This window comes from Jaculus jaculus, chromosome 13 (genome assembly GCF_020740685.1).
Source record: "Jaculus jaculus isolate mJacJac1 chromosome 13, mJacJac1.mat.Y.cur, whole genome shotgun sequence".
NCBI lineage: Eukaryota > Metazoa > Chordata > Mammalia > Rodentia > Dipodidae > Jaculus > Jaculus jaculus.
In genome coordinates, this window is record NC_059114.1 from 75,523,377 (window position 1) to 75,667,555 (window position 144,179).

Sequence of the window (144,179 nt, forward strand, 5' to 3'; positions counted from 1 at the left end):
TTGTTCTCGGCAGGGACAGCTGTACTGGCACAAGGCTTGTTCCCTGGCGGCAATTATACCCCTGACCTCTCCAGGCGGAAGGAGGTGCTAATTCCAGAGCCTCATCAAGATCTAAATAAGCAATGCTTGCCTCGAGCTAAGGATGCATTTTGGAGGGAGTGAGGGCAGATTCCACAGGCACTTATTTATCAGATCTGTTATCTGTTTTGTTACATAGCTGGAAATTTGAAAGTTGGGCTATTTTACTGTAATTTTATTTTTACAGAACTTCAATTTTCTTATCTGGAATTGGGGAAGTAATTCCTACTTGGCTTTGGTGCTAAGAAGATGGAATGAGAATACATATTCATATATATATGTGTATAATATATATATATTTATTTATTTCATATATATATATATATATATATATATATATATATATATATATATATATACATGCAGTGTTGTAAACTGCACCGAGTGCAACACAAGTGGAGGCTATTTTTATAAGAAATTATTACTTCCTATCGACTGTTGCTTGGTAATGAAGGCTATCTTGCTAGCTACTAGGCTCCCCATATGTGGGGAAATTAAAGCAGGATCTGTCAGGGATACTATGTAATGAAAAATATAGTGGAAGGGAGGATTGGCAAGATGATTACATGGTGTCTGCCAACTATAAACCTCTATGACCCTTTGATTTCATTTACAATTACATTTAATTGTAAAGCATTTTTGGAGGAAGTGCTGGTGGCCTTGCCAAATGTGCACATGTAGGAGCAAACATCAAAATGATGTTTGAAAAATTGTACAGATGTGGTTAAAAGTGTTTGATTTGTATACTATTAAGAGATGAGCTGTGACAGGTAACTCATTCAAGGTCACATTTAGCTAATACACCTGGGTCCCTTTAAAATTGTTATTTATTTAGGGAGACCAGAGGGTCTTACAAAAAATCACTCTGTCAATCACAATGGCAAATGACTAGTATCTCATTTTACCATGTTATTTTTTTTTCAGAGAATGTGCTAGAAAGGCATAAGTGAATATAAGTTTTTAATTTGAATTGAGTGCTCAGGACACTAAATAACCCTTGTTTTTTTTAAGATTTATTTTTATTTATTTATTAGAGACAGAGAGAGAGAGGGAAAGAGAGAGAGAGAGAGAGAGAGAGAGAGAAGGAGAATGGGCACGCCAGGGCCTCCAGCCGCTGCAAACGAACTCCAGATGCATGTGCTCCTTGTGCATCTGGCTAATGTGGGACCTGGAGAATCGAACTTGAGTCGTTTGGTGGCACAGGCAAGCGTCTTAACTGCTAAGCCATCATAACCCTAGTTTTACCATAGGATGAATGACAGCATGTCTCATGGCTTGGATGTATTTCAGTACATTCAATGTAAGTGCCCCCTCTCTGCCCTCTGCTTTGGTATCCCCCGCCATAGTTGGCACTATACATTAGATAATGACCTGCCAACCTTGCCTGACTCACTGTGCAGAATAATCAAAGCGGGTGAAACCAGCCTCCAGGAGAATCACATTTCCTTCTTCTCCGTTTAAGGTGTATGCGTCATCGGAACTCCTAGCAAAACTGTGCCTAGGGGCTCTAGTATCTGAGTCAAAGAGATTCATAAAGTGGATGCGTTATAAATCTAGCTGTGGAAGATTGATGTTAAGGCTCCTTAAATGCTTGCTAAGTCCATTCACGAGCAGGGATGGTACAGTTATCTCCTTTTTAGTAGCCTGCCGTTTCATTGCTCTTTAAAGAAATCATTAAAGATATTTGAAGTTGTCAGAATCAGAAGGCTGGTGTTTTGGAAGAATTCCAGGAAAAGAAATGCCTTGCACTGAAATGCTCCCAAGATGACTTCAATATAGCAAAGTCTAACCAGTAAAATAGGCTAATGCAAGGCTTTTGAGATCACAAACACAATGGAGTTGATTTAACCCATTGGCTCATTCATGTACATATTTATAGCACCTTACAGGAATCAGGTACATTCTAGGAGTTTGACTATTGAGAGAAGAAGACATCCTGGGGTGTTTTAGTGAAGCTTATGGTACAAACATTTACATCCCGTGGATAAGGCTGGTTGTGCTATAAGCTGTGTGATTGCACTGGCATCTTGGTATGCTGAATTTTGGTCATATTAGTACAGCTAAACATGCATCCTAAAATGCAGAGGCACACCTGTTTGAAAGAACACTGTCAAAGTTAAGAGCTAATACAAATTCAGAGAGAATTGAAAATAAGTCATGTATAGATTCATCCAGAGAACTTTAGTACTTCATGATACCCTGACAACATGACTGGTCAGCTTATCACACTGAGAAAAGCTTTACGATCAATGCCAATATATTCATTTACTTTGAAAAAGAAAGAAGTCCCATGGCAGCTCAGTAGAGTGGAGCAGTGTATTGCAAGGGCAATGCAGAATCCAGCTGTGGGTGCTGACACTGGCGCTCCCCCATTCTCGCTTCCAGGGTCCCATGTCACCCTGTTGTCACCTGTCTCCATGGACTCCAAATATGTTGGTGGGTAAACCAAATGATAATTAGTGACTTTTAAACCTTTAGGGAAGAGTATATTCTCATCAATAAATTCTCATATTTAAGAGTTAAATTCTATCAGAGACCTAATGAAAAGTCATCAAGGGATGGCTAGAGAAAGGAAACAGAGATGCATTGGCCCCTTACCTTTGAGGTTCTTTTATTCCAGTTCTCAAGATGAGAGTGAATATGAGGTTAAATGTGCAGTAGCAGTTTTGACTATAGATGCTATTTTATACCATAGATGCTGATAAATTGTCAAATGAATTGCCCAGCAAAGGCTCTGGCCAGATTTATTGGGAACAAGAGGATGAATTTTATAATCGTTTTGGCTCAGGAGAGCTCCTCTTCATGAGTTCAACTAACAGCTTTCTGTGAAGAATTTAGTTTTCACCTAAGATGGCCTAGAACAGGGAGCACATTTTAATTATTTTTCTCCATTTCTCCTTTACTCTGCACCTCTCTACAAAACAAACATTCCTCTTTGGTGAAAGCTCTTTTCCACAGTTTGACAATTCATCACCTATCTCTGAGTGTCTTTCTCTCTCTCTCTTTTTTTTTTTTTTGCTTTTAAGCTCATTGTTCAGACATTTATCTTCATAGGGTGAACAGAGAGAACATCTTTAAATATGGCCTCGATATGTCCCGACCCAAATGTAAGCCTCTTAAGCCAGTTTTCCTCCATCCTGTTCCTACACATTAACTCTGAGCAGGATTATCTACCAGCCTGCCTGTCAAAATGTTCAGGAGAAAGGGAGGTAAAACAAGGGGTGAAATCTTTCTGCTTATCAGTGGTCCATGAGACCAGTGGGATGAAAATTTGTTCTGACCTTACTTTATTCATATAGCTACGAATAAAAGTTACTGCTCTGTATTCTGCAAAAAAAAAAAAAAGATGATCAGAAACACACAAACACACTCTTCATAACATCTTTTGATTTCCAGAAAACAGGCAGAAATTTAATCTTGATCTGCATATGCAATTTGTAGTATATTTTAATCAATAGTTCAAGTAAAGAAACTTAGCAGTTGAGCTCTAATAAGTAATGATTTAGATTGGATTGGTTTGGAGCTAATGAAATAATTAGCACCATTTCAACATGATTAATTTATAGCTGTATGTTAAGTGCTCAATTCGTTTAAGAAATCTGAGTTCTGCAAGTACTGGCTGGAGATCACAATGATTCAGCAGTGGTGAAATGTAATTGCAATGGGCGAGTCTTCCAGGTCACTGGAATGAGAGACCTCCACAGCCCCATGTTTCCTAGGAAGTGGCTGCAGTGGGGGTCTTAATTTTTTACATTATTATTAATTAGGAACTTTGTTGTATGGCCAAATCATATGTTGGTCCCATTCCTACCCTCCTCATCCCCATTCCATGGAGGGCCCTCCTCAGTGGGGTCACTGGTATTCACCATGGGGTTATGGGTTATGAGTGCAGCAGTTGGTCACTGTGTGTGGTGGCCGGGTAATACTCCTGGATACTCCTTCCCACCCTGTGGCTCTTACAATTTTTTTTCCACTCCTTTTTCTGCGATGTTCCCTGAGCCTTGGTATGTGTGTTCTAAGTCTAATTTAGTGTCGAGTTCTCAGCAAGTTTTAAATTTCTGCTTTGAGATGTTTTGCTTGTGTCCAGTGTCATCTCCCTGGTGCGGGTTGTCAGGCTCACCAGGGAGCAGCCCTCGTGTTTTAACTGGTCACTTCATCTGTGGTGTCACCTGGGGCCATGGGTGATGTGCAAGAGGTGGCTCATCTCATGACAGGCGAGTCTGCTATCTTTGCTGGTCACGTTGATGGATTTTTAGTTCTCCCCAGTTTTCACTGCCTCCTGTACAAACAACAACAACAAAAATAGAATCTCTAACCGAGAGTGAGAGCAGCACGGATCAAAGGGATAAACGTAGTTAGTTGTGAGACGTTTTGATGGGTGGAGCCACTCTTTTTAGCCAAAGACTACTGGTGCTTCTCTTTGGAGTCTAAGACCATTATCTCCATCGGATTCTGACTTGGTTCCTGGTACTAGCTGCGAGTTCTTTCTCACTGGATGGGTCTCTTAACCAATCAGAGAACCACTGGTTACTTGCATAGGCTAAGTGCCACCATTGTATAGGTATGTGTAGCTTATCCAGCTGGATAATCTTGTAGCTAGTGGGGTGCCCTTCTTGCTCACCATTTTGGTGGCCAGTAGTCCCCAGCAGCTCATGCAGCACTTTCCAGTACCAAGAGGGCTATAGCTATTGGGGAGCTGGCCTCCTTCTAAATTCTAGCTAAGAGTAAACATTGGTAGGTGGTTCAGCAGGGGAGAAACAGAATTTAATAAAATAATTTACCAACATTGCATAGACAAATATAAAAGACAAAACGGTTAGGAATTTTTGAGGTACAGTTTATGGGATTGAAATATCATCACCATTTCTAAAGTCCTTAAAGTTTGTCTCATATAATTGCAAAGAAAACTGATCATTTACAATCATGGGATATTCCATCTTTCCTTTGTAAACCTGATGATATTGTCATACTTTATATCTTCCAACCATGATAATTCTTTCTATTTTATTTGTAAAGGGCTCAATTTAGTTATAAGCTTCTCTAATTACTTCTATGAAAAGCATGCCTTTGATATTTTTAGATTATACTCTAGAGAGTAAAAACATATTGATTTTAACTCAGCCATGTAAAGCACCTATAAACCTGTGAGAAATCTGAAAATTTTCCCTCCTTGCAAGCTAATTAGTCAGCCCAGCAATTCCATGGATATGGGCTGAAGATACTTCTGGGTCAGAGACAAAGGACTTTATGACTCACAGCTATATCTGTATCCAGATTGACTGGTGCCTGATCCCAGGCCATAATTACCAAAGGGCAATGCATGTGAAGTTGGCCAGCACATCCCTATGTGTGTGCCGGGCTGTTTCCAGGAGAGGAAACCCAAGCTTGAGGAACCCATTAAACTTTATGAGTAGCAAGGCTGTTTGACTTCTGTTCCAGTGGGAAAAATGATTTGTCTTAAATTTTTATTTTATTTTATTTTATGACACAGAGAGGGGCCTGGGCACCAGGGTCTTTTTGCAGCTAGCTACAAATGAACCTCAGATGCATGCACCACATTGTGCATCTGTGTACTGGGGAATTAAACCAGAACAGACAGGTGTGTTGAGAAATTGCCTTTCACAACTGAGCCATCTGTCCAGCAAATTTCTCTCTTTCGAAATTTTATTTATTTGAGAGAGAGAGAGAAAGAGAGAGAGAGAGAGAGAGAGAGAGAGAGAGAGAGGCGCAGATAGAGAGAGAGGCAGATAGAGAGAGTGTGTGTGCCAGGGCCTCCAGCCCCTGCAAATGAACTCCAGACACATAAGCCACTTTGTGTATCTGGATAATGTGGGTCCTGGAAATCAAACCTGGGTCCTTTGGCTCTGCAGGCAAGCACCTTAACCGTTAAGCCATTCCTCCAGTCTAAATTTCTTTCTTTTTAGATTCATGTTATGCACATTTACAGAAATTGCCTGGAGCAAAGGCAGTTAGTGCTTCTGCCTGCAGGATGTGCAGAGCTGTGAGAGGTCCGTGGGAACTCCCTCCTGCCTATACCTAGGGACGTGTCTTGTGGAGAGCCCGAGGTGGTTCCACATTGGGCAGCAATGACAGAGGTCAACACCTTTCCAAGCATCAAAATTTTCTGTACTTCTAGGGTTCTGTTGCAGTCAGGTTCGCATTGCTGGTAGAAATTACTCATCCAAGAGCAGCTTGTGGGAAAAAACAAGTTTATTTTGGCTTACAGGCCTGAGAGGAAGCTCCATGATGGCAGGGGAAAACGATGGCATGAGCAGAGGTCATAGCAACAGGAAAGTGTGCCAAACACTAGCAATGGGGAGTTGGCTGTAACACCCATAAGCCCGCCCCCAACAATACACTGCCCTCAGGAGGTTTTAATTTCCAATACCATCTGCTGGGGATACTAGCATTCAGAACACCTAAGTTTATGGGGGACACCTGAATCAAGCCATGACAAGTCCCTTATTAGGTAAACTAAGAACACATGAGTGGAAAGTAAGTAAAGTCAGTTTTGAAACACTTTATTTACTTATTTGAAGTTTACCAATTACATATTATTGACATGATAAAATATTCAATATTGGAGACATGAAAAGTCTTCAAAGCCACTCCCATATCACATCTCTGGAGGTGATTACTTATTATTTGGGTAAGTTAATAATGCTTATCCAATTTGATCTATGCGGACTTCATTCTCCATTGGAGACTCTTTCCTTTTCTGGAGGTATCCAGATCTGAGGAGATAAACCATCCCTCACATTTTAGCCAGCAAGACTTCTGCTTCCATGGTGAGCCTGACAATCAGCTCCAGGGCGAAGGAGACAGACGTTGAGGATACTCAATACTTAACCAGAAATCCAGAGGCTCTGAAGAGCTCATCACTGCAGTAGACTTAAAGCATGCTCTCCAAGGCTCAAGGAATTTTTCAGAAGAGTGGGTGGAAAGATTGTAAGAGCCATGGGTTGGGATGCCATGCCCAGTGGCATTGCCTCACCCAAATAACTGACTGCTGCTCCTACAATGCATGTCCCACAGCTCCATAGGGAATACCAGCAACCCCACTGAGGAGGGCTTTCTGCAGAAGGGGGCAGGGAGGTGGGTAAAGATGGTACCTACACATGATGTATCCATATAAAGTATGTTCTTAATTTTAAAAAAAGAAAGAAAGAAAGACCTTCGGATAATGAAAGCTGTTTGGTGGCATTCTTGACGCTTCAGGAGAGTGTGGGTGAAACCACAGTTTGTCAAGTATAGGATGGCAGACAAGATGCTGTTTCCAGCCCCTTCCGGTATTTGAACTCCATCACTGTGGAAATGAGCAAGCTGCTGTCCCTTTATTCAGCCAACAATTTATTTCCATTACTTATCCTAAGTGTAACTGTAAACAGACAACTGTTATTCTAAATGGTGCTGGAATATCTGAGCAAGAGAGGTCTCCAGTGGAGATTTCAACATCTTTGACTCTTGTACTTTCTTAAATTAGGGTAGAGCCCACTTACCTAATGTACAAAGAAACTAGAATGGTTCCTCGCTTTGTCCTAACTTGCAGATAGAAAGTGACATTTCCACTTTCCTTAATGCTCCACACTTGACAAAGATCGGTGGGTAGTGTCGTGAATCAGAGGGCATTATCATATTCTTTTCCCTCAGAGGAGATTGTATATTGATTCTTTTTGTAATGGCACTTTTCCCAGGAAGGAGAAGAGAAGATTTTGAATATAAGCAGTAGTTGCTTATGCAGGTTAGGGATGCCAGATAAGCAAAACTAGGGACAAATTTGTTAAATACCAGTTTTCCAAAATTAGTGGAAGCTATGGAGTTCTCTGGCAAAATTAACATGCTATTTAACTGAATATTACCATATGTGAAGAGAAGGCTCACTTTATTTTCAAGAATGACACATTTTTCCAAAGACTTGAGATTACTGTGGAGAAACAGGGTCTTAAGGGATGTGTTTGGTAGCTGGCTGAGGCTGCAGGTTGACAGACAGAAAGTGCTGATGGTACTGGGCTCCAAGTCATATACATGACAACCAAACAATACATGTTTATTGAATGTTCTTGGGCAAGGGGTGGAGAAGGAAACTGATTTTACAGTCCTTGAGCTTCCCTTTGTTTTCACTGAAGAATGGAGAAGAAGGAGTTGGATATACCCTGCTTAATATCGTCTTTGGATTTTTAGCAATGTGTCCCATCTGTGAAACTGAATATAACTGATGCTAAAACTGAACCCAATTGCATCATAACTTGACATTAATAACTGAGGAGGCATAGGTCCAGGACTCTCCTAATGAGACAATTCTTAATTAAGTCTTGAAAATGTTGCCTTGGCTATTTTGATTAAAATTTGAAAGAGGGCTGGAAAGATGGTTTAGCAGTTATGGTCCTTGCCTGCAAAGCCTAACAACCCTGGTTCAGTTTCCCCATGCCCACATAAAGCCAGATGCAAGACATGACACATGATCTGGAGTTTGTCTGCAATGGCTAGAGGCCCTGGTGAGCCAAACCTTCCATTTTTTTCTCTCCCTTTCTCTCTCTCTCTTTCTCTGTCTGTCTCTCTTTTATCTCTCTACACTTACAAATAAGTAAATATGCTTTAAAAAAAAAACCAAGAAAGTGCTATTCTAGGTGCTAAAAGAAATGTTTAAAATAAATAAGCTTGAAAGATTTTGCTGATCAGTCAGTCTGCATTTGTCTTTATTAGCATTCACTCATGGGATTTCTGTGAGATCTTTCGGAAATCTTGTCCTGAGGGCTATAGAATGAGCCTCTTGAATGGTTTAATCATTAAATTTTCAGTGCTTGTGCTCTCTCTCTCTCTCTCTCTCTTTCTCTCTCTCTCTCTTTCTCTCTCTCTCTCTTTCTCCACACACATACACACACACTTTCCCCTTCATTTTTATCACCTTTTCATACTCTGAGGTAGAAAGCACTTGTCTTGAAGTACTCTCAGGATTTACTCATGAGCCCACATTAACACATTATCTGGAAAGGAAAATGCTGATCATGTGAATCTCTTCACTGCTCTCCTTGGTTTCCTATAGATCCCCCTTTATCCCCTCTTAGGGATGTTGCTCATGTATCCACATTCTTTCTCTTTGCTACTTTTATGGTGGACTTAGACATTAGTGACATTGGTGTTGGTAATTGCCTTTGTGTAAAGTTGAAATTAGTGCCCAGTATCCTGGTGGCAAGCTCTATTTTCCTCAACAAGTCTTCATAATATAAAAAAGGAACTTTTTTTTTTTAAATCTAAGACTTGAGGTCTGGAGAGATGGCTTAGCCGTTAAGCGCTTGCCTGTGAAGCCTAAGGACCCTGGTTTGAGGCTCAACTTCTCAGGACCCACGTTAGCCAGATGCACAAGGGGGCACACACATCTGGAGTTCATTTGCAGTGGCTGGAGGCCCTGGCATGCCCATTCTCTCTCTATCTGCCTCTTTCTCTCTCTGTCACTCTCAAATAAATAAATAAAAATGAACAAAAAACATTTTTTTAAATCTAAGACTTGATAGTTAAGCTTATATAATTAACTCAAATAGTAGGATGGTTTTGACAATATACAAGTTAAGATTTAGAAAAAGCACATTTATCTTAAAGGTCCAATGTTTTGCCAGATGTCTATTAATTTTTAAAAATATGTTATTTATTTATGTGTACATGTTCCTGTGTTATACATGCTCACATGTGTTCGGGTGCATTTATATGTGTGAGTATGTAGGTTTGTATGTACCAGAGGACAACCTCACGTGTCTTTTCTCAGGAACATTATCCACCATCTATATTTTTAAAAACATTTCCTCTTATGTGTTTAAAGACAAGGTCTCTCCATGGCTTGGAACTTTACAAGTAGTCTAAATTGTCTGGTCAGACAACACTGGGATCTGCTTGTTTCTGTGTCTCCAATGGTCACATTACAAGGACCATACTTGGCTATCTTTCCAGTGCCCAGATTTTGTTTTTAATTTTTTTAATTTTTTGTTTATGTTTTATTTATTTATTTAAGAGTGACGGGCAGATTGAGAGAGAGAGAGAGAGAAGCAGATAGAGAGAGACAGAGAATGGACATGCCAGGGCCTCGAGCCACTGCACAGGAACTCCAGATGCATGTACCCCCTTGTGCATCTGGCTAATGTGGGTCCTGGGGAATTGAGCCTCAAACCGGGGTCCTTAGGCTTCACAGTCAAGCACTTAACTGCTAAGCCATCTCTCCAGCCCAAGATTTCTGGTTTTTAAAAATACTTTATTTAAGTATTTATTTGCACACAGAGAGATAGGAGGAGGGGGGGGGGTACTATACCAGCGCCTTCTGCCACTGCAAATGAACTCCAGATGCATACACCACTTTGTGCCTCTGGCTTTACTTGGGTACTGGGGAATTGAACCCAAGTCATTAGGCTTTTCAGGCAAGCATCTTAACCACTGACCTATCTCTCCAGCCCCAGATTTCTGTTTTTATTTTTAAATTCAAGTTTTGTTTGATATCCTGAACTCTGTGTGAAGCCTTGCTGAGGTATAATTTGGAGCAGAAATGTGACAGTTTTAGGCTTTTAACAGGTGATGTGGGTAATTTTTCCAATCTTTTTTGTGTGACATCCACACATACATATGTAATACATCATGTTCCTCTGCCCATTCAGAATGTGTGCATGTGACAGTGTCTTTCTGTAACTCAGCTTAAATGGAAAATGCTTAGCATTCTAGATTGCTTATGTCTTAGTAACTTGACCCTGGAGTTTGGTGTGTCAAATGTGAGTGAGATGAAGTGAGGTTCTGGTACTTCCTTAGTTGATTTCCCTTACAGAATGTTGAGGAATTGATTCCCCCCCCCCCCACCGACCCTAATAAATAGTGGCTACACATTGCAATCCTCATTGTCTCTCTAATGCTCCATCTTCACACAGGTCCGGCCAGCCTCTCTTATCTCCTGCAGTGAAAGTCACCTTCATCTAGCCTGCTGGGCCTCATGTGCCTGCAGATATACCCTATTAGGTCAGGCATGTGGAGCCCACAGTACCTTGACACATGTATGTACAGCGCGTCTTATTCCCTGTAATATGGCTGTGTGCTGGAGTGCAGCTGTGAGTATAGCAAAGCGTGGCAGGCTGACCTGCTGGACTTTTTTTCTCTAGGTTTAATTCCCCAGGCTGAGATGAGATTAGCCCATTTCTCTCTTCCCTGTGAGGAGCATTTAACTTTATAGTCTAAGTTGTGTTCTCTGTCTACCTACTGACAATCTGAAGATCATATCACTTGGCTCTGGAAGCTGGGCATCTTTGTTCTGATGTCATGTAATTTATGTTTTCAATATTGGGCAGGTACAAATTTCTCAGTGCACAGTATTTTTTTTTTAAAGAACATTCAGCAAATTTGCCATGGCTTCTTTAAAGGTAGAACTTAAAAAAGTTAAATGACTACATCTGGCTCAATAACCACAGGTAGTGATGACACCTCTAAGTACCTAATGCACACTTGTAATGTCCTCATAGCTTTGATTTAACTTTATTTACAGGTTAAAATTGAACTGTAGCTGATTTATTGATATAATAGGCAGAAAGTGATTATCAAGCATCCGTCACTGATGGAGTAAAATCCAATCAAATTATGCTCTGAGGTTTGCTTTAACCTAACCTAACTCGTCACTTTATGAAACTCCGAGGATTGGAGTCATAAGCTCTCACTAAAACCAATGAGCCACAACTCCCACTAAGCTCGTCTCTGCTCAGATCAAGGCGTTCGTGGAGTTGTAGAATTTGTACCACTGCCAGGCTGTTCGGAAAAGAAATGGCAATGGACTAGAGATTTAACATCTGTACTTCTTCCCCATATATGTACCCATGGTAATATTATCTTTAATGTTTATTGCAAATCCATAAGGGATTTAGTGACTTTTTTTAGAGCGAGGGGGGGAGAGAGAGAGAGGGAGAGGGAGAGGGAGAGGGAGAGGGAGAGGGAGAGGGAGAGGGAGAGGGAGAGATAGAGAGAGGAAACATATAGAACTGGCAAGCCCGAGCTTCAGCCATTACAATTGAGCTCCCGATGCTTGTTCCACCTAGCGGGCATGTGCGACCTTGCACTTGCATCATGTTTGTGAGTCTGGCTTACATGGGATCTGGAGACTTGAACATGGGTCCTTAGGGTTTGCAGGCCAGTACCTTAACCGCTAAGCCATCTCTCCAGCCCTGGTGCCATGTTTTTCATGAAGTGGTACCAGCCTATGAATATGAGTCAGCTGGGGGGATGTGAAGAGCCTTTGTGGAGGACGGTGATGCCTTTGATACTGACAAGTATGAAAGGCTGCTCTTTGGAAGGTGTATTAGTCAGTTTTATGTTACTATAATGGGATGCCTGAGACAATTTCTAAAGAGGAAACACTTATTTAGCTCATGGTTCTGGTGGTTACAGTCTAAGACCAACCAGACTCACCATCTTGGACATTTGGCAGGGGTAATATATCATTATAGAAGTATGTGGCGCAGCAAAGTACTTATATTTTGAATCAGAGAGCCAAGACTTAAAAGTGTGAAGTCCTACTCTCTCTTCCAGGGGTATGAATGATCTCCTCCTGGTCCACATCTCTCAGGGGTTCCATGAGGGAAAATTGGGTTCAGACTATCTCAGAAAGCAATGAAACCTCCTGATTGGCAGCAGGTAGTGATGCTCTCTGTGGTCTTCCTCCAAAGTCGAAGAGACTATAATAGCACACAGTTAGATGTGCCCTATTTTAGGGGATGAGCATAGAATCCAGAGGGCTGTGGTCTAGTGAGTAGTGGTCCTCTATGAATTTTCTCCTATCATTATCACTAAGAACCGGACAGATAGAGTTAAAAAGTCTGGTGCTATCTGATTTCATAGGGTTGCTAATATCATATGGTAACTGCACTCAGCATCTGTGGTCATTCTTAAGTAGCAAGTTCTGCATTTATGTACTGTGTGTTGCATACCTTGAGAAATAGCCTTTAAAGGGCTTTGTTTATATGAAGCGTGATGTGAAACTTTTAAATAAAATCTCCGCATGTGTCTGTATTTGTGCTGCTGTTAGCTCATTCATATGTCTGCGAGGGAAAATATTGCTGTAGTCAGTAATTACCATTTTCATTATTTAATTATACAGAGGCCCTCAGGACTTCTCTAAAAGGGTATACTTATTAGAAATGCAAGGCCATGTAGCAGTGTATTCAAGTTCATTTTTATCACATTGTTCGCTTTTATCTGTTGTCCTGTACATTGTTAATTCTTAAGACATTCCTGTACAGTTTAGAAAATGAAACTCCTTTTGAATTGTTCTTAACATCATGTCTTCCAGTCCCAGCAAGACAGTGCTCACTGACTTCAAAGGATATGTCTTGTGCACTTAAGCAACACAGAAATGGACAAAGATGAAAGAAATACTTCCTGTGATGATATACGGGTACATATTCATTTTACTGTCCTATCCAATACTGTTCATCCTACATGATAAACTTCCTCTACTGAATGTGCTTTAAACTCATGTCATCCTCTGCCATGTTATGCACACTTACTTTCCAAATAAGCATTATTCAAAGAAAAGAAAAGAAAAGTAATCACATGTGTAAGGTCTCATCTTCAAGAGGCTCTGTGTTGGCAGGGGGAGGAGGTACAGAGGAACACTAAGTTGGCCTCCTTCCTCTACAGCAGCAAACTATCCATGTGGGAGGATGAGAAAGCTGAGATTCTTTTTTTTAAAAAAACATTTTTTTTATTACCTCAACAACAATTTGTTCTTTTTGTTTGTTTGTTTATTCTTATTTATTTGAAAGTGACAGTCAGTGAGAGAAAGAGGCAGAGAGAGAGAGAGAGAGAGAGAGAGAGAGAATGGCGCACCAGGGCCTCCAGCCACTGCAAACGAACTCCAGAAGCCTGCGCCCCCTTGTGCATCTGGCTAATGTGGGTCCTGGGGAATCAAGCCTCAAACCAGGGTCCTTAGGCTTCACAGGCAAGCTCTTAAACACGAAGCCATCTCTCTAGCCCAAGCTGAGATTCTTAAAATAGATGGATTTTCCTCTCATATCCAGTGTAGGCTTGTGTGTCCAACACCCACTTATGTCCCGTGCATTGGTGAAACTATGCTGTGGTTGGCTTGTTACTCATTCCACACCCCACCATTTTTACTTAACTGTATTTCCTCACTGTTTTGTATGATGCACTCCCATGACAGTCTCTGGGTTCCCTTTATTTTCCTGATCTTCTCACTACAAAGCTTATTTTTTTCATGTAAAAGTATCATCTCTTTATAACTTCAGTACTTACTGGTAAGCCTTGTCCCTGATATCTTCCATCACACAAGGGAACTCCATAATGACCTGAAATTCTCTGCGAACTATCAAGGTTCTCATGGTAATGTTATGATCTAGACCATCCTGCACAAACACATCAATCCATTCTCCATAGGAGTTTACATTGCACAAGAGGCATTGTCAAACCTAAGAGCTACCATGTTAATTCATATTGAAACTGCTCTGGGTCTTGGTTTTCCTTTTGGATACTGTGCTGCAGTTTATCATGGTGGCTGCTATCTGGAATGAGTTGCAGAAAGTAGTTAATAAGAAATCACACAGCCTTTCAAAAATAGTTTTACTATAAGAGATTGGTAGTTGGACTATTCTGAGGAAAAGGTGAAGATCTGGCTTTAACTGCCATCATCTGTGTGTACTGGCGAGGCTCTTGACTTTGGTGTAGTGCTTCCCAAGGTTACCAAGCTGTAGGGCTCCTAGGAGGCATTAAACATAGGCCACTGATGGGATAAACCATGTGTGCTTTGTAAGCATGCATACCAAATACTCATATGTGTGTGAGTGTGTGTGTGTGTGTGTGTGTGTGTGTGTGTGTGTGTGTTCAGTGGTTGAGTTTTAAACATCAGTCCTTCAACTGTTCCATGAGAAAATGATTTTATATTCTGTGCCATTCAGCTAATAGTTTCCTTAGCTTTGAAATAATTCATGCACTGCTGTAAGTTCTATAAATAGAAAGATGAGTACGATACAGGTCTTGTCTTCAAGGAGCTCGTAGCTTAGGGATATGCCTCTATAAAGCAGAGTTAAGTATCCGTCAGTTCAAAATGTGAGTGGACATGCAGGCTCCATTATGAGGAATAGGCTGAAACCCATCTACAGAAAACTGGTGAGGAGGGACTTCCTATGAAAAGACTAGCAGGGATTGGAGGTGGGGATGCTTGAGTGTGAGCTTCCAACTTATGAATCCCGAACTTCCAGAAGGACTCAGGGCTGGAAATGCATACCTGAAGGAGTCATTGTCTTTTTGGTAGTCCTTTGAGACATGGGAGTATGGTATTGAAGGAAAGAATGTAGACCTACCAAGGGGCATCCCAGTGACAACATACAATTAAAACAAGCAGTGGTCATCCAATCCAGTCCCTCCCTGTGAGGCAGGAAAGGACTTGAATGCATCTAGGATTTCGCAACATTCAGTACGGACAGGGATGAAGCCCTCTTGGCCATTGATTGGCAAGTCCAAATCACTTTTTGAAACATCTGAAACCATGCCAAGGGATATCTTTGAGTTTACAAAGAGAAGTCTGGCGAGAAGTGAAAATTGCTGCAGCCAAGAGGGAAGCTTGGAGGAGACAAGTCCATATGAATTCCATGAAAGTATATCATTTTTTAAATTAAGTGGAAAATTTGTATTGATGCATCATGTGTTGGTGCCATCGTTTCTCTCCTCTCTGCCCCACTGCACTGACGGCCCTCCCTAGTGAGACTTCAGGTACTCATCGTGGAGTTGTGAGTTATGAGTTGCAAAAGCAGCAGTCTTGCCCTATGGGGGTGGGGCAACGCCTCTGGATGTCCCCTCCAACCCTGCAGCTCCTACCTTCTTTCCACCCACTCTTTCACAAAACTTCCTGAGCCCTGGTGGGTGTATTTTAAGTCTACTTTAGTGTTGAGCTCTCAGCAGCTTCTGGGTTTCTGCTCTGATGCATTTTGAGCGTCCTCAGTGTCTATCTGAGTCACCCTGGCACAGGTTGTCAGGCTTGCTATGGAAGCAGCACTCTTGATTCTCTTGTCAATTCCTCTGCCGTTTCACCGGGGCCCCGGCTGCTGTGTTAGGTATGGTCCATCTGCTGACAGGGATTCTGCTACCTATTCTTGCCTTACTGATAAATTTTGGTTGTCCTTGGTTCTTGCTGCTTTCCAAAAAAGAAACAACAGATTCTCCACCAGAAAGTAAGATCTTGATAAGTTAAAGGAGATAAGCATTGTTAATTACAGAGATTTTTGTCAAAGACTACTGGGAGCTTCTTATTGGAGTCCATAACCTTGATCTCCATAGGATTCAGACTTGGTTTCCAGTTCCAGCTATGAGTTCTTTTCCACCGAGCAGATCTCTTAGCTAATCAGCCATTGGTTGCCCATTGAGGCTGTGTGCCACTATTACACAGGTGTGAACATCTTGTAAAAGCTGGTTGCCTTCATATAGCACTGTCCCTCGATTGCTCACCAAGTTGTTGGCCATTTTCTTCCTGGGAACTCATGTTGCATTTTTCAGTACTATATGGCCTAACCATCTGGGAATTGGCTTCCTTCCAGATCCAGCCAGATCTCTTGATGTTTTGTGTTGACAGCATGTGATGTCTTCAGCAATAGAGCCTTCCCTTTCACTTCAGGCATATAATCAAGTGCTCTGACAGAAGCCTGTCTTGTTTTGGGGATCTTGTAGGACTCTCTGATCAACAGCTCTCTGTGGGTTGTAACCAATTTCAGGTCATAGGAGTTACAAGGCAGAGCCAAGTGTTGTAAGATTAGGCTTCATCCCATCCTCTCCAGGCCATTTCTTACCAAATGATACCTCTAAGCTCCTATTGAGGGTTATATCTTTTATTCTTCTCTCCATGAGGAAGGTTTCTATGGTACTGATTCATTTTGGATGTGGTTTTGTGTCTCTCTCCCCCACCCTCCTGTTCCCCCTCCACCAAACCCTTCAGTCCCTCTCATCCATTCCTTGAGTTGTTTTTCAGGTATATCTTCAATTCAAGCTGTTACAGTTTAGTAACTACAGATGATAGAGAACATGCAGTATTTTCTTAGTATGATCTGTTCCAGGTCCATCCATTTTCCTTCAAATTTCATTGCATCTTTTTTTTTTTTTTTTTTTTTTTTACTGCGGAGTAGAATTCCATTGTGTATATGTACTACATCTTCATTATCCATTTGTCAGATGATGGGCATCTGGGTTGATTCCAGTTGTGGGCTATTGTGAATTGAGCAGCTGTAAACGTGGTTGAGCAAATATCTCTCCTGTGAAGAGTAGAGCCTTTAGAGTAGATGCTCAGGACAGGAATGGCTGGGTCAGTTGGTAGCTCTATTCCAATGAAATATATTTGTAAATAGCTTCTGAAGATATTGGTTCACCAGCACACTGAAGGGTTGTAGTGGGAATTATTATTTTAAGATATTCTAAAGTAACAGGAAAATGACTCAACTGATAAGGTGTTTGCTGTACAAGTTTGACAATGGGAGTTTGGATCCCTAGCACTCATGTAAATGCTAGGCAGGTATGGCTGCCTATATAATCCCAATGCTCTAGCTGGCTAGCTAGATTAATCTAATTGCGGTGTGCTGGGTTTAAGTGAGAGACCATATTTTTATGATGAAGAGTGATAGAAGAAGTTGTCTTTATAAAGGTACAGAGGCTATTTTATTTACTTATTTTTCATTAACCCCCCAGACTAGATCTAGTTTACACTGAAAAATATATGAGGTTAACATTAGTACACTTTAGTAGACAAATTTGGGCAAGGATGTGTCTGCTGATATTTAAAAGAGAAAGTCCTAATAGTTTGCAATCAAAGAGGAATTGCTCAGGATGGTCTTGCCAAACCCTGCTAAGTCTGGTAGGTTGTCACAGTACAGCAAGGCTGTCTAGATCACACACACCCACTTTACACCAAGCAACGACAGAACTAGGTGAGCCTTCTGTGATTAAACGTCATGTGTTGACCATGTGACCATTTCATATCTGGAGAAAGGCTTGACCCTTGTCCTGTTCAATACTTTCATCAGCAATATGAATGAAGCACTGGGGAATGAGCCAAAGGAGAGGAGTCATGGGGAGATAGCACTGTCTCTCAGCCACAGATGTACAAGAGGATGTGGGCCTGTCAGTGCCTCGCTGGAGGCACCACAGAGTGCTGGGAGGATCTGGATGCTCTGGGACCATGTTCTGCCTATGTTGAGTGATTAAATCAAGTGATTATGGCTAATCCAGTTCTCAAGTTTCCTGTTCTCAGGACATTCTCCATAGGAATCATGTCCTTTGTCCTTCTGTACCTGACTGAGTATACTTCTGCACCCACGCTGCGTCCTTATGACTAGAAACTACACAGCACATTCAAGAAAGGTTGTGGGACAGTCTGTGGCATAGTTGACACTTCTTTTCATATATTATATGTAGCAGATTACATCCCAATACCTCGACCTTTCTCTATCATTGAGGAAAAGTAAGTGCTTTTTATTTATGTATTTATTTATTTTTGAGCTCCAGAAAGCTGGCAAATGTTAAGTAAATCATACATGCAGGGGGCTGAAATAATGTCTTAGAGATGACTCTTTTTTTCTTAAGGTCAGGCACATGGGCTCATTTCTTCTAACTTCTTTTCAGAATCCATGTCCGGGGCACAGCCTCGATTACATAACGTCGGACCATAACCTCTATGCTCCCTTTCTGTCAGGCTCTGAACTCTCTTGTATTAGGGCCACTAATTTACTTTACTCCACACCAATTAGTTAAACCAACAAGGGATCTAACCATATGTTGCTTCTTTAGTAAAAATGAAGAAAAAAATAATAAAAATCCCATGGTTCAGGGAAATTTTGCAGAAGAGAGGGCGGAAAGAATGTCAGAGCCACATGTTGGGTCAGGATATGCAGAGACATTTATCATACCAATAACTGTGGGCTAACTCCACAATGCATGACCCATATACCTCAACAAGGAGGGCCAATGGGGAGGGGGTAGGTCATGGATGAGTCTAATAATGCTACCAAACTGCCTGTATTTGCTGAATAGAAAACTAATAAATAAAAAAAAATCCCTATTTCCTGATCATCTCCATGCTTCTCGATTGATTAATTTGTAGACGCAGACTATGCTAACTTCCCACACGAGGATGTCACTTTAGAATTTGTAACACTCTTGGGGTAGGCTAATCAAAATGAATTTTTAAAAATTTTTGGCTACATATTTAAGAAACTATATTAAGCTAACAATCGTGATTCCTGTGACAATTTAGCATGGCTAAATTTAGAATTTCACTCTTGGCTAATTGCCCATGTGTTCTCTGTGTCTTTTCTGCCATGGTTTTCCTGAAGACAGGAATCAATGAAGGGCCAAATCAATATTACAGGAATTCCCACGACTATATTTGATTTCTTTCTTACTTACTTTGCTTCCCTGTGCTGTCATCAAAAAAAAGGGGGGGGGACTGGAGGGATGGCTTAGCAGTTAAGGCCTTTGCCTGCAAAGCCAAAGGACCCAGGTTCGATTCCCCAGGACCCATGTAAACCAGATGCACAAGAGGCCGCACATATCTGGCACATTTGCAGTGGCTGTGTCCTGTGTTGTAATTACAGGTGAGTATGGGGAAGCCCTGGTATGCCCATTCTCTCTCTCTCTCTCTCTCTCTCTCTCTCTCTCTCTCTCTTTTTCTGTCAAATGAATAAGTAAATAAAATATTTTTAAAAATAGTCCTGTTAGTCTATTACTCTTTTCATTTGCATATTATTTGTGAAACCTGTGTGAATTAGCATTTGTGATAGATCTGTGAAAACCTGGTGGCAAACAACTGTTTCTGAAAAAAAGAACAACAACAACAAAAAAATCAGGTAGAGATTAGGCATCTCCAATATGCTGCATAACTGGCAATGATTTGCTCTATCACGCCTCTTCTACGACCTGTGAGTGAAGGGTAGAATTCTAAAGAGTTGTTTAATTAACATGCGTATTTTGTAAATGTTCCTGCTTTAAAGTGCAGGCTGCATGGAAAGGCACTCTCTGAATTAAACAAAAAGATCTACCTTTCACTGTAATTGCTGTGTTTTGATGCTAGTGTCCCTCCTATTAACTTCACAGTCAGATGCCGGCTGCTAGGCATTCCCAGGTGTCCGTCTGCCTCCTCCTGGGAGGACATTGCAAAGAGGTGCAGGTCTTCAAATATGGTCTGCTTCTTCATTAGTACTGTGTAAACTGCTATCCTTGTCATTTTACTTTCTATTTATTTAATAGAGAGAGAGAGAGAACGGGCATGTCAGGGCCTCCAGCCATCCTAAACTCCAGGTGCATGTGCTACCTTGTGCATCTGGCTTACATGGGTTCTGGGGAATGGAACTTGGGTCCTTTGGTTTCATAGACAAGCTTCTTAACTGCTAAGCTATCCCTCCAACCTTTATTTATTTTTATTTTTTAATTTAATTTTTTTTTTTTTTTCGAGGTAGGGTCTCACTCTAGCCCAGGCTGACCTGGAATTCACTATGTAGTCTCAGGGTGGCCTCGAACTCATGGTGATCCTCCTACCTCTGCCTCCCAAGTGCTGGGATTAAAGGCATGCACCACCATGCCCGGCAACCTTTATTTTTTAATGAAAGTTCAGATGTTAGGCTTGGGGAACTAGCTCAGTTAGTAAAATGCTTACCCTACAGGCATGAGGACCTTAGTTTGATCACAGGCACCTATGTTTAAAAGAAAAATAAAGCCAGACATAATGGTATATTCTTGAAATCTCAGCCCTGGGGAGATGGAGACAGGAGAATTCCTGAGGCTTACTAACTAAATAGTCTAGCTCATTTTATGAGCTCCATGCCAATGACATACCCCATCTCAACAAAGGTGGATAGCACATGATGTTGTCTCCACATGCATGTGCACATACATGTGTGCATGTCTGCCCCCCCCATGTGCATGCACACACATAAGCACACAAAATGAAAAATCCATTTTATCAAACAGGAAATGTGCTTTCTGTAGAACACTAGGCTTTTTTTTTTAACCAGTATATAAACATGTTGCAAATCTTCTCACTGTCAAATCGTTCTTTCCCACCAGTGAGGAATGAAGTACATGGATGATGAGTTGTGAGGAAGGCAAAGCTTGATCAAGAAAAAAATGTCAAAGTTCAGGGTGTCAGTGCAAACACACTCAGGAGGTTGGCCAGGGTCCAAAGATGTAGAAAAGGGATAAAATGGAAGTTTATCCCTTTTGAGTTCCAGCTCAGAACATGGGCATGCTGAGTCATCAAGATCTTCAAGCAAGTGCATTGGAGGAGGGGCTTACGTGGTCACAAGCACATGATCTCATTTTCTTTAAGGAGATGGTTGTATCTCCCATCTTCTTAGCATGTCTCCAGGTGAATCAGCTTTCCTCAAAGGTGATCTCTTGGTTCCTGTCCAGGTGATTGACAGGCTCAGTTGGATTATCTCCAAGTGAGGGAACATAGTATGTTTTGTAATCTTATATTTTGGGTAGCTCAGAATGCCATATCCCTACCTAGAATCAAGTGTAGGATTCAGATCCTATTCTCTGACCAAGAGAAACTTTCCCTCAATGGGCCTCAACAAAATCCTGATACCTCCATTTCCCATGGTATTTTAAATCTTAAGGACATGCAAAAATGCTCAGGATGTAGGGGACCAGCCTCAATAGCCTTCAAGCTTCCTAAATGTCTGTCTAGCTACCCAACAAATATAGGGCCCTTGTAGAAAAATCGATACTTACCTCATACTTCATAAAAATTTTCTGGTTGGGAAGATAGTTCAGTTTACTAAGTACTTTCTGAGAAGGGCAAACATAGTGGCCCGAGTGTGATTCCCCATCGTCCACATACAAGCCAGATGTGGCAGTGTGCACCTGTAATGACCACACAGGAGACAGGAGAACCTCTAGGAATTGCTGGACAGGTACCCTTGCCAACTCAGTGAACTCTGGGTTCAGTGAGAGATCCTGTGTCCAAAATTATTTTGGTAGAGAAATTGAGGAAGAAACCTGACGTTGATCTCTGGACTCATGTTCTCACACACACATATGAACCTCTGTTACATACACGTGCAAAAAAGTTTTCATTAAATATTAGCATATGTAAATTTAGACACAGTAGACTTAGTCTCTGTCTGCTTTCATAAACAAGATTTTGAAAAGAGCCACACTGTTTTTATTGTTTTTTCTGGATTCTTAAACAAAAATGTGAATCTATATTGAATACTATCAGTATGCTCTGTAAATTACATGATTCTTCTACTATTTGGATGGTTTGAAATAAAAAACAAGATGTTGTGATTCTCAAAGAGGACTAACTTTTTTGTTTGTTTATATGAAATGTGGTCAAAAGTGTGTGGAGATTTTCTGTGTGGGAAGTGGCTAAGTACAACTCTTTGGCAGTAGTTTAATGAGGAATTAAAACAATTATAAGTTAGATGAAAATCATACAATGAGTGACATTGGGTGTGAGTTATATTTGTTAATTTGCTTTAATCAAACAACTAGAGAACTTTAAAATTCTGGAATATTATGGCTGTTCAAAGTTTTTATTGGGTTAGCCCATTATATATTTTTCCATTGAACACTAAGTTTAGCCTGCTATTTAACTTGGGATACTAATCTGGGCAGGGAAATTTCTATACATACTTACACAAGGAACAACCAGTATGTAGTTCAAGCCCAGTGAGTATAATAAAGTGGCCTCCTTTTGTTTAACCTTTCTTCTTGGCACTTTGAAACTTAACCATTTGAAGGTCATAGACATATATTCCTTGGCCCAGGATGACGCTCAAATTGCACATTTCCATTTGTCCATATAAAAATCTTTTCTACAAATCAAAGAATTAAATCACTCAGTTAACAGTTGCTCCTTCTCTCTAAAGGCCGTTCAATTTAAAATTTTTTCCATAGGTATTTGAGTGGATGGCAGGGAAAGTAGACACTATGATAAGAACAAGAGACTAACCCAGTTTTAAGGAAAGCTGTGCATGGCACTTTAAGCTGGCAAATGTAGATCCTGTGTTCACATGAAGGGCATGGGAGCTGTGGCAAAACTTGAGGGAGTATTGTATCTTCTGCAGGCAAATGACTGCCTCACTTGGTTTGGTAGTAGATTATTCCTTAATTTATCTTTTTCTCAAATGGTTTCTGAGACTTTATTTTTAAATTTATTTAATTAGTTTATATATTTGAGAAAGAAAAAAAAGAAAGAGATAGTACGGGTGTGCCAGGGCCTCCAGCTACTGCATACAAACTCCAGACACATGCACCACCTTGTGCATCTGGGTCCTAAGGAATTGAACCTGGGTCCTTTGACTTTGCAGGAAAGCGCCTTAACTGCTAAGCCATTGATCCAGCCCTGTATTCTGTATTTTCTGGTTAAATCTATTTCTATTTTTAAAAAAGATTTTATGTATTTATTTATATGATAGAGAGGCATACAGAGAAAGAAATAAGCACATAGAGAGAGAGAGAATAGGTGCGCCAGGGCCTCCAGCCAGTGCAAATGAACTTCAGATGCATGTACCATCTTGTGCATGTGGCTTACATGAGTCCTGGGGAATTGAGCCTTGAACAGGGCTCCTTAGGCTTCACAGGTAAGCACTTAACCGCTAAGCCATCTCTCCAGCCCCCAGGATTATGTCTGTTTCTTGCATTTGGTAGTCACTAAGGAGAGGGAGAATCAAGCAGGTCCTGATATCCAGCATTGTTACCAACAGTACTTAATTGAACCCGACAGAAGAGGTTTGGGAATGTAGACATTTGAAGGGAAACTCATCAGCCATAAAAAGGTGAAAAATGTTGGAAACTGCACGTACAAGTACAGAAACTGTGTTGCAAATTCTGTCCTAATTTTGGCTTTAGCAAACAGTCATATAGAGAAGGCTAAAGGAAAAGCAGAGGCGGGGTTAAGAAGTGCTCCTCAGGAAGAGCTGGCTTGCAAAGCACGCCTGACTGCAACTGCACAGCTGAATTCTTAGCTCCATCTTTAATTAATTGTGATCGTTACAAACCTTTCCTTTTCGACCATGTGTTAGTTGGGAAATTTAGAAAACCTGTGTTGTCATTTTTGTCATTGTCATTGAAGATATTACAATATAAACGTTTAATGCATATCACAATTCATTTCCTTCTTATTTGTTTGGTATTTATTTATGAGAGAGAGAGAGAGAGAGAGAGAGAGAGAGAGAGAGAGAGAGAGAATGAGAGAGAATGGGCTCACCAGGGCCTCCAGCCACTGCAAATGAACTCTGGATATATGCACCACTTTGTGCATCTGGCTTATGTGAGAACTGGGGAATCAAGCCTGGATCCTTAGGGTATGCAGGCAAGTGCTTTCACTGCTAAACTATTTCTCCAGGCCTGCATTTTCTTTTTGATAATCAAATAGCAAGTTGTTTGACATCCTAAAAGGTTTTATTCTTATACACAAAGTTGGTGATCAGCTTCTGCTGAAGGAAGTAAGATTATTCAACAAGCAGTAGTTTGTGTCTTAGAGTGATTTGGCACCATGATTTCCTAATCAGTAAGCAGTGTACAACACTGTAGAAAGTGCTGGATTTTCTTGGCCTGTTTTGAATATTATGGTCTAAAGTTTTTTTTTTTTTGAAGATGATATTAATGATTTTAATATAACTGTAGAACATAAAGACAGAAATAACAGGTAATGTTATAGCTTTAATTCAGGGATTGCACAGTAAGCCATATAATGCTAAGACTAATTTTAATATTTAGTTATTTGAGAGAGGGGGTAGAGAATGGGTATATCAGGACCTCTTGCCACTGTGAAGTCCAGATGCATGTATCCCTTTGTGCATTTGGCTGTACTTTACATAGGTACTGGGGAATTGCACCCAGCCCATCAGGCTTTGCAAGTCAGTATTTTTACTCACTGAGCTGCCTCTCCAGCCCTCAAGCCAATTTCATATTACTAAAGTGAGACACCTGGAGTTTGGCTGGTTTGCCAGGGTTCGCTTAGCACACGCTAGCGCTCTTTCCTGTTGATGCTCTTCAGCTGTGTGCTGTGTGTGAGCTTCGGCTAGAGTTATCATTCATTCATTCATTCATTCATCTCTTCCACTCAGTGCTACTTCTGCCCAGTAGGGAGAGAGCTATTCAGCTCTTAGTGGGAGGAAGGGTTCATGCCTAGGAGAAAGAGCTATCAGCAAATAGAGAAAGATACCTCCAGCTTGCTCTTTGGCGATAATAAAATGACTAAGTTCCAACCAGGAGCTGCTAATGCAGTGCAATTTCAGCATAACCATTAAGATCACAGGAATGTTTCATTCAAGAAGAGGGCTGAGGTTCTACTTTAGAACCTGAGAGTGAAGGTGACTTGTGTGTTTGGTGGAAAAAAAAAATAGATCTTTTGGAACTTTTTTTCTGCAATGAGGCAGTGATACACTCTAGTAATCTCCTAGATGGCAAAACAAATCAGGGGCATGCTTCTATTAGCTGATGGTGACAGAGGGGACGGTCCTCCTATGTTTCAGGTAGTCCCTGGATGTGCTGGGACACCCCCACGCACTCAGGAATTCCAGAGAGAATAGACCTCTTGAGGGGACCTAGCTGTTTTGGTGTCACTATCTCAGAGGAGGTCACTATTGATATCATTGTGGTGGCTTCTATATGGAAGGTTCTACATGGTAGCTTAAATCCACACCTATTTGAAAACTCTTTTGTTATAATTAATTTGGTCCTTTTTCCCAATTGAATTCATTAACATATAGAGTTGTCAGGTTAAATATAAGATATCAATTCATATTTGAAAGTCAGATAAAAAATAAATTATATTTTATATGTCTCAAATATTGTACAGGATGTGTTTATATTAACATTAGGAGCCCTGGGGCTGTAGAGATGGCTTAGTGGTTAAGGTGCTTGCCTGTGAAGCCTAAGGACCCACTTTCTACTCTCCAGATCCCACGTTAGCCAGATGCACAAAGGTGAGGTAAGTGCAAGGTTGCACATGCCCACTAGGTGGCACAAGCATTTGGTGTTCAGTTGCAGTGGCTGAGGCTCTGACATGCCAATTTTCTCTCTCTCTCTCTGTAAAAAATAAGATAAATTAGGAGCACTTCAGAAAAATAAAAGGGTGATAAGTGCTCCGATGTTTGTAGTCTGCAGAATATCCTCCTGTAACCTTTTCTTGAGTTTTTATCTTGAAATGGAGGATAATTTAGTTGGCATACTTATAATCCAGGAAATACTGTTTTTGAAATGGAATTTATTGTTCCCATATTTCCTGGCTTGCATTTGTTTGTGCAGAAGAAAAGGCTTAGGCTAGTATTATATTATTGATCACTTTTCTCTAGGTTGCTTCTTGGGTTGTAATTTATCCTTGAAATCTAAATGTTTATTGGGGTATTTCTTTTTGAATCCTGAGGTTTCTAATACTTTTTCCATATGGATTGTTTTGTCAATATCATTACTATCACTTCTGAACTATGTAAATAGTTTTACATTCTCCCAAGAAGTATGTGAATTTTCAGCTTCCCTCCTGAGTCTTCTGCTCACCATGCTTGGTACCCTTCTTTCTCCCCCTCACTCCATTTAGGCTTCTCCTAGTTCCATGTGTGTGTGTGCATATGTGGTGTACATGTGTACGTATGTATGATGGCCAGAGGTGAACATCAGATGTCTTTGTCAATTGTTTTCTATTTTATTTTTTAAAGACAGGGTCTATCACTGAACCTTGAGCTCATCAGTTGGGCTAAAATGGCTGTTTGCCAAGCCCAGGGATTCCCCGCCTCTGCCTCGCCAGCCCTGGGGTGACAGGTGCACACAGCCATGCTCAGCCTTTATGTGCATGATGGGGATCCACATTTGGGGCTTCATGTTTGCATGGCAAATACTTTGCCAAATCAGCCAAATCCTCAGGCCCCTACTTTTCTTACAAGAATCATGCTGCTGATTTAAATCTTTGCAGTTTTATATCTATGTGTATTAATTCTATGATTTCTTATAATTATTTTTTCATTATATATTATTAAGCACCAACAACATTTTTTGTCTAATAATGTAAGCTATTTCTTGTGGATGCATGAGAAACTGCTGCCACACACACACACACACACACACACACACATATGAAATTTAATATTAGGAAGGACATGTGCTTCAGGAGAAAATGATCTTTTAGGTTTCTTTATGTTTTTGTGCATTGAAACATTTTCTTATCTTGTGAATATTTGTGTATATGATCACTAACTCACAAAGGAGACATTTCAGAGTGGTTACACTAAATTGACTACATTTCCATTTTAGCTAAACACTTTGTGTGTGAAGACTGCTGTAGACAGTTCAGCTATTTAAGGCAACTGGTTTTCATTCCATTCCCTTACATATTACAGACATACGAGGGGATTAAAGTCAGACTTGTCTGTTCATATACAATTTGAAGAATAAATATACTATTTGAGTTTCCTTTTCACTATATTTCAATCATAAATCAGTGACTAGGGCCATGGGGATTTCTCAGTGGTTAAAGGCTCTTGCTTTCAAAGCCTGTCACTACAGGTTCAATTTCCAATCTACCCATATAAAGTCTAATATAAAAAGTGGAGCAAGCATCTTGTATTCTGTCTGCAGTGGTTAAAAAAAAAAACAAAACCAAACAAACCTGGTATGGGCAAAGGCATGTACACACATACATAACACACACATATACACACACATGAAAGCAAATTTACAAACACAAATGGCTGACCAAAACAAAACTCTGGGAGGATGGCTCAGAGTTACACTTCCTTCATCTGGTACTATATGCAAGAGAATTCTTATTTTAAAACTTCAAACCCCTGTAATATCCTATCCCTTTGCCATATTCTCCTTTATACAGCCTTACTGAATTAAACCCACCATTATATTTTTATTGTGTCTTTACCTGTGGATTTTTCAATAAGGGCAAACTAGATAAAATACTTTTATTGCCATTATTCTCCTTTTCTTCGTGGCTTAAATTCTGCTGGGTTTCATAAAAATCTCCCCTTGGCTTTAGAAGTTAAACTAATAGACTTTCTGAGCTAGAAAGGGTCTCTGACCCTCTTAGACTTTCTTCCAATGAATCTGTGGCTTCCTGTTCACCACACTGATCTTTGTCTCTACAGAAGTTACTGCATTATTTATTTGCCTATTTGAGCCCTGTTCTCCAAAACCTTCACAGCAGAGAGTAAATAACTGAGACAAGAATGCTCGTACATGAAATTGAAAGCAGGTTACAGAGGGGTGAACTGGTGGCCCAGGTATCCCTTTCTGTATCCTAGCCCTCAGCTCCCGGCACTGAAAGCTGGAGTCTATCTGCCTGCCCCAGGAACTTCTGTTGCCTTGAAACCTAGTGTGTGTGTGTGTGTGTGTGTGTGTGTGTGTGTGTGTGTGTGTGTGAGAGAGAGAGAGAGAGAGAGAGAGAGAGAGAGAGAGAGCTGGTTTACGTGGGTCCTAGAGTATTGAACCAGGATCCTTTGGCTTTGCAGGCAAACGCCCTAACTGCTAAGCCATCTCTCCAGTCCCCTTCTGTTGCAGTTTTATTCAAATCTTAAGTAGGTGTGGTCACTTACCAGCTAATAGTGCTATCAGTGTCACTGCCATGCCAACATCCCAAACAAGGCTGCCGTGGTAACCGGCTGGCGTTAGGGTCTTGGTTTTGAAGGACTCCATTCTATGTATAGCCTTCTGGGGTTTTATATTTTGAAAAGCTAGTAATGATTTATTACGATAGGTTCGTTGCTTGATTTATGGCAGTACATCAGGTTGGAAAGTAGGTTATACAGGAAAAAAAAAATAGAATGTGAATAGTATCTGGTGAACAAAAACAAAGAAATTTGATTTTTTTAGGACTTAATAATAGTACTTGCACATCTAGGAATATGACTATGACTCTTACAGAGAGACCCATAAATTAACCAAACTAAATTCTAAAACATGATTTTACAATAACTGTAATAGAAGAAAAAAAAACCTTCCTCTTCAATGCTAATATACAACTATGTTTCCTTGGAAGCTTCTCATGACTGAATTTCTTTTAGCATCTCACTTAATGTGCTTCTTTTGTGTTTGTAAATTAAAGAGGTGCATCATGGTATTGTGGAAAAGCTAATCGACTAAGTGAGAGACCTAGACTTCAGTTTCAGCTCCATGACTAAAAAATGCCCCCTTGTCTAATGATAACAGCATTTCCCAATCTCCTGGTCCTAATTTCTTTGTGTGTAAAAAAAGAAAAATAAGTTAAGGTTTGAAGCATTATTCAGACTCAGTGGGAGATATTTGGACTCTTTAATGTTGTCTCTTTTTCTTGCATATAAAAGATCACACAAAATTCTAATAGTAGTCAGAACAAAGTAAATGCCATTACCAAACAAGTACTTTTTAAAAATTTTGACTTGTGGGCTGGAAAGATTGCTTAGTGGCTAAGGCATTTTCCTACAAAGCCAAAGGATCCCGGTTCAATTCTCCAAGACCCACATAAGCCAGATGCACAAGGGGGAACATGTGGCTAGAGTTTGTTTGCAGTGGCTAGAAGCCCTGGTACACCCATTCTTTCTTTCTTTCTCTCTCCATCTTTCTCTCAAATAAATAAGTAAATAAGATATATTTTAGAAATTTGACTCATGTCTGTGAAAATGTATTGAAAAATATATTGAAAATAATTTCTAATTACTGTATCAAAAGACACGAACATCTACTAAGAAAAGCAATCATTTTTTACCATGCATAGGATATGAAACAATCTTAAAATACACAATTCAATTATAAATTATTATCATTATGAAGTTTAGACCAGTATAACATTTTCCTGGTTTGTTGTTAATAATTCTGTAGTAATCTACCCTCAAAATGACAAATTAGTTTAATTGGTCTTTTTTGAGCTATCAGCTCTGTTAAAAAAAAAAAAGTATGCTTATAATTTAAGCAAGGAATGTTTGAATGCTAAACGAGAATTGGTATTCTGGATCCGGCCTTAGTGACATATGCTTATAGTATCATCACTTTAAAACTACAGGTAGGAGGATACTGAGTTCAAGGCCAATCTGTGCTACATAGTTTAAGGCCAGCCTGGTGACATATAGCAAGGCACTGCTACAAAACCAACAAAAGATAAAATAAAATAAAATGAGACAAAATTAGTATTCTTATATCCGTTAGAGACACCCATCATTTTCACCACTGAGGAGCTAATTTCTTCCTCATAAAACCTGTTTTTGACAAAAAGTAGGATGGTTTACTTCCTAGTTATTATTATTATTATTTTTTTATTTAATGAGAGCTAAGATTACATCAAAGAGTACTTTTCTTCTTTTTCTTTTTTCCCTTTGGGTTTTCCACTATTCATCCTACTTCCACTTCACATGTTGATCCACAGAAAGACTAACTTGGTCATGTACTCATTCCTCTGCAACAATAGATGATATTTATTAGCTTTAGATGCTTCCGAAGTTTCTGGCAACATGACCAAAGAAAGATGAAAGATAGCTTTAACAATCCAAACAAAATAAGAGGAAATCCTCTTGGGCGGAAGGAAGTACTGTTTGGTTTCTTCTTCCCTAGTTGTTGGGTTTCTTGCTGGAAAGCAAAAACTGGTAAAACTCACTACTTGTTCCCAATGAATACTTCCTGTCACAAGACTTGTTCAAAAGGAGGGCGCTCCTTTTCTGACTCAGAAAGCATACACTCTGAAGGGCTCTACAGTTAAACAAAACACAGCACAATAAAACTGAATCCATAGGCTGACATTTGACTGACTCAGTTCATCCAGTAGTATAAGAAGAAACATTAATTTTCTTAACTTGATAGCCTGTTACTTCTCACTTGATTGATACACAATATGCTAGATAATAGTACAACATTTGGTAGATAGGATTCTTATAGTGAAGTTTGCTGATTTTAAACTGGTTAGCTCTTCTGTTATCTCATGTAGTGTGTTTTATTAGTATTTCATTAGAAATGATTGTAATAATTTAAATTATATGTTATGTATTCAAATTGAATGGAAGCCTGTATCTAAAGTAGAAAAAAAATCTGGCTCTTTCTTTTTAGGCAATATGAACATAATAAGATATTACAAAGACTCAAGGTACTAAATACCGGATGGAGGATTTGAATATCTGTTTCTAATGCTGGCTCATGGTAAGATGTGAGAATTCTTTTCCTGATATGTTGTGAGAAACTGTATCATGAGTACCTTGGACATATAAACTCTCAATTAATAGGCATATGTATAATTGTGGCTGTTTTATACCAATGTCTGGCATTTTGATTAGCAATCAGTAATTAGTATCACTCACACATACAGAGTTTTAACTAGCATCTTTCCATAACTTTCTCTAATCCTCTATTTGGCTCATTCTTTAAAAAAAGATTTTTTTTTTTTTTTTTGAGGTAGGGTCTCACTCTAGCTCAGGCTGACCTGGAATTAGCTATGTAGTCTCAAGGTGGCCTTGAACTCACGGCAATCCTCCTACTTCTGCCTCCTGAGTGCTGGGATTAAAGGCATGTCCCACCAAGCCTGGCTCAAAAAATAATTTTTTATTATTAATTTATTTGAGACAATGAGAGCAAGAGGTAAGGGGAGAGAAAGGGGGGGGGGAGAATGGGAGCATCAGGGCCTCTAGCCACTGCAAATGAACTTCAGATACATGAACCACCTTGTGTGTCTGGCTTTATATGGGTACTGGGGAGCTGAACCTGTATCCTCTGGTCCTCTGGCTTTGCTGGCAAGCACCTTAACCCCACAGCTCCACCCTCCAAAATATTTTGTTTATTTATTTGAGAATGAGGCAGACAGAATATATATGGGGTGGGGCGGTGACATGCCAGAACCTTTAACCAATGCAAATAAGCTCCAGATGCATGCTCCACCTTGTGTATCTGACTTTATGTGGGTACTGGTGAATTGAACCTGGGTCTTTTGGCTCTGCAGGCAAGCACCTTAACCACTAAGCCATCTCTCCAGCCCTACCTTGCTCTTTCTATATGTAGAGTTGATTCAGTACCTTTCACCTTTTGTAATAATTACTTTATTCTAGTGCTCTTCACCATTAGGGAAGACATAGTTTATTTTCTCTTCTAAGTTAGTTTAATTAAAGCCCTTGTTATTTTATTGGCTACATTGAGCTCATGCCTGTTTTCAAATATTAGACATATCAGTTCTTTAACTTTGTTTATATTTATTTAAGATATTTCTAACATAATAGTTTAAATTTTATTTTCAGTCAGTCATAACTGTACACTATCCTCTGACTGAAACAGAGACGCCTTTGATAAGAATTTAGTAGAAATTAGCATACTGCAATGTTAAATGGTCACTAATTTAAATCCACATGTTAGGCCAGGTAATATTAAGATTAATGAAGGTGTGGGAAGTTCAAGATCACAATGTGAACAAGTCATCCATCTTCTTTCCTGACCAAGATCTCACTTCACTGAATGAAATATTTTACAAGAATAAAATTAAAACTATGAAGAGAAAAACTCATGTTCAGGAACTGTATGAAAACAAAGCAGGGAGAGTTTTGGTCAAGGTAGCGTTCCCCACACCTGAGGGTCTCCCGGCACGGGGAGCTCCGCATGTGAATGCCGCCCCTCTTGCTGCTGCACAAATCAGTGTGCAGACCCACGCCAGCAGGCTTCACGCCTCCCTCCCCTTCCCACCAGCATCACCGGGCATCACCCTTCTCACACATCACTGACCCTCAGCAGTCACACATTCCTGCCCTGCCGTGTCAGAGGATCCGGAAGTCCCATCCACTCCCTGCTAAACAGTCCCAAAGGACCACTGTCCCAGTCCCTCATCCCTAAGCATCAGGGAACCACCATGCACTTCCATCTTCCCCTCCTCCACAGCCCAGCCACATCACCAGCATGCTTTGTCCCATTCCCCCTTACCTCCTGTCCCCTGTAACACCTGACCATACACTCCTGTACCCGGAACCATAGAACAACAAGTCCCTTCATCAGGTCCGTGGACCCCATCAGAGCCTCATACGCTCCTTCCTTCTGAGCAGGGAGGCCCTATTGCCACCAGAAGCCTAGTAGAAACAAACATAAGAGGGAATAATCACTGAAGACACTTCAATCAGGGAAGACACTACAGTTTCCTCCTAAATTAAATAAGATTCCTATACTGTGATGGGCAGACTACAGCACAAAAGGAGTAACATGAAAAATCAAATGCAAGTCAATCCAACAAGATTGCTCAGTCCCACAATGGAAGTCTCTAATCAAAACCTAGAAGAGACAATAGATCAGGACTCCAAAATGAAGACACAAGCAATACAACCCTGGCCAAGCAATTAGTAGAACTTGCAGAAAATCAACAAAGGGCCAGTAATTGTATGAATGCTGTCCTCATGAGATTAGACCTACTAGAACAGAACCAGGAAGGGTTCAAAAGACAGTAAAATGTTCTGAAGGAGAGTGAAAAAAAAAAAGAGGACCTCAACAAACAACCAGCTAAGCTCAATGAAGACATAAATAAATGCAAGGATGAAATCCAAGAAGTATTAAGAAAATCAGAAAATGGCATGAAAAGGGAACTCAACAGGGGGATAGAAACTATACAGAAAAAGGCAGTAGAAAATACAAACCAAATTGAACAAGTCCAAAACTCTAGAGAAGCTCTCAAGGATAGAGTCAGCCATGTGGAGGATAGAAACTCAGAACTGGAAGGTGTTGGGCCTTGAGAGGGCCAGGCGTGAGGCCTAGTGCAACTTCCTGAGCCTAGCTAAAGTTTGGCGACCTGTCTCTGGCCAGCTAGGACTCAGCAAGACACCTAATGGATTCTTGCCTGCTACTTCTGTGCAGGAGTTGGAATTATCATTTCAATAGTCACAGTTTACTATTGGCCCTTACCTCTTCCCCATCCTAAAATCCCCGCCTTCATTCCCAGCATTATGTAGGCAACTGCTTGTAACAATAAAGTGAGTTCCTGCTTCCACAGGACTCCTGACTCAGTGTGGTTTTTCTCTGGTGACTAAAAGAGGTTCTGAGTCGTCTGATATCCACCCTTCTCCTCAACCCCTTGGGAGGAACCAGATGGCCTGGTCCTTCCTCAGCACTACCTACCCGCCGTCAGAGCCCAGCAGAAGGTGAAACAGAAGAAACAGTTCATGAGTCCAAAAGTTTCAATAAATTCAAAAATTTTGGGAATAGAACATGAGGGAACTGTGGGATACCCTTAAACATCCCAACATTTGGATCATGGGAATACTAGAAGGGGAAGAAATTCAGACCAAAGGCATGGTGAACTTATTCAACAAAATTATCAAAGAAAAATTTCCCACTCTCTCAAAAGAAAGTCCCATCAAGTTACAAGATTCTAATAGAGCTCCAAACACACTGGACCAAAGGAGAAATTCTTCAAGACATATTTAGACTCTAAACATCAATAACAAAGAGAAAGTCCAAAAAGCAGCTAGGGAGAAACAACATATTACATATAAAGATAACTCCATCAGAATTACTTCAGACTTCTCAATGGAAACCCTGAAAGCCAGAAAGGGCCTGCAAGGACACACTGAAAAGTCTAAGAACTTATGGCTTCCAACCCAAACTACTCTACCCAGCAAAATATCCCTCATAATAGATGGTGAAAGAAAACCTTTCCATGATAAGACTCAGTTTTACAACTATATGATTACAAAGCCAAACCTGCAGAGAGTACTTCAGGGAAGTCTCCACAGAGAACAGTCAAATAACCAACCTCAAGGGCCTACAATAAAAAGATCACAATAACTAAACTCAGAGAAGGCACAAAAAACTACAAAGTCCAAGCAAACACCAAACCACATAAACAACCACAATATGGTAGAGATTAAATCAAACGAGCCTTGAACCATGGTCCTTAGGCTTCACAGGCAAGTGCTTAACCACTAAGCCATCTCTCCAGACCTTAAAATGTTTTTAAAAAGAGAAAAAAAAAAACACTAAAAATGTTAGTTTATTTTCTTTTCATAAAGTTAAATTCAATTTGTAATACAAAATTAATTTTATATCTCTCACCAAGATTATTGTGTTCAGCTTGCTATAATTTATGTATTTAAAGATTAAACTTGGTGGGGCTGGAAAAATGGCTCAGCATTTAAGGAACTTTTTTGTAATGTTTAACTGCCCGAGTTCAACTGCCCAGTACCCACATAAAGCCATACGCAGAAAGTGCCACATGGGTCTGGAGTTTGTTTGCAGAAGCAGGAGGCCCTGGTGTGTCCATTCTCCCTCTTTGTCTCTCTCCCTCTCATTTTCTCTGTGCTTGTAAATGAATAAGTACTTTTTAAAAAAGACTTTTTAAAAAAGACATGTAACTTGACAAAATTAGAAATTAAAAAGGAGAGATCACAATAGATATAAATGAAATTGAGAGAATCATCAGGACTTATTTCAAAAGACTCTACTCCACAAAACTGGATAATATGGAGGAAATGAATGAATTTCTTGACACATACCACATACAAAAGCTAAACTCAGAGTAGATTAATTTCCTAAACAAACTTATCACACCCATCACGATTGAAAAGGTCATCAAAAACCTCCCCCAAAAGAAGTATCCAGGGGCTGGAGAGATGGCTTAGCAGTTTAGTTTTTTGGCTACAAGGCCAAAGGATCCTGGTTTGATTCTCCAGGGCCCACATGAGCCAGTTACACAAGGGGGCACATTCATCTAGAGTTTGTTTGAAGATCATTATCCCTAATCATAAGGGAAATGCAAACTAAAACAACTATGAGGTTCCACCTGATCCCAGTAAGGATAGCAAACATTAAAAAATCAAATTAAAACAAATGCTGGTGAGGATATGGAGAAATAGGAACCTTCATTCATTGTTGGTGGGAATGTAAGATGGTAGAACCACTTTGGAAAACAATATGAAGAGTTTTAAAAAGGTAGAGTTAGCAATAGATGGAGTTATTCCCTTACTGGGCATTTATTCTAAAAGCTCCATGCCTCATTTCACAGAGATTTGTTCAACCATGTTTATATCTGCTCAATTCATAATAGCTAAGAACTGGAACAAACCCAGATGTCCATCATTAGAGGAATGGATAACCAAGATATTGTATATCTGCATGATGGAATTCTACACAGCAGTAAGGAAAAATGTCACAATGAAATTTGAAGAAAAATGGTCAAACTTGGAACAGATCATTCTCAGCAAACTCACCCAATCACAGAAAGACAATCATTGCATAGTCTCACTCATCTGTGGCTCCTAATCTGAATCTACTTGAGATGCTGACATATCTAAAATAGGCATCTCGAGGACTGGACAATAGGGAGGGTGGGGCAGGAGGGGAGGGAAAAGCTGGGGGGCACAAAACTTGACCCAAATTGAACTGGTACCATAAAATCCTATATCCTGAAAGACAGACTAAAATGTTGAACCTTCATCAGGTCCTTAGAGGGAACACCTGAGTCAAAGGGCCCTGGAGTGGGTATTATGAAGACTAACCTTAATCTTCTCTTGTTTCTCTCTCTCTCTCTTTCTCTTACATATTACCTATCTTTTTCGTCCTTCTTTTCCCTTGGAGCTGGCCTATAACTCCTAGTACAAGAATGCATTTAACATCCACAATAAGCTGTTGATCATAGAGACCTACATGGTTTCCCAAAAGAATACAGATTTCTGTCAGAGCACTTGATTACCCACCAATGGTTAATAGTAAGACCCTACTGCCAGAGACACTGTATGTTATTAGTATGAACATAGAGAGACCTGGCTGGAATCTGGAAGAGAGCCAGTCCCCAGACAGTTAGCTTGTCTATTGCTAGAAGGTACTACATGAGCTACTGGGAGAAAGTGGCCAATATCTGTCCAAGCAACTCATGGTCTAAGCTACTCAGCAGCAAACAACCTGACATGACGCTCACTCAAGTGCAATAATGGCACACAGCCATGATGGGTAACCAAGTGCTCTTGAATTGGCTAACAGATCCACGCAGTGGAATGGAACCCATAGCTGGAACTGGGAAGCAAGTCAGAACCATATCCAAAAAATGAGTTCACTCTCCAATATCAAGCTCCCACCAATCTTGAGCTACAAGAGGGCCTACACCTCTTAAACTTTCTCTAAAATTATAATGATTATCCCATTTATCAAGTGCTGACTTCACTCCCTGTTAGAGAATCTGCTTCTCTTTTTCAGATGGATGCACCTTACCAGGGACCCAGCTGAAACCATAGAATAGTTGGGGAAATGAGCAAGAGTGCTGCTTTCTTGGTGAACCTAATATCAGCACAATGGTGAAGGAGATAGACACAGAGAATAGTCAACTCCCACCAAACCAGATATCCAGAGACACAGAGGCTCCCAAGACCTCATCACTGAAGTAGACATAAAACAAACCCAACTCAGTTCAGAGAAATTTGTGGAAGAGAGGACGGAAAGATTGTTAGAGCCACAAGTTGGTACATGATGCACAGAGACATTGCCTCTGCCTCATAACTGATGGCTACTCCCATAATGCATGACCCACATTCCCCAATGAGGAGGGTCCCTTCGGGGAGGCAGGACAGGGAGGAGGCTAATGATGGCACCAACATGACTATATACACACTGAGTATGTACATAACTAATAAAGAAAAAAATAAATTCTTACCTCTTCTGGAAAAATAAACATAAAGTGGATGGAGTTGATGTAATGTGGCCCGGGGGGCAGAAATGGAAAGTCACAGTCACAGGAACCAAAGACAAGCAAGGGTTTCTGCATAGCCCAGAGAATCTCTAACATGTGCCCCCTGGCCAGACTGTAAATATCCACAGATAGGCCTGGCCATGGCAGTCATCACAGAAATCAATTAGCAACAGTATTCTAAATCTCAGTTTCCCCTGCCCGTCCAGAGGCACCTTTACACACAGCTTTGACAAAGTCTGAAGGCTGCTTTCTGTAAAGCTGTGGAACTTACCAGTCAGACGTGATGAAATCCTAGAGTAGAAAGCTGAGAGAAAAGTATGGGAGAGTTCTTGGTGGCTTTAGAACTCATTCAAATGACACTCATTAACACGTGTGCACACACACACACACACACACACACACACACACACACTCACTCACAGACACACACACTCAGCCAACACACTGACATCTAGCTACTTCTGTGTTTTGAGTTATTGCTCACAATATAATCGAAATCCTTGCATAGCTTGGTTGCTCATATTCCCGTCTATGAGTACACAGTATTCCTCCAATAGAACAGGGAGCCTATCTTTGCTGTAGAGAGGTTGTCTATTTTGAGAGGTATGGGGGAATACTTACATAAATGCACAGGAAACCCATTGCAATTGCTTACTTTAATCAAGTAGAACTGCATCCATTAAGTGCACAGACATCAGGACCACAAGTCTTTAGGGCAAACAAAAAGAATGAAAAAGGTACAAAGATAAAAATCTATAACAAATGATCAGAGAAGGAACAGAGATAACCCTGAGCAGAGAGAGACTTCAGAAGATACAAATTCCAAAAGAGAATGGGTGAGCCTAAAACTGGAGACACACTTCGGGAAACTATGATTCACTGCTAAGAAAACATGACATAAATAATACGATTGCAAAAGTACAAAATTTAGTGGGCAAGATGACTAATGGAATAAGCATGACAGAAAACAACATTTCTTACATGGAAGATAAGGTTTACAAAATCTCCTAGAATGAACAATAAAATTCAGAGATGAAAAGTACAAAAATAAGTTTGACAAATGTGAACAAAGTTCTATAAAAGGAAGAAAATTAGTTAGGTGTGGGGGCACATGTGTATAATCCAGTCCTAAGACAGGAAGATATCCAATTCAAAGCCACCAGTTTGGTCTATATAATGAGTTCGAGGCCAGCTTGAGTGGCAGTGAGATGCAGCATCAGAAAGCAAAGCAAAGAAAAGAAAAGAACACCAAAAATAAAAGCCGGGCATGGTTGCTCACGCCTTTAATCCCAGCACTTGGGAGACAGAGATAGGAGGAGGGCCATGAGTCTCAGGCCACCCTGAGACTAATGAATTCCAGGTCAGCCTGGGCTAGAGTAGGATTCTACCTCAAAACACCATAAAAAAAAGTGGAGGAGAGAGAGAAAGAGATGGGATGATATTCTCCCTAAATAGTAGCAAACTTAGATCTCAGATCTTAGGAGACTGAAGGCAAACTGAATGCTAAGAGGAATTCATGGATGGACTAGAGAGATGGCTTAGTGGTCAAAGTGCTTACCTGCAAAGCCAAAGGACAGGTTTGATTCCTCAATACCCACATAAAGCCAGATGCACAAGGTTTGTTTGCAATGGCTAGTGACCCTGGCATGCCCATTCTCTCTGTTTCCCTCAAGTTAATACATAAAAAATTGAAAAAGAAATGCATGAGTATAAAAGCATAGGAATATCAAGTTTTAAGTCCAAAATTCCAAGAGAAAAAACTTCTTAAAACCTTCTGGAAGTGTTTTTTTTTTTTATAAGAGAAAAATAATTTTGATGAGAGAAGGCAATTAAGTTATGAGTTAAAATATAACAAAATGACAATTTGTAATTCTCTACTGTACTTCAAACTGCCTTTTATCTATAATCCCCAAATTTACATTTTGAACATTCATAAGCCCAGAACATTACATATAATACTTGTGTGAAAAGATTACAGAGCAGGTTCTCAGGAGAAATGAAGAAGGAAAGGTGGCTAATTAGCATACCAGATAGAGTCATGGCCAGAGATGATGGGGAGGAAATTGCTCGGAAGAGTTAGAAAGTGGAAAGAGGGCTTTGAAAGTGCTAGCTTTCATTATTATTAGCATTGATAAAGGAAGAATGAATGTTATGAAAGGTTTCTTTAACTCTCTATCACTAAAACATGCTAATCTTACTACTGATAACTCTTTAAAGTGATTCCAAGCGTAGGTGAAGATTTTTCACCCTCATATCCTAAGGTGCTTGAAATTTATTTTACTTGGTAAATGTGTCATTTGGAGATAATTGAAAAGAGTGACATGGCTCAGGGAACACTGTGGGAGAGGCAGCGGGAGGAGAGCTGTGGAACGCTGTATTCTGGACATGAGGTGGTGGCACTCATGACCTCACAGCAACTGTCATATGGCCACAATATTGAGCCCACCAACATGTCATGGATGATGAAGGAAGGCAAAAACAACATAAACATTACATTAAAATGTTAGAAGGGCCCAGAAAGCCAAGCGCCACATGTTCTCTCTCATATGTGGATCCTAGCTACAGATGACTGGTCTTCCGCGTGAGAATGAAAATACTTAGTAGCAGAGGCCAGTAAGGTAAAAAGGAGACATAAAGGGAAGAGAAAGGAAGGGAGGAGGGTACTTAATAGGTTGATATTGTATATATGCAAGTACAATGATTGTAATGGGGAGGTAATATGATGGAGAATGGAATTTCAAAGGGGAAATTGGGGGGGGAGGGAGGGAATTAACATGGGATTTTTTTATAATCATGGAAAATGCTAATAAAAATTTTAAAAAAATTAAAATAATTTAAAAAATGTTAGAAGGACTTGTTGGAGGAAGGAAGAGGTTCAGTGGAAGACGTATGGGAAGTTGGGGAAAGACAGAGGGATGGGAAGGGACTATGAATAAAGTACATCTTATACAAATAAAAAACTGTCAAAAAGTTTTAAATGCACTATATATTCATGAAAACTGCATAACAAAACTCATTATGGTATATAATTACTATATGCTAATATAAACATTTAAAATGAATGATAAAAACTGCTAGTTGAAAGAAACTTCTCATGTCTGACATTCGGTCAAACATGTTCAGAAAAGTACAGGGACCCATTGTAACAATGTTCTCTTTAAAAAATGTTATAGGTGCTCCGATTTTTTTTTTTTCTGAGCCAGTTGAAAGAGATCAAAGCAAATGGTAGGAAGAGACTTTATTAGGGATTGGGGATGGATAGTGGCAAGGAGAGCTGGAGATTGAGGCAATCACTGCAGGCTGGACGGATTTAGGAGCAAAATAGATTGCATCCAGCAGCCAGCAGCCAGCACTAAAAACACATCAGCTGGGGCTGGCTTCCTGCTCAGCAACCAGTCTCCATGCTCAGGATCCTGTGCTCAGGATAGTCCCGTGTTTGGAGGTTTAGCGCTGTGAGATGGGAGTCATTCAGTCCTTCATAATTTTATCACTGGGTTTGCATTTTGTAAATGAAACAGGGCATTTGTGATAGGTGGGGGCTGCTTGATCCTCAGGCTCTCAATAACTCACAATTGCTGCTGCATTCTGGGTCGGTTGTTGGGAAGTTGTTTGCATTGTGTTCATTGTCTGTGTCTCTGGGCAGGACCTGGCTGTTGACACAGGGACGGGAGCGATAAGGTAAGTGCCTCGCGGTGTCTCAGGGCGGGATAGCAGTGACCAGCTCCTCTCCAAGTTCTCGTTCTGTACTCTGCACAGGTCCCAAGCCTATCGCAGCCTGGAAGCTGCATTCTGTTGTGCTATACCTGTGGGGTGGACCACAGGCTCATGGGAAGAAAAGACTAACTTTTCCTCCTCCAGCAAGGACCATCAATTTTCATTTTTCACATTGCCCTGAACGTTACAGAGCCATCTCCACAAGGCAACTTTCCAGAGAAACAACGGTCATGACCTCTCTGGATATTATCCCACTGTTTCTACTGAGGTTGTGCATGACTCTGACTCCCTACTGCCAGCCAGGAGATGGTGGAATGCCAGGAATTCTACATGATTTTTCTTCTCTCTCTCTCTCTCTCTCTCTCTTTCTTTTTTGTGAGTCCCCAGAGCACAGTTTCCCAGAGCTCATTGCCTCCTCAACTCAGGAATATTCTCTTCTCTGAATAGTGGACCACACTGCCCATGCGGCTGCTGCAAGCTCCCGGGTACCTTTGGTGTCCGTCCTGATTCCCAGTTATGCCCTCAGTTCTTTCTTACCTAGCTCATCTCTTGTGACATTTTTATTTCTATGCATATTGCCTTCTGTGTTGGGCCGCTCTCGCTTGTGCCTTCCTTCCTCTTAGTTCCATTAATTCCACTCTTTGTACCTAGTTTTCCTCTTTACTCCTCATCCCAGGATAAAATTGAATTTATTTCCTAAATTAGCTAAAAAAGGGCTTAGTGGTTAAGGTGCTTGCCTGCAAAGCCAAAGAACCCAGGTTCAAATCCCCATGACCCATGTAAAGCCAGATGCACAAGGTGGCACATGTGTCTAGAGTTCATTTGCAGTGGTTGAAGGCCCTGATGTGCCAATTCTGTCTCTCACTTTCTTTCAAATGAATTAAAATTGTTTTAAAAAGATAATTTTTTTTTAAAAAAGCTGAAAGTAGGAAATTGTACATTTTTACTAGTACTTGTTCTTTTCTAACCCCTTTGCTATTTCAGAAGTGGCATTTTTAAACATGTCATGATTTGTTCTTTCAGATTACATTGAGTACTTAGTCTAAATCAAAATATAGATTTTGAAAAGTATGTGAATTCTTCTACGTTTTCCATGAGCCATAATCATACAGAAGTTCATTTAAATTCACTTGAGATAAGTTGAAAGAACCTATCTTTCTGTAAGGCTTCAAACTGGAGGTTGGCAACCTGCAAGACTCATAGAACTTTCATCTGGGGAGGGTTGCTTCCATTTATTTAAAATATGAGTCATGGGCTGGAGAGATGGCTTAGCAGTTTAAGCACTTGCTTGTGAAGCCTAAGGACCTCAGTTTGAGACTCGATTCCCCAGGACCCACGAAAGCCAGGTGCACAAGGCGGCATGTGTATCTGGAGTTCATTGGCAGTGGCTGGAGGCCCTGGTGTGCCTACTCTTTCTCTGTCGATGGCTATCAAATAAATAAATAAAATTTTTTTAAAAAGGTAAAAACATAAATAAAAGGATGTGTGTGTGTGTGTTTATAAACTCTGTGTATTAAATTCTATGTTCTTCACATTGTTGAAGCCATCACCCTTGAAGTGGCAGTATTCATAATCAGAGATAGGGCCTTCAGGAACTAGAGGTAATGAGTGTGGTGGGGGACCTTAGTGTGGAACCAGGGACCTTTGTAAGATGCATGTACAAAGATGGGGAAGGCCTGATGAGTCTATAGTACCAAAGTACCTTTATTTCTTTATTTGAGAGACAGAGTGGGGCAGGTAGAGAATGGGTGCACAAGGGCTTCCAGACACTGAACAAAACAAACTTCAGATGCATGAGCCACCTGTGCATCTGGATTATGTGAGTACTGGGGAATCAAACATGGGCCCTTAGGCTTCACAGGCAAACGCCCGAACTGCTAAGTCATCTCTTGAGCCCACATGATGCCATTCTTTAATCCAGGAAGACGTTTCTTACCAGAAAACTAAATCTTGGCACCTTGATCTTGGATGTGCTACTCTGCATGATGATGTGAGGCAAATGTCTCCTTTCCAGCTGCCCAGTTAGCGAATGGCATTTTGTTTCGGTAGTGCCAACTAAGACAAACTGCAAACCATTTTCAGAGTCCAGAGTGCTCACAAGACACCATGAAACTTCCTAAGCAATTTTCACGTGGCTTTTTTTTTATGTTGATATTTACCCGGTGGTTTATTTATGTTGTCTATGAAGTTCATATCAGTGTTTCAAGTACTGCTATTAATATTTTTTTCTCCTTCTACCCTGCTCACGTAGCCCTTAGAATGACTAAGACTTCTGCCTTGAGACAACTACAATGGCAAACAGGAAGGGGAGAAGTGACAGTCAAAGTGGAAGTGGGAAGAAGAAAGTGAGTGAGAAATCTTCATGGGGCCACTTTGGCCTTCTAACAGCTTAGAGAGCGCATCAACAAACATCCAGAAGAGTGCCTGGCTTTCAGATTCTGTCATCAGTCAGATCCGAGGATACAAGCAATTCTATACATAGTAGAATCACTCTATAAGCATATCAGACAGTAAAATAAAAATATAATTTTCACTGTCTCTTCTATGTGTCAGGCACGTTGCTAAATATTTTATGTGTTTTCTCTCCTCGGTCTCTCTCTAGAAAGTGAACATTATCATGCTATTGATAAAGTGAGAATGGAGGCTTAAAAACACACATTCATACAGTCTGACAAAAAAAAAAAAAAAAAGAGCTCAGCTTCACATACAAACCTATCTGATTTTTGTGATACTTCATTGCATCATTTTGAGAGCTTGATTCCTCCTTATTTATATTTACTTTGATTTCCTTAAAATAAAATTAAAAAAAAAACACTGAACTGACATTCAACTTTCACTGGACTGACGTGCAACTTTCATTTTAATGCAACAACTGGCTTCCTGACCTAAAAGAAGTTTGCCTTGTCTCTTAGGAGTCATCTTAATTTAAAGTCCTGCCAGTCTATGAAGGGTCAGTAATCTCCCTCCTGTTGAATTATCCTGTCTTATACAGTTTGTTTTATGGCTCCAGATTAGAGCCAAAGTCCTCCTTTGTTATTCATTGCCCGGTTTCAATAAGGAAAGAGTTGGTTAATGTTTTTCTGGGAAGATCCCCCGTGGTCACATTCTGGAGTGCGGGAAAAAAAAAATTGGATTTATTTATCAATATATAACCAGCTGTGTGGGAGCTTTCCCCGTTCCGCTGTTCTCCAAGCTAGTTTATTTCCGAGCCATGAGAATAATGAGAAAGGAGACATACGTTTTGGGTCTGTGGGTTTTCAAAGAGAAGAGTCATCAGAGGGCCTACTTTCTTAAATCTGACCCTCCTGACCCCAAATTCTACACTCCTCAACAAGGAGATTATAGATGAAAGCTAAACCAAAATCAAGGTGAGAGAGAAAATTGTGAACTGAGGCGACGGCTGGGCAGTTTTTCTTCCTTGTGAGGGTTCTGTGGCCCTCCTAAATGAATAAGCTCCATGGGCCTGGACATAGGGTCGGTTCAGAGGAGCAAAGGGGGATGAATAAGAGTGCACCACCAACATCTTAGGAACTGTCCTTAGAGACTGTGTTTCCCTAACTGATTCTCTGAAGCTCTTTGTAGCTAGGACTTTTTGTTTCTATTCATTTTCTTTCCTGAGCTTTAAAATTTACCCTAAATATTTATTTATTACATAGAACATTGTAACACAACGTATGAAATCTATGGGAGGCAAGCAAAAATGGCCCTAATATCACCAGATAATATTTTGAATATTTAGAGAATTTGCTGCAGGTCTATTGTCATGGTCGTGTTTACTTGAGAGAATATCAACTAATGAAAATTTAGCTAAAGAAAAAGACGGGAGGAATCGAATGGCCCCTTTTCCCTTTGAGAGTAATTAAAATGGTGCCTGGGCAGTTTCACTTTGTTCCATGAATTCGCTCAGTTGCCTGTGTAGTTACTAGCTGGGGCTGCTGCAACAAAGTCCTTCAGCCTGGGTGGCTTCAACCAATTAAATTTATTCTCTCATAGTTCTGAGGGACAGAAGTCCAGCGTCAAGATGTCAGGGTCAGGTTTCCCGAGGGTCCTCCTTCCTCTTTGGCTTTTAGATAATCATCTGTGTCTTCATATGGTGTTTTCTTTGTGTGTTGTAAGGATGGCAGTAGTGCGGCCATTAGAGTCCACATTAGTAACCTAATTGTACCTTCATGGCCTCTTTAAGTGCTTTATCTCCAAGAGCAGTAATGTTTGGAAGCATTTGGGGTTAGAATTTCAGTATGGAATGGAGACCACATCACAGTTCTTCCTCTAGCATCCAGAAATAGCAAGCAGACTGATCCTTGTAAAATGAACAAATCTGGTTACTGCTCAGCTCATGTTGCTTTCTTGCATGTTTTCATCCATGACTTCAGCGGAGCTTGGAAAAGAGGATACTCAATGAGTATTTGCTGAAATGAATGCCACTTGTTATTATGTTTTTAAAAGTTCAAACTGGGGCTGGGGGTGGTGGCGTACACCTTAATCCCAGCACTTGGGAGGCAGAGGTAGGAGGATCGTGGTGAGTTCAAGTCCATCCTGAGGAAAAAAAAAAAAAAAAGAAAAAAGAAAAGAGAAGAAAAAAAAAGTTAAGGCATTTGCCTGCAAAGCACAAAGACACAGGTTCAATTCCCCAGTACCCACGTAAGCCAGGTGGCACATGTGTCTGGAGTTCGTTTGCAGTGGCTGGAGGTCCTGATGCACCCATCCTTTCCACTCTCCCTCTCTCTCAAATAAATAAATGTTCAAATTGTACAAAACATATTTCATAAAATGTAGCTCTTTCCACTTTTGTTCTGTCTTGCAAGCGAAAAACAATTTTGGTTTCCTAAACTCTTGGCTTATGTTGGTGCAGGTGTATCTGGTATCCAGTACATGGCTAAGGCCAAAGAATGGACAACTATGTCCATCCAATATGTATCTGCAAGCTATGGGCAGCATATCTCTCAAGACTGCATGTAACTGATGCAACATTCAGTTTTAGATACCTGTAAAGTAGGGACTGAGGTTTCTATCTGAAGTCATTGTCTTGATATCAGAGGAAATGTTCATCTGACTTGATATTCATAAAGTACAACTTAGTGCTTTTAACAGCAGGCCTTGTAATTAATTGAGCAATTAAGTGTCCATAAATTACAATTTTAACTCAGGTAGACATCCTCTCTAACACCTTGGGCAGTCCATTTACCATTACTTCCTCTCTTTTCCTATCTATAAAATAAATCTAAAAATAGAATCCCCCATAAACACGCTGGTGAACTAAAGAAAGATAAGATTATAAATGGTAGAGACCTTGCAAAATTACTTGGTTAAGCCGTCTGCCTTCATACATATTATTTCACAGTGATAAAAAGTCACCTTCTTTGTTTTAGTCCTCAAAATTTTAAGTGCATTATGCATTTTAATGTAACCTTTTTATTTTTTTAAACTTAAATTTTCTTTAATATTTTATTTATTTGAGAGAGAGAAGAGAGAAAGGCGGGGGGGGGGGGGGGGATTGGGAGAATGGGCATGCTAGGGCCTCCAGCTACTGCAAGTGAACTCCAGACTCATGAGTTAAGTCCTTGTGCATCTGGCTTTACATGGGTACTGAGAAATCAGGGTCCTTCGGCTTTGTAGCACCTTAACTGCTGAGCCATCTCTCCAGCTTTTCTTTACATAGAGAAATTATATTTTATATATTTGAGAGAGAGAAGAAAAGAGGAAGATAGAATAATGTCACTTTTATGAGTTTTTACATGAGAACCACGACAAAGTGATTCCTCTGTGTGATAAGTATGCATTGCAGAGAAAGGAAATCACAGCTCCTGCCACTGCAGAGAGGGGCATCTTCACCAGCAACAGCTTGTTTGCATCTGAAATTCTGAGGCCGATTATGAGCATTTTCAAGTAAGGTGATACCTTTTAATTAAATTTGCTAATATATGTAAGTTCCTATTCAAGGGAGGGTCACCTGGCCACCTCTCCTCATATATCCAATTTCAAGTTGATACGTGCAAGTCCTGACTCAGGAGCAGGTCACCTGCTCTCCTTTTCTCACCTGCCCACTTCAGGTTCAGAACAGGGTCTTTACATTCTTGCCTCTGTCCCAATTCAGTCTCTTTCCAGTGCTGCCTTAGCCTATATATATATATATATATTTTTTTTTTTTTTTCCTATTTTGCTGCCCCCTTCTTCCCTACTTTAATACATGCCTTACTACTAACAAAACTGTAAATCAACCCTTTATCTATTTTTATAGTTCTGCATTTGTTATCCCAAAGGCATTTTTTAAAATTTAATTTATTAGTTTTCTTTTCAGTAAATACAGGCAGTTTGGTACCATTGTTTAGGCTCATCTGTGATCTACCCCCTCCCATTGGACCCTCCTTGTTGATGTAAATGGGTCGTGCATTGTGGAGTTAGCCCCCAGTTATTGGTATGATAAATGTCTCTGCAAATCATGACCCAACATGTAACTCTGACATTCTTTCCGCCCCCTCTTCTGCAAAATTTCCCTGAGCCATGTTGGGTTCATTTTTGGTCTGCTTCAGTGCTGAGGTGTTGGGGGATTCCAAAGGAATTTTATCCCTTCACTATTTACTGCCGAGACACATTTGTTCATCTGATCTTTTGTGGGGGGAAAAAAATCACCTATCTGTTCCATATATACATACATACATACATACATACATACACACACACACACACACACACACACACACACACACACACACACACACACATATATATATATGCCACCTTCTACTGGGTTCTTCATCTGGGACCTTGATGGTGTCCAAGTTCATAACACTTGAATGATAGCCCATTTTAGAGTGGCATATAACAGTCATTCCTGCTTGGGGACCCAGGAGGAGGAAGGCTGCCAATATCACTGTCTAAGAATATCATGTGCTAAAGCAGAAATTGCTCTGGCTCTCGTTCTAATGGCAGGGAAGACTTTATTCTGGGCGATCACGGTACGTGTCAAGAGCATTGCAACAGAGGAAAGAGGGAGCTTGCATAATTCCAAATTCAGTATCAAGTAGAAATTTATAGCCAAGAAAATTGAGAAGAGGGAGGGAGTAATTAGTGGGGGTTGGAAAGATCAGGGAGAGCATCCGAGGTAGAGCAGTTCTTACTAAACAGACTGAATAGGGTTCCTGTGAAAGACAGGCAGAATGGCTTGCAATCAGGCATGGAGTAGTGGGAGAGAGAAGTTTCATCAGATAATGAGGGGGATCACATTTTAAAGAAAGAAAAGGATGCTCGGAACTTTCTCTAGTTGGCTTAGTAGATTTCTAGCTAAAATTATGGAAGGGAGACACAGCATGGGGGGGCTACGGCTGAGACTTCACAGGGGCTCTGAGGAGCCTAAAATTACATCAAGGGAAGAGAACCTGGTCAGAACATCTGGATGGGGTGAGAGTGGAGAAAGTGGATTTGTCTTTTCTGTTCTCAAACAATTCTCCAGGTGACTTTGAAGCTGATCCATGTCTGGGTTTGTGAAAGTTAGCCCTAAGGTAGTTGCCTAATTCCCTGAAAAGCCTAGCCAGTTTTAAACTATGTCTTAGTACTCCAGCTCACTGGATCTTGACCCTGTCTACAAATTAGAAGCATTTGCAGAATTTTAAAACCAGGAATGGTAGCAGGCATGTTTTTGCATTCTCGTAAGCTCAGAACTCCAGAGGCTGAGGCAAAGGATTGCTGTGAGTTTCAGTCCAGCTACATAAAGAGTTCCAGGCCAGCCAAACTTCAATAAATAATAAGATAAGGTTGGGCTGGAGAGATGGCTTAGCTGTTAAGCGCTTGCCTGTGAAGCCTAAGGACCACGGTTCGAGGCTCGGTTCCCCAGGTCCCACGTTAGCCAGATGCACAAGGGGGTGCACGCGTCTGGCGTTCGTTTGCAGTGGCTGGAGGCCCTGGCACACCAATTCTCTCTCTTCCTCTATCAGTCTTTCTCTCTGTGTCTGTCGCTCTCAAATAAATAAATAAATTTTTTAAAAAAATTATTAAAAAAAATAAGATAAAGTTAAAAATATAACCATTGGTACCTGGGGGCCTCTGACCACTACTCATTTCTTGTGGCAATGTTTGGGATGAATTTTAAGTGTTAGCAATGTGTTTTTGAGACAAGGTCTCATATTGCTCACAATAGTCTTGAATTTGTAATACACTTCCCAGGTGCTGGGATTACAGGCCTGCACCACCATGCTGGGCTTAGTATGGATAATTTTTAAGGTATCCTAAGTTGCTGTGCAGCTAAGGTTGAGATCCCTGGCTCTATTGCCATGCTACAAGGGTAACACAAAATAATCAACAATGCCCCTTCCCACTCCTAGAAATAGAAAGATTTTCTATTCTTACGTGCAACAAAATATTAATGTTTTCTACACTTGACTACAAAACCAAAATTCTCTGAACTTTTTCTCACAGGATATGTCTTTCACCTTTTGGACACTCAACAAGGCAGCTTCCTCATGCTTGTTTTAATTGAATACATTTTATTTACCAAGGTCTGACTTAATTTTTTAAATTTTTGTTTGTTTATTTATTTATTTATTTGAAAGTGACAGACAGAGAAAGAGGGAGAGAGAGAGAGAGAATGGGCGTGCCAGGGCCTCCAACCAGTGCAAACGAACTCCAGACGCGTGCGCCCCCTTGTGCATCTGGCTAACGTGGGTCTTGGGGAATTGAGTCTTGAACCAGGTTCCTTAGGCTTCTCAGGCAAGCGTTTAACTGCTAAGACATCTCTCCAGCCCCTGACTTAATTTTGATTTTAGAAAAATAAGTATTCCCTGGTCCTTATGTGCTTTCTTTCAATAAATGAATTGCTGATGTTTAAACTACTATTTCCAAACCATCCCTATGTTAGAATGTCTCTTGTTTCATTAATGTGTTATGTATTTGAAAGAGAGAGGCAGCTATATAGAGGGAAATGACACGCTAGGGCTTTGAGCCACTGCAAACAAATTCCAGGCACATGCACCACCTTGTGCATCTGGCTTATGTGCTGGGAAATCAAACCTGGGTCTTTAAGCTTCACAGGCTAGTGCCTTGAGCACTAACCCATCTCTCCAGCCCAGAATGCCTTTTATTTCAAGAGAAATCACATGATCAAGGAACAATGAGGTATAGGAAGTAAAGACCTTTCTACTATGCCATTGTTTGGCTGCTGAGACAGAAACTTTTGTCTAGTGAACTTGTATCATGGAAAATTACTTAGTGTGCTCGAGAAAGTTGTCAAGCCTGGCTGGGAGAATGCAACTCTTTGGTCATAAACAAACAATCCTAACAGCTCTCCTTTTATTCATGTTGTAAATACTTAACACCATCAGCACAGAGCCTTCTCAGGGAATTATCGAGCTTTTCACAGTTTCTGTCTTCTTCACTGTAAAAGTTTTGAAACAAATTATTATTAATAAATTATATTTCTATAACACCTTCTTCTTCTTCTTCTTCTTTTTTACCCCAGAGCTCTCAGGCAGCAGAAAGAACAGAAATAAAAAACCAACAATAAAATTATTCCTTATACTCTTTTACTATCCCTAGAGTCTGAAGCAATCATTGTTAATCCCAAGAATTTCAGAAGCATTTTAATTGCAGTTCTATAAAGTCCTTGGATCTTAGATGAGGGGGGTAGTCGGTTTGGGTGAAGTCTGGGTAAGATAAAGAGCTTTAACATTTAATTTAGATACATATGAAATGTCAGTGGAAAGAGTAAAGGTGTTGTATGAATTGCATATTTTGGGAAGTGTTTTTTGTACACATGTGGAGCCACGTATTTGTTTCTGCATGTGTAGACTGTGGTGTGGCGGAAGGGTATATGCATGTCCTTGTGTAGATGTCTCACAAGTGCACACAGGCCAGAGGAGAAGATTGGAGGTCCTTCCTCTGTCTTCCCTCAATGTATTTACTTGAGACAAAGTACTGAGGAGCTGTGGTTTTTATGAGCCTTAGCAATTTTCTTGTCTGTGTGCCCCATGGGACTGGGGTTATAGATGTTCATGGCTAAGCCTAGCTGTTAATGTGGGTCCTGCAGAATCAAACTAGAGAATTCTCGGGTCCTCATGCTTGCAGCCAGTGCTCTTGTCCATTTAGCCTTTTCCTTGGCCTATAAAGTCATATTTTAGCCAATAACATTGGTATCTTGATTTAAGAAACTAGTTGTTTTAAATCTATAGTGTTTTCCCAAGACTAGATGAATATCTTAGTCAAGGAGTATAAATATAAAAGTATAAAAGCAAGGTTTTGTGAAGAATAAACAACTGTAAAGAATATACCTAGGATAGATAAATTTAGCAATTTTTAAAACAAATATTGCCTTAATCTTCAAAGCAAAGTTTAGAAATAAATGAAAAAAAAAACATAATACACAGCATAGAAGTGATAGCATATGTGAAATTGTCTTGAACACCTGGAATTATTTTCAAGGCATATGCATATTTGATGTGTAATAAAGATAAACTTCTCACAGAATACATTTTACCTAAGGAGTGTATGAACATAAAACTGGGTCATTCATTTCTTCCTTAGACCTTAGTACAATTTAAAGATGCTCTGTTTTCATGGACTTGCGTGTCAGAAGCTGTCATGCTGGCTTTACTTAGATTATAAACAGGAATTATAGTCTGACGTCAGGCACTTTGCCACAAGCCTTTTAGAAATGACTTGTCACCCAGAGATTACCCCGGGGGTCGAGACATTTTCCTGATTCAGGCCAGTCTGGGAATTAGGCTGTAGCTCACGGTAACCGAGTCCTCTGAGGTCACTTGTTAGACCTGATACCTTTTAAAAAATCAATAGTCAGGACCACAGCTTTGGAAGGACCACAGCTTGCCTGAAACCAATTGATGATATGTAAGTGTTTGTTTTTGGCGCATCCTTCACACTGACATGGTTCCTGAAGTCAATGGGGCGATGATGAAGTGGTTAATCATTTGTTCTCTCACCTCACTCATATCTGAACTTATCATTAATCATCAGTGACTGCAGGTGTGCTGGCATTTTTTTTCTTTCTGGACTGGTAAATTATAAGAAAAGGAAATGTTACTGGTGAATGATAATTAACCAAAAGTGTACAGAAGAGTATATCAGTGCTGTCAGCTCATCGTCTTGCGCATAACTTTTGCCAGTACTCATTACTACAGAAGAACATTTGAATGACTTCATGTCAACACTGTGACAAGCAGTTCAATCCTTCAGAAAATTCATGAAACACTTTGAAGCCATAGACGTTTTCACTGTGGCATGTAATGGTAAATAGAGACTTTCTGTTACTCTGTGTGAGTGGCTGTGTTCAGATAGGAAAGTGCGTATCTAAACAGGTAAAGATTTTGTTTTTTTAATGTGTGAACAAACCATGGACATGGTAAGTTTCTTCCTAACTGTAGATTTCCACATCATTTAAAAACCATGTAGTCCTCATTTCAATGTGTAACTTTTTGAAATCTCGTTGGTGTTTAGATTAAACTAGTTGTATTTAAGAGTCCTTTTAATCCTGAGAAAGGAGATTTCTGGCACCAGGCAGGCCAGGTTCTCTGGCTTTGTGGTCAAGTGTCACCCACCTAAGGTCACAGTGGACAGAGTTTCTCTGGTGATTCTGAGGTATAACCCAATTTACGAACTTGTATCAGGATTTGATGGGTCTTTTCTAGGATAATTCTTTACCTGATAGAAATGCAAGCCACAAAAGCCACAGCTCTTGGAAATTGCTAATAAGTCTCTGGTTGAATATCCAATTGTAACTCTACAGTTTGGCATTAACCAGTCACTGGGGAAAATACATGAAACATAAATTCCATATTTATAGTTAATTCTATGTTAATCAAATCCAATCATCATTAAGTAAAATAGTGCCTGTGTATATATATAAGCATATATGTGTGTGTATGTGTATGCATGTGCATATGCGTGTGTATTTCCCGTGCATCCTTGACATATTCTTTACTGCGCTTTAATAATGTGCTTACTTCTTACAACTCCCTTGTCTTACATCTTTATTTCCAAGTTTACCAAGTTTTTTTTTTCTGTGTCCCAATTCTGTTATCTTAAAATATCCTTAAGGAATACCTGCCACATTCCTCTTTTGGATAGAAAAATCAGGATGCAAAAAAAAAAAAAAAAAAAAAAAAAAAAGGTTTGAATTTCATGATTAAAAATAGTGGTATTTCAGGCATTTGTCCCACAATTTAGTTTTCAAAACCTGTCCTAGGATGAAAGAAACACTCTCTAAGTATTTCTTGAATGACTCAGCCTTGAGTTAATCTTTAGTGAGCCATCCAACCTCATACTTTATCAGCCCTATTTGCTGGTCAAATATTTCAGAGGATTTTCCTTGTGATTCAATAGGAAATTTAAAATTATTTATTTGTCATTGATCAAAATGATGTGTCATATGTATTTTTAGTCCTAAATTGCAAAAGAGAAGATTAAAGATGTTAATTGTAAGTCATACATATTGCATTCAACTAATGGGCATGCAACTAATGTTCTCTGTGTTTTTGTTTTTCAAATAACAAGTTAGTTATTCTAATACTAGAATTAGGCATTTGAAAATTATTACTATAGGATATGATATGATTTTTTCTTCTTATTTTTTTCATCTTCAGTAATACTAGCTGCAAAATCATTATTAAGATGTACTGAATCTGTGAATTGACCTTTTTTTTTTTAAGCTTTAACTTCTGCAGCAATTAACTTTTTGTTGCTGGGACTAAAGATCCAACCAGGAGCAGCTCTTGGAAAGAAAGGGTTTACTTCTAGCATATAGTTTCTACAGAAGTTTTGTCTTGAAGGGGAGGGTGTGGCCAAAGCAGACAACCAAGTGTCACATCTCCACAGCAACAGGAGGAAGGAGACAGAGTGAGCTCACTAGCACTGGGAAGCAGGGCTGGACTGCATCCCGGGGTTCATCTTCAGTGACCGTCTCCTCACACAAGGCTCCAGGCTCCATGTCACAAAGGCTCTGCCAGCTGGGAATTGCATATGAGGCTTAATCCGGAACATGTGAGCCTATGGGAGATATTTTACTTTCAAACCTTCTTTAGTGAAAATTTCACAATGAATTGTGTTTAGAGGGTTTCTTTTTCTCTTGTGTTTTATCCTATGATTTCTAATTGTCGCAAAGGGAAAAAAATCAGAATGTATGCAGCTTTAAATAAAATGACATATATGGTTTATGTAGAATGTTTAACTCATGAATATGTCTCAAATATGGAAAATATCATATGTACATAGTTACACACATGCATCTCTTAAATATAGCACATCTTGAATGTGACCATATCATATTTTTGTTTCACTTTCTGACAAGATTAAGAAAACAAATATGAAGATAAATAAGAATTTGTGATATATAAGATATTGTTTTCCTTAGATTTTAAGAAATAATTTTTTTAGTTATGGACATACTCAGTGTGTTAACAGCACATGTTGGTACCATTGTTACCCTCATCCCTGTCCTCCTCCTCCGAAGGGACCCTCCACACTGGGGATGTCAGTTATCCTTATGGAGATTGTGGGGATAGCGGTTATGGGGAAGAGGCAATGTCTCTGTGCATAATGTCCCAACTTGTAGTAGCTCTAACAATCTTTCTGCCCCCTCTTCCATGAATTTCCCTGAGCCATGTTGGGTTTGTTTTAGGTCTACTTAAGTGATGGGCTTTAAGAAATGTTAAGAAATTATCAAAAGTATTGGTTAATAAAAGACTGATAAAATATGCCTAATTTGATAACAGAGAGATTTTACCTTAATTTCTCTAGCCTTTATTGAGATATATTTAAAATCTATTTTCTCAGAAAAAAACAACACAAAAACGAATTAAACCCATTTAAACTTCCACCCTCAGAATCAATTTCTCTTCTGACTCCTCCCTTTTTCAACTTTATCCTTAAGTGGCAACATTCCACTCTCCTTCTCTGCTCCTCAGTGCACTCTAATCTTGCATTTTCTCTCTTTTCTTCAGTAAAAATGATTCTGTTTTAAGACTACCTTCATTAGTTTTTCTATCCTTATCTCTACATCCATTTCTGTGTGTTTTGCTTCTCAGTCTCAACAGACACTCTTGGCTCCTCTTCTTGAAATACCCATGCCTTTTGACTCCTGAAATAGCTATGTGGATTTCCCTTTCATATTGTGAGCTATCCCTGTGTAATATAGGCCCTTTTTTCCTCAGCAAGCAGGGGGCTGAAATTCTATAGGACTCCATCCTGTGCGCCTTTCTGCTCTTAGGATATCTCATTCACATCCATAATTGAAATTAGCAATTATATGATATAGAGTCTGAAATTGGTATATATTTTTTAAAATTTATTTTTATTTATTTATTTGAGAGAGAGAGAGAGAATGGGCAGCCACTGGAAATGAAATCCAGACATATGCGCCACCTTGTGCATCTGGCTTATGTGGGTACTGGGGAACCGAGCCTTGAACTGGGGTCTTTAGACTTCATAAGCAAGCCCTTAACCTCAAAGCCATCTCTCCAGCCCTGAGATCAATGTATTTTATCCCAGACTTCTCTTAGCTTCAATTTTGTACATCATTTTGTGTTCACTTGAATGTTTCATTTTATGTTTCTAATCTACCCAAAATTTATGCTGTCTAAAATGGCACCCAGGGCCTTCTGTCTCTAACTTGGTTCTTCTGTGTTTCTGGTTGCAGAAACCTACCTTTGACCTAATATTGGGCTCCAGCTTCACTGTCTCCCTTGCCATTCTTTCAATGAATCAGGAGACTTTATTGGAAGACTTCAGCATTTGTTCTTCCTTCTTCCCGGAATATCCTGCCTCTTTTCATGGAGAGATATTCTATTCACTGTTTACTTGTAATTTCTGTATGTCTTCAAAGAAGTTTTCTGTCAGTACTATTTAAAAGAATGGCTCACCCATTCCTGTTGTTTTCTATCACATATTGCTTTTTCCTTTTTATAACTCAATAATATCTACTGTGATATTGTTTATATATTATTATATTTTCCCCAACTAGAACTTAAGCTCTCTACAAGAAGATACTTTGTGTTGATTATAATTGTCAAAACCTATTCCTGCTCCACTTTACAATGCAGTCTTGCTAGTTCCCAAATTTTTCTCCTCTCTGTTCCCATAACACTACCCTTGTCTCCGCTACCGTCATCTCTTGCCTGCAATAGCTTCTTAACTACATCAATTTGGTTATCACCCCCATGCACATCTCTTCCTACCCTGAAACTAAAGTAGAACTTTTACAGAAGCAAATCTGATAATGATCCTTTCCTCCTTAAACAAAAAACAACATTCAAACATTTTCCATTATTCTTAAAACAATGATCAAAATCTTTCATGTGAGCTATAAAGACATGTGTGATTGCTTCTTTGACTGCCCTTTCTCTGCCTCTCCCCAATTACACTAATGTTGTGAAAGTTCCTCAACTGCATTTTCCTTCTCATCTTGTAATCTTCCAAATAGTCTCTTAGACTGGAGGATTTTTTTCTGTTTTATTTTTATTTATTTATCTGTGAGTGACAGACAGAGAGAGAAGAAGGGAGAGAGAGAGAGAAAGAATAGGTGCATTAGGGCCTCCAGCCACTGCAAACAAACTCCAGACTCATGCGCCCCTTGTGCATCTTACTTACCTGGGTCCTGGGAAATCCAACTGGGGTCCTTAGGCTCCACAAGCAAGTGCGCCTTAATCACTAAGCCATTTCCCCAGCTCTTGAGGATTAAATTTTTATTGTACTCCCTCCCTCCCCTAGTGTAGTTGTGGTTAATTTCTATGACTCTTCAAATCTCAGCTCAGAGCTCTTGTATTAAATGTCTGACACTAAAGCTGTGTGCTGGCATGAAGACTGATGTAGCCTGACAGCCTGGGACAGTAACCTGACAAACACTGTGTATTGGTTCCCAAGTGTAGAGCCAAGTTGGCTGTTCCTTCTAACACTTTCACAATTTGTCAATATACACATTTATGTATTTATGCTTTTTTAAAAAAATCTCTCTCACTAAGCAGGAAGCATCATGATTTTCAATATAGATTCATGTACCAGATGAATGTGCAACATTCCTTCCAAGACACTTCTTTCACATTGCACATATTAGGATGCAATTTTCCTTAAATAATTGATATGCTTTGTATATCTGTGAAAAGCATCCGTTTTTACATGCTTGGCCACTGTTTCTCTATCGTGCATGATGTGTTTCATTTCTCTAATTATGTCTAATAGGAAGCTTGCTAACAGTATCCTCTGATGACATCACAACTTTGGTCAAATGTGATGCTGACAGAATTGGCTCGGCAGGCTTTGCCACAAGCACTTAAGTTAATCTGTTGGCAGCATGGAGAGAGCACATTTCTTCCTATTTGGCATGGAAGCTGCAATTTTCTGAATTGTATCCCAGTGACTGGCAAAAGTTCATGCAGGTTTCCAGTGCCTTTCTCATGTACGACGCACACACTGAGAATCTGGCTAGTCGTGGGTTGGGAGAAACCCATGCATGATATAAAACATGATTGACTCAAGAGCATATTTTGAATTCCACCTGTGAAGAACTGGCAATAGTGGAGGTTGGAATCAAAGGTGCAGCAGGAATCTGGGCTTTCGATAGCAATACAGCCTTGTTGCAACAACACAGCTCACACAAAGTTCCAACGGGGCTTTCTGCTATGTTCCAGTAGTATGACTTATTCTTGACTTCTGCCAGCAAGTGATTGATTAGCTATTCCAAATCCCTTTTTCTTTCCTGTAGAAGCTCCATCATTCCTGAGGTCATACAAATTTGAACTCCTAGAATTCTAGCTCATTTCTTTTGATTATATAGCAAGTCTGGCCCGTTATCCAGTTATATCTCTTCCTTCTTTTGACTTATTCTTTTTAGCTCCCATCATTTATGTTCCTGTGATTCAATGAAGGTATAAAATTATTTTATAAAGCCGAGACAGTTGGAGATCATTCAAGAAGAAATAAACGATAATTTGGGAGCTGTGTAAGGAGATAGCTTTCTGTAGATCATGGAAACATTAAGTTACTTTCAAGTGTTTGAACCCTTTCAATGAACAGAAATTTACTAATCATTGTTAAAGTTAGACATTCCTTAATAGGAAGGAGTAAATTCTTCCTAAGTGTGCTGATATCCATCTTTTTTTTTTTTTTTCTGTTGTTGTTCTTATAATTTCTTTCACTCAATTAGCTGTTTTGGAACCTTGGGCTGCTCTAATTCCTGAACATCAGGGACTATGTCCACATTTTTCTCCATTTATTTCTCACATAATTGGTATTCAGGAAACCTAAGAAGAGTATGTGCATACGGATAGAATACATTCATGTAGATCTTGATCTAATAGCTTTTTTTTTTTCAAAAGAACTTTTGAAAAGAACTGAATGGATTTATTTTTACCCAAGGCATTCATTACTAGCTCCATTGACTAAGATACTGTAAAGACTCCAGATTTCAATATACTTGCCTTCAAATGGGATAAAGGAAAAACACAGTTTCTGGATGAAAAGATCACTGTAACTGGGAGCCTAAACCTAGTTAATTGTACCTATTGAAGGCGAGTCTAAAAATAATGAGTTGGCGAGTTTTCTCGTTAGTGGCCATATGGAACTAAAGCAGTCGAAGCAGCGTATTTAGTAGATCTCCAACAGATGCACATATGGGAGCTGGTTGGGCCTTTGGAAAATCTGAATGTTGTTCACTTTTATATCTACCACAGTTTTTGGTTACTGACAGTCAATAGTAAGTTATGCTAACTTCCCTGAAGATATAAGGTATGGTGGTTTCATTATTAATCATCACCAGTTAATATAATAAAGGCGTTAGTGAAAATACTTAAATGCAGAATTATGTTTTTCAAATTTTGCCCAAGCCATGTGGCAAAGGTCAGGACAAAGCAAGAGTCTCATTCTGTGATACCATTTACACCAAAAAGTAACAAAATTGGGTACACAGAACCCACAGGAATGTCTGCATATGCTACAGACTTTTCCCAGTATGCAGTATAAAATTATTTTTAGGGCAAACCCTGAGATAGAATAATTACAAGGTTACTGAAAGTAGAGAACTGGAAATAACCCATTAAAGACAGTGATCAACTCTAAATAGACAGACTTCTCCAGTGTTTTATATTTGAGGGAAAAAATTACCATAGATGTGTGGTGGTGTGAATCATTAAGTAAGCAATCAGAAAGTGAATAAAGTATAGAATGAATGTATCAGTGTTTAATCTCACTTATTTTCCCTTATTCCTTTCCTTCTTTTCCCTTACTTCCTCCGTCCCTCCTCCCTTTCTTTCTTCCCTTCCTTCTTTTCCATTTTATTCACCTCTTTTTTCTTTTTCTCTCTTTATTCTTTATTTTCCCTCTTCTCTTCCTTCCTCCCCTTCTCTCTCACTCCTTACTTCTTTGTTTTTTTTTCCTTTCCTTTCCTTTCTCCTTCCCTCCCTCCCTCTCTTCCTTCCTTTATTTCTTTTTTCTTTCTTCTTTCAGTATCTCACATTGTAACCCAGGCTGGCTAGAGCTCACTTTGTAGCCCACGCTTACACAGAATTTACGAGCCACCACACCAAGCTCCTTTCTCATATTCTAGTTTGTTGCTGCTGTCCTACTTTAGAAATGGACCCTTTAATGACTTCAACTTTCTCCATCTTTGTTTCCACTCAAAGTAGTTACACTCATCAATGTTATCAAGGTAGAGAAGCTACGTTAAATTTTATTTTTTTTCACTTTGATTTTTTAAATTTTATTATTTTTATTTATATTTTTATTGACAACTTCTATACTTATAGACAATAAATCATGGTATTTCCCGCCCCTCCCCCACTTTCTCCTTCATCGCTCTGCTCTCCATCATATCCCCTCCCTCTCTCCACTAGTCTCTCTTTTAATTTGATATCATCATCTTTTTCTCCTATTATGAGGGTCTTGTTTGGGTATTGCTAGGCACTGTGAGGTCTTGGATATCAAGGCCAAATTCTGTCTGGACAGTTGTATGTAGGGAGTGATACCCTTCCTTTGACTCTTACATTCTTTCCGTCACCTCTACCACAATAGACCCTGAGCCTTGGAGGGTGTGAGATGTTTCAGTGTGAAACTTCTCCATCCCTTCTTTTCAGCACTATGTTGCCTTTTGGACCATCCCAGTGGTCATTGCCATCTGAAAAAAGAAGCTACTCTGCATCATTACCTCCATGGTTAGATTTTGGAATGGGTGGTGGAGTGACATGATTGCTGATGGGAGCTGAGGAAGATGGTGAGAGAATAGTAACTTTGCCTTCAGGCAGTGGTGGGAGTAAGCTTAGGTCCCCAGCCCCTGAAGTCCTGGGTTTAGAAGCGCCTCCTTTCTTGGTTGTAATGTTCCCAATATTCAATTTGATGGTCTGTCCTTCCTTGAAGCCTAGATCCAACTTAGGACGATTATCCATGTCCTGAGATTCTTTGGAAATCTCAGATTCCTGTTTGACCCACCTGCAAAGCCAAAGGACTCAGGTTTGATTTGCCAGGGCCCATGTAAACCATATGCACAAGGTGGCACATGCATTTGGAGTTCTTTTGCATTGACTGGAGGCCCTGGAGTGCCTCTATCTCCATCGGCCTCTTGAGCTCTCTCTCTAAGTTAAATTTTAATGTAAAATAAAAGTTTTGACCAGATCAGGCCACTGTCTACACATTCTCCAAACCTCCCTATTGTCCTCAGGTAAAATCCTGTCCATGACTTGGTAGTGCCTCCAGCAACTGCTTTGTGCCTTGTTCTTCTCCACCTCAAGCGCTGTATCCCCTTTTGCCCAACACACATCCTTGCCCCGGAGGACTTCTTTGTCTATACTCCTGGGCATTTACCTAGTGTTTGGCTAACTCCACTCACTATTACTGAGCCCAGAAGCTCTGGCCACTTAATTATCTGTGTAAACTTTAGTAAGTTAACAAGCTCTTATTTTTCTATTTGAAAAATGAGGACCAGGCAGGGCAACACACATCTGTGATCCCAGCACTTGAGGGGTAGCTTCAGGAAGATAATATTCAATGTCCTCCTCAGCTACAATATGCATGTGAGGCCAGCCTCAGCTACCCAAAACAGTGTCTCAAAACAAAGCAACAACAACCAAAACTCTGAAAAAGAAAGGGATGGAGGAGTATAAAGAAAGGGGATAATAACTGAATTGATGTGTTGAGACAGTTGTGAGTTTGGAATGCATCAATTAATGCATTTAGGACATGGTAACTAATACTATGTATTATTTTTACATGATATTACTGTATAGCAGACCTGGTATTGTTATAAGAACCTCTCCAAACCCTCTAGAAATTCTGCTAGATTTATTGCCAGGGTGTTGCTGTACTGTACCGTGCTAGTTCTCAACTTGTTATTTACAAACACATCAGTGTTGTGAAGCCAGGATACATGGGGTTGACTTTAAAAAAAAAAATTTTTCTTTTGAGGTAGGGTGTCACTCTAGCCCAGACTGACCTGGAATGCACTATTTCGTCTCAGGGTGGCCTTTTACTCATGGCTGTCCTCCTACCTCTGCCTTCGGAGTCCTGGAGTTAAAGGTGTGTGCCACCACGCCCGGATGGGCTTGACTTTTGTTTAACTCCTTACTAGCTATATGACTTAAACAGGTTGATGACATCTCTGTGTCTAGTTTTCTTCATTATTGAAATAGAAATCATGTAAATATTATAAAGAATAAATGGCTCAATATATGTTAATGCATGTAAGCTCTTAGGACAGTGCCTAGAACACTGTGCTATGTATATAGTTGCTTATTACATTTTTTAAACATATTTTCATTAATACAATGGAAGCTCATGAACGTAAAGGTTGTAACATTCACTTCTTAAATTTCTAGTACTTAATGCTGGGTAGTGTTTTTAAGCAGTTTGAAGAATCAAGGTCTGGATCTGCAGAACTAAATGCTAGACAGAGTTGTATCTCTGAGGGTCCTGGGAGGAGATGGGATGTCCTGACCTGCTCAGAAGGCTATTGATGGGTACTTTGGATAACTATCCAAATTTGGTCCCCGCGACCCTAGTCCTTATGATTCCACTGTATAGCAGAAAGTTTTCTGGTAAGAAATAAGGACATATTATTACTCCCTTCTCTAAGAACCAATCCAAATGGGTCTACTCACCACCAGGATAAGAAAACCCACTTCTGAGAGGTATGTCTAGAGATTGCAAGCCTTCCTAAAAAGTAAATCAATGCAACGGTGTTTCTGGTCATTGTTCACTGTCACCCCATGAGTCTTTTGCAGGGCATTGGGCTTTTTGGTCACTGTCTACTCTCATCTCTTGAGGGTTACCCACATTTCTGGGTAATGAACTCTGTTTTCTACCCTAGACTCTGTGTTTCATCTGAATTCTTTGGGTGGAGATCACAAGGACTGGTGAGCCTAGGGAAGTCTGAGTGACAGACCAGTGACACTTAATGTTATGTCAAGCTTATAGTTGATGTACAACAACTCTCTCCTGAATAACATGTTTTTTTTTTTTTCTTGTTCTACAAAGGAACAAAATTAATAGTAACTGCTGATGAGGTTTTCACTTAAACATTCCTAAGTTTACTGCCTACAAAAAGTCAGAGCACTGGCATTTCATGAACTTAGCACTCCTCTGTGAAGATTTCTTCATTCCTGTCAGATTTGATAAGGACCATAATAAAACTTAGAGAAAACATTAAACTGCTGACTCTTGAAATGCCCTGCTTGAAATTCTGATGTTCCTACTATTTTTACTCCCATGGTTCCTGATTCTATTAAACAGGTTTATTTAAGGGCAACTTAGGCCACAGAATAATTTATTCAGAGTAACAGATGATACTGAGCTTGTGCGTTGTGTTTCTCTCCCCCTGCAGCGTTCTAGTTGAAGCATTGTCGAGCTGTCTTTTATTTTGTGTTTGGATTTCCCGATAGCCTAGACTAGGTGAGTATTGCAATTACCTTCTCACTGCTAGGACAAAACACCCAAGAAGAAACTACTGAAGGGAGGAAAGGGTTTATTTCACCTTGTGGTCTCTAGGCGGGAGTTTCATCATGGCATTGACAGGGCAGAAGCTGAGCATCACACCTTTCACATATGTGCGTGGAAGTAGTCTGAGCTCTGAGCTTGAAGCTGGGATAATAAATCTCAAAGGACTGCCCAAGTGACCCATCTCCTACAGCAAAGTCCCCTAACCACCCCTGCCCCACATCAAAGACTCTATCAGCTGGGAATTGAGAATAAGGCTCATCACAAACTAATGAGCTAATATATATATGGTACATTTCACATCCAAACCACCACAGTGGGTTCCTCTAAGAATCATATGCCTTTTACTTGCATTGTCTAAACAATCTCATCAATTAATTGAAAGATTTCACCAGGGTATATAAAGTGATCAACTTGATATTTTGGAAAGGTCAATCTAGAGTCCACAGGAGGAAGTGGGTAGGGGTTAGAGCCTGGGGAGGACGTCAGTAGTTTGGCTGATACAATAGCTCAGACCAAGGACCAAAACAAGAAGCAGTTAAGGGGCTGGAGATAAAGAGAGGAATTTGGAGAATGTTAAAAAGTTATGGAAGTCAATCTTTGTGATTGACTGAAGGTGATAGAGGATGTTCACATAGCCTGTGTCTGCATATGATTCTTGGATGTACAGAAGAAGTATTGGTCAGTGAAGAAAGGAGAAGAGACAGATTTTATTTAGAAATAAAATCACTTCTGTTCCTGGAGGTAAAACAGCTGTGTGTGTCCAGATAGATGCGCCTGGCAGACAGTTACTACAAAGATCTGGAGTTCAGCAGTGAGGTTATGGTTAGAGTCACTTATAATTGAACATATATGTGTTCCATTATTTTGGCTGACACAATATGAATAATGCAGAACATGCATATAAATTAGATATAATGTAACACTTATGTATTTTCTGCTTATTTTATATATGTATATATAATACATATATCAAAACAAAGTGAACACATCATCAGTGATAACAACTGCGTATAGACATATGTTTAGTCTTAAACAACCTCTGCTAATGCCATTCAAGCAGAAAAGGTATGGGAAAGTCCTACACTCTAAATTTGTATTTTGCGTACAGTATACGTTTTATAAAAACAGTTCATATGCATGCCTGCAAGAAAACTTCTATAGATTAAAGGTGAGTTCTATTAGTAACATCATTATTGGAAATAGGCTAGTGTGAAAGAGTACCTCAGAAACTGGTAGGAACCTTTGGTATCTTCTTGTATGACACTTACTGAAGAGCTCTTCATTAGTTTAGTTGATAATTTATCAATTTCCAACTCAGTTAATAGATGTTTGTGCATGGCTTTCTCTAGCCAAGGCTCTGTTACTTGATATAAAGAACTGAATGGCAGGTAGAGCTGGCTGTCTGGGGCTTAGAGTTTGCATGATCTGAGGATCCACTTTAAGAAAAGGAATGTAAAGCTTCAAGTGTTAAATTAGGTGTCAAAGTGATTAGTTAATGAAAAGAAATCATATGGTGCTCTTCAAGCCTCAGATTTTGAGATTCAAAGACATCTTTAAGCAATTTGCAATCTTTCCCTCCCTCACTTAGAATATTATAGTCCGGAAACTTCTCTCGTTGGGGCAGTGTCAAGCAAGTGGATAAACAATATGAGCCGGCTTGTGTGTGTGAGACACAACTTAAAGGATAGCTCAGTCATGTATCCATTATTCATTTTGTGAGTGTGTGTGTGTTTATGTAAATAAGGGCATATGATTGGCGATAATGAGAAATTGAGACCAACGGGGAAAATTTCTCAGGAAAAGGTCAACTGGAGAGAAAGAAGAAAAATCAGAGCTGAGATTCTATGAGAGGTACTGTGTATAAACTGTGAGCATCAGACAAACCACTCACAGACACATAAAAAAAAAACCTCAGAGTAAGTAAGCATTTATAGTTTTTCAAAAGGATTTCAAGTAATATATATGTTAAACTTAACAGACTAGTTTAGGTTTGCATTTGCCATGCCCTGGCTAAACAAAGATAAAGGTGATTTTTAACAAGACCTATTTATGAAGAATTCTGTGAGCATCAGTTTCTCATTGTTGATATGAATGCTACTTTTGTTCTACTACAGGGAAGACATATTTTATATAATATTACTTACAAATTTATTCACAGTACTGTCCAGTGTTTTTCATGAGAGATTTATAATGATTTTAAATTTTTAAAATCATTTTTATTTACTTGAGAGTAACAGACAGAGAGAGAAAGAGGTGGATGAGAGAGAGAAAATGGGCGCATCAGAGCCTTTAGCCACTGCAAACGAACTGCAAACACGTGCACCCCCTTGGGCATCTGGCTAACATGGGTCCTGGGGAATCGAGCCTTGAACCGGGTCCTTAGGCTTCACAGGCAAGCACTTAAGCGCTAAGCCATCTCTCTAGCCCTATGATTTTTTTTTTTTTTTTACTGTGTACATTTCATTGTTCCTATTTAAAAATATAGGAAGGTTTACCTTTTATGAAGCATTCTTAATGTCATAATTTCTTCATTTTCCAGAAATTAAATTTTTTGTATTTTATAAACTTTTACCTCTGTGTTGATTAAAGGAAAAGCCTTGTCTTTTATCATGAGTAGAATAAAATCACTGTCACAATTCATGTCCCTCTGTATTATGCTTGCCATCAAGTTAAACATAAAATAAAACAGTATTTGGAGTAATGACTAGATATCAGGAAGTATTATCTTTATGTCAAAACTTATAGCAAATAAGAAATGATGATGCCATAATACGTATGATATGATAGTTAAGAAAATTTCAAAGGAGACTGCAAAAAATTTAGGTTATAGTAACTTCTAGAAATGTAGGAGAGGCAAAATTTTATCTTTACTCTCAGGGATTTTTTAGCTGGGCATGAGAGTTAAACTGACATTAAACATATTAGAAGAAAAGTAGATAAATTTATTCAGTATAAGTTTTGTGCCATGAGAGGCCTCATAAAGACATGAAGGGCCAACAAAGAGGCAAAATCTAGGTGCTGCTAGACGAAGTGAACAACATGAGGCCATTGTGGAAGATGTAAATTGTGTAAGGAGACTAAAGAAAGATTATAATCATTTTAACAAGATCTGTTAGTTCAGAATTCTCGGTATCTCTATTTGTCATTCTTTGTTAAAAAATATTTATTTATTCATTTAAGGAGAGAGAGAGAGCGAGACTATATATTTCAGTCTGGTTCGCATTGCTGGTAGAGAAATCACCCAACCAAGAGCAGCTTGTGGGAAAAAGAGGTTTATTTTGGTTTATAGGCTCAGGGGGAAGCTCCATGATGGCAGGGGGAAATGATGGCGTGAGCAGAAGGTGGACATAACCCCCTGGCCAACATAAGGTGGACAAATAGCAACAGGAGAATGTGCCAAACACTGGCATTTGGAAAATGGCTATAACACCCATATGCCTGCCCCCAACAACAATCCCTTCAGGAGGCATTAACTGCCAAATCTCCATCAGCTGGGAACCTAGCATACAGAACACTTAAGGTTATGGGGGACACCTGAATCAAACCACCACACTATGGGTGCACCAGGGCCTCTTGCTATTGCAAATGAAATTCAAATGCTTGCACCACGTTGTGCATCTGGCTTTATATGGGTACTGGGGCATCAAACCTGGGCTGGCAGGCTTTGCAAGCAAATGCCTTTAAGTACAGAGCTATCTCCCCACCCTCTTTATCTGCCTTTCTTGAGGCTAAGAAAATAACTTTTTCTGCTCAGAAGGCCATGTGGCAGATGGAAGTTTTATTTCCTGCTTTCAATTTAAAATGGGATGGGAAAGGGCAGATTGCCTTTTTGTACCCAGTTTGTGTATGTGTGCATGCATGAGTCTATGTGTTTGTAAACTAATTCTTAGGCCAAGGTGGCGTATTATGGAGTGGAATATTCTGCCATCTTGCAGCGTTGAATCAGGAAAAGGCTAAATCCTAAAGTAACGTGAACTAATGTAAAAGAAGAGACAATGTCATTTCAATTAGGAGCTAACAACCAAGTGGGGACATTTGTCCTCCCAATCTCAGATTTGTTCTCTGGCTGATGGGTACAAGAGTAGTTTGGGCAGCTTGGCAATCCTACTATATGCAGTGTTCCACAGGGAAGAGCTGTTGCAGCCTTGGTGGTCTCTCTGTGTCTCCAGCATGCAGCTCCACAGCAACAGATCCACTGATAATCAGTCGCCAGGTGAGGTTGCTGAGCTGAACTGTAGGGCTCACTTTCCCAAGCAAGTTAATACAACACTGGTTAGAAAGATAATAGCAGTGCAATGGCAACTGTAGAAAATTTAAATCCAGTTTGCCTTTTTTGATGTTGAGGGACTAAGAGAGGGTCTGCTTCTAAACACTTAATTTAACATCCCAGCAGTCTGTAAAAGAATACTTAGGCATTAAAGGAAGAGACAAGCACTTTTATCTTGAAAACCAGCTTTTTCCTTTTTTTTTTTTTTATTTTTTTGAGGCATGCCCAACTGATTGCCTTTTTTATGCAAGAGAATGAGAGAGAAAGAGAGAGAGTCACTGCAATCAAACTCCAGACTCAAGCACCCCCTTGTTGGCATGTGTGAACTCACATGACTGTGTCACTGTGTGTCTGGCTTACATGGGACCTGGAGAGTCGAATGTGAGTCCTTAGGCTTCACAGGCAATAAGCCATCTCTACAGCCTAAAAACCAGCTTGTAACTCATTGTAAAAATGGTTTTTAAGTGTTCCAGAGGATCAGGGAATTTTTATTAGATCCGTGGATGGAATAGCTAAGAAAAAGGTATTACATTTATATTGAAATTTTTCTTCTTTTATTCTCTTCTTTTTACTTTATTCTTTAAACTCATGCAGTCTACTTTAAAAATAATGGCATTTTTACACAAGCTCTATTTTATAATTATTTCCTCTTACAATAGAGAAGTGAGTTTGAGGGGCTGAAGAGATGGCTTAGCTGTTAAAGCATTTGCCTGTGAAGCCAAAGGACCCAGGATTGATTTCCTTGGACCCACATAAGCCAGATGCACAAGGGGCACATGTGTCTGGAGGTTGTTTGCACTGGCTGGAGGTCCTGGTGTGCCCATTCTCTCTGTGTCTGTTTCTGTTCTCTCTATTTCTCTCTCTGCTTGAAAATAAATAAGTAATTTTAAAAAAATAAATAAATTTGAGTAATTTTAGAGTAAGTTTTATTAGCATGGTAGAAAAATATAGTAGTTAACATTTTAATATTACTTATAAGAAAAAATACTCAAAGTATGATTTCTATTGGTTGAATTAAACTAGATTGCTCAATCACATATTTGCCACTATAGTCTCTTAATTCTTGCAGTGTATATGATATTCTTTTAACATTTACTTATAATGTTATCAATTGTTTTCTTGAGCAATTTAGAAAATTATATATCATGTGTATTAAAAATTACAAAATACAGGAATAGATGGCTTTTTCATTGAGTCATTCTTCAGCTATTATGTCACAATTGCTTAATTTAGACAAAATAATACCAGGTCACACTAGTAACTTAGCAGAAATAAATCACATTTTGTTAGGTTGTTTTGCCTCCACTTTGTTAGAATTAAATGCTCTTGCACAGTGAAATTTACAAATGAGATCTGCTTTAAGGTGAATTTGTAGGAAAAAAAATAACTGAAATTAATGCATAAAAGTTTGGTGTTTGCCTGCAGTTTTGTTATTATTTCTTGTGTAAATATTTAGCTTTAAAGAACCTGGAAAATTGTTAGAAAGATTGTCCTGCACCCAAACTAGCATCTACAGATTGCACATGATTTACTAAATCACTGAAAATATACCTCTCACCAGGAAAGAGCATACATTTTCTAAAAAATGGGTCTTAGTCTCTGTTGGATGAAATTTATTTTTTAACTAAGTTTTTTTTTGTGTTTATTTTATACCAAAATACAGAAGAGGCATAACTTGTTTTGTAAATTTATGGTAACAGAATTTTTATTTGTGCTTTGATAAATGTTCTGCGTTTGCACTACTTGGAAAGTATGATAAACTTTGTATTAGTTTGAGCACTGTGTAACTATTCCCTAGTGGAACTGAATGGTAAATAAATATGTGATTGAGGATACTTGGAACATTGATTAGTAATCTTCAAATCCTGTAAAATATTTACAAATCTATTCAGAATTCAGTCTTTCCAGAGGCTTATTTGGACAATCTCATAAAAACATGAAACTTTTTTTTTTTTTTTTGTCTTGATTGGTTTTATTTTCAACTCTAGAATAGGGAAGTACTTCATTACACAAAATGGAGCCAGTATTCTGATGGGCTGAACAGAAAAGTGTGGGTTTACAGACAGAAAATTAACAACAACAACAAACAACAGGCAAAAGTAGATTGGCTCTTTCAGAGTTACTCTCCTTGGAAGGTGGGATGGGCAACAAAGAATTGGTAGGAGAGGACAGACTAATACCAGCTCCATTTGGGCTGCATTTTGTAAGCATTCAATGAGTATAAGGTGTAAGGATTACAGTAGACAGACCTCTTTATTATGTTGATTTGCCTTTTTGAGAGTCTTATTTATCTCTCTTTCTCCTGTTTCTCAGGTCAGCTAACTGTCAGTGAGGGGATTGGGGACTTTATCATGAGTGACCAACCCTTTTGGATTTAGCCCGATCCACTGGAGCCCATTGCAGGATCTTAATCCAAAAGAAAGGGTGTCATAATCTTTATTTCGTAGTTGATTATGCCTATTTTCTAGATTCTTAGTAAAATCATTTCAGTAGTTTATATTTTATTAGAATAATAACAGTAACTTTCATTGTGACATTTTCACACATGAATACTTTGGTCATATTCACATTTCCCAGTTACCTTTTCTTATTTTTTCTTACTGAAGGCGGAGAAGAGAAAGGTAGCTTTTTAAAGCAGTTGCAGTTAAAGATTGAGGTCCAAAGAGAACCAGGTGATGCTATCTCACATATTACCTCACCCTGGGATAAAATGGCCCAGGTGAGCTTCCCCCGCTCCCTGCCCTGGTCTGCCCTTCAAATCTACAAACATATCAGGTCTTCCCCTTGCATACCCAAATCTGAAGCTATAAAGGCTACAGCCTTCTGCTTGGTGTTTGGAGTGTGGGTCTCCCCCTGGATTCCCTCTCCTCTCTGCTTGGACACACTTGAGTCTGGCCTCTGCACAGCATTGTTTCTTGATCTGAACTTTTCCGCATGCATCTGTTTTATAGCTTAGAATAATTTCCCACTTTGATTACTTGTATTATTTTCCTCTGCTCTCCAAATCTACCACGTGGGTGCCCTCACCAACTCAAGGCTTGCTACCTTTGTCATTTCTTTAAACTCAGTGTAAACATGTGTGTAACTCTCTTCATTACTCATTTCTCCTCTGAGTCTTCTGGTCTTCGCTTTGATATTTTCTATCTGATATGCATCCTGAAGTCACCACATTTTGCTCTTTTAACTTTCTTTCATGGAGAAAACTATATGGCAGATGCTATGTAGGCTCCTCCTAACTCTCTCTACATAAATTCCTTGATTCTACTTTCCACACATTTGCAGCTCTACTGTAATCCCTCTTTGAAGGTCTCAGTTCCTCTTACTTTCCACATGTTTGTGGTTTTATTCTTTCTCTAAGAGCCCCAGTTTCTCTTAAATCCAGATCCTTGCAGTTTTACTTTACTCTTTCTTTAAATGTCTCAGTTTTTCTTAAATCCCAATTTCCTTTAAGTGGACCCCTCAAGTTGTGATTTCTCCCTAAATACCTTAATAATTCATGATTTATTTTTGAGTCCATCTTTTTAGTTCTTGATTAAGTATAGGACAGAACCCAAAGTTTAGAGTTCATAAATTCAGGGGGGATGCCTACTGAGTCCCCAAATCCTACATCAGTACCACTAGTCCTCTTCTTGAATATTCTTCTTATGTTTCTGAATCTAGGCCCCTCCTATGACAGAAAATACCTGATATTTGTATTTCTGAGCCAGGCTTATTGCCATTAACCTGATGATCTCTGATTATATCCACTTTCTTACAAATGATTTAATTTTGTACTTTATGGCTGAATAAAACTCCATTGTATGTACATCCCACATTTAAAAGAAGATCAGTTCATCCCATGAGCTTCTAGGTTGATTCTATGTCTTGGTTATTGTGAGTGGAGCTGCAGGAATCTGTACTGTATGCTGACTCAGAACTCCCGGAGGAATTTCATCAAAGCAATGACAACACCCTTGCTTGTGTACTGTGTTTAAGTTTCAATGTATTATTTATTCTTTTGAACACACATTTCAAAGAGGAAAGCATGAGTTCCAGATGTTTTGGTTCTTGTTATAGAAACACACAGATGTCATCAAAAATTTACCTGCAGAGCTCAGGTTATAAACTCAAGAAGATGCCCAGGAGTCCCTCAAGGTGAATCTACTGCTCTACAGCCAAACAAACTGATGAGACACATTCTGGAAAGAAGAGGGACAAGGGCAACTGTTGGTGCATCCCTCATTTTCCTAACCTAGTTCATCTGAGTCCCTCTGTGAAAAGTAGTTAAATGGGAATGCAGTCTTAGGAATTTAGTTGGTTTCATAAGTGCTACTTTAAACTAATTGTCAAATTAAACATATGTATAAAAATACAATTTCATTTTACAAAATGATAATGAAGTCAAATAGCTTGCAAGTAAGTAAAAAAATAGTTAGGAGAGAGAAATTTAGAAATCTGGTGGAATAAAAAATATGTTTGGGGTAGTGTATATAAATATGAAAATGACATTAGTACCTTATATTTTAAAAATAGCTATGGCAAAATCTAGATAATGAAGTTATCCGTTTGCCTCTGTAAAAAGTAATCCCTTCTTTCAGTCATGGCTGTGAGAATTTAGCTCCCTCTTAGCCCAAATACATTATTACATAACAAAGAGGGAAAGAAGATTAGGCAGAAAAAAAAGTTTCTCATTAGAGGCCTCTCCAAACTGAATTTTAAGCGCTGTTTCTGATGTAGGTTTCCTCTTTTTTTCATTTAAAGGGAGTGTTAAGGAAGTAACACAAGCATTATCACTGTTCTTCACAAGATATTCTTAGTGGTCTGCATGTTTCAGGGTCTTGCATCTAACAGTGGAATAGAACTGGTACAGAGATGGTGGAGAAACAAATTCAGTGGAAGTTGCTGCAATGAGCAATATGTTACAGTCCTGGATACAGTGTTGTCATTGTGTTTGATGCATTCATTCATTTGCAGATGCATTCATTTGCAAATGACCCACTGCTCATACCCCTTTTCAAACTGTGGCTATGTCATTCCAGAAAGGTCAGCATCCCCATGGCCTGCTAGATGCTTTAAAAGCCTGCCCGCCCTCTGGCTTTCCCCTCCTCCTTTTCAGTTCCCTTGAGAGGGTGGAAGCGCCTCAGTGAAGAGACTACAAGCTCATGCAGATGATGAGCATAATGGCCAACGAAACATGCCGGTGCATTTTTGCTGCAAATATTTGATCATTGCATACCCATTTGAGGACAAATTGAAATTTGTGATGCCAACCATAAATTGATGGGGCAATTTTACATAGATAAACTTTAGTTAGCTAAGTTTACTTTGTTATAATGAATATTCAATCAGCAGAGCAAAGACATGCTTAAACAGATAAGTTTTTTTAATTTTTAATTTTTTTTTATTGGGGGGAGATAGTATTCATGTTCTTGGAATGGCGACAACTACCTATAATGCTTGGAATCCTTTTAATTAAAGTGTTGGAAGATGGAGTGTGTAAGGAATGGGATGATCTTTCTATGCAGTGTACCATGACCTTCCTGTATCTTTTTGTTTTTAAATATCATTGTGATTACATAGCACAGAATGTTTCTTGCCTAAGTTCCACCTATGTGACCTATGTAACCTTGTAACTTCTTGTAATAGCCCCCGCTTGTTTGACAGTATGTAACTTTGTGGTTTATTTCCAATAAAAGCTGACACTCCAAACAGATCAGGACTGCATCTTGAGATCCCAAACTCTCGGATGCAGACCTGGAACACCAGCCTTCCTCTTTTTCTTTCTTTCTACCCAATAAAACTTTGCCTCACATTCTTACTTGTGTGACACTAGACCCCATAACATCTTGGGGGCTTGGTCTGGATCCACATTTCAAGACCTCCCTCCCCAACTCTGGGTCAACAGAACCAGGGAAGGACCCCTAGTATCGGCCAGCAAACCATATCTTCATCTGTCTGCATATTCCTGGTTTTGGAGTTGGTAGCAAGCTATTGACAGGGAACTTTTGTCCAGGACTGCTGGTTCCCCCCTTTATTGGGTAAGAAATCTCCAGAGGTGCTTTTCCCACTCTTTTTGTTGTTTTCCTGGTTTTCTGGTATTGCACGCATTTCTGGGTCCAAGAGGGAAGCTGGATGCAGCATTAATTCCCCTGGATGAGGGATTGAGGAGGTGCCCTTGACCTTTCTGGCTCCATTTGGAGATTTTGAACAGAGGTCTATTTCTCGTTTTGATTTGGTTTGACAGTGAGTCTCTTTCTGGTTCGCTTTTGGTTTGACAGCCACGTGGCAGTGTCAGGAGAGCCATTATTGCTAGCATGTTTGTGTTTGGTGTTTTGTTCCTTTGTCTTGTCTTTGAAGATATGGGTCAAAATCATTCTGTTGAAAAGTCTCCTTTAAAGCTGGTTAAAAAGCACTTTGAAGATATTCAGAAAAAAAAAACAATATATAAGGACATAGACTTAATGTAAATTTAGCTTACATTAGACACAGGTGGTATCCTATTCTAGGTGGGTCACAAAGTCATAAATACAGCTGTAATTCATATTTTTTTGGAGGTCTAACCAGGTTAGACATAGACAGGACCCTATCCCCTTATGTATTACAAATGGGTAAAATAAATTTCCTAGGTAAAAACAAACAACATCAGAGTAAGTCAAGGAATGTGAGGATGCTTAGCTCTCTGCTCTGTGTTTCCTTTTGCTCTTGTTTATTGTTGTATGCTGTTTAAAGTCATGGCGAGCAGGACTCTGGACAAAGGAATGACACCCCCTTTATCTCAGACCTCCTGCAAGTTTAACTCATGTGTCCCCTTGACCCTGTCCAGAGACAAAATGGCCAATTGTCTCTGACAAGAAAAAGGGAATGACAAAGGGCATGTAACTTTGTTTCTCTTTATAGTTTTCCTCTTTTGAATGCCCAAAGGCATATTTGTTAGATGAAATTCCTCAGTAGACAAAAGTTAAATAGTTAAATGGAGTCAAGGTATTTGATCAAGTTACAAACTCCTTACATAAGGCAAACATCAGACTTACCTAAAATGTATATCAGGATATAAACAGATAATAGTAATAAAAAAAAAGGCATCAAGTAAATGATGGCTTAATGGTTAAGGTGCTTATTTGGGAAGCCTAAAGATTCCTAAGCACCCCCATTTATTTTTATTTTTATTTTTTTAAATTTTTTATTTATTTATTTGAGAGCGACAGACACAGAGAGAAAGACAGGTAGAGGGAGAGAGAGAGAATGGGCATGCCAGGGCTTCCAGCCTCTGCAAACGAACTCCAGACGCGTGTGCCCCCTTGTGCATCTGGCTAATGTGGGACCTGGGGAACCGAGCCTCGAACCGGGGTCCTTAGGCTTCACAGGCGAGCGCTTAACCGCTAAGCCATCTCTCCAGCCCAAGCACCCCCATTTTTGTTGCTAAACCTGAATTTGATTCAAAGCAGGTTCTCTGATATCCCTTCTTGAGATAGTCTTCTATTCCCATCAGCCCACAGGGAGGACTGTCAGCAGCTCTTGCAGACCCTCTTCACCACAGAGGAACATGAGAAAATCTGAATGGAAGCCAAGAAATTAGTATTGGGAGCTGATGGCCACTTCACTGAGAACCCTAATGTTATTGACGAGGTCTTCCCTTCTACGTGACCAGACTGGGATCCCAACACCGCTGAACATAGGGTGTCCCTTAGCCTCTTTCGCTGGTCTCTGATGGGTGGTCTCCATGCAGCCACTCACTCAGCACCCTACAAGTTTGTCTAAGGTGAATGAAGTGACCCAAGGGCCCACAGACTCCCCTCTGCTTTCCTAGAAAGACTCCAGGAAGCATATAGGACATACCCCCCCATAGATCCTGAGGCCCCCAAGAATATTAACATTGTGTTTGTATCACAGTCTGCACCAGATATTAGAAAGGAGATTCAGAGAATAGAAGGCTTTGAGGGCAAACTTATTTCAGAGTTGATGGAGATTGCTGCCAAGGCATATAATAATAGAGACATTCCAGAAGATAGTCAAGATAAGAAAATGGCTAAGGTTATGGTGGCTACCTTCCAGAAGGCACAAGGCCCTGTGAGAGAGCTCTTATACTTTGCTCAGCATGATTCTACCTGAAAGGCAAATATGTACTGTGCTGGACCCAAGAAATGCTTTCTTTTGTATCCCACTGACAACTTTTTTTTTTTTTTTGTTGTTGTTGTCTTTGGACAGACCTGAAACAAGGCCTTAGTGGGCAACTAGGCTTCCACAGGGATTTAAAAATTCCCCACCCTCTTTGATGAGGCTCTTCCTAGAGACTTACAGGCCTTTCACAAGGAAACACCTGAGGCAACTCTCCTATGCCACACTGACAACCTCCTCCTAGCTGCAAAATTGGAGGAGAAATGCCTCTCTGCCATAGAGCATCTCCTAGACAAATTACAACATCTGGGATATCATATCAGCCAGGAAGGCTCAACTGTTGTGCATAAGGCAACCTACTTGGGACACAAACTCCAAGGAGGTAAGAGTATACTGTTGGCCTCTAGGATTCAGGCCATCACTGAAATCCCCACCAGGAGACAGATCCGAGAATTCCTCAGAGCTGTAGGGTATTGCAGAATTTGGATCCCAAGGTTTGCTGAATTACCCAAGCCTCTATATGAGGCGATAAGAGGAAGATTTGAGTTGGACTGAAAATGAGAAACAAGCATTCTAAGAACTAAAGTCAGCTCTGACATCTGACATCTGCCCTGGTGCTTCCAGACTTCACCAAACCCTTCCACTTGTACATGGATGAAAAGAAGGGGACAGCCAGGGGTGTCCTAACTAAAAGACTGGGGCCATGGCATTGCCCAGTGGCCTACTTGTCTAAGAAGCTGGACTCAGTAGCCGCTGGTTGGCCCCCTTGTCTCCTAGCTATTGCAGCAGCTGCTGCTATCCTGACAGAGGATGCTGACAAATTAACCCTGGGCCAGACTTTATCAACTGTGGCTCTATATATGATACAGACTCTTTTAAAGAGCACCCCTCACTCCCCCACCCCTGCTGACGGCTTTCCAACTCTCACATAACCCACTATCGGGCCTTGCTCTTGGATCAACCAAGGATACAGTTTCACCAAACCGAGGCTTTGAACCCAGCCTCCCTGCTACCAGAAACTGATGAGGCATCGACTCCTCTGCATGACTGCCTGGAGACCCCCTCCGCCTTCCATGGACTCCGCCCTGACCTGATAGATGTGGCCTGGTCAGACCCTGACCTGGTGATGTATTCTGATGGCAACAGCTTTGTTGTGGACAGAATCAGGTATGCAGGGGTGGCTGTGTGACTTTGGAAGAAACCCTGTGGGCTGAGGCCCTAACTCCGGGTACATCACCTCAGAAAGCTGAACTAATCAAGCACTGATCAAGGCTCTGATATTGGGAAAAACCAAGACAGTAAATATCTACCAAGATAACTGTTATGCCTTTGCCATGACATATGTACTTGGGGCCATCTACTTGGAGTGAGGGCTATTAAGAGCAGAAGGTAAAAACATTAAAAATAAAAAATGAAATTTGGACGTATTGGCTGCCGTTTGAGCACCTGCTAAAGTAGCCATAATCCATTGTCTGGGTCATCAGAAAGGGGAGACCACAGAAGCCACTGGGAACAGACTGGCAGACGTAGCAGCAGAGTGCTCCTCCTCCTCAGCATCCGTCAGATTGTCTGGTCACCCTCCTGGCACCCACTTTTCCTGAGAGACCAACATAAATGCAACAGGACCTATCATCTGATAAAGGAACAGACCCCATGAAGATGGAATCAACTGAAGAATGGATGACTATGGATGCCCCAAGCCCTAGAGTGGAGACCGGCTAAGCAACTACATGAAGGAACTCACTTAGAAAGCAGCAAGCTAGCTGAGCTAATAAGGAAAGAGTTTTTCTTCCCAGGTATGGACTCAGTCATCAAGGACATCACCACCCGCTGTCAGGCCTACCAAAAGACAAATGCCTCCTCTGGTAAGGTACCACCAATGGGGGGGAGAGAGGGGAGAGCAGAGCCAGGGGGATAACGGGAAGTTGATTTCACAGAGGTCAAGCCAGATCAGTATGGATATAAATATTTACTGGCTTATGTTGATACCTTTTCAGGATGGGTGGAAACTTTCCTGATCTGAGACAGCCCAAATAGTGACTAAGACTAAGGAATTGTGAGAGAAGATAATTCGCCCCTATGGGTTGCGCCTCAGGATAAGATAAGATAGTGGACTTGCCTTTATGTCAAAAATCACTAGGGAATTAACCTAGACATTGGGGATTAATTGGAAATTACATTGTGTGCCTAAGATCCCCAAAGTTTAGGACAGGTAGAAAGGATGAATCAGGCCATGAAGGAAACCTTAACTAAGTTAACACTAGAAACTGGTGAAGGATGGATGAGACTCCTTTCCTTCATCCTGGGCCAGGTGTACCCCTTATGTAAAAGGAATTATTCTATTTAAAGTTATATATGGAACCTCTCCCCCTCATCCTCCCCCAGATGGGTCTTGAACTGATAATTGACTTTACTAACAAAAGGCTTCTCTCTCTCCCAGTCTTACAAAGAGTCCAGGACTCCATTGTTCCAGCAACCAAGGCTGCTTTTTCAGACACACCCTGTTTGCCTCCATCCCTTTCAGCTCAGTGACCGAGTTCAGATCAAGAGACACTGTATTGGGATGTTGGAACAGCTCCCACCAGGTCATTCTAAACACTCCAATGGCCATGAAAAGGGAAGTGACAAAATATAAAAAGATTAGACTGACTTTTTATGAAACAGGGGGTATGTGCATGGCTTTAGTTAAAACTTGTTGCTTTTATGCCAACCTGTCAGGAATAATCTGAAATACACTGGCTTTAGTTAGAAAAAAAATCTCAAAGAAAGAGAACTTTAGAAAAAAGCCACTAGTAATTGGTTTTAGTCAATGTTTAGTTGGTCTCCATGGATAACTTCCCTTGTCTCTTCTATTGCTGCCCCCTGATACTCCTGCTCTTAGGCCTTACCATAGGACCCTGCATTATTAATGAGCTCACGCTCTCTCTCCATATATATATATTTATATATATATATATATATTACAGAATAGAATCAATTCTGTTAAATTCGTGGTATTACAGACACAATATTCCCCCTTAGATGAAAATAACAGTCAAGGATTTGACTTAGTGTCATATCAGAGGGGGAAATGGAAAATGGAATGGGATGATCCCTGTATGCAATGCAGAAGTTTACTATTGCCTAAGGAGCGGGATGATCCCTCTATGCAGTGTACCATGACCTTCCTGTATCTCTTTGTTTCTAAATATCTTTGTGATTACATAGCATAGAATGTTTCTTGCCTAAGTTCTGCCTATATGGCCTATGTAACCTTGTGACTTTTTGTAATAGTCCCCTTATGTTTGACAGTATGCAACTTTGTGGTTTATTTCCAATAAAAGCTGACACTCCAAACAGATTAGGGCTGCATCTTGAGATACCTAACTCTTGGATACAGACCTGGAACATAGGTTTCCTCTTTTTCTTTCTTTCTACCCAATAAAACTTTGCGTCACTGGTCTTACTTGTCCAACACCAGACCCCATAACAGTATCAAGGAACAAACAGATCGTATTAGAGAAAAGTACATGGCACAAAGTGGTAGTAAAATACCACTTTTGGTATTTTAACAAAGACTCACAGTTTCAGTTTAGATTGGGCAGGATGGGTTTGTTCCTGCTTTGTGCCAGTGACAGGACCTGACATTTAGAGGTGAAAGCAACAGGTAAGGACCTTGTGGTTTAGCAGAGGCTTCTGGACAGAAGGAAGGCAGCTTGTCTATAACAAGATCCCTCAGCTAAAACTTGAATAAATACATGCTTTAGACTTTGGTATTCTGGCCTTTCCAGTGTGCTCTTCAAATTCATTGAATTTTCGATATACATTAACTTTTGAATTTTCGATATACATTAACTTTTTGTGTGTGCAATTGACTTAGTTTTGAGTTCTTGTGTTTTGGATGGTATTCAAAACCTTAGCTAGTTGGGGCTGGAGGGATGGCTTAGTGGTTAAGATGTTTGCCTGTGAAGCCAAGGGACCCAGGTTTGACTCCCCAGGACCCATGTTAGCCAGATGCACAAGGGGGCACTTGTGTCTGGAATTCACTTGCAGTGGCTAGAGGCCCTGACACGCCCATTCTCCCTCTCTCTCCCTTTTTCTCTGTCAAATAAATAAATAATAATAATAAAAATCTGATCTAGCTATTCACTGCTTCTTCTCATACATATGTCATTGACAACATTTGTACATTATAGACTCTTCATGAGGTACCTGTTACTTTTCTTACTGCTGGGACAAAATAATTGACAAAAGCAACTAAAGAAAGGATGGTTTTGTGACAGTTAATCTAGATTGTCAACTTGATGAAATTTGCGATCACTTAAGAGACTAAGCTCTGGGTGTGTCTGTGAGGATCTTTCCAGTTTACCTGAGGTGGGAAGACCCTTCCTGAATCTATCTATGCAATCACATCCTAAGGGGTGTGGTCTTGGGTCTGAATAAAAAGGATAAAGAGTTGAGCACCAGCATTCATCTCTTTCTGCTTTCTGACCACAGAAGAAATATGAGCAGCTATCACACTCCAATCACCATGCCTCATCCATCATGTTAGACCCCACCCTCAAGTCATGAGCCCAAATAAGCCTTTCCTCTCGTAGGTTATTTTTGTCATATACTTTGCTATATACATGAGAAAAGTAATTATACCAGTTCACAGCTGGAATTATATGGTTCCAGGACTAGGAGATAGCTCAGCAGTAGAGCAGCACTTGCCTAGCATATACCATGTACAAGACCCTGGATTCAAAGCCAAGAATGACAGAGAGAGGGAGAGAAGAAGAGGAGGAAGGAGAAAGAGGCAGAGGAATGGAGAGAGAGACAGAGAGAGAAAGAGAGAGAACAGTACTGAAACCCCACTTCTTTTCTTCTTGGGAAGGAAAGAAAGAATGACCTGACTGGTCTATTTATGTGTAAAAGCAGTCACATAAACTGTAGTTTTTTTTTTTTTTAAAGATATTTTTATTTACTTATATGAGAGAGAGAGATGCAGATAGATATAGATGATAGAGAGACAGACATTTAGAAAGAGAGACAGAGACACAGAGAAAGGACCCACTAGGGTCTCCAGCCACTGCAAACGAACCCCAGATGTATGCGACACCTTGTGCCTCTGGCTTATGTGGGCCTTGGGGAATAAAACCTGAGTTTTTTGGTTTTGCAGGCAAGTGCCTTAACTGATACATCATCTCTCCAACCTAAAGATATAGTTTTAACTTCTTCCTCAACTCAAGGTTAGGTGTTGTTTTAGATCTGTTTGAGGAAATAGATATATTTTTGTGTTTTCCTCCCTCCCTCCCTTCCTTCTTTTTTCTGGCTTTTTTTTTTTTTACTGACTAGCTTTCTGACTTTATTTTACTTCCAAAGAGGTCATATTGGATGGACGTGTGTGTGTGTGTGTGTGTGTGTGTGTGTGTGTGTGTGTGTGTACACATTTTAAATACATTTATAGTCTGGCTATAAGAAAACAACTTGAAAATTCTTTTTTTTTTTTTTTTTTTTTGCTACCCTGTTTGCAGCAGTAACAGCTATTATCTGAACATTTCATTAAATTTACTTTAAGATTTAATTATGTAAAATAGTGCATGAGAGCTTGTGTACTCATCCTGGCTTAGAAGGTGATCCCTTAAGAGTTACAAACTCAGGGGAGCTGCAAGGTTGCATCACCAATTACCAAAATTTGCTTAATGCAAGCCCATTCTTTTTTCTACACATGTAGCATTTATTGGAAGACTTCCAAAATTTGGTGAATATGTATGACCTAGATTGTCCAGTTAGCTTAGCAACAAATAAGTATTTCCTGGTATACCATATTTGCCATCAATAGCCTTACAAAAGTATGTTTCTGAAGGTTATATACAAATATACTTATACCATAATCTATTATGCCTTATTATAAATTTAGAAAAATTTACTCCTGAAATACAGTCACACACAAACGTATGCAGAATATTGAATGCTGAGGTTCCACACAAAATGTACATGTTTAAATACTTTTGTTTTCATGTTGTTACATGATCTGACATGGGTTTGCCAAATTGATCATTCCTGTTTACCTCTTTGGTTATCACTTATCACCTTGTCACATTACTGAATTTGTTTCAAGGTAGTCTTAGGTAAGAGGCAGCTTGAGATAGTGAGGCAGAAGGACTTGTCATGATGGTGCTGCAAGTCTGAAGAAGAATTTTAGTATTCTGTGGTTCCTTCTTACTGTTCGGCATTGTATTCTTAGGAGATTTGCTAAGTGGGAAAGTCCCTGTGTTACTAAGTGATGGGTTCAGAACACACCCTGAAATAAGGGACCTTGTCATTTGAGGAAATAGCAGAGGCTAAAGTAGATTACACGTGAATCTTCCTTCACCCTTCTCCTCCAGAGTAGAGCATGATTGATAGAGTGATGCCCTCCTTATACACGGAGGAAAGGAATTCCTTATCTCTGAAGGCACAGGAATACCAAGAAAATTTGGAATATGGATGCAGAGATGGCTTCCCAGTTAAGGTACTAGCTTGCAAAGCCTAAGGACCCAGGTTCAATTCCCTGGTACTCACATAAGCCAGATGCACATGGTGGCACATGTGTCTGGAATTCATTTGCTGCAGTGGCTAGAGATTTTGGTGTTCTCTCTCTTCCTGTCTCACTCAATTAAATAAATAAAAACTTAAAATATTAAAAAAATATGGAACAAACAGTCCCTGCTAATTTCCCCTACCTTATTACCACTAGGTTGTAGACTGTCCAATCATACTTCCATCCAACTGTACAGTCTTCAAAAGGGCAAGCTTAAGAAGACATAGCCTTTCAGTCTATTGTTTCATTACATTTTAAGACCCCCATATCAGGAAAGACTCATTAAAGCAAGCTGTATGCAATTTTCTTGTATGTGTGTTTTTTTTAATTTTAAGTGGCTTAGCCAAGAGCCCAGCAATGGGAGAGGAAAGGCTTTTCTCACTCTGTGTTTGTATCCACTTTGCTTCTGAATATTTCTTAGCCACAACTTACTGTCACATGTAGCTGTCACCTACCTGATCAACATGGAGGAAAGCAAAGGAGAAGACAAACGAGAATCAAATAGAGAAATCGAATGTCAACAAGGCTTCATAGATCTGACCCATATGAGAAGCCACTACCCATGGTCCTTCAGCACCGTCCCTGTAGAAGTGAAGTTGAATGTGCCTATTCAGGACCCTGCCCATCCTGTGCTCCTTATAACATGGGGGCAGTTTGGTTCCAACGGAAAAATACTCTTTAATTTCTATGTACGAGGGTGTGTGGAAGCCAGAGGACAGCCTCAGGTATCCTTCCTCAGGTATACCATCTACATTTTTTTTTTTTTTTGAGATAGGATCTCTCATTGGTCTAGAGCTTACCAATTAGAGTGACTGACCAGTGAGCTCTTCTATGTATCTCCCCAGTGGTGAGACTGTAAGTATGTGCTTCCATCCCTGGCATTATTTTTACATGTATGCTGGGGATCCACTTCAGAATTTCATGCTTGTAAGACATGCCTTATTGACTGAGCTTCCTCTCAAGCCCGTGCTTGTTTTCTGAAGGAAAAACAATAGATGCAAAAAAAAAAAAAAAAAAAAAAAAGACAATGATCACCTAATAGAAGTGAAGTACATGCAAGCTCAAACTTATGGAGATGAATCAAGATTTATATTAAAAATTTCTTTCTTTCTAGCTTTATTTGTTTGTCTTCATTTAAGCTTTCCATGTGCAATGGTCACTTTTGCATCCCTATTACCAAAAACCTGTCATGAAAATGTAAATGGATATTTATTTGGCTCATGGTTTCCAAGGTGTCAATTCATCATAGTAGGAAGAGCGAGGCGGTGCAGAGCAGCTCCCATCATGCCAGTCAGGAAGCATAGAAAAGGAACTCGGAAAAGCACTGTGGCAAGGACACACTCACCCTGACCTACTTCCTTCAACTAGGACCCACTTCTTACTTTTCAATTATATCATCTTAGTAAGGCTCCATCCTGGGATTAATCCATTCATATGCCAGAGACGCTATGATCTAACTATCCCTAGATGTGCCCTTACAGATAAACACAGAAATGTACTTTCCTGAGTGCCTACACGTTTCTTAACCCAATCAAGATCACATTCAAAATGTACCATCACTAGTCCAATACTTGTCAAGTTGTAAGAACTAAATAATGAGGTACAGTGGTTATAAAGGTACATATAATGGGAGGCCTACCCAAGAGATGTCAGGTATTATAATCACTGCTGGCCATGTGCACATTGTATTTCTGCCAAACTGGAATAACTCTAGAAAATGTCTCACTTAGTATCTTTGCTCTTATTCTGCCCCCCACCACCCGTCACCCTGGCATGGTCTTTTTTACCTTAGTTTCTAGCTATACCATTTTCTCTATGTCCCTAAATCTATTTTATTTCATTTTTAAAGTGACTTTAAAATTTTTTTAAACTTTATTTTATTTGTTTGAAAGAGAGAGAGGATGGGTGTGCCAGGGGCTTCAGCTGCTGCAAATGAACTCCAGATTCATGTGGCACTATGTGGATCTGGCTTGTGTGGGTCCTGGGGAATGAAACTTGGGTCCCTTGGCTTTGCAGGCAAGTGTCTTAACTGCTAAGCCATCCTTCCAGCCCCCTAAATCTATTTAAAATTGCACAGATAATCCAAGGAAACATGTTTCTTTCTCAAAATTCCTACCTTGTTTATATGACTTTTTGGGACCTACATGGTTCATTTATTATATTAATTTATTTGCATATATTTTATTATGAAATTATGAGGATAAGGATTATGTTTTATATTGTTATGACTTTGTCCCAAGTACTCTGTCTTGAAATAATTGCTGTTTTCTGCCCTATATTATGTTTAAATCAGATGTTTTTATAAAATCAAATCTGAGAGACCTGTCATGGTTATAGTATATTATATCATAGTTATCAAAATGTATTGGCTTTACTTTCTAGATAGGCTCTTATTATCTAACCCAGGCTGGTCTTAAACTCTCTACCCTTTTGTGTTGGTCTCCAAGTGCTAGCATTATAAACATGCCTCATCACACAAATTTATATTTTGGTATTAGTATCATTATGGTTAGCCTGGTGTACTTGAGTATATAAATATATGAAGCTGAGAGATTTCTTTTTACGTATTTCTATAAGATATATCTAGAGCTTTTGCATATAAAGTGGAGATGTGTAAAGTTTTTTCTAGTTTATTTTTTTAATTTCCTTCCCACTTCCCAACAGCCCCACTTTTCCTTTGATGTCTTTTTTCTTTCTTGTATGTGGATATACCCCACTGAGTTTAATAGGATTATCTGCATGAGCACAGGTAGGGGATTTTTCACCTGAGTAAGGTATGGGGTCCTCATGCCTTCTTCCATCATCCCTCTTCGTGTTTTTGGGACCAGTGTCAATTGGGCTTTGTCTAAGTAATTACAGTTTCTATGAGGTCACGAATATGCTATGGTTTTTGATGTTTTGTTGACCCATATGTCTTGCTTCTCTTCAATTGTCCTTATCTAATCTTTCTAAATTAAAATCAAAGATTGGCATCATATAAACTATTCCTGAAGTAATCTAAGTAAATTTGCTATTTATATACTTATTTTTGAATCTAAAATTTATTTCATAATATTCAGTAGATTCTTAACATAAGATAAATTTTAAAAAATATTAAAATGGGGCTGGAGAAATGGTTTAACAGTTAAGCCACTTGCCTGCAAAGCCCAAGGACCTATGTTTGACTCTCCAGATCCCACATTATCCAGATGCACAAGCTGACACAAACATTCAAGGTCACACATGCACACAGGGTGGCACCCATGTCTGGAGTTAGACTGCAGTGGCTGGAGGTCCTGGCATGTCAATTCTCTCTCTCACCCACATCCACACATAAAAAGGCCAGTCTGTTAGGCTTCCCTCAAAAAAATATGAAAATGAATATGACATAGTATTCATCCTCATGAAGCTTAACATCTACTAGATAGAGAGGAAGGAGTTTAGTGGAAGATTCAAATAAGGAGGTAAGGAAATTGAAAAGGAGTGATACTATTTTTAGCAAAGCAAAATAATATGTAACTTAAAAGAAGATGTGTTATTTAGATCTTGCACAATATTTTTGGTAAGATTTGTTAAGCATTGGTTATTCTATAGAAAGAAGATTCAAGAATTACAATGTGAATTCACATGGTCATTGACTTAAGGTTATTCACCTTATGATGGTTTGAAAACCAAATACATCTAGTCAAAGTGTACTTTACAGTTTAAATTTTACATCTTTCCTGGCTTGTGATAGGGGTGCAATATGCTGTCCTAATGTTGGGTAGGTCAGTGAGCCCCAGCTCTCAGGCAGTCCATGATTACATGACTGAAACAATTGTGGATCTATAGTGCACAGTGCTCATAAGCTATGTCTGGTAGCTATGTATATTGAATAAATCTTTGATTTAGCACATTATCACTCATGATAGGTCATCAGGAAGAATATTTTTGTACTTGTTTAGGAGAAAGACACTTGACGTGTAAGTGGGGAAAAATAAAGCCTGGTTGGAATGTGCAGTGTAGGGAAAAGAAGGAAGAGGAGGAGGTAGAAAGCTAGTAGTTTAGGGCCAAATGGCGGTCCTCAGTTGTTCTGCTTCTTTCTGTAGGTGATGGTGAAGCCTCAGAAAAGTCTAGAAAGGGCCACAGGTAAGTTAAAGGAAACTGCATGGAGAAATAACCAACAAGGTAAGATGAGTAGTAACATCTAGTGACCTCCAGCACTTCTGTAAATATTTAAAAGATAGCTTGGGCATAGATACCTGCTCATCCCCTGGTACTCCTCTCTGATAAAGTAGAGATTTCTTTTATGTGAGGAGGATTTTCAGTCACTCTCAATTCAGTCAGGAATCAGTCCACTGAATGACCCGGGGGCGACAGCTCCACAAACCAATTACAATACTCGGGAGATTGCTGCACAGGGCTCTGTGTCACTGTGATTTCAATTAACATCTTTCTTAATTAGAAAGAGACACAGAAGTGCAGAAGGCAGTGCTTTTATTTTGTTGCCCCTTATTTAGCTTTCTGCTTATTTGTTACATATGATCAGTATGGCAAATTCATACAAATTTTGATTGTGAGAATAAAATGTTTGACCAGATAGATTCTACCTGATAATTTTGTTTTTAAGCTTATTTCAACTTCAATATTTTTTGAAGAAATTGTGCAATGTTTAGAAGATATTTATTTGAACCCTTTATATGAGTCTGTTTGGACTGTGTTCTAATTAAGCTAATCTAATATACAGAAATAAGGTTCTAAATTCACTTTCTAATAGAAAAGCCTGTTTTATAGCTATTCACTTCCCAAAGACAGCAAAATAACAGAAATAAAGGGAATGCCTGACTATGGCAAATGCATTAACAGACACTGTGTTATGGTATAATATGTTAATTTTCCCATGAGAGTACTTTCAACATATAAACTGAACTGTATTATTTCAGCCAAAGGGAAGACTTATTTATCACAAACATGAATCATCCAGCTCTTCTGATTTTTTTTGGGCAGTGATCATCCATCTGACATTAATTAAGCAACTCATCGTATCAAGGGTAATAGACAAAGTTTTTCATAAAGTTTACCCTAAAATAACTTGTACTCAAGAAAGAAACCTTTTTTTTTTTATAGAATGTTATAACAAAAGTATACCGAAAGGGCTTTTAAACCACAGTGAAGTCATTGCTATGTAATAAGATATTCAGTAGAGATGATAACAGAAAATCCCTACAAGAAGAATTTTTAGGTATTAAACACAGACACTCAGAGACAGGATTTCCTAATCTAGGGCTTTATAACATCTTCCTTTAATTAAATGGCAGAAACACTTTTATTTAATTTCAAAAGAACTTGTGAAATACTTTCATCATTTCATACATGTGATAGTAAGACACTAATAGAGTTAATGGAAACTAGATTTTTTTCCCCCTTTTTAGGTCAACAAAAATAATTTACATTTTTTCATGTTTGCTGTATAAGTGCTTCACATAAGTTATCTAGCTCATTCTTTATGAATACGTGGCTAATGATAATATATCCATTTTATTCGGTAAGGATTTTTTAGTTAAACATGTTCTGATGTTCCCAAAGTTCTAGGCAATTAAATCAGAGTGTTTGAATTTTAATTAGTGTAGCTCCAAAATCTGAACCACTTTCTACAACATTTTACTGACTGTAATGTTTAAGCTTAGTGTGTCTGTGGGGATGATATTTTAAACTTTCCTTAATCAACATTGGCAAGGGGCTTCAGTTCCATCTTCAGGGGTATCTTATTAACTGGAACTTTTAACTACTGAAACTCTGGGGTTCACAGACATAAAATCACCTTGATGCAACCTGAATTAGGAAAAGGTCAATATGTCCAATCTGTAACTTTCAAGGTCCTTGTTAGGATCCCTAATTTGATAAGCATAGGTTAGAAATGGAACAAAACTGTAATAAGTGATTAGAATACTACCATTTTCATCTGTGTAAGTTAGCTATAGTCTTTGTGGTCCTACCCTTTTATACATTAATCTTTTTTGTTGTTGTTCTCAGAGCTGTATGATTATGAGGGTGACATCCCTTCACATTTAGGAAAATATTTATGTAGCAGGATTGAGCTATTTAGCACTCAAATGAAGTTTCACACTACTGTTCAGATAGATGGAGACCTTCAAGTTTTCATGTAGGAAAATGTGCCTTTTATTCTTATTTTCCTTATCTGAGCCATTCAGAAGGACTAGTCATTTAGTCTGAGTCATACCTCCTTAGCTCACCTCATGCCTCAAATATCAACTAGTGCCAAGGGCTGCTTCTTGGGGTCTGTCCTGTCAACTGCTAATTTAGGAAAATGGGATGCAGCAGTCTTCTTGCACTATTTATACACCTTTAAACCCTCAGGGACCTTCAAGAAAACTCCACACTTTTTGGCATTTTCAACTCAGATTCAAGGCCATTAGAATTACAATTCATTTGCATTTTAAACCCTTGTGCAAGAAGATGTCACTTACTAGAAATGTTAGTGGTTGGCAAAGTAAATCAAGAATCCTCTATTGCTCTGAATGAAATTAACTGAGAATCATATATCCACATCATATATATCTCTTTACATTTCTGGAGAATTATAGCCATAATCATTTCCTCCCCTCCTATGTCAAAAAGTAAAACAAAATAAATTCTTTCAGCATAGGAGAGCTTTTCTTTCTCATATGATCATATTATTAGGTGTTTTGTACTAAAAATACTTTTCTAACTCAACATTTCCTTTTCCTTGCCAAGCAGTAGCCTAAGTCTGGAAAAAATGCAAATTTTGAAGCATAAGCTAACAGTACAGCATGGAAGAAAACTATGTGTTTTCTAACTCAACAATATTTTAGGTGCCTTAAACTATTTATCCATTTAAGTGTTGTAACAATTTATGATGCAGAATACTATTGTTATCCATTTTATAGATCTGTCTATTTAATATCATCAAATGGATGGTGGCAAAATGGTCTATATATAAATGTAGGAAAATAACCAAAGAGATAAAATGCCAAAAACTGGCCTCTTCAAAGTGCTTTTGTTTCCTTCTGTGATGTTTTAGAAGCTTAATCTCAATGATGAACCAAATTAATATTATGGGTAGTGACTTCAAGAATCTTAGTGAGGGCTGGAGAGATGGCTTAGTGGTTAAGTGCTTGCCTGTGAAGCTTAAGGACCCCAGTTTGAGGCTCGGTTCCCCAGGTCCCACATTAGCCAGATGCACAAGGGGGCGCACGTGTCTGGAGTTCGTTTGCAGTGGCTGGAAGCCCTGGTGCGCCCATTCCCTCTCTATCTGTCTCTTTCTCTCCCTCTCTCTCTATCACTTTCAAATCAATAAATAAAAATGAACAAAAATATTTTAAAAAAAGAATCTTAGTGGGTAAGCTCACAGTGTTACTTCTAAGGATAAACTTCGTATATTAAAATCTGAAGAACATCCAATTCATAGCAAAGCTGTAATGGGTTCTTTTTAATAGCAAGAGCACCAAGTTTATTGAAATCTCTTTTGCTTTTGAGCTATTCTCCGATTTAATTGCTCATGTGTATATAACATGTTACATCATAACTTTTTGGAAAAAAACAAGAGAGCCAAAAGTCAGAGTTCTATTTGTGTGACTTTAGGCAAGTCTCCTTATCTTTTTTCTGTTGTTTTCTTTTTTCATTTTGGTTAGTCAAGATAATGCCACTTGTGTTTCCTGCCTCTTTGCTAGGAAGAGTCTACATTAAAAACTCAAACAATAAAGAAATAAAAATTAAAAAAAGTTGTTTCCCCCAAAGAATGAGAGGTAAGGCATGTATCTCATTTCTTCTTGTTTAAGCTTATGTGAGATGAACTTGGAATGCAGTCTTACTTTTGTTTCCTGTATTACATTTTGTGATTTTGATCAACAAATAGTCATGTAGTTTGTCTAACATTCCATTTGTAAAGCTTTTGATGAAAACAATGTCTTCACACTTTTCTGACAACAGAAGTCTGCTCCTTAAGACTATAACTGCTTACATGTAATAGGCAGAGAGATTAATTTCCTCGTTTCTTACACAAGTATTTATTAAATGTCTATTAAAATGAATGGGTAGAAGAAAGTATGAATGAACATTGAATTGAAGCTTAAACATGTTTGATTGTAGTTCTTGCTGAATTACCTCTGGCACCCAATCCTCAGACACCTGGCATTGGATTTTCATGCCTACTAAATTGAGAAAATGATATGTCTCTGTTTTTAAGAAACATAAGTTCTGGGCCTGGAGAGATGGCTTAGTGGTTAAGGCATTTGCCTACAAAGCCAAAGGATCCCGGTTTGATTCTCCAGGACCCATGTAAGCCAGATGCCCAAGGTGGCACATGCATCTGGAGTTCGTTTGCAGTGGCTGGAGGCCCTGGTGCACCCATTCTCACTCTCTCTCTCTCCCTCTTTCTATTTCTCAAATATATAAATAAATAATATATATTTTAAAATAAGAAACGTAAGTTCCATTTGTCATATGAATTTTTATTGATAAATAATAATGGTATTTAGAACAATTTACCTATGTTCCATATAAACTCATTTATTTTTATACATGTTTTGAATAGGCTTACTGTCTTTCTTTAAAAAAAATTTCCTTTTCCCAAATCCCTGTTTCATGCACACTATACAAAAGAAACCAACTCAACATGAGACCTGTCCTATCACTTTGTTCTCATTTTTATGTTTATTTCCATGAAAATCTATAAATCATTAACAATTTTATCAGTTCTCTCATATAATTTGTAATCTATTTTTGTATCTGTCTGTCTACCTATCATTTAACACCTATCTATCAGTCATCTATCTGTTCATAATGCTCTTCAACACCATCAATTCAATTTTTCTTCAAAAACTCTGAACCTTGTGTCAGTAGATGAGATGCTTTAGAGAAAGAAAATGCAAACAGCTGAACCATCATTGACAATATAGTCTTAAGATAAAGGTGATCATTACGAAAAAAAACCTAGAATATATTCTCACTTAATTTAAGAAACTACCTAAATACTTTTTTTTTCTGAAAATACAACAGCATGAATGACTGTCATGTAATTAAAAGTGAATCAAGGATACTAATTTTTTGAAGACAACATCAAGCATTTTATTTAAAAAAAAATGGATACAGGCTGGAGAGGTGACTTAGTGGTTAAGACATTTGTTTGCAAAGCCTAAGAACCCAGGTTCAATTCTCCAATACCCACATAAGCCAGATGCACAATGTGGTGTATGTGTCTGGAGTTTGTTTGCAGTGGCTGGAGGCTCTGGTATGCCCATTCTTCCTCTTTCTCAAATAAATAAATAAATAAAATATTTTTAAAAAACTGGATCCAATAAAATATGTTTTTGGTTATCTTGTGTATATGAACACTGATTCTATATGGAAATCGATACATAGGAGTGCTTTTGAAAAGCATATTTTTATCATAGATATAAGAAACAAAGCTAATATCTATTAAATATTCTATCCAGGTGTCTTTTATAGTGGTTCTGTGAGAGTACTGCATTTATTCTTATTTTATACATGACCCATAAGTAAGGCAGGGAACAGTTACTCACCAAATTATGGACACCTGGTTCAATTACAGAGTTGGGATTTTAACCCATGGTATCCAAATTCAGCCCCTAAAAGTTCTCTATATACATTGTATTCTGCCTCATGAGAATTTCATTATGATCTTACGAACTTCTATGAGCTGGTGATACCATGAAGTCTTGTCAGGCAGAATTCTCCAAGAGGGACTTAGTCTATTAACTCTGTTTTGAAAGAGTTAATCTGCCGTAGGTTACTGTACTTTGCTGGTTGATATTTTCAGCATTTAAACCACTGGCGTGAGGGTCCTGATTGTAAGTCACCGTGTGTGGCTTGGAGCATTGGAAGAACAGAGACACAGAGATGAGCATGTGGAGGGATCCGAGGTGTGGGTTGAGAACGGTACCGATTGGTTACATTGTGGCATCCACTGTGATCGTGATCGCTGAGACAATCCATAGCCCTTGGGGGGAAACATTAAGAGCAGCTCCCAGCCACTGGAAAACCTGTGGTTGGCTCAGCTGCTATCCTAAGCTGTGTGCATAGGCTGGACAGTGGTTCTTCTCCACAGGTCGTCCTTCTCCGCCCCTTGGGTACTTTTGGCAATGGCTGGGGAAGGTTTCGGATTTCAGGCCGACTGAGGGGTGGCTCTGACCCCTAGTGGGTAGAGGCTTGGGGTACTGCTGAACTCCTAATAAAGCAGAGCCTTGTCCCCCTCCACCCTTTTCCCCAAAGAATTATCCGGTCTAAAATGACAGCAATGCACTGTTGAGAAACCTTGATCAGGATGGTATGTTCGTTCCTCACATAGGCTCCGGCAACTACAGCCTCAACTGAGTGGAAACTCCTAATTCTTAATGGGGAGACTCATGAGGCACAGCATCCAGGGAGCAGTGATCATGGGAAAGCTTGCCATGGTCTCTCCTTTCTGTGGAGAACATGAAGAAATTTATTAACTCACAGCATTGTGACACATCTCTGTTGACTTTTTTTTTAAATTAAAGATTTAGTTTTATTTATATGGGGGGGGGGAGAGAATGGGCATGCCAGGGCCTCCAGCCACTGCAAATGAACTCCAGATGCATGTACCACCATGTGCATCTGGCTTACATAGGACCTGGAGAATCAAACCTGGGTTCTTAGGCTTCGCAGGCATATGCCTTAAGGGGTAAGCCATCCCTCCAGCCCTGACTTTTTTCCATGGTCTATAGTTTTCTTTTCTTTTTATGACTATTGTTATTATTATTAGTTATGTACACAGTGTGTATACAGCCATGTTGGTACCATCATTAGTCTCCTCCCTGTCCTCCCCCCTCAGCAGAGACCTTCCTCCTTGGGGAATGTGGGTCCTCATTGTGGGGTTAGCCATCAGTTATGGGTCAGAGGCAATGTCTCTGTGCATAATGACCCAACGTGTGGCTCTAACAATCTCCCCTCCCTCCCCCCGCACCCCTGCAAATTTCCCTGAGCCATGTTGGATTCGTTTTAGGTCTACTTCAGTGATGAGGTTTCTGACTTAAAAAAAATAAAGAAAGAAATCAGTTGTAATGCAAGTCAGAAATTCATCCTCCTCCCTTGCTTCATCACATCCATCCTCCCTCAGTCCCTACCTCCCTTCCTTCTTATCTTTGTCCTTTCAACTAAAACAACTGTGCACCTCGTGGGCTCGGGATGTAGCTCACTTGGGAGAGGGCTTGCCTCACATGCACAGATTCCTGAGTTCCGTCCTCAGCACCGCACAAACCCGGGGTGGAGGTGCATGCGTGCTGGGTGGGGCCTCTCTTGTCCCCCCTTTTGCCTTACTTCCCTTTTAGGTCTCTGAGTAAAAGCTTTAAGCATAAGTAAAATGAGAGTCTGTATGGATCCAAATATAAAAATGAATATGATAACATATATAAAATGTATTAATATTTTATTTACATAAAATACAAAGTATGTATACAAATATAAAAAGTAAGCTGGGTGTGGTGGCACATGCTTTTTTAATTTTTTTTTTTTTGAGTTTTTATTGTGGACTCTTCCCAGCAAACAGGCGGTAAGTTTGAGGCTATCCTGAGACAGCATAGTGAATTCCAGGTCAGTCTGGGCTATAGGGAGATCCTTCCTCAAAAATTAACTCCCCCCCACCACAATATAAAAAAGTAACATGAAATAAAGCATTAAAGGGAATAAAAATGCTTTAGAAGGTTTCTAGTTATACCATATTTCCTGAAGGTCCATGTGTTAAAGGTCCTCAGTATGGGGTTACTGAGAGTTGATAGCACGTTTAGGAAGTGCTGCCTGGTCATTGCGGAAGTGCCTTTGAAGGAGCCTGTGGACTCCTTGACACTCTTCTCTCTCTATCTCTCTCTTACGTCCTGGTCATGAAATAAATGCTTTTCCTCTGCTACATAGGCCCAAGTATGGGGGGCCTGATCTACCACAATTTGGACTCTTCAAAACTATGAGCCAAAACAAACCTTTTTGCCTTTATAAGGTGAGTATTGCTGACATTTTATTGTGGTGACCGAGAGTTAACTAACATGGTCTATCATATATAATACGTACTTACAATATTGGAATGATGAAAACTGGGGCATCATTGGTATACATTTATGGGGCAGCCAACTTGTCTCAAGCAAAGACAACTGCAATTGAAGTGCATCTCCACATCGGCTATGCATGAACTGTCAGACATTGGTGCAATTTAGTCACAAGGGGAACCAAATAAGAGACTATGGATATTTCTGTGCAAACCTGTCATCTTTAATAGAAAGAAGAATACCACCTAGAGCACATGTCCGACGGACTAATCATTGAGATTATAGTCAGGCCCAGAAAGAGAAGCCTTGTCATTAGGAAACAAGTGATTCACAACAGGACGTGCAGCCATAGGCGATTGTTTCTCCACTTTTGAACTGAAACGTGGAGACTGGGAGGAGACATCGTATTTGCTAGCTGTTATCTTTGACAATTTTCTTTTTCCTGATCAGTGAAAAGTAGTCTTATGTATGTGCTTCCTTTAAAAAAATAACAATAACGCAATTTGCAAATAACTTTTAAACTGATTGTCCTCCTAGACTAGTTTGCTGGAACTAAATCGTAAGAGGAGACAGTAAGAACGCAGGCAAAAATGTTCAGCAGCACAAAATCAAACACTGGAACAAGTGAGGTCACAGACAGTGGCGTGAATGCTAATGGCTGTGGAGTCGCACACTGGATATCTGCTAAATGCTTTGTTGGGGAAATTGGGAGGACATTTCCCTAACAGTTTGTTTCCATTGGCTGTAATTTAAAAACTGGCACTGTGGCATGGCCCAGTTTAGTCCCCATATCATATTAGGCAGATACATTACAATTCCCTCCTGAAGTTCTACAGAAGGGTTGAATCTAATTTAGCACAGTTGTTTCGCACATTATCATCAAGACCAGCCAAAGCCCATGTGAAAGGCTAAGAACTGCTTACAGCTTTGCACCCAGGCATTAACTACTCTTTGGAGGGTCACACATATGTGCAGGAAGAAAGGGGAGCCACATACATCTACAACTCACAGAAGAGTTAGCATTGGGTGTCCTGCTTTCAACATGAACCTGGTTTTTCTTGCTTTCTTTGCTCTCCCCCCTTTGTCAAGAGTGAAGTTGGAAGCTCTCTCATTTTTAACTAGTGGATCCCTTACTTCAGAATCCTGTTATCTTTGTGCCATCTTCAGGGGACAGGGTGGTTTGCTTGGCAGAGCTGTATCACAAATTGGCAACCTGAGTTTTTGTCAGCCATGCAACCTCCAAGCTAGGCATGCACTTGTATCTTCATTCTTTTAGCTCCAGAGGGCATTTTCCCAGGAAATTATCTATTCCCGAAATCTGTCCAGTATTAACCATTTTCACAGAAAGAAGAACATTTATTTTATTTATTTATTATTTATCCTTGCAATAAAGATTTTCAGGATTCTTAATGACTGTTAGAGATTGCCGGGGGTGGGGGGCATTCTCTCCCATGGCATAGACACTGTTAAGGATAAGAAAAGGAAGGAGTACAGTGAGACTTAGGGACTGAGGGGAGTAAGGGGAGGTTTCATCAAAATGTAATATATGTATGAAAACGTCAAAGACAAATAAAAAAGATGTATAGGATGCCTATTAAAAGCAACATGAAGCCTCTTATTTGAAAATCAGTCAAACTGAACAGACAAGTATGAGACCAGTGAATGGCCATGCAATTTGAGAGTCTGGAAGACAGAGTGCATACTCTGCTTAGGGGAAGGGGGAAAATTTACCGTAGCATTCACAAAACAGAAGAGAACAAACAAAAAAAGCAAGACAGAGTAAGAAGATGCAAAATGACTAGGTGCATTTTTCTAGATAATAGAAATCACCTGGGAATCACTAAAGGCTTTGTTAGACTTGTTATAACATCACTGAGTCCATTCACCTGATGCGTGATAGCTGACGTGGAAGAAGATAGGTTATGCGAATCAAGAGTATTCCTGCTGTATTACACATAATCCACCATTGCTTCAGAACCTTAGGATTTCTGGGATGGAGTATCTGGTTTTTCACTTCTTTATTATTAGATACGGACATATTTTGTATGTAAACATCACATGTTGGTACCATTCTTTCCCTCCTCCCTGCCCCTTTTCTGAAGAGGCCTTCCTTGTTGGGGATGCAGGTCAACCCCATAGGGATTGTGGATCATGCATTGTGGGGGCAGCAGTCAATTATGGGGGAGAGGCAATGTCTCTGTGCAAAATGTCCCTACTTATGGCTCTAAAATCTTTCTACCCCTTCTTCTGAAAAATTCCCTGAGCCATGCTGGGAGCATTTTAAGTCTCCTTCAGTGATGGGCACTTAGGAGCATCTAGATGTCTGGTTTGGTAGGTGTTGAGTGTCCTCAATATCTTTCTCCATCATCCTTGTGCTGATATCAGCTTAACTGAGAGAGCAGCATTCTTGCTCATTTCCCCAATTCCTCTGTGGTTTCAGCTTGGGGCTGGGGTGGAGTGAGTTGGGTCATTTATCTCCTCAGGTCCAGTTCTCATCTGAAAAGTGCTCTGACAGAAGTCTGTCTTGTTTGTTCTGGGAGATCTAGTGGGTCTCTCTGATCACCAGCTCATTGTGGATGTGGACCACATGGGATGCAGCATCTTAACCACTGTGGCCCTGGCCACATCTTGGTTTTGATGGCACCTATGTCAGCTCTGTCACAGCTTGCTACTCTCTGCTCAGCATTAATGCCTTAAGTACCTAAGTCATCAACAATTAACTGGTTGGCCTGAAGGTCAGGCCACTGTTTGCCTTCCTAAAAGAGAATTTACATACCAGTGAGAAACACAATATGCAAAGATACCGAGGAGCAATGGACTCTTGATGGTATTAGATATGCAATTCCCTTTGTCCAGAGTACAGAACATATGTGGGTCAGATGAACTGGAGGCTAGAATTTGTCCTGATCTGCCTTCTATAGATTTAAATTTTGATGTGCATGGTAAGGAGTCTCAGTAGGGGACAAGATGGATTAGGTTTTTGTGTAAAAAAGGTGATACAAATGGCCACCAGAGTGGAAAAGGGCTGCGGATCTAAAACAGTAACAATGGGAAAAGAGCAATGAATAGATTAAGTGTCTCAGGGCTTGGAATTATTTTCTGTTCTAGTCTTTGATCTGCCATTTTTATTCCCATGACAGGAAAGAGTAGAGGATGGTTCTCAGGATTTTATGCTAAAATAGAGAATAGCTGTGCCTTGATTTTGCATCTCCCATATGCCACATCCACTATATTATTTATAGTATTTACTTGTCTGGTTTCCCCAGCACACTTTAAGCAACTTAATGTCTCCGTCTTTCCTTCTTTTCTTTCTTTTCATCTCTTTCTTCCATCTTCCTTCCTTCCCTTATTCCTTTACCTAGTCTTATTTTGCAATGTCTGTTATGTAAGTGATTCACTTACTTACTATTCTTTTTGCATGTGTGTGGTTTGTGCATCTGTGTGTGATTGCATGTGTGTACATATGTGTAGAGACCAGAGAACAGCCTTGCCTGTTTCTTTATTATGATTTACTTGTGTGTGTACATGCGAGGGCAAGGGCGTGTATGCCACAGCGCATGTGCGGAGCTCAGAGGTGCGTCAGCCCTCACCTGTCCACCTTATTGGAGGCAGGGTTTCTCACTGTGGATTCTTACCCTACGATTGTTTGCTGCACACCCACAAGCCTCCAGGAAATTCTCTTGTCTTCACCTTCCTTCTTGAGGTCAGCCTTAGTGTGCTCAGACTCAAGAGTACAGTGGCATCTGACTGGATATTAAAGTTGGGCACTCCAGCTTGAGTGGTGAGCTTTATCAAATGTGCCATCTCCCCAGTCTTATCTCCTTTTGAGGCAGGGTCTCTCATTGGCATGGAGTTCATCAATTAGTCTATTCTGTCTGGCCAGTGAGCTCCAGGGATCCTCTTATCTCTGCTTCTTCAGTGCTGAGATTATAGGCATTTGCCACCATGCTCAACATTTGAAAAAAATATTGATTAATTTGCAAGGGGAGAGAGAGAAGAGAGACAGACAGCATGGCATGCCCGGGCCTCCAGCCCCTGTCAAAGAACTCCAGATACATGCTCCACCTTGGACATCTGGCTTTACTTGGGCACTGGGGAATCAAACTCAGGTTGTTAGGCTTCACAGGCAAATGCCTTAATCATGAAGCCATCTCTCCAGCTCCATGTTCAACACTTTTACACAGGCACTGGGATCTAACTCAGGTTCTCATGTTGTATGGCAAGTACTTTAGTGACTGAGCTGCTTCTGTAACTGCTATATAATATTCTTAATTAAGGCTTGCAGAGTAAATGAAGAGAGAACAGCTCTGATTTTATTGGAGGTATCTGAGAGTTACTGAAATATTAATTCATTGTAGGTAGGATTACTTGGAAGGAAATAAATAAGAACCTATAATGATGAATAAGCTTCTCATGTATGATGTCATGCACCATGTCATATAATCAACTCATGTCTTCATGTATAGCTAGCTTTATTGATGCCATTTTATAGATAGGAAAACATTCACATTTAAGGAAGAAATTTTGAGAAGCAAGTGATGTTTTGAAGTGGGTGTAAGAAGAAGGGAGAGCAAACAGGAAAGAAATGGAATGAGCAGATATCTGAGGAGAAATTTCTGGGAAGAAAAAGAGGACCAGAGACAGATCCTTAAGAAATTTGCTAGGGTGGGCATGGAAAGGGTCTGGCAGGAGACTTATAAGAAGAAGTGATCAGAAACTTAGAAGGAGAACTTGGAGGAAATGGAAAAGAGAGTTTGAAAAAAGAAAGGGTGGACTTGGTAGGCAATGCCTCAGACTGTGAGAGGTCAAGTTATTTAAGGATGAAAGAAGCTTTGAATTGGCCCTTCAGAAGCTCCTTGTGTGCACTGTTAGTGTGGTGACGGTGTCAGAAAACCGAGGGCAAGGCTGAGGGCTGGGTTGAAGGGAAGGGGAGGGAGGAGAGGTGGTGAGTAGCTGCCTTAAGGGAGGCTGGCTAGACTTTGAGGAAATCAGTGGAGAGAAGAGTTGCAGAGGTCAGTAACCAGAGGAGAAAGAGATTAGAGAAGTTTCCTTCTTCTCTCAAGATAGAAAAGTGATTTATCATTTTGTTTATATATAAAGGCTGAAGGGAAGGGGCCTCTGAAGATGTGCAGATACAGAAGAGAGGGCATAATTGAGAGAATAATGTCTTAGAGGCTGCCAGAGGAGAAGTGTCGTGAGTACCAGGAAGGACAAGAGAAAGGATGCCACCTCGCCTGACCCTTGCTGCAGGGTTTGGTGACAGATTTGAAGTGCTGGGGAGTACGAAGGGAGAGAAAACGCTCAACAGAGATTAGGAGAGGCATGGGAAAAGCTTCTCTGCTATTTCTAGGATGGAACTGGGGCAGGCTATAAAGTTTTATATATTTTCTTCATAAGGGAAAAAATAAGTAAATGTAGTACATCTGCATAATATGACTTTGTACTGAAATAAGTCTCGCTGTGGTGCCTTCTTCAAAATTAACACAGAGATGCAAAAAGTGTTACAGAAAGTGGTTTCATTTAATTTACTGTATTTCATTTGTTCAGCATGCCATTTGCAATTGATGTTCTTTTTGTGCTGTGATAACCATCTACACATTATCATACTTTCTCCTTCAAAAAAATTTACCTGGTTTGAAAAGGATTTGCTGATCCTCTTGAAATTGTCCTTAATTTTTAAAACCATACACTTGTGAGTATAAAGCAGGCAGTTCAGTACATTTTAGCTACATAAGTTTTAATTTTTTTCTTTTGATTTGTTATTTTATTTTATTTTTTTGTGTACGTGTATGTGTGTATATTCACACATGTATGTGTGGGTGCATATGTATATGTGTGTGTACTCCTGTGTGCACATACATGTGGAGGTCAGAGGTGCACTTGGGGTGCTTTCCTCTTTCTCTATTTTCTTTTGAAGTCCTTTATATTTTAAAGAATTATTTATTTATTCTATTTTTATTCATTCATTCATTCATTTTTATGAGAGAAAGAGAGAGCAAGACAGACAGAAGGAGAGAACTGGCATGCCAGGGCCTCCAGCCAATGCAATAGAGCTGCAGACAAGTGAGCCACAGGTACGACCTTGCCTGCTTGCATCACCTTATGCGGCTGGCTCATGTGGGACCTGGAGAGTTGAACATGGGTCCTCAGGCTTAGCAGGCAAGCATATTAACCAATAAGCCATCTCTCCAGCCCCTCTCCATCTTATTTTCTTAGGACACAGTTTCTCACTTAGCCCAAAGCTCACTGATGCAGCTAGACTAACCAGTGTGTAAGTGTGCAAGTCCATGGGATTCTCTTTTCTCCCCTTCCTTGGTGCTAGGATTACAGGCACATGTTACCATGCTAAGTTTCATATATATATAACTTTTTATTAAGTAGAAACTTTCTATGGACATGTCATGTGTTGGTACCATTATCGCCCTCCTCTCTGCCCCTATTCTATTGAGTGCCCTCCTCAGAGGGCTCTTACAATCTTTTGGCACCCTCTTCTGCAAAATTTCCTGAGCTGCGGTGGTGGTGGGTGTGTATTAAGTCTACTTTAGTGTTGAGCTTTCAAGAGCTTCTGGATTTCTGCTTTGTATGTTTTTGAGTATACTTGGCGTCTGTCTCCTTTACCCTGGTGCATATAGTTAGGCTCGCCATGGAAGCAGTGCTCTTGCTCATCTAGTCAATTCCTTTGTAGTTTCACCTGGGCTCTAGCTGATTTGCAATGGGTAGATCATCTCCTGCCAGGAAGTCAGCTATCTTTTCTGTCTTGTAGATAGATTTTGGTTGTCCTCAGTTTTCACTGCTTTCTGGAAAAACAAAACAAAACAAAACAAAAAAAAACAGATTCTCAAATGGAGAGTGATATTAGTATAGGTTAAAGGAGATACACATTGTTAATTTAGACAGATTTTGATGGGTGTAGATTTTCTTTTGGCTAAAAACTAGTGGGAGTTTCTTGTTGGACTCCACAATCTATGTCTCCATTGGATTCTGACTAGGTTTTCAGTTCAAACTATAAATTCCTTTCCACTGAGTGGATCTGGTGGCCAATCAGAAATCCATTGGTTACTCACCTAGGCCAGATGCCACCATTACACAGGAGTGTACATCTTATCAGTCTGGTGGCTTTCATATAGCACTGTCCCCTGTTTGCTCTCAATGTTTTTGATCATTTTTTTCCAGCAGCTCATGTAGTGCTTTCCAGCACTATGCAGACTAAGCATCTGGGAACTGGCTTCCTTCCAGATTGCAGCCAAATCTCTCAATGCCCTGTGTTTGAATCATGTTGGTCTTCGTCAATACTGTCTTACCTTTTAGCTCAGGCATGTGATCAAATGCTAAGGTTTGTCTTTAACCTGGGTGCTGGGGATCCAAACTCAAGACTGCATACTTGTGCAGCATGTACCTTACCCTCTGGGCCATCTCACCAGCCCAACTTTAAACATCAGCAATCAAGTAAACCAAAACAGCCCAAAGGAATAGAGGAAAAAATAGCTGTCAGGTAAAATTCAGCAGGAAATGAAGGCGTTTAGAGTCTCATGCACTGTAAAGACAAGCCTCTTCCTTTTTCATTGTTCTTGCTTCTCTCTTTCACTTTATCTAATTATTTTCTTTGTCCTTATATATGACCTTTTTACAGAAGTTTCAGTGACATTTGGAAAGAAATTCAATACCTACACATATCCAGTCATCCTTGTATGGGAGATGGGTTCGAGCATCCTGGGAAACCCATTTCTGGGGATGCTCATAACCTTTGTACAAGAGAGCACAGTATTTACATAAAGTGCCTGAATATCACCTCATATACTTTATTCTTTTGATTGCTTCTAATACACCGTGCAGTGTAGAAGGTTATTGTATCAGTTAGATAATAATGACAGGAAATAAAAGATTCGCACACATGTTCAGTACAAACGCTTGTTTCTAGAATGATTTCAGTCTTTTTGGTTGAATTTGTGGTTATGTTGCCTACAAATATGAAAGAAAAACTGTTACTGAAATAGAGTATTGAAAAGATAATATTTTCCCTTAAATGTCCCAGTTTTGATTATGTCTTAATCTGTGCCAATACTAGGGTATTTTTACAAATAACATACCAGTATAAGTTGTTTACATACATATCAATTTGATTGTAGAACTATATTATGATTTAATCATTTTCTGGCTATGGAATTAAACCAATTTATCCTTAAATAAAATTGTAAAAGATGTTTTATCTAGGTCCCATATATGCATATTTTGATAATGATTTTCTCATAGCAATAGTTTATTTTAGGACAAGAAAGAATATCAAATATAACTCTGCTCTTACATACTTTCAAGCCAAAGGTGTTTCATGGACTATAATTGAATAAGGAGAAGTAAGGTCATGTTTTTAATTGTCTACCTCATCATTTTAAGGACATCATGATTCATTCTAAGTAAAGGGACCAAGTTTTTACGGGTTTGGTATGGCATTGTTCTATAGATTAAACTGTTTTCTTCTTCAGTATGCACCATCTGTATTATTATTATTATTTTCGAGGTAGGGTCTCAGTTTAGCTCAGGCTGACCTGGAATTCTTTATGTAGTCTCAGGGTGGCCTTGAACTCACTGTGATCCTCCTACCTCTGCCTCCCAAGTGCTGGGATTAAAGGTGTGTGTCACCGTGCCCGGCTCACCATTATATTTAATATAAATATTCTTTTTTAGCATTTGTGTAATATGTGTGGTGTTCTATGTGTGGAGGTCTGTGGTGTATGCACATGTGTGCATATGTGCAGACCTGTGTTTGGGGATAGAAAGACCAACAAAGAAAGTTGGTGTCCTCCTCTATCTATCATTCTTCCACTTTTTGTCCTTGAAATGAGTCTCTCACTGAACCTGGAGCTGCAGTTTTCAATCAGACTGACTGACCAATGGGCCCAAGCTAGCCTCTGTCTCCTCTCCCTGTAGGACTGGGGCTGTAGGTATGAGAGGCCATGCCCAGCTTCTGACGTGGGTTCTGGGAGTCTCAGGCTCTCTAGGAATTTTACTCTTGGGACAAGCACTTCTACTGGCAGAGTCATTTACCCAGCCCCAAATGTAAATATCCTTGAAGGAGTCAAATAATAAAGCAATCTTTTAGAGATGTCCTCACTGATGGGACAAGGCACCAATGGCTAAGAGGATCCTGTGGCTCATCAGGGCTGAGAAAGGGTTTCTTATTAAGTGGTCAAAATTCTCCATAAAGCAGAGCTAGTAGATTTCCAAATCTGCATTTTTGCTTTTTATGTGGTCCCCATGCCCTTGTCTTGAGACACCCTTTTGACACTGTGATTTCTCATGTGGAAGTGCCATGGTGGAGTTTCCAAGACATACATCAAAGGGTTTTCTTTTCTGTAAGAGTCTGTTTGCAACTAAGTCCTTTCTTCATGGAATTTCTTGCCCTACTCACATAAAGTAACATGTCTGGGTTGCCTAAAAATATGACATTTTATTCTGCTCCCTCAGATTTATGGGGGGAACAAAAACCTCACAAAACCCAAGCCTTTTCCTTGCTTTGTGGAAGAGTATGATTTTGTCTTATGAATGTGATTATCAAATATAGCCAACAGCCTGGATTTTCAGAATGTATTTTGTTGCCTCTTCAGGTCTTACAGTTAAAGAAATTGAGTTGGGTATCATGACATGTCCCCTACTTAGCACCAAATCAATATCAGAAAGCACCAGCTAACTTTGAGTTGCTACGGCATAAAGGAATGTATTTAATTTTCTGTAGGAAAGTTGGCATCACTTCTGCGTTCAGATGAAGACTCTACAGGTTCTGAAATGGTGAGCCCAGGCCAGAAGAGCTCAAGGCCAGCGTGTGTTATCGTCAGGTCTGTTCCTAGTGTCCCAGCCTAACACAGCACTCCTTCCTGCCAAAGCCAACAGCTCTTCTAGTTAAAGAAACTGAGTTGGTTATCGTGGCATTTCTAGTACAATATTTTTTAGATATAATGGTGTCAAGATAATATGAGAAAATGTCCCTATCATCTGTGGTTTGCTCTAGCTGGCGTGTGATATGGAGAACAAAAACACACAACATCATGGTTCCTCACAGCACAAACAGGAAACAGTTTTTAACTCCCAAGGAACAGAAAATTTCAAGTCACATTAAAACATGGGGAGTTCCAAGACTTTTCCAAGTGACAATTCTTTCCAAGGGTACTGTTGTCAATGAAATGAGTCAGAATGAAGAAAGCAAGCCTCACTGCCTCAGACAGGAGCTCACCGTTAAGGCCTTTTGAAATCTCCCTATGAAATGCATTCAGCTGCCCAAAGACACAAAATCTCAACTCATTCTGAAATACTTGACTCTGAAACACACATGTTGGGAATGCATGCAGACACGACTTCCAAAATGACCTAACGAGAAAAGGAAACATCTCATGGGTGCTGGATTGCTATAGCATGTCAAAAATATAGCAGTCTTGAATTAGGAATTCATCTTTCTCCACTTCTTTTTGGTAATTACTGAAGTGCAGGAAAATAAACTGTTTGGTGTCTGAAAACACAAGGAAAATAAATATTTGCCACGTTTTTCATTATTTTCTTTAGTTAACTGTGACACAGAAAAATTCTAGTGGGCACCATGAAGGTAGTTCAGGAGTGCAGATTTGATTGAACAAGAGGAATTGCCCTGTCATGCAAAAATGTTGCATAAGAAGGAACTGGACCTCACAGAAAATGTAAGTATTACAGGTTTGCTCTCTGCTTCCTCATGACACAATCTCTTATGTTACCAAAGAGCTTCTAGTTACTCAATGTCACTAACAAAAAAATTTCATCTTTTAAAGAATGTAAAGTAATGTGCTGGCCTGTTTACAAGGATTTAACTTGTGGAAATAAAGTATCATATTAAAAGCCTCATTTTATTTGCACAGTAATAGTAAAAACATAAACAAGAGGCTGGAGAGATTACTTAGCTGATAAAGCACTTGCCTGCAAAGCCTGACAACTCATCTTTGAACCTCCAGGTCCCACGTAGCCAGACGTGCAGTGACGCAAACATGCAATGTGGCACATTTGCACAAGGGGACACATGCGTCTGGAGTTCATTCATAGTGGCTAGAGCCTCTGGCACATCCATTCTCTCTCTCTTCTTCTCTTTCTTTCTTTTTAAAAAATATTTTATGTTCATTTATTTGACAGAGAAAGAGGGAGAGAGAGAATGGGCATGCCAGGGCCTCCAGCCACTGCAAATGAACCCCTGATGCATGTGCCCCCTTGTGTATCTGGCTAACGTGGGTCCTGGGGAATCAAACCTGGGTACTTTACCTTTGCAGGCAAATGCTTTAACTGCTAAGCATCCCTCCAGCCCATTTTTTTTCTTTTTGTCGTTTTTTTATTCTTCAAACTTTTATTTATTTATTTATTTGAGAATGACAAAGAGATAAAGAAGCAGATAGATAGAGAGAGAGAGAGAGAGAGGGCATGCCAGGGCCTCCAGCCACTGCAAACGAACTCCAGATGCTTGTGCCCCCTTGTGCATCTGGCTAATGTGGGTCCTGGGGAAGCCTTGAACTGGGGTCCTTAGACTTCACAAGCAAGTGCTTAACTGCTAGGCTATCTTTCCAGCCCTTCTTTCTTTTTAATAAATAAAAATAAAGTACTTTTTTTTTAAAGAAAAGAAAGCAGCATGACAAAATTGTAAGTATCCTGTAGCTGGTTGTCTGAGAGTGGATTACCATGTAGATGCATACACAGATCAGTTGGAAGAGGGTTGGCTTGGCTGGGGAGGCAGCAACCCTTTTAAAGAAGGTGGCAATCCAGGAAAGATGTCAGTGACAAAAGTGTGTGTTCAGGGTTCGAGTGTTCTGGTTAGCAGCCGGCGCAGACTCCTTTCCCTCCTGTGCTACTGAGCAATGGCTGTGCCTTGAGATCGAGGCAGAAGACCAATCAAAGCACCAAAGGCCTTCAGTTTCAGAGAAGAGAGGAACCGAAGTTCATGGAGCTGACAAGTGCAAGCCAAGAGGCAAGCACTGGCCTTTACAGTAGATGCAAGTGCGTGATGTCTGGTATAAGTGCATTCCATTAATTTATCGCTAATAATCAGCTAATCAAAAAAGATATGGGGCACTGGAGAGATGGCTTAGCAGTTAAGTCATTTGCCTGAAAAGCCAAAGGATCCTGGTTCGACTCTCCAGGACCCATGTAAGCCAGATGCACAATGGGGCGCATGCGTCTGGAGTTTGTTTGCAGTGGCTGGAGGCCCTGGTGTGCCCATTCTCTCTCTTTCTCTCTGCCTCTCTTTCACTCTCAAATAAATAAATAAAATAAAATTTAAAAAAAGATATGGAGACTTTGTTTCCAGTGAACTCAGTTACATTGTAAAGCAGATACTCTAATCCCATGATTACATGGTCTGTAAATACACTACCCTTGTCCCTGAGAGAACTCTTTTTTTTTTTTTTTTTTTTTTTTTTTTAATGTAAGGTCTCACTCTAGCCCAGGCTGACCTTGAATCCACTATGTGGTCTCAGGTGTGCCTCAAACTCACAGTGATCCTCTTACCTCTGCCTCCTGAGTGCTGGGATTGAAGACAGGCATGCACCACCACACCTCGCTTGAGAACTCTTCTTGTATGTAGGAGAGAACAAGGTGAACAAGCTACCTGGGCGGCCAGAAAACTGGACAGAAATAAGAAAAAACATATATGTAAAGTGTCAGAGAATCCATTAAAGAGCTGTTTCTATGGTACTAAATTTACTGGTAAGTGCAGACCTCACCAACTTGCCAACATACTTTTTCTTCCTTCAGTAGATTGCTGCTCTGCTTTGTGTAGCAGAGAGTCAGAGATTCAGTGTGTCACATCTCAGAGTCACGCTGAACCCTGAGCCCGGCCTTGTGCTTGCAGGCAAACAATGGAGATTGTTAGGCTGATCACTACATGATTAAAAAATATCATGGTTGGGCAATGCTTAATTTAAGAGAGAAACAATTCAATGCATTTAAGTATCTTCATAATTAAAATTATATTAATGTAGGTCCCTCAGTCAAACATCCCATATTTGATTCTTATATATTCAAGCAAATGCATATATATATGCAAAATATATGGCTGCATATATCAGCATACATTATGCATTTATAATGGTTATTAATTTTACATATATAATCTAGGCTGTTGCCAAAAAAAAAACATATTGTGCTTATTTCCTTAAAATCCTACTCAATGCAAGGCCTTTCATTTCCGCTTGGCTGTAGAAACTTTATTCTGGCCATTTTTAAGGTATGTAATCACATCTAATTATATTGTCTGCTTACTTTGCTGTATCGCTGATTGACTTGAGGGCCTTGTGCATGTTAGGAACATGCTCTACCACTGAGCTACATGCCTTAGCGACATCTGATTTTAAAAGTCAGTTTAAGTTGACTACTTTCCCGATTCAGAACTTACCCTGCCCCCGACCCCCATCAATACTTCGTCAACTATTTCTTGTAGCTGGAACAAAATACCCAACCATGAAAGAGCTTAAGGAAGGGAAGGGGGGGTTATTTTGGCTGATAGCTTCAAGGGGAAGTTTCATGAGGGGTTTGGGGAAGCATGACAGGACAAGACATCTGGGATCATGTGTCACATCAAGAGGGAAGAGGCAGCAAGAGCCAGCAGGTCTGGACTGTAACACCTCAAGCCCTACCTCTAGTGACACACCTATACCAGCAAGATTTCACCTCCTAAAGCTTGTACATCCTTCCCAAACAGCTTTGCTGGCTGGCTATGAAGGAACCAGACACATAAGGCCTTGGAGGTCATTTTATATTTAAACCACTTTCCTACTTAGTTGTTTTCCCTTGGTAGCAGTTGCAAGGGAGAGTCCATTGTATTCTTGGTGTGGGAGTGTGGTCTGAGATCTGCTTTTGGTTAATGATGGCCTTGCTGTGAACTGGCCTCTTATGCTCTGGAGTCCTTTGTGTCTCAGTGGCTTCTGTGGCGAGGGGTCAGTACATCTGCCTTGGTCACCACCAGTTGTCAGCTTCTGTGAACTTTTGTCCCTTTCTCCTCTAGGTTTATTGCAGTATATTAGCGTTCTCCATTTACTTGGGGAGTACCCATGGAGGTGGAAAGAACTCTCCAGACCACTCACCTGGATGCGTGCTTCTGGAAGCAGAAATGCCTCCTGGAAGCTGCCTTCTCCAGTAGCTTCTTATCTCTGATTTAAATCTGCAAAAGACCCATGGGGGACCCTTCTGTTCAGGAGTCACTGCTGCTGAAAGGTTCCCTTATGGTCTCTATTACCTGATTTTTTTCCAGACCCAGTGATTTACAGGGCACTTCTCAGCCCCTGAGCCCCAGAGAAATATACTCCATTTCTCTTTTCATGGTAGGTCTTTTATACTATAAGAAGAAATTCTCATTTTTCATCTTTGCTTTGGTTTATGGTATTACCTTTATGTCCTTATTCCTCTGGGTTTGGCTTCTTGATATTTAAAGCTAAGCCATTGGAATTTGTAAGAATAACTTTTTTTTTTTTTTTTTAAACCCTGAACCAATGCAGCACTAGCAGTCCAAAGGCAGGGAGGGTATCAGCGCAGTTTTTTTCTGCTATCTGTTTTCTAAATCCACTTAGGATGTTCAAACTCGGAATTTTGCTTCTTTCTTCTTTCTTATCATATGATTCTTATCCATACAATGATGGAAATCCTTTCTTTTTAAGTGGAAAAAACTAAGTTAGATTATAAAAATTACTATCTAATTATGTATTTAATGTTCATGGATGCTAATTATTTTGCTGCCTGGAGTACCTTCCTTCTACTGAGAGTTATTTCTTTTTGTCCATTTATAACCAAGGGAGCATCTATTTTCTTGAAAGACTTTACTCAGTGGCTTCATTTGATGGGGCTGGAAGGTGGTATCTTATCATTCACAGATAGAAGTTTTGACTGAATTTTTTTCAAGGAGAAAATATAGAGTAGACAGTTGGAGATGTGCGGCGAGTTAGGTCGACCAGTTTTTGATTAGACAGGAGGAAACCAATAGACAAAGGCAAACAGAGAGAGGTGATGTGGAGCTGCACAGGTACCTTAGCAGCCAGTGGACGTAAAATTGAGAGTGTCTGATTTTTTACACTATTCTATATATCTAAGACTATTAGTCCGACAGGGGCATTGTCAATGATTGAGAACACGTTGTTACCTATGAGCGCTTCAACAAATTACTAGACTTCAGGATTATACTTACTTCTATGAAGTGGGGCTAATGGTGCCAAATCTAATGGGCTAAGCACACGAAGCCGACAACTGCTTTTAATGACTGGCCATAGATTAGACTTAATGTTAACACTAGTGTTGACCTGAAATTTGTTTTTAATTTTTCTCATAGACACCTTTAAAAAACCATATTCTATATCACCATGCTTTTAGTGACTAACACTTTCCAGTTACACAGACTAGAAAATACATGAAATTGATGTATTATTTAATTAAAGGAGTGTAGCCTTAGCTAACTTTAGTCCCAATATTTAAATATGTCCTTTCTGTACCATAGCATTCTTCATAGAGAGTATTTGAACAAAATCAATGAGTAATAATTGTGGGTTGCCAGCCCAAAGTTTTGTAGTATTAGATCATTCTATTTTTAATATTACAGGAAAAAAGGAAAGCTTACAAATGGCATGATTCATTTTTGTTACATTGTTTCCAAATTGAATTCTATTGTGAGTTCTATTGTATCCTTTCTATATTTTAAGTATAATTTTGATCTGGTGGAGTACAAAAATATGTCTTATATTTTAATATCTCTCCAGATACACTAATGTCTCTAACGTCACAGGGTTTTCTCTACAAAATTGGCACGCGAAGTTGAATAGAAATTATATTTATATAATGGTAAGTGGAGAAAACCTAGACAGTGGAAAATGAGGACCACTTTGTGGTGCTCATGGTCAACGGACTTTCAGTGTGGCAGTTACAAATGGCACTTTATGGGTTGTGAAAGCACACCAGTGCAGACGGGGGGAGACCGTTGTTAATCCCTAAGATTGTGAGTTTCCTTTGTAACTGTGGATGGGACAAGTTCTTGGCAGGAAGAACCTTATAGAAATCTATTCATCACTGAAAATGTTATGACCAAGTGCTCTTTAAGAATTTTGAGTGTGAGGGTCCTTATTATAAATACAATTATATTTTTACTGAAAAACACTTGGAACAAACAGAAAAAAATATATAATAATGAAAATTATACCTTTCAGCCCACCACCTAAAAGCAATTGCTATTAATGTTTTTCACAAGTGGGTTGACAAGGATAAGATCTTTCTCTGTTACCTTCTTAACTTCAGCCTTTTCCACTTACGTTGTAGCATAAGCATTCCTTATTGCCACTCAAAGTAAAATGTGGGAAGCAAAAGTAGAGGCAGCATGGTGGTTGCTGTAATGTAATCTTTCACTCTTCCCTCACTACTGAGATATTTTCTCTATTTTCTAGATATTCTCTTTAGAATCAATAATGCTGAGGTGAATACTTTGTTTTTCCTTCCATGGGGGTCGGGAAACAACATAAGGAAGTTGTTAGGGTCAGTTTCTACTGTCAATTTCATCAGATCGGAAACCAAGAGACATGCCTCTTGGGCTGGTTTTGAGGGCATTTTCAGCAAGGATTAATGAGGAGAAAGACTTTTCCCCAGAGCAGGCAAGTCTTCCCAAGGCAGCCTGTGTAGGAGGCGGGGTCAGGAAAAGCACGTGCTGCACTTGATTGCTCTTGCTGTTTGCTGCTGTCATTCCATCCTTGGTGGACATCAGAACCCAGCTGCTTTGGCAATTGTCTACCCATGTGAGCTGTAGACCAGCAGTTCTCCATCAATCCTCCACTTTTTCAGTGCCAGATTAAGACTGTGGAGGCATCTCATCTTACGGAATGAGGGTGCTAGCTGGTTCTCAGACTCTCCAGCCTGCAGATAACTGTCACTGGACTGCTCAGTCTATGTGTAAACCAATCTCTCTCCCTGCATCCCTCTCTCCTCTCTCTCTCTCTCACTCACTCTTTCTGTGTATGTGTGTGTGTGTGTGTGTGTGTGTGTGTGTGTGTATACATACATACATGGTCACAATATCAGTTCTGTTCCCCTGTAGAAGTCTGACTAATATAAAAACCAAGGTGAGTTTTGGGGGAGGACACACAACTTTCCATTTGACTCTAACATATTTTGGGGGAGGGGGTTGAAATTTCTTCTAGGGATGACCATGTGTTAAAATGTTGAGTGCCGTATTTTTAAATATTTTTTATATTTTATTTTTATATTTATTTATGTATTCATAAGACAGACAGTGAGTGAGGGAGAAGGAGAATGTGCACATCAGGGCCTCTAGCCATTGCAAATGAACTCCAAACACATGTGCAACCTTGTGCATCTGGTTTACAAGGGTTCCGGGGAGTTGAAACTGGCTTAAGCTTTGCAGGCAAGGGCCTTAACCATTAAGCCTCTGTCCAGCCCTGAGTACAGTTTTTCTGTACAGAGTTCTGATGTCCAGGTCAGGGAAAGAGGTAGTACCCCTGCAACTCCATACACTGATTCTAGAAGAACATTTTAGTTTCTATAATCCATTGCTTGTTGGGAGTCCCTGGTGGGAGGAACCGGCTCTCTGCTTGTCTGGTGTTTAGCAGATTGTGGCTCTTGACCCACGCAGTGCTGGTGCTCAGCAGAGATCAGTGCAGCCTGAGAGCTGTCATCCCGATAACCACACATGTCTTTCACCTGCTCTCAGGAGCTGTAGATAGAGAAGGCGTATGGAACTGATTTATGACTGGAAATCGTGGGGATGGGTGGCACTAGGAATAGAGGCATACTTTAACTAAACTCATGTTGTGATGATTAGCTTCCGTCCAGCTCCTTTAGTATTTTGTTGGGATATTGTGAATGCTGCAAAAATCACATACTTCCCCCATTCCTGTCATTGTTTTAAATTCTTTTATGGCTTTCTCCGAGCCCAACTGCCACTTTGTTGACTTAGAAAAATAGTAAGTGAGAAAAGTAACACAGGAATAAAGAGATTCTAAGACTAAAATTTTTTTCGGACATAATCCCCTTGTCAGCGAGACCCAGAGTGTACCCAGAATTACTCCCGGAAAGCCTTGGCTTTTTAAAGGAGTTCACAGCCCCCTTGGTTTGCCTGTGAACAAAGCAAAGCTGGGTAGGCAGCTCAAATTTCACAATGGAATAAGAAGAGATTTATTTGATTCACACTGGCTCTGAATTTACTTGCAGCTTAAAATAGCTTTGTTCTAGGTACACTAGCTACTTAACAGGGACTATAATTCCAAATTGCCACCCACTTGATGTTTTTGTAAAACTTGGTAGAGGGGGGAAAAACACGCTTAAAGAGGACTTTCAGAGAGAACAGGGGTAGATTCATACATTTCTGTCACAAATCCTCAGTGACTGGGCTGTGGCAGAGCGGAGGGAGGAGGAGGAGAGGGGCAGCGGGACTTCCTGCTCCTGGGTGGGCCAGATGTCCCAGATGAGTCTGACGTCTGACCGTCCATGTGACTAATGCACTCCTTAGACCTGGGTGTGGGTAACGTCGGAAAGCCACGACGCGAGAGGTGCTAAGGCGTGGTAGCAGCTGGGTAAGCCCAGCGTGCGGACCTGTTCTTTCTGCCTAGTGTGGACACATACAAGCAGATACAACGCTGCATTTCCTTTGAGGCAAAAGAAAATCCTGGCAGCCTACCTCGGTGCCTTTCCCTGCAGAGAAGCAAGCGCTCAGAACCCAGGAGCATCTTTTGCTGAGGCCGCTGTACTCACGCCTAACTTACGTCATCACCGAGCTATGAAGCCTCCCAGGTACCAGCCTGGCTCCGGGTTAAGAGCAAAGAACGTCGTTGCACCCGGGCCATCCCATGGGACTGCCTGGAGTTGCTGGACTGTGGGCTTAGGTCTAATGCCATGGGCTTAGCAACACAAGGCGGGGACACCGTTGGATCCATTTCCAAGGTTACTGTCAGAATAGTTGGAGCATTACTCTGGGCTTCGTGCATTAGCGGTTCCAAGGATGAACTCCGGAGCCAGGCTGCCTGAGCTCCAACCTTAGCTCCCGTGTTTCCTGAGACATGAGGTCTGGTTTCGCTGATTCAATACCCTTTTCTGTGAAATGGATGTCACGCAATCATATCATGTGCTGAGGATTAGTTTGGTAAGATCTGACATGCTAATTTATGCAAAGCATGTACGCCTGTGCTCAGGAATAAAAGGTGCTTAGTAAGTGGTACTTCCATAGACGTTTTCTTTTCTTGTCTCAGAAGCAAAAAATGTTGTACCACCTTTACCTTTTCCTGTCTTTTTAAAAAATATTTTCTTTTCTTTATTTATTTGAGAGCAGAAAAGGGGGAGGGAGGCAGGAAGGAAGGGAGGTAGGGAGAGAGAGGGAGAGGAAGAAAGAAGGGTGCTCCAGGACGTCCACCCACTGTAAACGAACTCCAGATGCATGCACCACCTTGTGCGTCTGCCTTATGTGGTTCCTGGGGAATCGAACCAAGGCTTTTGGCTTTGCAGGCAGTGCCTTAACTGCTAAGGCATCTCTCCAGCCCAACCTTTTTCTGTTTTACATAGAATCTAAAACCCAAGTGCATCATGTTTGTACCTTCTTATTGGCTTCCGGGGAGTGTAATTTCAAAGGTGACGTTTCTAATTTGTAAAAAAAAAAAAAAAAAAAAAAATCATTATGCATATGGTGCCTTGTTCTTGGTTTATTTCCTTGTCCCGTTGTATAACTTTAATTAGTTTTTATTATTCTTATTTTTCTATACCATTCTCATCTTTGTACTTTATTTTAATTTACTTTTGCAACAATGCTGTCCCAATGAGTAAACTAAAATGTATGTGAGCTCTACTCACTGGACAATTATGACCAGTAAGACTATTTTCTCACATGAATTGCATGTGAAATTTGCTTTTGTTGCTGACATTCTGAGCTTCCATTTATTTTCAGCTGTCTTTTTAGCTTTAGGGATAAACTGATCCAGTCATGTTCGATAGAGACATTCCAGCAAGTTCCTGAGGTCACATTATTTCCCAAATGTCTTCAAATACATTGCATTGCTGAAAATTGATTTTAAGCTTCTTTAAACTTAATGGTCATCTAGTCTTTTCTTTAGGTCACTGAAAGCAATTTTTTTGCTATTAAGATGATACTAATCGTGATCACATATCTACATCTTGTATAAAATAGTGTATATTGCTTTTATAAAAAAGCTCTAGATATGGTCAGCCTCTAAAGCTTATGCCTTGCTTTTTTTTTTTTTTTTCAGGATTTCACTCTAGTCCAGGATGACTTGGAACTCACTATTGTAGTCTCAGGGTGGCTTCAAATTCATGATGATCCTCCTACCACTGCCTCCGAAGTGCTGGGATTAAAGGTGAGGACCCACCATGACCAGCTTCTTTCCTTTCCTTTCCTTTCCTTTCCTTTCCTTTCCTTTCCTTTCCTTTCCTTTCCTTTCCTTTCCTTTCCTTTCCTTTCCTTTCCTTTCCTTTCCTTTCCTTTCCTTTCCTTTCCTTTCCTTTCCTTCATTCCTTTCCTTTCCTTTCCTTTCCTTTCCTTTCCTTTCCTTTCCTTTCCTTTCCTTTCCTTTCCTTTCCTTTCCTTTCCTTTCCTTTCCTTTCCTTTCCTTTCCTTTCCTTCATTCCTTTCCTTTCCTTTCCTTTCCTTTCCTTTCCTTTCCTTTCCTTTCCTTTCCTTTCCTTTCCTTTCCTTTCCTTTCCTTTCCTTCCCTTCCCTTCCCTTCCCTTCCCTTCCCTTCCCTTCCCTTCCCTTCCCTTCCCTTCCCTTCCCTTCCCTTCCCTTCCCTTCCCTTCCCTTCCCTTCCCTTCCCTTCCCTTCCCTTCCCTTCCCTTCCCTTCCCTTCCCTTCCCTTCCCTTCCCTTCCCTTCCTTTCTTTCTTTCTTTCTTTCTTTCTTTCTTTCTTTCTTTCTTTCTTTCTTTCTTTCTTTCTTTCTTTCATTCTTTTTAATATTTACTAGCTTTCCTTTTCTTTTTATTTATTTTTTCATTTTTTATTATTAGATATGGACATACATTGTATGTAAACATCACATGTTGGTGCCATCCTTTCCCTCCTTTCTGCCCCTTTTCTTAAGAGGCCTTCCTCATTGGGGATGCAGATTAATACTGTGTGGATTGTGGGTCATGCATTATGGGGGCAGCAGTCAGTTATGGGGGAGAGGCAACTTGTGGCTCTAACAATCTTTCCACCCCCTCTTCTACCCCCTCTTCCCTCTTAGCCATGATGGGAGCATTTTAAGTCTACTTCAGTGATGGGCACTTAGGAGCATCTAGATATCTGGCTTGGTAGGTGTTGAGTGTCCTCAGTATCTTTCTTCATCATCCTTGTGCTGATATCAGCTTAACTGAGATAGCAGCATTCTTGCTCATTTCCCTAATTCCTCTGTGGTTTCAGCTGGGGCTGGGGTGGAGTGAGCAGGGTCATTTTTCTCCTCAGGTTCTGTCCCCATATGAAAAAAAGGAGCAGATTCTCCAATGGAGAATGAAGTCAGAGCCAGTTAAATGGGATAACCATTATTAATTTAGAGAGAGTTATAATGGTTTTGACACTTTTATAGTGTAAGGCTTGTGGGAGCTTGACAATGAAAAGCAGAATCATTATTAGGATATGATTCTGACTTGTTTCACAGTTCCAGGTATGGTTTCCTTTCCATTGAGTAGATTTGTTAGCCAGTCCAAGAGCAGGTGGTTACCCACCATGGTTGTGTGCCACTATTGCACTTGTGTGAGCATCATGTCAGGTTGTTTGCTTCTGAGTCACTTAGACTTTGAGTTGCTTGGAGAGATATTGGCCACTGTCCCTTGGTAGCTCATGTACTGCCTTCCAGCACTAGATGGGCTAATTATCTGAGGACTGGCTCTCCTCTAGATTCCAATCATGTCTCACCATGGTCCATGGTAACAGCATTTGGTCTTCAGCAGTAGGGTCTTACCATTAACCTCTGGTGGGTAATCAAGTGCTCTGACAGAAGTCTGTCTTATTTGTTTTGGGAGATCTAGTAAGTATCTCTGATCAACAACTCATTGTGGATGTGGACCACATCCTGGTACAGGGAATGACAGGCTAGCTCTAAGGGAAAAGAAAAAAGAAAAAGCCAGAGAGGAAGGAGAAATTTGAGGTCAGGTTTTATCTCACTCTCTTCAGGTCCCTTCAATTCAGGTGCTCTCTCTTAAGTTTGCTTGAGGCTTCCACCTTTTAGTCTGACTTCCAGGATACAGAATTCTATGGTATCAGTTCAATTTGTGTTCCAATTTTGTGTCCTCCCACTGATGGCTCTTTCCCTTCCCCTAAGCCCTATACTTCCTGTTGTCCAAGCCTCAAGACACTATTCAGTTATGTCAGCAACTTGGGCAGATCCAGATTAGGAATTGCAGATGAATGAGATCATGTGACAATCGTGTTTCTGTGATTGTGGAGTTTACTTAAAATGATATGTTCCAAGTTCGACAGTTATTCTACAAATTTCAATGTGTCATTTTTTCTTACTGCTGAGTAGAATTCCATCATGTAGATATATCACATCTTGGTTATCCAGTCATCCAATGGTGGGCACCTGGGTTGATTCCAGTTTTTAGCTACTATGAATTGAACAGCTATAAACATGGTTAAACAAATATCTCTGTACTGAGATGTGGAGCTTTTAGGGTAAATGCCCAGTAAGGGAACAACAAGGTCTGCTGGTAAATCTATATTCATCCTTTTCAGGAGTCTCCAAATTGATTTTCACAGTGGTTGTACCAGCTTGCATTCCCATCAACAATGAATGAGGGTTCATATTTCTCCACAGCCTCACCAACATTTATTTTCATTTGATTATCTAATGTTTGCTATCTTTACTGTGGTAAGGTGGGATCTCATAGTTGTTTTAATTTGTGGTTCTTTAATGGATAGGGATGTTGAACATTTTCTTATGTGTGTTAGCCATTTGTAATTCTTCCTCTGAAAACTCCCTGTTTAGTTCTCTGCCTCACTTATGGAGTGGGTTGTTTGATTATTTATTGTTTAAGTTTTTGAGTTTTTTGTAGATTCTAGATTTAGTCTTCTGTCAATGTTATAGCTCGCAAAGATTTTCTCCCATTCAGTGGGTAATCTATTGGCTCTGCTTATGGTATATTTATGCAAAAGCTTTTTAGCATCATAAGATCCCATTGGTTGAGTGCTTGTTTAATTTCCTTGTCTACTGGGATTTGTTCATGAAGTCTTTTCCCAGTCCTATATCATAGAGCATGCTTCCTGTTTTTTCTTCTAGTAATTGAATTGTTTCAGGTCTTATATTGAGGTTTTTAATCCATTTGGACTTGATTTTTATGTGTGGTGAAATTTGTGGGTCTTCCTATTTGTCTAACACCATTTGTTGAAACTGGTGTCTTTTCTCCAGTATATACTGTTGGCACCTTTGTCAAAGATCAAGAAGCTGTAGTTGCTTGCCTTAAAGTCTGGGTCTTCAATTCTGTTATATTGGTATATGTTTCTGTTTTTATTCCAGTACCATGCTGTTTTTGTCACTATGGCTTTGTAATATAGTTTTAAATCAGGTATGGTGATACCACCAGAGGTGTTTCTTTTGCTAAGGACATGTTTGGATATCCAAGGCCTTCTGCCATTCCATATGAGTTTTGAGATCATTTTTTCAATCTCAGTGAAGAATGATGCTGGTATTTTTATTGGTATTGCATTAAATCTATATGTTGCTTTGGGTAGAAGTGCCATTTTCACAGTATTAATTATACCTATTCAGGAACATTGGAGGTCCTTCCATCTTCTCAAGTCCTCCTCTATTTCTTTCTTGAGTATTTTTATGTTTTCATTATATAGTTCCTTCACATCCTTTGATAGTATTATTCCAATTTATTTAATTTTTTGTTGCTATTGAAAATGGGACGGCCTCACTGATTTCTTTTTCTATATATTTGTCCTTTGTATCTAGAAAAACTACTGATTTTTGTGCATTAATTTTGTATCCTGCCACTTTGCTGAAGGAACTTATCACCTTTAGAAGTTTTGGGATGGAGACTTTTGGGTCACTTATATATGGTATCATATCATCTGCAAATAGGGCTAACTTGACTTCTTCCTTTTCAATTTGAATCTCTTTTATTTTTTTCTTCTGTCTTCTTACTTGGGCTAGTGCTTCTAGTACTGTGTTGAAAAGCAGTGGTGTGAGTGGGCAACCTTGTCTTGTTCCCAATCTCAGTAGTAACTCCTTGAGTTTTTCCCCATTAAGAATTATTTGGGCTTTAGAAGTCTTATATATAGCCTTTATGGTATTGAAATATAAACCCTCCATACCTCTTCTTTCCTGTGTTTTGATCATGAAGTGGTGTTGTAATTTGTCAAAGGCCTTCTCTGCATTAATTGAGATGGTTATGTGGCTCTGATGGTTCAGTTTATTTATGTGGTGTATTACATTGACCAATTTCCATATGTTAAACCATCCCTGCATCCCTGGGATGAAGCCTACTTGATCAAGTTGGATAATGCTTTAAATGTGTTGTTGAATTTGATTTGCAAAGATTTTGTCCAGGATCTTAGTATCTAAGTTCATCAGGGATATAGGCCTATAATTTTCTTTCCTTGTTGCTTCTCTGTCTAATTTTGGTATTTGCATGATGCTAGCTTCATAAAAGGATTAATGGCAAATTCCCTTGTCTCCAATTATGTGGAATAGTTTGAGAAAAATTGGTTTCAGTTCTTCTATGAAGATTTGGTAGAATTCAGCTGAGAAGCCATCCGGTCTTGGACTCTTCTTTTGGGGAGATTTTTTATTACCGTTTCAATCTCCGTGTATGGGATAGGTTTGTTTAGGAGATTAATCTGTTCTGAGTTTAGTTTTCGTAGGTGATATGTGTCTATGAATTCATCCATTTCTTCCAGATCATTTAATTTTGTGGAGTAGAAGCTTTGGAAATACACCCTGATGATTCTTCCAATTTCACTGATGTTTGTAGTGATCTCTCCTTTTTTATTTCTGATTTTGTTAATCTGAGACTTCTTTGTGTTTGATCACTTGGGCTAGGGGTTTATCAATTTTATTTATATTTTTGAAGAACCAGCTCTTCATTTCATTGATTTTTAAAAATTGTTTCCTAGTTTCTAAATCATTATTTTCTGCTCTAATCTTGATTATTTCTTTCTATCTAGAGCTCTTTTTGGTTGAATACTTCTTGTTTTTCCAGCACCTTTAGGTGGACAGTTAGGTTATTGATTTGTGATCTCTATGTCTTTGTATGAAGGCATTTAGGGCTATGAATTCCCCCTTTATGACTGCCTTTATTGAGTCCCACAAGTTTTGATAGGTTATGTTTTCATTATCATTCAAATATAGGATTTTTACAATAAAAAAAAAATTCTTCCATGTTGTTTAGTCTCTAGGAGTTGTTCGCAATCTTGATGTGTCTCTTGTTAATTTCTAGCTTTAAAGCATTGTGATCTGACATGGTGCAGGAAGTTACTTCAATTTTTTTGATTTTATGAAGGCATGCTTTATGGCCTAATATATGGTCTATTTTGGAGAAGGTTCCATGGCCTGCTGAAAAGAATGTGGATTCTGTAGATTTGGTTTGGAAAGTTCTGTAGATATCTGTTAGGTCTAGTTGATTTCTGATGTTGTTGAGCTCTATTATTTCCCTGTTGATTTTCTGCTTGGATGATCTGTCTACTGATGATAGTAGAGTATTGAAGTCCCCAACTATGATGGTGTTGGTTTTTATTTCTGTTTTATTGTTGAGTGGATTTTGTTTTGTAAACTGTGGTGCTCATGTGTTTGTAGTATATATATTTATGATTGTGATGTGCTCATGTTGGATAATTCCCTTGATGAGTAATAAGTGGCTTTCTTTGTCATTTTTGATTACTTTTGCCTTGAAGTCTATTTTATCAAATAGAAATATAGCAACACCTGCTTGTTTTTTATTTCCATTTGCTTAGAATATGATTTTCCAACCTTTCACCCTGAGGAAGTGTCTATCTTTAGTGGTGAGGTGGGTCTCTTGAAGACAGAAGATAGAAGGGTCCAGTTTTTTGATCCATCCTGATAGCCTGTGTCTTTTTATGTGTGAGTTAAAACCATTAACATTTAAGGTTATTGCTGTGAGGTTTGAATTAGTCTTTGCCATGATGAGGTGTTTTATGGGATTGGGTGCTTACTAGTGTTATGCATACCCTTTTTTTTTTTTTTTTTTTTTTTTTTTGGTGATTTCAAGGTAGGGTCTCACTCTAGCCCAGGCAGATCTGGAACTCACTATGTAGTCTCAGGGTAGCCTTGAACTCATGATAGTCCTCCTACCTCTGCCTCTCAAGTGCAGTGATTAAAGGTGTGTGCCACCATGCTTGGCTATGCACTGTTTTGAGCCTGATCTAGACTGGTTATTGTGATCTTCTTCTTGTTGGCTCCTGTGATTGGTAGTTGACTGTTCAGTGTTTTGTATTCCCTCCAGTATTCTCTGTAGGCTTGGCTTTGTGCTCATATAATTATAGGGTTGATTTTTTTCCTGGAAAGTTTTTCTTTCACCATCTATTATGAGGGATATTTTGCTGCATAAACTAGCTTATGTTGGAAGCCATAGTATTCCAGTATTTAAGACTTTGAAGTGTTACATTCTAGGCCCTTCTGGCTTTCAGGGTTTTCATTGAGAAATCTGATGTAATTCTGATGTGATTATCTTTGTATGTTGTGAATTGCTTCCCTCTTGCTACTTTTAACACTCTTTCTTTGTTTTCATTGTTAAAGGTTTTAACTATCATGTGTTGTGGTGGTTTCATTCAGGTGTCCCCCATAAACTTAGGTGTTCTGAATGCTAGGTTCCCAGATGATGGAGGTTTGGGAATTAATGCTTCCTGAAGGCAGTGATTTTTGGAGGCAGGCTTATGGATGTTATAGCCAGTCTCCCCATGCCACTGTTTGTTCCTGTTGTCTACCTTATGTGGGTCAGGGGTTGATGTACATCCTCTCTTCATGTTATCATTTTTCCTGCCATAGTGGAACTTTCCCTTGAGCCTGTAAGCCAAAATAAAACTTTTTTTTTTTTTTTTCCCATAGCTGCTATTGGCTGGGTGACTTCTACCAGCAATATGAACCTGATTGCAACATGTGTCTTGGAGAGTTTCTTCTTTGGTCTTGCCTGTTTGGTGTTCTGTGGGCTTCTTGTATCTGGGTGGGCCTTGTTTTCCAAGATTCAGAAGACTTTTTTCAATAATTTTGTTGAGTATGTTTTCTATGCCTCTGGTCTTGATTTCCTCTCCCTCTGGTATGCCCAGGATCTAGATGTTCGGTCACTTTAGAGTGACCCACAGTTCCCTCATATTCTGTTCACTTGCTTTTTTAAACCTAGCAGGGTTTTTGGCCTCCCGATCAATTTCTTCTGTCCTATTTCCAGGTCAGAGGTTCTGTCTTCCACATCAGTAGCTGTTGGTGAGTGAGTCTAGAGAGGTTACCATAAATTCTATTTGATTTTTTTTTTCTGTTGTGTTGTTTTGTATAATGTCTATCTGTTTTATGAGGCATGATTTCAATTCAAATTCTGATTTTCTTAATGCTTCTTGTGGTTCATTCTTGTATTTGATCAAGTCTTCATTAAACTTAATCAAAAGGTTATTGAGGTCTTACATTTCTTGACTTACTTTCAATTTATTCATGTCTCTTTGGAGGATTCTAATGTTTTCTTCCATCAAGTTAAGCCTACTGTCAAGAGCTGAATGCCCTAGGAGATGATTCTGTTTAATTTCATTGATACTATTGTTGGTTTTTGATAGTTTGCCTCAGGTTTAGAGATTTTTTTTTTTTAACCAGGGTCTCATTGGTTATTGTGTTTTCATTTTGGAAATGAATTTTTGTTGATTTTTCTATGATTTTATTGGAGGCTTCTGTAGTAGGACTAGGCATCCTTGGTGGATATCTCTCAGTTTTCTGACTTTCATTGGCTTTTCTGCATTGTTGTCTACCCATTTTAGGAAGACTATTTTATTGAGGAGGGAGTAAGTTTGTGTCCTTTGTCCTGTTCACCCTCTGACTCAGGTGAACAAGGATGTTGGTACTTAGTGCCCAATCAAGATACCAGAGCAAAAGGCCTGATTCCACAGCTCACACAGGCCTTACCAAGCAAGGCACCATGGGACCTACCAGGACCAGGGTACTAGAAGGAGTAAGGGACAGGGATCTGGCCTACTTTGTGCTGAGCCCTCTAGGACATGGACCAGCGCAGGCAACCTAGAATGGGGAGGTAGGAGGAGCCCAGATACAGTGGTCTGGTCTACTCAAATCTAGAGGGCTGTGGCTTCCTACACACTGATGTGCAAGGAGCTCATACCTGGGCAGAACGAAGGGGCAGAAATAGGTCTGGTCTCCTCACTCCAGACTGCTGTGCCTGCCCACACACTTAATTCTTTTTTAATAATTTTTTAAATTTTTTGTTTGCTTATTTTTATTTATTTGAGAACGACAGAGAGAGAGAGAGAGAGAGAAAGAAGCAGAGAGCGAGAGAGAGAATGGGTGCGCCAGGGCCTCTGGCCATTGCAAACGAATTCCAGAGCGTGTGCCCCCTTGTGCATCTGACTAGCATGGGTCCTGGGGAATCGGGCCTCGAACCGGGGTCCTTAGGCTTCACAGGCAAGTGCTTAACTGCTAAGCCATCTCTCCAGCCCTTATTTAATTATGTTTTTTAGAGAGGGAGGGAGAGAGAGAGAGAGAGAAAGAGAAATTGTGTGCATGAGAGAGAGAAAAAGAGAGAGAGAGAAAGAGAGAAAGAGAAATAATTATCATGTTAGCACATCAGGGCCTCAGCCACTGAAATCAAACTCCAGATGCTTTTGCCACCTAGTAAGCATGTACAACTTTGCACTTGCCTTATCTTTGTGCATCTGGCTTATGTGGGACCTGGTGAGTCAAACATGGGTCATTAGGCATCACAGACAATCACTTTAACTGCTAAGCCATCTATCTCTCCAGGACCCTAAAGTTATTTCTTAAGTAACTTAGTAGAAGGCTTGCAGAAATTTCTCTAAAATCATTTGATATAATGAGCATGGGGAATGTTTATAGTCATCCACCCTTATGGCTAGTAGAACACCAGACCTTTATTCATTCCCTCTTAATTGAATAGAAAATGAGAGAATTGTTAGAATCTTTTCAGTCATTTAAAATCCGAGAAGCAGAAATTACTCTCTTGATACTCTATATGGGGAATGAGTTGCCAATATGAAGGGTGAACTAGAGAAGTGGCATTACTAAGAACTTCATGAATCTGCCTTCTACTAAAGTTAGAACACTTTATGTAGAATCCTAGCAACTTGCACTATCACTGATGCCTCTCTTCCACTTCTTTATATTTCCGACAAATGTCTTTTATTAGTGGGACTAAATTGTAATACAACTGGCAAGAGATTCTGGGAAGTGTAGGTTTAAATCTTCTATCATTGTTAGTCCAGAGAGAATAGAATATATCTTGCAAGTACTTTTGTCTTTAACCTTTTTATGTGATATAAGTAGTCTAATTTTAAAACAGTTTGAATTTTTTTTAACAAATATGTCCAGCTTAAGAACTGTGTTAGTAATGCTAGAAATGCTTACATGAGCCACTCAGAAGTCTTTAATGGAAATATTTTAAGCTGTTTTTCTGCCATTTGTATGGGCTTTGGGAATCTTTAAATTACAACTTTTCTCAATGAGAGAAAATACAGTTTCTATTATTTTAATTACCTCTGTTTTCATGTTTTCTTATGAAAGTAGAGAAAATTTAATTCTTATGTTTGAACATTTTCTCAGCTTTATTTCTTAAATCTAATTTTTATCTTGATTTTCTGTTTTTAATAAACACACAGTTATTTTTAACTGTTCTGTGTCAAAAATACAGGCTTCAAATTTTGGCTTCTACACCATAAAAAGATGGCTAGGATAATGAACTTTCATCTTGACTGCCTAAATATTCAGAAGACTTCAGAATTATTAAAATGCATTATACAATGCATCCACAAAGACTAAGGTATTCAAGTAGCAGAGACAAAATTGTTCTGAAATTCACAAAACACTGGGCTGTGCAGTCACGAGGACCTGAGTAGGAGGTCTCCTATTTCTCTACAGTCCTCTGTCCCCAGAAGGGTTTCTTATCACTCTGGCAGTGGTTGACAGGAATCAGTTGAGTACTGACATGCACTGTCTCTCCTGTAAGTGTTTCTGACATAAGTGGTATAGTCCTGGAGGCTTTTGACAAGTTTGTCAACCTAATGAATGGGCAGCTAAGCCTTAAAAGTACAGTAAAGGTCCTGTAAGTTGTCCAAGGGAGGAGGTGACATCCAGGTAACCAAATAATGGTGTCAGAGCTGTTCGGTTTGTCTGCATACTGATCATGCTTCACCACAAAAGAGTGATTTGTCTTTGAAATAAAAAAAAAATCCAGTTTTAGCAGCATATTGTCGCATACGCTTTATAAACAGAGTATAGATGAAAAGTCACAATATGCCTTCTCATTTGCTTATCATTCTTCTCTTTTGTGTGTTAGAGCTCTAATGCCTAACGCTTCTGGTCTCTTAGGTTCTTTGGAACACCCTGCAAGGTTTAGTTACTGTGGAGAATGTGTCCCTGTAAGGGGAACAGTGACTTACTAAGTAACTTTGCTGAAGTGAGGATAACTAGAGTAATTACAATTGCCTGGAGTTTTGAGTTTCAGAGGCAGTGTTCTATGTGGAAATCACCAGGGCTTCTGCCACTTGCATGAGCAGAAGTAGTACAGTATTATTAACATTAAAAGTTTGAGAGTTTGAAAGGAAAGCATTATTTGCAAGTCTGTAAGCTATATAAATAATATTGTATTCTAACATTATTGTTCTATCTAAATGATATGCTACTGGGATTTTGAGCTTATATCTACTTGGGTATCCTTATTGGGATATCCCTATTTTAATGTTTAAGTCATTTTTGTTGGGGATCTGAAAATCTATTACTGTAACTTTGTATATAGGTTAGCATGTTTCCATACTCGGACAGGTCTGGGTTACTTATCTCAAAATCCATGGAGTAACTGACATGTTTGCTGATCTACTACAATACATGTCAGAAAAGAGTCCATGTGCCATCATGAGCTGGCTAGTTTATCTCTTTTGAAGTCAATAAACATGTACCATAAAAAAATCTTGCAATGAGGGCTGGAGAGATGGTTTAGCAGTTAAGGCATGTGCCTGCAAAGCCTAAGGACCCAGGTTTAATTTTGCAGGTACCATGTAAGCCAGATGCACATGGTGGTACATGTGTCTGGAGTTCATTTGCAGTGGCTAGAGGCCATGGTGTGTTCATTCTCTCTCTCTCCCTCTTTCTGTCTCTAATAAATAAATTTTTAAAAATCTTGCAATGAATTCAATTGAAGTATTTGCATTCTTGTTTATGTTTTATTTGTTTGAGTCTAGAAGGTACTTTAAAGATATCTGCATCCAGTGATTTCCATTCTTTTCTCCAAACATGGTGTTTGGGTTGATGAATGGGTGGACATTGTAAGGCTATGGAGTGATGATTAGCATGCAATCAAACACATTCTGTTTGGTGCATCTTCTCAGATACAGTAATTTTAACATTACACTGTACATTGTGAATTCTTGGGAGATGTGATTCTGTTACCTACAAACCTGATACATATCAGATGAGAAAATTTGGTTCTGGAAAAAAAATGCTGTTTACTCAAGACAGTAGTTTATTTTGTGGATGAGTTCAGAATCCAAGTCTCCTGATTCATCATGGAGAAATAGTCTCTTTAAATGAGTCTCTCTCTCTCTACATACATACATACATACATACATACATACATACATACATACATACATACATACATATATATATATATATATATATATATATATATATATATATATATATATATAAATTTTTGGGTATGTTTTTCATGAGAGAGAGATACAGACAACATTGACACACCAGGGCCTCCAGCCACTGCAGTTAAACTCAAGATACATGCACCACCTTATACACATGCATCACCTCGTGTATCTGCCTTATGTGGGATCTGGAGAGTTGAATATGGGTCCTTAAGCTTCACAGGCAAATGCCTTAACTGCTAAGCTATCTCTCCACCCTCTGATAGTAGATTTAATAGTACTGAGATAAAACAGAGAGAAACAGAGCTCTCATCCTTTTGAAGAATTTAGCTTAATGAAATAATAAATGGAGGTTAGAGGCACATATCCAACGAAAGCCCTTTTAACTAACAAAGACTACTCATTTCTTCTTAAGCAACTCAAGAGAAGTTTCATAAACCTCTTTCGTGATGCCTTTTGTTTTAATATTTTAATGACATCCTAGAAACTTTCAAAGAATTTGTACATAAAATTTTTATGCTATATTCATATTTCCATGAAAATACAGCAGGTAAGGAAGAAAAGGTAAAAGCTAGGATTTTTCATTTGTTTGCTTGTTTGTTTTTGTTTCTGTTAATTACATGTAGTGTTCATTTGTCAAGAATCCTTATTTTCATATTACTTTTGATTAAAGTGATTAAATGCAATGGTTTGCTTTGCATTAAGTAGAGCCCATTAGATGTGGCCTGCCTGCCATTGGTGTGTGTGTGTGTGTGTGTGTGTGTGTGTATGTATGTATACCCTTGCTCACAAAATGTCTCTGAACCTCACCAAATCTTGAGTGTGATATGAGAAAGTTTATATAGTATATGTCATGTTATGTTACGAGTTGTGTGTTAAAAACTGTCAGGATACTCCCCCCCACCTCCAAAACAACAACAACAACAACTCACAACTTGTATCTCTAAACCTCACCTAGTAATGTAACGCTGGAATCTCTCTCTAGACCTTGCCTCTCATCCATTCACAAGTCAACTCCGTCCATCGTGCGATAGCCCCTTCCCTTCCACCAGTGTCTCCTCTTTTGAAGCTCCTGCTGCCAGTGTCTTGGTGACTACAAGAATCTGTTCTCTCTCTGAAGTCAGTGATGGGTTCAAAAATATATATCTGAGCTGAGCATGGTGATGCACACCTTTAATCCCAGCACTTGGGAGGCAGAGATAGGATCACAATGAGTTCGAGGCCATCCTGAGACAACATAGTGAATTCCAGGTCAGCCTGAGCTAGAGTGAGACCCTACCTCAAAAAGCCAAATATACATATATGTTCATGTGGTTACTATTGTACTTGCAATAGTTCACTGGATTCCTATCACCTTTAGACCAAGGAGAAAAATCCTACCTGTCATTCCCAAATCAGGCCTGTGTGAGTTCACCCTCTTTTAGCAATGCACTGCAGGACACTTGCTTGTTTCCTGTCCCCCCACCTCACTCACACTTTCAGTCCCTCAGATGGTCATCTCAGCTCCTTCCCATCATGGCCCCTTTGCATACTAATCCCTCTGCCTGCTCTTTCCTTCCCTCCCTCTGTCCTCCTTTGCTCAGAGTACTCTTCAGATTAAGGTTAGACTTTGAGCTTTTCTGAAAAAAAAAAAAAAAAAGTTATCTCACTCCTGAGACTGTAATTGTTCTGATTTGATTCCTGATTGCTGAATGGGTGCTTCATAAGGACTAGGGCTATACCTACCTATCAATTATCCTTTTTAATTCTCTTTGTGATTAGAGCACTTAATACAATTCTGTGCACATAGCACATGCATACCTATGTTGATTGTATAAATGAATGAATACATTATTTTTACTATATCTGAACTTTGTTCTATCTGACCATTTTAACTGCTGGGTTTATGTACCTTATGTGACTTAAGGTAGTGTGGAAAACCAGGACATTTTGAAATATTATTGGACTAACAAATTATTAAAATATTTTTATTTATTTAGTTGAGAGAGGGAAATAGATAGAATGAGAGAGGGAGGAGGAGAGAGAGAGAGAGAGAGAGAGAGAAACAGCCATGCCAAGGCTGTCAGCCACTGCAAATGAACTCCAGATGCATACGCCACATTGTGCAGCTGGCTTATGTGGGTCCGGGGGAATTGAACCGAGGTCCTTTGGCTTTGCAGGCAAACACCTGAACCTCTAAGCCATCTCACCAGTCCTCCCCCCCAAGACTAACAAATAATTAGAACTGTTTTTGTCTTTCATGAGTGATTTCTTGAAAAAAAAATTGCTCATGTGTCTTATATGCTATATATATGATATTTTAAGTCAAAGACCTGTGTGCAAGGATTCTCCTAGAATGTTGAAATGAAAAGTGTGTAATTTTGGAGTTCAGAAGTTAAAGAACTATCTTTGGACTATTTAGTTGGTGAAAAACCTCGGGCTTTCTATAGGTGGATTTGCATTTGGAGACTGTTGGGCGTTGAATGTGAAATGTCCCCAATAGGCTTAACTGCTTGGACACTTGGTCCCAGTGAGTAGTCACTGTTTGAGAAGTTTGAAAGTCGTGAACTCATTAGGAGCTGGGGCGTCACTGGAGGAAGCTAGGTACTGGTGCCAGGCCCTGAAACTTTATAGCCCTGCCTCATTACCGGATTCTCCTAGGTGTTTCTGACTGGAGGCAATGTGTCCATCCTCCTCCTGGTCATGCTGCCGGGATACCCTGTATCTAGGAACTGTAGGCCTAAATAAACCTTCCCTCAAGCTGCTTCTTGTTGGGTATTTAGTCACAACATTGATAAAAGCAAGAAATACAGAGAGATACAAGTATTGTTAGGTGTTGACTCTGCTCTGTAGTGTTCAGAATAAACCATGATGTGGATACATCTTTCAAGTGGTTTCTGTGACATTCTCTTAAAACTTCTATTTATGTGAAACTGTAATACTTCTCTGTGTCTGTACACTCACCATTCAAACTTCAGGGAACATTAATTAAGAATATGTTATGCATCATTTACTAAGTCATTGAATAGTTACTGGCCATCTCCTATTTATCAGACATAAAAGTTTGGATTTTGGGGGCAGAAATGCATCTATACGCTTTATGAATGATATAGTCCATGATTTCAAGTAACAAACACCATGGGCAAAACAACTAAGAGGGCCTAGTGAATACAAGCACTTTGTTAGAAGGAAACTGAAAGAGTGAAAAGAATGTATATTAAAGTTTTTCACTTAATTTCTGTCAAGTCAAAGAAGAGAAGACTTGAGTATATGCTTGCTAGAAGAAAGAACACTCATGCTGGATCTAAATAGGAAGACAGGCCTATATTTTTGCTATGGTAGAATTTGCCTCACTGTATGAATTTAAGTAGTGTTATTATTTTCCTCCTAGCTCGCCATTTCTACCCCCTTACCTATTACCCTGGAGCTCTTTTAAGAGTGGAGAGAAATATTTTATATTGGTTGGTATGTCATAAATTATTGAACATAGGTGTTATGCATGATCTCCATATACGCTAACACTGTGGTTCCCCTCACTAATGTTAACTAAATTGAATCATTTTAAGGATGGTTCTGGAGGCAGCAAAAGGCAGCTGGACCTGTTTTTACCATGAGTTGTGGTTTATTTATCTTGAAGACTCTATGTTGCTCTCTCTGTGTGAGTATTTATAGGTGACATATCTTTGGGGAAATGCTCAGGTTGAATTACAATTTTTATATATTCTGTGCTTTATGGAAAGCATTGAAAGTACTTCTGTTACAGTTCATATAGCTTCTGGGTAAGGATAAACTTTGTCCTAAAGTCTGTTTCTTCTTGTGGTTGTATAACACACAAGGGGTCAGGATTTTTGAACCCATGTTTAATTGTTTCTGTTTTTAGGAATGCTGCATACTGAGCATTTATCAAGCATCTCAGTTGGCAATAAGGCTCACAGGTTGATTTTTCTTTATGTTTCTTTCTCCTCTCTTGAATCTGTTACTTATTTTACTCTAGAACAGTTCAGGGGAAAATTTTAAAAAATGTATCTGGATTATTTCAATGCATGAGAGTGAGCAATTTCCAAGCAGAGTGAACTGAAGACACACTGGATATCTTTGTTCTGAGGATCATCCTCCGAGTTAAGGAATGAATATTTGATTGATGTGGATGGGGGATGTGACAAACTCTCCCCAAGCTCATCGCTAGAGAAGAAAAGAAGAGGCCTTGTTCAACATACTATTGCGCTTAATTCCTAAGAACATTGGTTTAACACTCATTTATTATTAAAGATGCCCAGTTTGTTAGTTTTGGTTTTGTTACTGACTAGCAAAATCTCTCATTTTTCCTGTTCTTTGTTTCCCTTTCAAATAGATTATTTTTCTATTTGCCATCCACATCAGTGAATTTAGGGGAACTAACCATTCTTTGTTCACTTAATCTCTCTTCAGAGTTTTATTGCTGAACCCTGTCGTATTTTTGGGAAAGCTTCCCTCCTTTTGCACTATTTATCAACGTGGTGATACTAGACTCTTTTAATATCCCAATGTAGTTTTCTAGTGCTTGTGAAAAAAGCAATATAATCCTCTCATTAAAGGGTGTTTTCTGTCTAATCATGGTGGCTTAGTGCTAACCTCTTTCCTTCTTCTTTGAGAAACCTGCTCTCCTTAGAAACATGTGTGCCAAGTGCTCATGTCAGAGGAGGACATATATTTGTATTAAAAGAAGCATACAGAGCTGCTGGCTTGTGATATCTCTTTTCTATAAATTTTAACCATTTGAAATTTCAATAAAAGCTGGGAATCAGAAAAGATTCTTTGAATCATGGTGGCTTCTTAAGACATATGCCTCAGAAAACCTCTGCGTGTGGGGTTTCAGTGGCTATATTCCTAATTAAGCCCTGAGGATTTCATTTTGAGCCCTTATCCTTATGAATAAGCTTATTTTTTCCCCCTCTTATTTCTGAGCCTCCAACAGACTAGAAATAGCAAAGTAGAGGAGAAACAAAGACCACATGTGTTTTGAAATGGAGATGACAGAAATAATGAACACATTGGAAAATTTGCCCCATTTTATGATCCTCTGATCATCAAAGATAAAAGCACTTTGTTGACCTTCTGCATGCATCTTGCCAACAACCTAAATGCTTTTTGGTGGTGAGGAATGTTTTCAGTTTAGATTCTAGGATTCTTTTTGAAAAATAAGGATAATGGAACACAGAAATATGAGTTATGTAGATAAATCTTTTTATTAAGGACACTTTATAATAAAAATATGATATCATCTCACAAAGACTCTGCAGATTAGTTATTAATTATACATAAAGTGCACCCGAGTACTTACCAGCTCATTATCTTTCTTAATTCAGTTCTAGAATTATATTAAACAAGCATTCTTAACTAATCCTCCCATAGGGTATTGGGGAGAGTGGTGGCAATTGAACTACTGACCTATGGGAATTATATTTGTTTGCTTTAAAACATTGTACTATACATAATATAAACATAGAGAGGTGAATCCTATTATATGCCTGATATGATCTTGAAAATAAGAACACTGTAGTTTAATTATTTGAGTGACTTTACCCATTTTTTTTTCAAGTGGCTTGAGCACAAGTGGGAATAATCTAAGAATTAATTTTTAAATATCTGCGTATCTGAGTGTGGCCATGTCCATATGCCATAGTTCATGCGTAGAGGCCAGAGGTCAGTCTTGAGTGGCTGTCCTCCTCTTACCTTGTGGGAAGCAAGGTCTGTAATTTGCATTGTTCTTCACTGGTCTAGCTGGCCCATCAGACAGGAGGGTGTTTCCTGACTCTGCCTCCCTTCTCACTGAATGACTCTGGAATTATAGACTGACTTTGCATTGGTTTTAGGGATCCAAGCTCAGGTCCTCACACTTGATAGCAAGTGCTTTTACCCACTGAGCCATCACAGATACTGTCTGCAGCAGTGTCATAAGGATCACTTCCACGTACACTGCCGATGAGGAAGAACAGAGTCTGAGGACCACTCGTTGTTCTCTGTTCTCTAGGTACACGAGTGTCAGAGTCTGGAGCCAACAATGTGTCAAAGATGATCCATGATGCTAAACATATGCCACTTGATGGCAGATCCATTTTCTGATAGACAGGCTTTTAAATGCTTTCATTAATTCCAAATTGCGATGAGTGGCACAAGCATGCACCTGTTGAAGTCTGTCCCAGTGACAGCACACTACAGTCTAGCTCTATCTGAGCCCCATCTTCCAGGGACACATCATCCTTTGTGCTGCTGCCCGCCCAGCTTCCACGGGCCTCAAGATGTCAAGCGCTGGACTGATGCTTTAATAAATGATGAGGCGCTGAGATTCTTGACGGTTTGGCAAGATCAGTCTGCAGAGAAGGATGTGGAAAGGACCTTGATTAAGCGAGATGTGGTACCCAGGTATAAATCTTTGTCTTCTGTTTGCAATGATTAGGTCAGTTTTGAGAAGGGTGGTGCATGTTTTGTTTCTGCCAAACTAACAGAGAAAATAAAAAAGAATGGAATAAAGAACAGTACCTCTTGTTTTTTCTTTTTTCTTTTCAAATAATTTAACCTTGAGGTGTTACTTTCATTTTTACATGAAGATACCAGTTATGGCCTTCTATTCCTTTTCCCCCAAAATACAGGGGTGGGAAAAAAAAAACACTTAATCTGTATATTTGCTTAATGTAATGGCAAAAGATAAGATGGTACAAAAAGTATTCTCTTTACTAGTTCTTTGAAAACAAGATAGAAGAGCCAATTGAGTGCGTGAAACAGTGTTTTGATCATTAACAGTGGTGGATTAAAATGTGTGTCCTTTGTGGTACTGTGTGCTTTTTTATTTGCCAGGTTTTGAACCATCACAAATTGATAAGCTAACCAGTCATTGCATACACCTGGGTAACATGCTGCTTTCTTGGATTCAGCCCTTGGCTCAATTTGGCAGAAGACAAGCCAAGTTAGGATCACTTGTCAGCTCTGGGTAATGTGTGAATGCTGCCAGTGTGTGCTGAAAAATATATTTCCTGAAAATTCCCCAAACTTAAAAGATTTTTATTTCTCTCTTATAACGTTGAGTTGAGTTCAAAGAAGTTGTCAATGTCTGTTTGATAACAGCACTGTGGTCTTGTTGGGCATGGCTGCATTTTAATCACTTCATGGATATTAAGGTCTTTCGTTCCAGTCTATTCCTGCCTGTCTCTTCCTTCCAAAATTCCCCTTAATCTGGTGCTCCATAGGAGGAACTTGCCTCTAGGGAACAAGCAGAAATAAAAGATAACAGGAAAGCCCACACTATGCCATGTCTTGAAACATGAAAGGTCAGACCCTACATTTCCGTAAAAATAAATCTCTTTCCACAGAGTCAGTAAAACTGCTATCATTAAAAAAATAAATAAATAAAATCACTTTTATTTTTTTGATTTCTTTCTCTCTAGAAAAAACATGCCAACATATTCTGAAACCATGGCTGATTAACTGCTAATAGAATTTAGTTCCACCCTCTCAAGTCCAAATTCCAACACCTTTACAGGGATAACTGATAAGGTATCTAGCATTGCAATAAACACAATGGTGTTATGGCCCTTTTGAAGTGCTGGTTTATATTAGTATCATTATCATTATTACTTTTGCTTCTTTTTCTTCATTTTGCATAAATTCAAAATCCTTCAAACTTTCAGCAGCATGTTATTAAAGTATCTGTACACAAAAAAAAATTGCAAATGATTCTCTTTGTGGAAGCAACTGTCAAGGAGTCTCTGAAGCCCATGCTTTTGTTGTGAATCTGAGAGATTTTGTCACCTAACAGGTTCATACCCTCAGTGGAATGGCCATAGAATAGTGTACATCAAGCACTGTGTACATCAGCCTAGCGTGCCTCAGGAAGAAGGACCATCCTTGCCTATAAAGAAGAAAATATATAGGTCTTAGTATCCACTACTTTTCTATATTTCTGAAAAGCTAGAGCAAATTGTATGCACTTTCAGCCTTCCATTTGCTCAGTCAGGACAAGACTCCAGCAAATTCCCAAGTCAACCTGGTCCTCCAGCAGAAATGGACATCTTATCTCTCTGACAAGACTGTTTTCAAATAGCACTGGAAAGATGATGCCATAGGCTCTGCTCTTCTATATGACATAGATGTTCTACCTATTTTTTTCTTTTAATCTTTAGAGAGACGTTGACTAAAAGTGGTTGGAAAAATAATCCTTTCAAAGTCATTCTGTGGTTTAATTTGGACATACATACATACATACATACAGCCTTTTGTAGCTATAGGGTTTAATGTGTGTAAAGTAGCAAAGAAGCCAGACACTATGGGACATACTTTGTGTTTGTGTTTTAAGATTGTAGAAAGTAGGTCTTTGATATTTTTATGCCTTTGGAGAGATGGAACACACTGATTTCAGAGAGTGGCAAAGGTCATGGAAGTTCCGGTCACAATTGTCTATACTTAAACTTTCAGTCTGGATGTGTGCTTTCTGAAACTTGCAGTCATTTTTTTTGACATATACATCAAGACTTCCTAGTAAAAAATTATATTACATAATGACAGCCATTGTAAGCAAATAGCAAGCCTACTTTGGAGGAACAGGCTTAGTGTTAACTGGTCTGTAAGTCAGGAATGGAAACAAGAATGCTTCCTATATAACTTTATGGTATTTTAGTGGTGCATGCCTTTAATCCCAGCACTCAGGAGGCAGAGGTAGAAGAATCACTCTGAGTGTGAGGCTACCCTGAGACTACAGGTCAACCTGGGCTAGAGTGAAATCCTACCTTGAAAAAAAAAAAAAGTTGTATTCTTTGGAAACAAGAAGTTCAATGCATTTATTTACTATGTTATAGTACTTAAATTTGGTGCAAATTCCAATGACAATAAAATTGATGAGTTGTGAGGGTTATCATTTTGTAGATTATCATCCCCCTTCCAAATGCATGTACATAAGCAGTTTGATATTAGGTAGGCCAATGAGTTTATCCATTTTCAAAAACTCTTTGTAACAAAATTGATGTCAGAAAAAAATTATGTTGACAAGGTTATGTTTTGCAAGTTTTTTTTCATTAGTTTTTATTAAAGTTGAACCAATTCATGGACTTTTGAGTGCTTGACACTAGATATTTCTATCAATGAACTTTTCTTACAAAACATTTGATAACATTTAAAGTGGAATCATTCACTTGTTTGTTTACTTTTTCTTATCCATACTGCAGTAGACTAACTACCAACTAGAGTCATACTCATTATTCAGTGAGGTACCCCAAGGTTAAATAATTCTTGTCCTCTTAGTAGTTATGTCCTAGAAGTCAATTTCTCTGGTTGCTACGAACTTTGGGAATTTCTCTGATTTATATAAACTATATAAACACTAGTTCTAAAACTTCCTTTTGTCAGACTTATCTCCCCCACCCCCAAAAAAGGTCAGGGTCCTTGAGATTGCTTCTTAATATCTGGACCAGTGTGTTCAGAACCTGAAGCCAAACACTTTTCAGCAAAAAGTGGTTTATCACTTTCATTTCCATCAAAGAAATGCACAAACAGATGAAAATGCTGGCTAATTTATAGATAATAATGTTGTTTATAATTGATTCAGAGTTATTCCTGAAAAGTCATGATATTTTAATTTGAATCCTAAACTAATCTTAATCACAGTGAGCAAATGATTAGCACATCACTTATGGAAACTGATTTCTTAAATGAGGGGGAAAGCAGTTAGACTAAGTAACACATGCCAGGTTTGTTCCACAGAGGTGAATCTTTATTCTATTAGATTACATTCTGATATTTAATTTGTCAACTGTCTAGTGGACACTTTAATCTTTCCCAGGAATGTGTAAATCTGCTGATTCTATAACCAGGAGAAAATGACAGTTGTACTTTCTGCTGTAGTAGGTCCAAGAAAGATCGTTGAAGAACACTAGGTTGTTTTTCTTCTCAACGTTACCATACTTTGAGCTGTTTCTGCTCACTTGTCTGAGGAAGAACTCTTACCGCAGCCACACTAACACTGCAGTCAGATCGCTGGGTGATGTGCAATTATCCTATGATCTTAATGTGTTGTGTTCATCTGTAGTATGATGAGTAAGCTATAAGAACAATAGAGGAAAGTGTGGCTTACCAAAACGAGAAGAAAAAGTGGCCGACCCTTCCATCCCTAGAGACTTGTACAGCCCAACTTGCTTCCTGTGTCTGCTTTTCAGGAAAGTGTCTGCCTTTTCACAAAGACTGCTTTGACAGAAAGCCTTTCCAAAGGTTAATTATCTTTTGAGAAAAATCACTACCATATTGCTTGTTATCCTTTATTTTCATCTTAAAACTCTTTCCCTTAATTATCTGACTGGGTAGTTTTGGGATTGGTTTTGATTTGCCTTATAGGTTAAAATATTTTTCAAATCTGCATCTTATCTGGCTAATCATATTTATTCTGAAGAGGATAGATTAAATCCACTTAACTGTCCACTTTATTAAATTTTTGTTATAATTTATGTTACTCTAATAGAATCAGTACAGGAGGAAATTAAATTGCTTAAAAAATGTAGGAGTCTGTGGCTTCCATAGTCTCCTTTGCAAAGTTTGAAATCATTTCACATTCTAAGAAGACTAGTATTATAAGCCTTTCTTGATAAAAAAAAAAAAAAAAAGCCCAGATAGTATTTACTTCCATTAATTTTTACAGTAGTATTTTTTTAAAAGCACAGGATTTTTTGGTTAGGGATTTTTAGTTTCCTTCTAACATTATAATAATTTTCACGATCATTCAAAGAAAACAACAAACTTGTTCCAAAAATTTGGCATCAATTGCATGAGGGTAAGGAGACTATTGTCCTGTATTTATTTCTGGGGAGAAATAAAATAGAGTTTGTAGTAGTTTTCAATTTAATAAATCAGTGGATATAATTAATTTGGACCATTTGAGCATAGAAGCAACTTTCCATTTTATTTTTTAATTATTCAAAAGATTTATCTCTTCTTTCCAGTTTAGTTTTTGGAGCCATCATACTTATGTCTATGAAAGTCACACAGATTTGAAGAGATTTGAAGCATTGTCATGGGGAAGGAATTACTGCAGAAATTGCATTATTGCAATCTGTTGTGTCTAGTCTGGAAACTAAATCAATGAAAACCTGAACTAATTTGTACTACCGTTGGAATCACATGACTGAGACTATCTGGTATCATTGTTTTTGGTTTTAAGTTTGAACTTTAACATAGTAAAGTTATATCTAATTTCTGTGTTCAGATGTTTGCTAAGTAGTGTGGGCCACCCACTAACTATTTCAGCTTCCATTTATGAATGCACACTTAGAAGATGCCTCCGTGGAAGAAACAGTTACCAAGGTGCTGTGTGTGATGGTGGCGAGATTGTACAGAACACACAAGATATTGTAAAGCAAGTATATTGAGGGACAAATAATATTTCTAAAATGGCGTGAGGACAATTATCAAATGACAAATTAACAAAATCAAATATACATATACACAAAATGTAAATAAATTGACATGGGGTAGAACTGGGTAAGATCCTCCTCTTAACATTTAAAAATGGCTTGAAAGCCAGGTGTGGTGGCGCACACCTTTAATCCCAGCACTCGGGAGGCAGAGGTAGGAGGATCGCCATGAGTTCAAGGCCACCCTGAGACTACAGAGTTAATTTTAGGTCAGTCTGGACCAGAGTGAGACCCTACCTCAAAAAACCAAAAAAAAAAAAAAAAAAAAAAAAAAAAGACTTGAAAATAGGAAATGACGGGGTTCAGTATGTCATTTTCATACCTGTCATGAGACTTTGTTCTATTCTTTCCCATCACTCATTGCCCTCCCTATATATGTCCACTGGCCTCTCTGACTCCTTCCCTGTCTTCTCCCAGTTAGTTTCACGTTCTGCTTTCTTATGGCATGTGTTCCATTACCCTTTCTATTTCCTATCTCCTTTAAGATCTCACCCACCCACCTACCCACACCCACCCACCTACCCCCACATATATAGCCACCCACCTATTCCCCATATACAAGTATCTACACACATATATGGGTATATTTATATGTACTTATTTAAATCTGGGTCTCTTAACACTTTAAACCTGAAGCCTGAATTCTTACTTTGAAAACAAAACTGTCTACTCGATGCTCACATACAGCACTGTGTTCTCTGTTCAGCTATTTGACTGTCGTTAGCATTGGTGCATGAAGCAGAAAGAAAACAGCTTGATTTCCATAAGTTAGGCAAACTCTGGAGAACTGGGAATGGCAGGGAGGCAATTGGCTCACAAAATAAACTGACCGAACCGGAAGCCAAAATTAAATAGAGTGTATAAGGGCACCCCAGGGATTGACTTAACAATGTACTAGTTATGAACCAACTATTGTCATTATTACCACCGCTAATGAAGAAACCATAGGCGAAGGCAAGCAATGCCTCTCTCTGATTACCGGGGGCTTCTGGTTTAACTAGCTAAGGCACTCAATGATCCTTTAAAAGCTGAATTTCCTCAAATGCCTTTCTGCTATTAGTGAGGATACCATTAGACATGGTTTAGCTTTTGAAAGTATGAAAGCAGTTTGGCTAATGATGGCTGAAACTGCAGGATAAAGCTATATATTCTTAGATACTCCCTGATTCTTTTGTGACTTGATATTGGTTTTAGTTTCTAATATACTGTTTAAAAATGACCCAGACAAATTCTTGATGACAATTATTGTGTAGAATTTAAGTCTGTTGACCCAGAAACGTCTTTTAAATTGTTTCTACTGCTGGATGTTTGTGAAAAAATATTTCTCCCTTGATGGCTCTTATACTACCATCAAAGTCAGTCCACAGGGGGCATGGAGACCCCATGAAAGATGCGTGCCTGGTGACCAACTGATATAAAGGCTTGGCACTGGGTATCAATAAAAGCTAATTGTTAGAATGTCCATGAAAAGTAATTCAGTCTAGCTGTCCTTAGATACAAATAAATTCATGGCACTGACTTCTTTGATTCAATTTCTATGTGCATGGTAGCTTGAACTAGGTGTGTTCTGAATGCTAGGTCTCCAGTTGGTGGCAATTTGGGAATTGGAGCCTCCTAGAGAAGATGTGTTGTTTATGGGGGGCTTATGGGTGTTATGGCCAGCTTACCCTTGCTAGCATTTGGAACAGTTTCCTGCTGTTGTTGTCCACCTTATGCTGGTCAGGAGGTGCTTGTGGTCATGCCATGTTTTCACTGCCCTCATGGAGCTTGTCCTCTAGTCTATAAGCCAAAATAGGCCCCTTCCTCCCATAAGCTGCTGGTTTCTTTCATAGTTTCATTCAGCAACAATAAGCTGACTACAACAGTAAAACTGGTACAAGTTGAGTGGGGTTATGCCTGCTGTGTGACTTTTGGCTTTTGGAACTGATTTGTGGGAGTAAAGGTGGAAGGATTTGAAACCTTGGTCCAAGAAATGCCTTTCAGTGCTGAAGGCAGAGTTTCGTGGACCATTCTGGTCCGAGTTGAAAGACCTGAATGCAGTAAGAACTATGGACTGTGAGGTTTAGCATTTAACTCTTATTGGTTGCTTTATTTCACTTAATCTTTATTCATAGGAGCAACAGTTAGTGAAACAAGTGAGTGATGTGAAATGACATGGGTTGAAGTTAATTCTATAGGCCTACAATGTTGACTTTAGACTACATGATGACTTTTCATTGAATTTGTAATATATATATATTGTGTGTGTGTGTGTGTGTGTGGTATACATATGTCCTGTATATATACATGTATCACATATATATGATGCATATCATATATATGTATAGAATATACACGGCAGCATGCACTACTGCAAATAATCATAGATGTATAATAACAACAATAGTTGTACAAGTAATAATAAGTTTCTATTGATTATTTATGATTGTAACATTATGTCTTATTTATGAATGTAGTGCTGTGTCTTATAGATGAATGAAGTCAACCATAGGAGATGAAATCAGTTGCCCATATCAAGCAGCTAATAAGCAAATATTCTTGCATCCCAAGCTTGCTATGGGACTTTTGTTCATGATGTTGTCTTCTCTGCCAGCCAGGCCACATAGCTTTTCTCTAAAGTTAGTCCCTCAAAAAGATTGTATGAAGTTTTGAAATCAATTTACTCAAGGTAACTTAGTCCCACAAACAGCTCTCATTTTCGATGCAAAGCAGCTGTCTTTTTTTATCTGGAGTAACCCATTAAAACAGGTCATTCTGATCTATAAAGATATAGAGGATCTGAATTCTGATGCTTTAGAGATTAATTCTCTGGATTTGCTGTCATGATCATCAAACTGCTTATGCTAATATTTCTCAGACTTGAACTTTGAAAAATCAATGCACCTCCCCCACCTCCTTTATTTTCCCATTGTAAACTTGATAAGATGGACTTTAGGTCGAATCTCTCATATTCAAGCAGAGTTTTTGTATGTGGAATAAGGAAGTATATTAAGAAGGAAAGAGAAATACCTTAATTCATCAGTCTTCATCTCCGTTTGCTGGAACTTGTGTTACCTTAGAAGAAAATGCATAAATATAGATAATAAATGGAAATTGCCCCTTGACTTGAAGTTCAACTTAGAGTGCTAAGATGAGGTCTGGGTGCAGTTAAGAGTTCAACCTCACTTCTCCAGAATCATAAATCTAGTATTACTTTTTAAAAATTCTTTCCTGCTTTATTCTGTCATTTTCAGTTTTTTTCCTCCTCTATTCTTTCTCTCAGTAACAGATACTCAAGGGATTATATGTGGCTTAAATTAAAAGAAATTTACATTCTAGTAAAGCAAAGCAGGGAAAAGCCTTGTTTCTTTTTCTTTAGATATTGTGCCCGGATTCAACATTTTGATTTCCCTGAATGAGGAACAATGTTATCTGCTAAAGAATAATATTAACATAAAAACACAATAGGACTTGTCACAAAATGCATGGCAAATATTATAGTGTGTAGGCCAAAGCTTTAATTAACATATTTGTTAAATGCCAATTCTGAGAATAGACACTATCCACAAAGAAAAGACTTTCCCCAGCATAGATAATGTAGATAGCTTTCCTTCCTTGAAAGAGATTTTGACAGTTATACTATTGAGCTCTGTAATTCTGCCGGGAACCAACTCCCATCCTTCTGCCACCCAGGCTTTCAAAAATCACAACAGAGAAAGTCAGTAAAGCTTTTACTGCTCTACAATTTATTCCAAGACAGGAGCTGTAAATGGTTGTATATACAGACTTGGAAATTTGCATACTGAATACCTCCTCTCAGTTTTCTTGTGTCAACCTCTGTCCCTGTCATTTAATTTGCATTTGTTCACCAATCAAGTTTGTTTCCTGATGCCTCACTTACATGAATGGGTAGGAGAGTAATTATAGCGAGTGACTGAGTTTTTATGAATGAAGGCACAATTCACCGTGATGTGTGTGGGTATTACCTTCCTTTCTGTTAACATTCAGACCTGTCAGGCATGCTGTGGAAAGAGGCTCCAGAAGCCAAGGATGCCACTTACAAATCACACCACTTTATACTGCTCTGGGGTGCTCTGGAGGGATTTTCTGGAGGCTGAGCAAAAAGAAGTCTTAATCAGAAGTCTGGGATCCACAAGCCAGATTCCTTATTGCACATAGAGAACAAAAAATTTGGGACTGACAGGTAAAATGAAGGAAAAAAGGTTAAATGGGGAAAATTGCATTTTATTTTTGGAGGTTTAATTTTATCACAAGTATATGCTACAGGCTTCTGTCTTATCAAACCCATGGCTGACTCTTTTGAACCCAGAGGAAAAAAATTACTAAGAATATCTTTGTGGACTATTGGAAGAGCAAGGGATGTTGGATATGGTTTTGGGGATATATTGTAGAATAGGTTCTTGATCTATTTGAGGTTGCTCAATTGGGATCTTATTTTGACTCCCCAGATTTTTTCTTTGCAATATCTTCCTTGGTTATTTTACTTTCTCATTTCTTTAAGCCAGTGTTTCTCAGCTGGGAGAGATTTTATCACCAGGAGACATTTGGCAACGTCCCAACTGAGAGAGTTGCCACTGACGCAAGAACATAGAGGCCACGGGGATACTGCTAAGTGGTCTATATTTTTTAGGACCATCTCTCACAAAGAAGAAAGATCTGACCCAAGGTATTAGTAGTGGTGTGACTGAGAAATTTGTCCAGTATTTATAGATGCCTTCCCTTTCTCTCCATGGTACTGAAATTATATACAGTATACTGTGAAGTTGATGATTAGTGATATAGAGAGATTTAAAGTTGGAAAAGGGAAGCATAGAGCAGATGTTACTTTTTTACTTAAATATCCATCATGGATTGTTCTGTACAGTTAGAAAACCACAGATGTGCCGAACTTGGAAGGCAGAAGTTCAGGGCCAGCCTGGATGACATGAGTCAGACATAGAAAGAGAGAGAGAGAGAGAGAGAGAGACAGAGAGACAGAGAGAAAGAAAGGATTATAAAAACAAAGACATAAAAGCCACAGATTATTTCAAAAAACTCAAAAGCAAGTGTTGAATTCTGTGTGGCAGGTTGCATAGTCACTCAAGGGACAGTTAGTAAAGGAAGCCATTGTAACTCATGTGTGGGGAACAAGAATTGTAATCTGATCAATAGATTTGATAAATATATAGAGTAAATATTACATCCTACACATATTAGCATATTTTCTGCTCATGTTTAAGATCTCTTATAACCCCCTGTCAATATAATCAGAACTCTTTTGACCCCATTTCCTCCCCAAAGTCATCTATTTCCTAAGTTAATAGCACTGTGATTTTAAATTTACATTATTTTTAATTTGGGTAACATTAAAAACTTGACTCTTTTGCTACATAGATGTTTTAGAAATTTTTGCATGATTTTGGTAGGATTAACTCTTTTTGAATGATGATTTGGCTAGATATAAAACCTATATTTAGAAGATTGACAATATAAATTCAGTGTTATCTTGTAGATGAGAAATCTAATTAAAGTTGCCAGATTTAGCAAATAATTATATAGGGTGCTCAGCTAAATTTGAATATCAGTGAAACAATGAATATTTTTTAAAGGATAAGTTTTTAATGAGCAGCATATAATTTGAATATGCTTGTAATATAAAATAGTATCAATGGTCTGATGTTTATGTCAATTGGACATCTTTTAAAAGTTGTTTTTATTATTATTATATATGTACATATTTTCTTGCAAACATCACATGTTGGTACCATCCTTTCCCTCCTCCCTGCCCCTTTTCTGAAGGGGACTTCCTCAGAGATGCAGGTCAACCCCATGGGAATTGTGGGTCATGCACTGGGGGGGAGACAATGTCTCTGTGTAAAATGTCCCAACTTGTGGCTCTAACAATCTCTCTGCCCTATCTTCCACAAAATTCCCTGAGCCATGCTGGGAGCATTTTAAGTCTTATTTCTGTGATGGGCACATAGGAGCCTGTGGATCTCTGGTTTGGTAGGTGTTGAGTGTTCTCATTATCTTTCTCCATAACCCTTTTGCTGATATCAGGTTCACTAAGAAAACAGGACTCATGCTTATTTCCCCAAATCCTCTGTAGTTTCAGCGGGGGTCAGGGTGGAGTGCACTGGGTTGTTTATCTCCTCAGGTCCAGCTCCTGTCTGAAAAAGAGAAGCAGATTCTCCAATGGAGAATGAAGTCAGCACAGGTTAAATAGGATAACCCTAATCAATTCAGAGAGAATTAAAAGGGTTTAGATACTCTTATAGTCTAAGGTTAGTGGGAACTTGACAATGGAAAGCAGAATCATTATCTGGATAAGATTCTGACTTGTTTCCCAGTTCCAGATATGGTTTCCTTTCCACTGAGTGCATCTGTTAGCCAATAAAAGAGCAGTTGGTTACCCACCATGGTGGTGTGTCACTATTGCACTTGTGTGAGCATCATGCCAGGTTTTTGTTTTTTTTTTCTTTTTGTTTCTGAGTCACTTAGACTTTGAGTTGCTTGGACAGATGTTGGCCACTTTTCCCTGGTAGCTAACACAGAACCTTCCAGCACTAGATGGTCTAATTTTCTAGGTGCTGGCTCTCCTTTAGATTCCAGCCTGGTCTTTCCATTGTCCATGCCAGCAGCATTTTGTGTCTTCAGCAGTAGGGACTTACCATTAACCTCGGTGAGTAATCAAGTGCTCTGACTTAAGTCTGTCTTGTTTGTTTTGGGAGCTC